The following is a 144,179-nucleotide window of genomic DNA, read 5'->3' on the forward strand; positions in this document are numbered from 1 at the left end:
AAAACTGAAGTGGCCGGGCCATGGTGCACCTGGTTAAGTGCTCCTAGTACTAAGCACAAAGAGCATTGCAAGGATCTGGGTTCCGGCCCCCAGACCCCACCCGCAGGGAGGAAGCTTCAGAAGCAGAGAAGCAGGTCTGCAAGTATCTAGCATTCTATCTCCCCCTCCTCTCTCAACTTCTCTCTGTCCTATCAAATATAATGGGAAAAAATGGCCATCAGGAGCAGTGGATTCATAGTGCCGGCATGAGGCCCCAGAGAAACACAAACAAAAGGAGTAAAAATTGAGGAAGGTACAGAGGAAAGGTGATAAGGACAAGTATTTATAACTTAGGAGTAATAGACATGGAGACAACTTTTTAAAAAAAGAAATTATCTATTCATGAGAAAGGCGGACAGAGAGAAAGAACCAGACATCACTCTGGTACACGTGGTACCAGGGATTGAACTTGGGACCTCATGGTTGAGAGTCCAGTGCTCTATCCACTGTGCCACCTCCCCAGACCACTGGAGACAACTTTATTTTTTAATTAAAAAAAAATCTTTATTTATTAGATAGAGACAGCCAGAAATCAAGAGGGAAGTGGGCGATAGACAGGGAGACAGAGAGACACCTGCAGCACTGCTCCAGCACTCGCAAAGCTTCCCCCCTGCAAGTGGGGACCGGGGGATCGAACCCGTGTCCTTGAGCGTTGTAATACGTGTGCTCAACCAGGTGCGCCACCACCCGGACCCCTGGAGACAGTTTTTAATCACTTCAAAAATGTGCTAAGTGACACTAGCTTCACTGCGCCATGTGCACGGCTTCCCAAAGGCACTAAAGAGAAACAGTCATTTGGCTCTGTAGTTGTGGCAAACTGTTTTTAAAAGCACGGCTTTGGCACAGTGCATGTGTATGTATGAAGCACTAGGTTTGAGCCCCAGGACAAGGAGGGAAAAAGAGTAGTAAAGGTAAGAGCACTACTATTAGAATTCGTATTTATATTAAATATAAAAGCAGTGCTTAAGTGCTGATTAGCCCATATGGATATCGGAACAGCTGTAGTAGGTTAGGTGGGTGGGAAGTGTACACTTTTAATTTTATCATTTAAAGATCAAATTTGCTATGAAGTACGTCTCCACTGGCCACCATTAAAATCTTTGAGGCTACGGGATACTTTGTGAGAAAAAAAGTTTTCTCTCCTTTCTTCCTTTCTTTTTTCTCCCTTTCTCTCTTTCTATACAACTGCATGACAAGTGGCATGTGTAATTTCAAAGTAAACCTGCCTGACAGAAAATATGGCTGAAAATATATCTCTCCAGAGCCCTATCCCACTAGAGAAAGACAGAAACAGGCTGGGAGGTAAGGATCCATCTGCCAACACCCATGTCCAGAAGAGAAGCAATTACAGAAGCCAGACCTCCCACATTCTGCTCCCCTAAAGTTTCTGGGCTCATACTCCCAGAGGGATAAAGAATAGGGAAACCTCTAATGGAGGGGATGGGATATGGAACTCTGGTGGTAGGAATTATATGAAATTGTCCTCCCTTTGTCCTACAATCTTATCAATCATTATTAAAACACTAATACAATTAAAAAAACAAATATTCCCTATATTCTCAGTCATCACAGTAAAAATAAGACATGAATCATAGAGAAAGTGAATTTAACCTTGTAATTAGGACATTTAATTTTAAGATCAGTTTCTGTGTCATATTAATTTATACTTGTGGATACTTTATATCACTATACAGTTCTAGAAATTTCTACTAAAAGCTGGCTTATTAAGATCTATTATGGAGAAATCAGATATAATTTCTAGATAATTTTTTATTATAAAATTTTTAAATAATATATACAGTATTTTGGTTGTGGAATGGTGTTTATGAAAAAAATTTATAAGACTTTTATTTTTTTAATCTTTATTTATTAGATAGAGACAGCCAGAAATGGAGAGGGAAGGGGATAACTGAGGGGGAGAGAGACAGAGAGACACCTGCAGCCCTGCTTCACCATTTGTGAAGCTTTCCCCCTACAGGTGGGGACCGGGAGCTCAAACCTGGGTGTGCCACCACCCGGCCCCTATAAAAATTTTTTAAAGGACAATATAACTTGTTGGCTGATGGTGGCTCAGCAGGTAAAGTGCACATTACCAGGCACAAGGACCAAAGTTCCAAGCCCTGGGCTCCACCTGCAGGCAAGGAGTTTCGTGAGCACTGGGGAACAGACCGCGTTCCAGCTGCCTCTCACCCTCTTTTCCCTCCCCGCTGCCCTTCCGATTTCTCTCTCTCATGCTTTCTTTCCAAAAGAAAGGGGAGGGGAAGGAAAATATAAACATGTGGCCATCAAAACTGGGGGAGTCCTCATGCAGGCACCAAGCCCTCATGAGAACTCCTGTGGCAAAAAAAGAAAAAAGAAGGAAGAAAAATAAGGGGGGGGGTTTACTTCTGTTTAAGCATGAAGGCTGCTAGAGTAATGTCCCAGTCTTGATGAGTAGGAGAGCTCAGAAGCCTTAATGTGTATACTGGAGCCCTGCTCCAGATCAGTTATAAATAAAATGGAAGGAGGAGGAGGAAGAGGAAGGGAAAGAGGAGGAGGAAGAGGAGAAGGAAGAAGAAGAGGAGGAGGAAGATGAGGAGGAGGAAAAGGAGAAAGGAGAAGAAAGAGGAGGAGGAGAAGAAAGAAGAAGAAAATGAAGAAAGAAGAAGGAGGAGGAGAAGGAGGAAGAAGCAGAAGCAGAAGAAGGAGGAGAAGGAGGAGAAGGAGAAGGAGAAGGAGAAGAAGGAGAAGAACTGGTGAGCTCTCCAAACCAAATGTAAGCTTCAGTCCATGCCTCCTTTAGACGATGATGTGAAACCAGCCTGAATTATGAATCCCCAGTGTTGCTCAGAGGACAGGCTAAAAGCACGTCAATTCTGGGTTGGCGGAGTATTAATATACAGTGATGATGACCAGGCCATGTTGAAGAGTATATACTAGAAACTATATAAAATTCAATGATACCAGTGTATTATTATTATTTTTACCAGAGCACTGCTCAGCTCTGGCTTATGGTGATGTGGGGAATTGAACCTGGGACTTTGGAGCCTCAGGCACGAGAGCCTCTTTAACAAAACCATTTTGCTAGTACCCCTGCCCACACAGTTGAATCTTGATTTAACTGTGTATCTCCAGTGTATAAATTTAGCTGATGTGTCTGAACTGGACATTATTCTAATCACCCTACAGACTGAATTTAGGAATATCTTTTATTCACTCATTTGTTGAATAGAGACAGAGAAGCTGAGATGGAACGGGGAGAGGAGAGGAGACACCTGCCGCACTGCTTCACTCAACAATCTTCATCCCTGCAGTTGAGGGCCAGGGGCTTGAACCAGGGTCTCTGTGCTTAGTAACGTGCATTCAGCCAGGTGTGCCACCACCTGGCCCCGGGAGTCTTATTTTATTTTTTAAAATTTTTTACATATGTTTTTATTTTTTATATTTATTTATTTTCCCTTTTGTTGCCTTCGTGATTTTTTATTGTTGTAGTTATTATTGCTATTGTTGTCATCATTTTCAGATAGGACAGAGAGAAATGGAGAGAGGAGGGGAAGACAGAGAGGGGGGAGAGAAAGACAGACACCTGCAGACCTGCTTCACTGCCTGTGAAGCGACTCCCCTGCAGGTGGGGAGCTCAAACCCGGATCCTTCCACAGGTCCTTGTGCTTTTATGGCGCTACCGTCCAACTCCCCTGGGAATCTTGTTTTAAATAAACATACTGGGTAATTCTGATTCTCGTTCAGATTTAAATCTTCCAAGGTAAAGAAAGGAGCAGGGAGGGCCAGTAAATTGGGGAAACATGGAATGCAAACAATGATCCCGATCTTACAGGTAACTGACATCGGATACTGATTTGGAGTTCATTGTTGAGAATCAGGAAGTCTGAAAGAGAAAGGTCATTTTAGGTTTAACACAGGAGTAAGAGGCAGCCATGGACACCAGTGATTATAGAGTCTATGCCAATCTGCTTGGCTCCTAAGTGGAGCAGAGGAGCTCAGTCTGTTTGTGCCTCAGGTGCCCTTCCTGTGAAGAGTAAGGCAATGGCGGCTTCTTCCTGGTTCCCGTGAGTTCCTGGATAGCACACACGCGGTTGCTTGTGACTGTAAACTCTCCCCCACCACACCCCCCACACCCCCAACTAGGGCCTTTCTGCTGTTTGACTGGACACTTGGGTTGGGCTGCACTGTGCCTGCCGTCACTGTCAGGTGTTGGGATTAACACCACTTGCCATTCATTCAGACTGAATCTTGAGAGCAAATCCTGGGGCAAAGGTGATCACTAACTGAGTGAGGTAGAGGGTCAGTTCTTAGCAGGGGCAAAGGCCGCCCTGAAATACTCCCCCCCCCCCCAGGGGTAAACCTCTGGCTTCCGGGGGTTTGAACCTAAAGCTCTCCTGCCTCGGAGCCCATGTTCACAGCCACTACACCAGGGCAGCACTCGGGCCTGAAATACTTCCCGAGGGCCAGAGACGCCCCCTAGAGCAGATCTATCAACCCCTTCAAGTCCACAAGTCCCCCAACATAGGACCTTTACTTTCCCCTGCTTATTATTATTATTTTGTTCAAACTCTTAACAATGTTGGAGGTATTTGGAGGTCCCTCATTTCTCCCTTTCTAATGGCTGGCTACAAGGTAGAATGAAAAGAGGTGGGAGATAATACAGAGAAACAGAAGAGTCCTCACTGCTTATGTGTAGAACTTACAACAGGAACCAAAGAACTTTTCAGAACTACAAGGGAGTGTACAGGGGTGCTGGCATAATGGTTATGCAAAAGACTCTCTTCCCGGAGACTCTGAGGTCCCAGGCTCAATCCCCTGTACCACCGTAAGCCAGATATGAGCAGTGCTCTGGGGGGAAAAAAAAGCAACTTACAATATTGTAACCACTATAAATCATTGATTTTTTTTAAAATGACAAAAATAATGAAGTTTAAGAAATTCCAAGAGGAAGGAGGCAGAGGGCATAGGGTCTCTGAGTTATGAAGAGCCCTGCTAACGAAGGAAGCTTTGTGACTGGTTTAATAAGTCTCCTATGAGTTAAGATTATTTTATTGTTATTATTTCGAAAGAGGCAGAAAGAAAAGTTCAGAAAAGCAGCTGGGGGTCACAAATGAAGATAGTAGGAAGAGTAGGTGGGCCTCTCTTTGCATCTCCTTATACTATTAGTTTTCTTTACTGAGAAATAGCTGCTTTACCAAATGCACTATTCTGTGGTTCACCTTGTGCCCCCAGAGGCCCTGATTTCACTGTCCTGTAAGACAGGTTCTGAACCTGCCATTCTTCTCCTCACTTACAGGCCAAAATGCTCAGATATGCTCGGCCTTTGGGTCCCCAATGTTTCCACACTTCAAGTCCTTATGAAAGCTGTGGGTTTACTTTTCATGTTTTCAGCCAAAAATCTTTTCCTGGGCATTCTCAACTTTAAGCTTTACCTCACAAGCCCTACACATCCCCAGCCTAGGCTCTGCAACCTCAAACATGGGGCGAACAGCCCCATCCATACACGTCAAGATAATATCCGCTTGTCACGGTTTAATCCTCTTAGGCATCTACTGCCTCTGTACTGACAGAATCACATTCAGAAAGAGCTGACTCGTGTCCGGCGGCAGCACAAGCCCTCGTCAGAGGAGACGTGTCCCCACCTCGAATGCCGACTTTGGCTTTTAGCTGCATTTTCTGTCAGTTTGGCTAGGAAGGTCCGGACAGCTGGAAGCGAGCTCCTCCATCATTTTCTGTTTCCTTCTTTGTATCAATTTTCCACCTGTGAAGCCCAACACCCCACCACCAAGTGCAGCTGCGATTCCTGCCACTTTGAAGCCTGCGAGGAGCCCAATCGGACCCCCTACCACTCCTCCGATGAGTGCACCTGCCACAGGCAGAGCTGCCAGCTTGTATTTTGCAGCCTGTAAAAAAAAAAAAAATCAATTTAGAAATTGAGTTGAGAATATCTCCCTGTGGCGAGATGCATTTTCCTCCCGTTCCTCCTGGCAATGCCTCTTTAACTCTGGGTATATAATTAAGCTTACAGGGGGAGAGGAGGTGAAGGGGAGGAAAGATGCCACAGGTACTACAGTTCCTCCAGATCGCAGAGCTTAAAAGGACTACGGAGAGTGGGCTCTACGGACTGATTTCACGTGCACGACAATCGGTCCGCTGACTGTTTGGGGAGGGGAGGGGGCTGATGGATACAGTCACAGGCCAGAGCCTCCACACCGCGCCGGGATCATTCCGTGTTCTGGACCTGGGTTTAGAAGCAACACGATCTAGAAAACAGAGGATCCTACTCCACGTATGTGTTCCCATTCTTGCCCTTTCCCCTCTCTCTGCTGGAGTCTGGCAGTTCTTTCTACTCTCTGAGCCTCTATAAATACTTCCCTGTGCCATGGGAAGCCTTTTAGCATGGCTTTGGTTTTGCTGTCTCTGTGAATTTTACTGCCCCGACATAAAGAGTCTTCGCGGAGAATATTACAACAGCCATTGATTTCTTGCACTGCCTATGTGTCATTTCTTCTTCCTTATTTCCTTAATTGCTGCTTGCCTTCACATTAAAGAGAGTAGATCAATTGGGTTAATACTAGAGGTTCCTGGGAGCCTGAGTACCACTGATTTGTCAGCAGGGGCAGAATCTTACCTTCCCCAGGTTTTTGGTTCCCTCTTCAACATTCACAGCAGCACTGTTGACATGGTCTTCAATGCTGTCGATCTTCTCCTGCTGAGACTAGATGCACAGGAATTATGAGTGAGGGTTCCTGCTGGGGGGGGGGCAGCAGTCAGCCAATACACACCACTTTAATCCCTGTAATCAGGCCCCGTGCAATGCAGCCTTGCAGCCTTAATAGTAGTTCATTAATAGCATCTGATAAACCATGTCGAAAGTGCAAATTCACTTGTATAAAAAAAAACACACACAGTGAGACTTAATTGTTAGGTGATAAAAGAGTAGCATCTTTAGAGCAAAAAGCATCTCATACCCAAGTTCATTCAAACATACAAGTCATAGTAGAATCTCCAAAAATGACTCTACTTTCCAGGAGGAGAAAGGTTTCGCATCTCATATGTTGGGCTTGACTGAAAACAAAACAAAACAAACACCCCCCCCCAAAAAAAAGCCCTTTCTCTTCTAAAAATTCAGTTAAAAATAAACCTTAGGAATAAAATATCTTTGACTCAATAAATAAATATCTTTGATTCAATAATTTTTTTTTTTTTGCCTCCACGGTTATCTCTGGGGCTCAGCGTCTGCACTATGAATTCACTGCTCCTGGAGGCAATTTTTCCCCTTTTGTTGCCCTTGTTGTTTATCATTGTTATTATTTTGTTGTTATCATTATTGTTGTTACTGCTGCCATTGTTGTTGGATAGGACAGAGAGGATGGGGAGACAGAGGGGGGGAGAGAAAGACAGACTCCTTGTGGTTTTGTCAGTGTTTCCTTTTTATAAATAAATAATAATAAAAAAATAAAAAAAGAAAGGCAGACTCCTGCAGACCTGCTTCACCATCTGTGAAGCGACCACCTCCCCTGCAGGTGGGGAGCCGGGGCTCAAGCCAGGATCCTTGCACCCGGCCTTGCGCTTTGCACTGTGTGTACTTAAGCCGGTGTGCCACCGCCTGGGCCCCAAATGACTATGTTTTTAGGAATAACAACATAAAAAAGTTTGATCAACCATGAAATCTTCCTACTTCTAATATGCAGAAGAAACCAGTGAATGAACTTTAGCTGCTTTTGATCTCATACCTGTATATTTAAATGTTTTTAGAATCAGTTGAGACATCTCAGAGAAAACATACTAGTAAAGAATTCTACGTAAGATGGCAGGACCTGTGCTGACGTAACAGGCATTGTGACTGATGAGCTCTCTGGCTAGAGAGAGTATTTTGGTTATTTATTTTTTTAAAGCTTTTAAAAAATATATTTATTTATTCCCTTTTGTTGCCCTTGTTGTTTTATTGTTGTAGTTATGATTAATGTCGTTGTTGGATAGGACAGAGAGAGGAGGGGAAGACAGAGAGGGGGAGAGAAAGACAGACACCTGCAGACCTGCTTCACCGCCTGTGAAGCGACTGCCCTGCAGGTGGGGAGCCGGGGGCTTGAACCAGGATCCTTATGTCAGTCCTTGCGCTTTGGGCCACGTGCGCTTAACCCGCTGTGCTACCGCTTCAGCGTTATTGCCCCCCTCAGAGGTGTGAAGCCCCACTAGGACACTTCTGAGAAATGACTCCCGATCCTCTGCTTAAACCCCACCAGTGACAGGAACTTACCACTTACCACAGGAATGCGTCCCCAATGACATTTCTATCTGGATGAAATTTACACATACTGATACGCACCCATTTTAAGGGCATAGCAAGATGAAGTAGATAAACATACAATCCCACGTAACCATCAACACACTAATAGACTATTTTTTGTCTTTTTACTGAACATGAAAAAAATAATAATTCAGCTTTGATCCCAGAGCTTGGTGCCGATGCCTACATATAATTACATTTTGATTTCTGAAGTACTTGGTTGTCCTTTTGTAACTGACCTCTGCCCTTATACTCAAGTGGAATAACCAGTCGCCTTTTTCATTCCAATCATCATTTCACTTGGGAACATGGAATCTCAACGACACAGCTAATTCCCTTTCCTAGCTGCTTCTGTCTGCATTACTGACATTCCCTCCCTTCTCAGACACCAAGGACGGGCATTTTGACCATTCCGCTTTTTGTGGCAACCCTTCTTTCCTATACTCTTGCTGCTTCTGACATCTAAAACATCCCTTATCAGTCTTCCCTCTAACATCTCTGTCAGATACTCTCGTTTTACATGGAGGACTTCTAAGAAAATGCATTTCTGAGTTTTCCCAGATTATGCAGATGCTGCAAATTCATAATAAAATTAAGGGCAATGACCCCCCCCAAACCTGTTCAGATGTTCTATGTCCAAATTCCAGCACTGATCCAGAGAGATAGCTTGCTGGGCAGGGTGCCTGCACTGCTGTGCCAGGTAGGAAGGGCTGTGACAACACCATGGCAAAGGTGGAGGTTTCAGTGCTCTGTCCCACCCTCTATCTGAATTTAAAAGATACAGCAGTGAAACTGTGCATACACAACACACACACCCCCTCATACCACCACCACCACCAACAACAACAACAACTTGCAGCATGAACTGTGTGTTCTTGTACAAATTGCTCAGAAGTTTCTAGTTGTTTGCATTATTATCTGGCAAGTGAGGACAGTATTTCTTGAGGGAAAAAAAAAAAGCCAGGAAAAGTCACATACATATTCCCAAGAATGTTTAACTGTCATCTTTCTTATCCATCAGAGAGAAAATTAACATTTTCTTATTATGCCTGAAAATTCTAGGGACTAAAGCACTGAGTCTCTACTAGCAGTCATTCATTCAAGTTTTATTGTGCTCAGAGAATGACATTTATTCAATGTTTACTTTCTTTTTCCAAGTCATAAAAATGTAAGTCCAGGGGGTTGCGCTGCAGTGCAGTGGGTTAAGTGGACAAGGTGTGAAACGAGGACTGGTGTTGTTAAAATTCGGATGTTCTAGCTGTCCGGGCTAGCTTCACGGGCAGGTAACAGAGACGACCAGAGACATACGGCTGGGCAGGGAAGCTGTATTTCTTAATTCAGGAACAACGATTCATAAACTAAACCAAACTAATCACCAAACAGAACTCTGCTGCCTCTTTCCCCCGTGACGGCGCCAAGCACTCTCTAACTCTGCAACTCTCCAACTCTCCCACTCTGGAACTCTGGAACCCTCTCGGGGTTCCTTAGGGCGGGGCCAAGCGGCCTGTGAAATTAGCAGGACTGATCCAATTTTCTTAGCGGGGGAGAGCTAGAACAACCCAATGTAAAGCATACAACAATTCCCCCTTTTCTTTCTAACTAAATGACTACGGTATCAAGGGTGTGGGGTGAACAGAAACCTATATCGTACAGGCACTTTTTAAAAAAGAAACTGGCACAAACATGGAGAAACATGCAAGCAAGTAACAAGAACCAGTGTGCTGCCTAGGGAAGGCCTGAGGGGGCCGGCCATTTTTTGCCTCTGTGGGCAAAACTTTATCAGCTTAAAAAAAAAACATTTCTTGCCTCTGGGGGGCGTACTTGCCTCGACAGGCATTTGTATGGGGGCGGGGAACGGCCTAGAGTCCCAAAGGCAGCTGGCTGCAATTACTTACTATGAAACAAAACTTCTTATTAGCATAACCACAGCACAATCTAAAATTTATAATAGAGAAGGAATTTGAGACTTTTACATATCAACAACGTCTTTTTAACCTTTTGTTACACCCATTCAAGATGGAGACAAACCCAAGGTGTGCGCAGGAAAGGAAACCTCTGGCATGAGAATAATTAGCATAGCCACTGTGCGATCTACCATTTCTAATAGAGAAAGTAATAGAGAGTTTTACATATCAACAAGTCTATTTAACCTTTTGTTTAGACCAACTTAGTTAAAATATATTGATTGTTAACTAATTTTTACCTCAGACTTTAAATGTAAGTTAATTTTATCTTTATGAGAATTACGTTGAAAACCTTTTTCATTTAACTTTGACTAGTAAGAATTTAGCCTTAAAGTTACTGTTTACCAAACTTTAAACATACACATAAACATGGTCATTAATACACAAGGAAAGAAACCTTTGTTACGAAGACATGTCATTTTAAACACGAATTTAAATCTGTACTGTCTTAGTTGTTGGGGGGGGAGGGTGGTCACCATCCGGAGGTGGCTTCCCGCACAGCTCCACTTCAAGGAATTGCAGGTTGCGATCTCTGCAAAAATCTCTGCGTACTCCAGCTTGTCTGCCTTCAGACCGGAGCTGGGGATCTCTGCCAGGATGTCCAGTTTCGGCAGGGAGCCCGGGGGTCCGGGAGGTCCGGGATCATTCCAGAATTCATAGCAGGAGGGCGGGCGGGCCAGCCTTGTAGAAGGCGTGGGCCAAGGTGCCCAGGGGTGGCGGCCATTATAGGCCACCGCGGCCCTGCCCCACGGCCCTGTCATGTCTGCTGCCCTGCTCGCAGTGGCTGAGCAGCATGGAGGGATCACACATCCAGTGCCCTGCGCCACGCGGTGGAGAGCCGGCTCCTGTGGGCTGGCCTGCGTGCTGGCACTGGGCTCCTGTGTGGTGGCATCGGGCTCCTGCGTGTTGGCATCGGGCTCCTGTGTGGTGGCATTGGGCTCCTGTGTGCTGGTGTCGGGCTCATGTGTGCTGGCGTCGGCCTCCTGCATGCTGGCGTCGGCCTCCTGCGGTGCGCGGGGTTGTCTGGGTGCAGCCGGCCGGCTGGCTGTTCCACCAGGTGGAAAAGGCAGCTCCGCGCCTCGCCTCTTGCCCACTGACTCTTCCCGACTCCTCTGGCTGTTCTGAGTTTGGCCGAGCGAGTGGAAACCACAGAGTGGTCAAGAGATAAATGTTCCAGAAACAGCAAAACAGTCTCGTGAAGAAAGAGCAGAGGCCTTTGGAGATGTCTTCACAAGCAGAAGAGAAGGCCATAGTACATAGGTAGCCAAATTGTCTTCACTTATCTGAGAGATGCGCAGGTCAGGTCCACGTGGGCGCCATTTGTTGTTAAAATTCGGAGGCTCCAGCTGGCCGGGCTAGCTTTACAGGCGGGTAACAGAGACGACCAGAGACATATGGCTGGGCAGGGAAGCTGTATTTCTTTATTCAGGAACAACGATTCATAAACTAAACCAAACTAATCACCAAACAGAACTCTGCTGCCTCTTTCCCCCATGATGGTGCCAAGCACTCTCTAACTCTGCAACTCTCCAACTCTCCCACTCTGGAACTCTGGAACCCTCTCGGGGTTCCTTAGGGCGGGGCCAAGTGGGCTCGCGAAATTAGCAGAACTGATCCAATTTTCTTGGCGGGGGAGAGCTAGAACAACCCAATGTAAAGCATACAACAGACTGGCTTAAGGATTCTGGTTTGAGTGCCCGGCTTCCCACCTCCAGGGGGGTCTCCTCACAAGCAGTGAAGTAGGTCTGCATCTGCAGGTGTCTATCTTTCTCTCCCCCTCTCTCCATTTATCTCTGTCCTATCTAGCAACAACACCAACAACAGTAATAACCACAACAATGATGAAAACAAGGCCAACAAAAAGGCAGATGAATAAATAAGTAACATATTTAAAAAAATGTAAGTGCCAGTACAATTAATCTTCAGTTGTCTAGATTTCTGACACTGTATTATTCATTACTTGTATTTGGGACATACTAAACAGTTTTTGTTCTTATCTGAAGTTCTGTGCTACCACATACATTACCAGAATATAACTCTATCATCAACCCTCCTAACTTAATGAGTTAAGGGTAAGAGAAAAAATGGCCAACATGTCTCCCTTTTCTCAGCCTGAAAATAATTTACATAGAAGGGAGGATGTCTTCCGGGATTACTACTATCTCTGCATTCCCAAGTGTAACCTCAAGGCCCAGGGAAAGGTCTGAGGCACCTTCCTAAAAAGATTGGATATTGAGGGGCTGGGCGGTGGAGTGCCTGATTGAGAGCACATGTGACAATGTGCGTGGACCTGGGTTTGAGCCCCTGGTCCCCACCTGCAAGAGGAAAGTTTTGCAAGTGACGAAGCAGGGCTGCAGGTGTCTCTCTTCCCCCTTTTTAATTTTTAAAATCATCTGTATTTTTATCTATTGGTTATAGATAGCCAGAAATTGAAAGGCGGAAGTCAGGCAGCAGCGCAGCGGGTTAAGCACACGTGGTGCAAAGCGCAAGGACCCACATTAAGGATCCCGGTTCGAGCCGCTGGCTCCCCACCTGCAAGGGAGTCACTTCACAGGCGGTGAAGCAGGTCTGCAGGTGTCTATCTTTCTCTTCCCCTCTGTCTTCCCCTCCTCTCTCCATTTCCCTCTGTCCTATCCAGCAACAATGACATCAATAACAACAACAATGAAAAAAAAGGGCAACAAAAGGAAAAAATAAATATTAAAAAAATTAAAAAATAAATCTTTTTAAAAAAAAGAAAAATAAATTGAAAGGTAAGGGGGTGACAGAGAGGGAGAGAGACAGAGAGACACCTGCAGCCCTGCTTCACCACTTGCAAGGCTTTCCCTCTGCAGGTGGGGGTGAGGGCCTGAATCCGATTCCTTGAACATGGTGAAATGTGCGTTCAACACGCTGCACTTCCACCTGGTCTCCGTCTCTCCCCCTCTGTCACCCCCGTCCCTCTCGATTTCTGGCAGTCTCTATCCAACAAATAAAGATAATTAAAAAAAAATTTTTTTAAAAATACTGGACATTGCAACTGACTTTTTAAAAAAACTGAAATGAAGTAAAAATAATCTTAATACAGTTTCACAAAAATTCTTTGAAATAATGGAATTTTAACAGTGGGCTCAGATTGTTAATACATTTCTAACAATGACTTGTTCTTTAAAATGTTGACCCTGATGGGAGTCGGGCGGTGGCGCAGTGGGTTAGGCACACGTGGTGCAAGGCGCAAGGACCGGCGTAAGGATCCCGGTTCAAGCCCCCGGCTCCCCACCTGCAGGGGAGTCGCTTCACAGGCGGTGAAGCAGGTCTGCAGGTGTCTATCTTTCTCTCCCCTTCTCTGTCTTCCCCTCCTCTCTCCATTTCTCTCAGTCCTATCCACCAACAACGACATCAATAACCACAACAATGTTAAACAACAAGGGCAACAAAAAATGAAAAAAAAATGTAGACCCTGTTAAAAGCCTAGACCAGGGAGAACAGAAGCAACCAGTGGCGTTACTTTATAAGATACAGCTATATATAAATAACATCAAAGGACATAAATTATGGTGAGGTGTTGTATGATGCAGCAGATCCTAACAATGGGGTTTTCAAAGTTAACCCAGTTGCTAAATAATGTGATTATAGCAATAACTATTGCCTTCTTAAACCCTAAGACAGCAGGAACCTCCTGCATCCTCTATAGAGCCCTTATTTCCTCCAGTCCTGGAACCTCTAGGGTGGGGCTCACTTTCCTGCATGCTTCTCTCAGTTCATACCAACTTATACTGCATCTGCTGATGCCAACCAACCTAATCAATGCAACGAATACCACCTTGGCATGCTTCACTTTGGAATGTGTCCAGAGACGTCTGCCATGGAATGTCAGCCCTTCAGCCTCATTACTCGGGTGAGACCTTCCAAGCTTCTGCACCCCATAATGGCCTTGGGTCCATATTCCCAGAGGGATAGAGAACAGGAGAGCTATGAGGGGAGGGAAGGGGAGGGGAGGGGATGGGATACAGAGTTCTGGTGGTGGAAACTGGGTGGAATTGTGTTGTTTTCGACGGGTTAGGTGTTTTCGCCGGGCTGGCTTCACGGGCGGGCAACAGACGACCAGGGACTCATGGCTGGGTTGTATGCAGTATCTCTTTATTCATGCAGGACACAGCACAATCTAAGACGAGCTAAGCTGAACTCAAGGTAAAGTACAGTACTCTAAAACTCACAATGCTGTCTTTATATATACTTCCCAAGTAGGGTGGAAACAGGGTGTGACATAGAGAGGGTGGAGAGAAGTGACTGGTGACAATCAGAGTGTGACAAGGAGAGGATCAGGGTGTGACAAGGAGGGGGGGTGGAGCAAAAACATATCATGAAACAGTGGGGATTGAACCAATGCCCTGGAGGGAGGTGCTTGTTAACAGCGGTTATGTAAATAAAATAGTGTTAAGCAGGGAGGATTTAAACCAAATGAAACAGAAGGGGTCTCATGCATACCAACAATTCCCCCTTTCTTTTTAACTAATGGCCATTGTGGGGTGAACAGAAATGTATATTGTACAGGCATTTTCAAAAGAACTGGCATAAGACATGGAAAACAAAATAGGCGAGCAGCAATAACCAATGTGATGTCAAGGGGAGCTTTTCTTGCCTCAAAGGGCAAGGCCTAGCAGGCGAAAGGGCATTTCTTGCCTCTGGGAGCGCTTCATGCCTCTGGGGGCATCTCTTGCCTCAAAGGGTGTTTCCTGCCTCTGTGGGCATCTCTTGCCTCTTGGGGTGCTTCATGCCTCTGTGGGCATAACCTAATAAGGAGGGGGAGTTTTCTGCCTCTGGGACAGAGCCTGCAGGCGAGGGGACATGGTCTATAAAGTCTCAAGGCAATTGGCTGAAGTTAGTCTTTGAGAAACACAGCAGTGTGTACCAGTAAGTCCGATGGAGGTGTCAGGCCAAAGTAGCTGACCACAGAAGAAAATGCCGGAGGATGAAACGCTGCACGTCTGTCTCAATGGGGAATGTTGGCCACCAGAATTTTGCTTTTCTGTAGAGAGTGATCTTTGGAGTCTATGAATCTGTTTCTTCAGGTCGTGCCAGGTCACCTCATTGGTTTCCGGGGGCGATGTCAGAGAACAGGATCCAAATGGATTTTCAGGAATTCCATTTGAGTAGATGCTTTTTCATGTGAAGACTTTGACAGCTGAAATTCACTTACTTGTCAAACAAAACTTGTAGCAGATTAGAAGTTTACTATAATTGATAACTCCATTATAATTGGAAGTCGTTTCTAGTATGATTTTAAGGTTGTTTAAACAGTTTAAACTCAATAATATGTGGAAAGGTAAACAGAAGAACCACGGTTAAAAGCCTCAGGCATGAGAATAATTAACATAATCATTGCACTATCTGCCCCATCCATAACTCATACAGTTTTCAGGATTAAACGTTTCAGATTCATGTCAAGACGTAAAAGAGAAATCAAAGGAGGGAAAAAACAATTTTTTGGATTGTTTCCGGATGTCTCTAGAAATCATGGCTGCGTCCAGCATTTTTTTTTAAAGTCAATGTCAAACAAAAATTCAGTCATTCAAATCATTCTCTTATGAAACGCAACTTGAACCAGATTATCAAGATCTCACCATGTAGGATTAAGAATCCCCGGAGGGCGACCTAGTCCAAAAAGGTCCTCGAAATTCCATTTAGGGTGCTTCGGACTGTTCCTGCTGGATTGCTTCAGGCACCCATTTTTCAAAGTGTCTTCCCATCGAAGAAAGAATCCAATCAGGAGAGTAGAACTAACCACGTGTCTCCACACTTGGGAACTGCCAGGGTACTGGAGAATGCTCTTCAAATTAGAGTAGTCCTTCTCCATGGGGAACATTCGAGAAGAAGTCCAGAAAGTCCCAGTGGAAATCCCCATGCATATCCCAAGGTCTATGATTACGGTCATAAAGAACGAAATTATGGCCTGGAGCGAAATGTAGTCCTTTTCCTCGGGAAACATGAGAGAGGGAATCCAGAAAGTCCAAGGAGAAATCTCCGTGCATCTCCCAAGCTCTATGATCCCGGTCATAAGAAACCAAAGTTCCCGGTCAGGGAACCGAAATGTGGCCCAGAGTAAAATGTTCCAGAGACAGACTAACTGTCTCATGATGAAACAATAGAAGCTTTGGCAAACCTCTTCATAAGTAGAAAGACAACCCATGGTGGATGGGTAGCCAAGTTTACTTATCTGGACGATGGGTGGGTAGGGTCCCACGTTGATGCCGGTCCATGTTTCAGGGCTTATTTCAGTTCCTGTTCAGGCGCCATATGTTGTTTTCGACGGGTTAGGTTGTTTTCGCCGGGCTGGCTTCACAGGCGGGCAAAAGACGACCAGGGACTCATGGCTGGGTTGTATGCAGTATCTCTTTATTCATGCAGGACACAGCACAATCTAAGACGAGCTAAGCTGAACTCAAGGTAAAGTACAGTACTCTAAAACTCACAATGCTGTCTTTATATATACTTCCCAAGTAGGGTGGAAACAGGGTGTGACATAGAGAGGGTGGAGAGAAAAGTGACTGGTGACAATCAGAGTGTGACAAGGAGAGGATCAGGGTGTGACGAGGGGGGGTGGAGCAAAAACATATCATGAAACAGTGGGGATTGAACCAATGCCCTGGAGGGAGGTGCTTGTTAACAGCGGTTATGTAAATAAAATAGTGTTAAGCAGGGAGGATTTAAACCAAATGAAACAGAAGGGGTCTCATGCATACCAACAGAATTGTAACCCTCTTATCCTACAGTCTTGTCAATATTTCCATTTTATAAATAAAAATTAAAAAAAAGTTAAGAATGGAACAAAAGATCCGGAGATAAAACAATGTCTAGGCACAACCAGTTGGGTGCTCATTTGGCCACGCACCAAGACCCAGGTTCAAGCCTCGGGTCTGCAACTGCACAGGAGCAAGTTCATGAGCGGTGAAGTGGTGCTTCAGGCATCTGTATCTTCCTCTCTCCCTTTCCACCTCTCAATTTCTCTCTGTCCTGTCAAATCAAGTAAATATATATATCCCAACGCCTAAGCTCACTAGTTATTTGAACTACAATGCTCCCCCTCCTGTTAATCTTGAGTACTCAAGACCTGTTTCACGCTGGTAAGTGGCTCACCTGTGTGAGTGACGACTTACTTAGTCCTAGAGGAGTAAAGCAGAAAACGGGCCAGCCTCCTGACTATTAGGGGATAGATAGTGACTCCTCCCTCTGAAAAATTTCCTTCCTCTTTCACTCTTTCACTTGGTTTGTATCCTCACACTTTGTTCCTATCGTCCAACAATGTTTCTTTCTTATTTATTTATTTATTTTCCTGTTTGTTGCCCTTGTTGTTTTTCATTGTTGTTGTAGTTATTATTGTTGTTGTTATTGATGTCGTCGTCGTTAGATAGGACAGAGAAAAATGGAGAAGAGGGGAAGACAGAGAGGGGGAGAGAAAGACAGACCCCTGAAGACCTGCTTCACCGCCTCCCCTGAAACGACTCCCCTGCAGGTGGAGAGCTGGGGCTCGAACTGGGATCCTTACACTGGTCCTTGTGCTTTGCGCCACATGCGCTGAACCCAGGCGCTACTGTCTGCCCCAAAACTTACACAACCTTACCCCCCATCTAGAAAAACCACGTTCCTGAGCAGCCTCCTCAACTCTATCTATGAGTGACCCTCTCCCTTCACAGTGCTTGCTTCCTTGCTTGCTTTCATTGCCCTGGGCCTTCCACATTTTAAACAATCTTCAGACTTTATGCTTTCAGACTTCATGCTTTATATTTTGATGTCTCACTTGAGCTGTCGGCATCTCCTTAACTGAGTCATGACATTCCCGAGAGACACTGCAGTGTCTCTTAAACTAGAATAACATACAGACTTTTTCCTCTTTAAAGGAAAAAAAAATTCTCAAAGGACTATAAGAATATGTCTATGGATTTTATTTTAAGGAAACAGAACTGGTCCCCTTGCCTAAATTTAAAATAAAGAACTGAAGCTTAGTAAGCAGCTATCCCAGATTCTAAAGAAAATATTATTTAGTAGTATTGGGTTGTCGGGAAAACCATGACATGTTTTTCTTTCTGTTTTTTAAAGGCAAAGCCTTCTTTTTAAAAATGTATTTATTCCCTTCTGCTGCCCTTGTTTTATTGCTGTAGTTATTGTTGTTCTTATTGATGTTCTTGTTGTTGGGTAGGACAGAGGGAAATGGAGAGAGGAGGGGAAGACAGAGAGGGGGAGAGAAAGACAGACACCTGCAGACTCCCGACATGTTTCTCTATACAAAGATGTGGTATTACCGACCACCCAATAGATCTGTTGAGTAAAATGCAATGCATTTGAAACCAAAACCCATGGAGAATTGTTCTTCCTTGAATGCATGATATGGGCCTAGAAAACTTTCTTTCTTTTCTTTTTTTTGTTGCCCTTGTTATTTGTTGTTTTCGATGGGTTATGTTGTTTTCGCCGGGCTGGCTCACGGGCGGGTAACAGACGACCAGGGATTCATGGTTGAGCTGTAGGCAGTATCTCTTTATTCATGCAGGACGCAACACAATCTAAGCCGAGCTAAACTAAAGTACAGTACTCTAAAACTCACAATGCTGTCTTTATATATAATTCCCAAGTAGGGTGGAAACAGGATGTGACATAGAGAGGGTGGAGAGAAAAGTGACTGGTGAAAATCAGGGTGTGACAAAGAAGGGATCAGGGTGTGACAAGGAGGGGGGGTGGAGTAAAAACATATCATGAAACAGTGGGGATTGAACCAATGCCCTGGAGGGAGGTGCTTGTTAACAGCGGTTATGTAAATAGAATGAAGTGGTTATGTAAATAGAATAGTGTTAAGCAGGGGGGATTTAAACCAAATGAAACAGAAGGGGTCTCATGCATACCAACAGTTATTTATTTTTTTTTATTGTTGCCATTGCTGTTGTTGTTGGATAGGACAGAGAGAAATCGAGAGTGGAGGGGAAGACAGACCGGAGGGGGGGGGACCATAGACACTTGCAGACCTGCTTCACTGCTTGTGAACTGACACTCCCCTCCCTCCCCGCAGGTGGGGAGCCGGGGACTTGCACGGGGATCCTTAAAGGAGGTCCATGTGCTTTGCGCCACCTGCACTTAACCTGCTGCACTACCGCCTGCCCCCCTCCCAACAGAAAACTTTCTATCAAGCAACAGCAATACATCCCACAAATGCTTCCCCAAATCTAAGTACCATTAATAATAATGCTTCCCCCTGGAGAGTCTTGCTGAGCAGTTTTCTTAATGTGCTTGGAAAGCAGTAAGTTTACTGAAAAGGGTAACTCCATAACCGGCACTCAAGGTGCTTGCCTTTGTTCTTACTCTCGAAACTTGAGTTGGTTTTCAAGGCGCGGCTCTAGTCTTAGATCTTGACCAGTCTGGACTGCTCTGAACTTGCCTGGTTCCGAGTTGCAAAGGCATGTAGTCTACACTCTTTGAGCACAAACATGCTTAAACTCCACTCCCTACGCATGTACAATACACGCAGAAACAGACACACGATAACACAGCCGGGATACAGATGACAGAATAGAGGATTCTAGGGACCTGGGTGATCAGAGCAGATAAACAGGATTTTGCTATCAGGTGATTCAGCCACGGGAAAAGGAACGATAGTGCTCTCATAGAATGTCTAAAAGTAATGATAGTGGCAAAAAGAGAATTCCAAGTCATGCTGTCATACACGGAAACAAATAAGGGAGGAACAAAAGCAAGACTGTGGTTGGGGGTGGGGAGGTGGGGTCCAAGGGGGTGGAAAATAAGAGACTTATCACATTTACGTATCAATTTCACAAGGCTCCTTGTTGTCAAATTACATGCTGAAGCCCACATATATAATAAACAGAGGACTCTGATCCAACTTGTTAAAGGTCTATGTTTATGCATTCAGATTAAAACTGGATGTAAAAAGTCAGAGATTGGGAGTCCGGCGGTAGCGCAGCGGGTGAAGCGCACGCGACGCAAAGCGCAAGGATCAGTGTTAAGGATCCAGGTTCGAGACCCCGGCTCCCCACCTGCAGGGGAGTCACTTCACAGGCAGTGAAGCGGGTCTGCTGGTGTCTGTCTTTCTCTCCTCCTGTCTTCCCCTCCTCTCTCCATTTCTCTCTGTCCTATCCAACAACGACAACATCAGTAACAACAATGATAACTACAACAATAATGAAGAACAACAAGGGCAACAAAAGGGAAAAAAAAAGTCAGAGATTAATGTAAAGAGTAGCAACAGAGAGTCAGGCGGTCGTTCGAGCTTCTGGTTCCCCACCTGTGGGGGTGGGGGTGGGGGTGGGGGGGTGGATCCCTTCACAGGTGGTGAAGCAGGTCTGCAGGTGTCTGTCTTTCTCTCCCCCTCTCTGTCTTCCCCTCCTCTCTCCATTTCTCTCTGTCCTAACAATCACGACATCAATAACAACAATAATAACTACCATAAAAAAACAACAAAGGCAACAAAAGGGAAAAATTAAAAAAATAAATAAATTAAAAAGGAGTAGCAGTAAGGGTTCTATACTGCCAAGCAACTGGCCCAGAGTTATTTATAATTTATTATTATTAGTTTTATTTTATTGCCACCAGGTTATTGCTGGGGCTCAGTGCCTGTACAACACACTCACCACTCCCAGCACTGGCCAAGGGTTCTTTAAATTCCCCTGGACTAGAAATAAGGTTGGCTCCAGAGTGACATGAATAGAAGAATGTGCTGGAGCAATACAAGTTGAAGAAAAATAGGGCGGGCGTTAGCACAGTGGGTTAAGCACACATGGCGCGAAGCACAGGGCAGGCCTAAGGATCCTGGTTCGAACTTCCGGCTCCCCACCTGAGGGGAGGGTGTTGCCTCACAAGTGGTGAAGCAGGTTTGCAGGTGTTTCTCTTACTGTCTCCCTCTCTGTCTTCCCCTCCTCTCTCGATTTCTCTCTGTCCTATCCAGCCACGACAGCAATAACAAGGGCAACAAGGCCAACAGAAATGGGAACAATGGCCCCCAGGAGCAGTGGATTCATAGTGCAGGCATCGAGCCCCAGTGATAACCCTGGAGACAAAAAAAAAAAAAAAATAGGGCAGGGGAGATAGCATAATGGTTATGCACAGACTCTTATTCCTGAGGCTCCTAAGTCCCACTGTTCAATCTCCTGCCCCACTATTAACCAGAACTGAGCACTGCTCTGATAAAAATAAAAGAAAACTTAACAAGAAAAGAAAAACGAAGCAGGCTACCCTAGCAGATATGGTCTAACATTTGTGTAGCCATACCTCGACCTCCCAATGGCTCTGTATCTATAGATTCTTTTTTTCTTTTTCACTGCAGTAAAAATAGAATTTACATTTTAATTATTTGTAAGTGTCAAATCCAGTGGTGCTGAGTACTTGACAGTGTAGTGCAACTGGCACAATTATCCTCTGGGTTCTTTTATAGACTATTGTCTGGTGGACTTAGCAAAGTATTATGCATAAAGAAAGAGGCCATGGAGTACATACATAGTCCACTTGTCTGGACACTGTCACGTTCATGTGATGGTAACGAGAGGATGTGGTCACTCGAGTTATGTTTCCGAGTCACTAGGTGCCTCAATGGAGGTTCTGTGAGTCCCTGACCATGTGATCACGAGAACTCAGTCGGTCTGCGCATAAGAATTGGATTCTTCTTTGTGCTTCTGCCTAGTGGCTGCAACATCTGTCTCATGTCCTTACACAGACTATTACGTTGAGAAATAGGACGTCTGTGTAGAGCCATGACTAGCGAAAGTCTCCCTTTAAGATTCTTTCTCAAAAATAGAGAGAGTAAAAAAAAGAGATTCTTTCTCAGGGTAGGGGTTAAGGGCTGCTTACACAGTCCGATTGGACACGTCTGCTATATTACCACAGACGCTTTATTTCATGTGCCTACCCCATAAGAAGGCAGATGTATTTGTTTTAAATAAGAGCTTTGTACATGTTTAGATTATTTTTAAATAAACTTTATTGAGATACCGTTTACATGTATCATAATACAGATTTAAAGTGTACAAATCAATGTCCCTTGATAATATATATATATATATATATATATATTTGTGGAGTCATACCTGTACAGATTTCATAAACTGTATTAAATCATAGATAATGAATTACAATAATGGGATAAATCTTCATTCTAAAAACAATACATATTTAGGGATTCTTGTATTATTCCCTTTTATATGCAAATAAATTAACAGATTATATACGGAACTAATCTAACTTCCAATTTATAACTTTTCCTTTCCCTTTCTTTTTTCTTTTCTTTTTACTTAGAGACATTAAGTAGAAAAAAATTGTTTTAAAGAATTTTACTGTATTTAATTTCAAGAAAAAGCCCACATGGTAGAAAACAAGCAGAGTAAGGGACTAGTACTAAAAATCTAGAAATCTAGGGCACCAAAGTACAAACCCTGTGGTGAGGGGTAGACATGCAGCTTCCTGGGCCAGTGGGGGGTAGGAGTGGGTGGGAGGGATGGGTCACAGTCTTTTGGTGGTGGGAATGGGGTTTATGTACACTCCTAGTAAAATGTAGTCATATAAATCACTAATCAATACAAGAGGGGGAAAATTAATTGTATGTCTCGAAGTTTTTCAAAACACAAACTGAATCTTTTTAATATATAGGCTATGTAATTGATATGCAGACTCTCTCAAAAGCTTAGACCAAGTAGATCAGAAGCAACCAATAGCACAGCTATATATAAAAGATACTGGGTACTGTACAGCAAAGCCTAACAAAAGGACTTTTCAAAGTTAACCCAATTACCAGATACTGTGATGGTAACATTAACTATCGATTGTCTTTTTGAACCCTAAGACAGCAGGAACCTCACATCTCCACTATAGAGCCTCTACTTCCCCCAGTCCTGGAACCCTTGGATAGGGCCCACTTTCCCGTATGCCTCTCCCAATCCATATCAAATAATATTGCATCTGCCGATCACAACCTAACCAACACAACGATGGCCACCTCAACATGCTTCACTTCAGACTGTGTCCAGAGACTTCACGTGTGGAATGACAACCCTTCAGCTTCATTACTCGGGTGAGACCTTTCCTTTCATAGTATAGTCTAATTCCATCTCAGGTGGTTCACTTTCTAACAAAGTCCCAAAACCTAGATATACACCAGTTTCTGTGAGAGAGCGCATATGTTCACACGTATCCGTAAACTACTGAAAAATATATACCTGAAAGCAGAAGTACACTAGAGTTTGCAGTGAGTACCCCCCTAACACTTCCTCTCCACTATTCCAAGCTTTGGGTCCATGATGGCCCAACAATTTCTTTGGCTTCGTATGTTAACTCTCTTTTCAGTCACCAGGTTCCAGATGTCATCAGGATGCCGGCCAGGCTTCCCCAGAGACCCACCCTACTAGGGAAAGAGAGAGGCAGACTGGGAGTATGGACCAACCAGTCAACGCCCGTGTTCAGTGGGGAAGCAATTACAGAAGCCAGACCTTCCACCTTCTGCAACCCACAACCCTGGGTCCATGCTCCCAGAGGGATGGAGAATGGGAAAGCTATCAGGGGAGGGGGTGGGATATGGAGATTGGGTGGTGGGAATTGTGTGGAATTGTACCCCTCCTACCCTATGGTTTTGTTAATTAATCCTTTCTTAAATAAAAAAAAAATCTAGAAATCCTGGTTCAGAAGGAACGCATTAGACTCAGAGGCTCTTAAGAAAACAGGGCAAGTGGGCTAGGGAAAGCAAAACAAAACAAGAAATTCCCTATGAAAAAAGACAGAGCTTGCTTAGCACACAGCTTCAGAGAATAAAGATACCGAGGAATATTATTACAGGGTTTATCTATGTATGCTCCCTTTCACCAGGAAGCATTTGTAACACAGTACGTAAAAGGAGTAGCTGAGACAGAAAGGTACTCTGCATTGCAGTTGCTCAAAAAGTAGCTAGAGATGATTCGAGAAGCTGTGGTAAAAGCGGAAGGGTTTTTTGATCAGTATGGCAACTTGTGCACTTAACCAAGTGCACCAACACCTGGCTCCTGAAACTTCGGCTTCTGAGGTGCAATTTTATCTTCCCCCACTGGAAATACACAGTAAAAAGCACACATTGGGAGCTGGGTGGTAGCGCAGCGGGTTAAGCGCGCGTGGTGCAAAGCGCAAGGACCCACGTAAGGATCGGGGTTTGAGCCCCCGGCTCCCCACCTGCAGGGGAGTCGCTTCACAGGTGGTGAAACAGGTCTGTAGGTGTCTGTCTTTCTCTCCCCCTCTCTATCTTCCCCTTCTCTCTCCATTTCTCTCTGTCCTATCTAACAACGGCGACATCAATAACAACAATAATAACTTCAATAATAAAACAAGGGCAACAAAAGGGAATAAATATGAAAAAGAAAAGAAACCCAAGTCCTAAAAAAAAAAGAAAAGCACACATCATTTATTCACATTTACAGCTTCATCAGACACAATGCCAAAGACCCAACACAGTGTCTTCTATTTAAATTTTGTATACTTTCTCCTTTTTAAAATTTTTTTTATGTATTATCTTATAGAGACTGAGAGAAACTGAGCGGGTGAGGGGAGACTGGGAGAAAGACATTTGTAGTACTACTTCATCACTAGTGAAACATCCCCCTTTCAGGGGACCTGGCGGTTTGGACTCAGGTCCTTATGCTTGGTAACGTGTGTTTAACCAGGTGTGCCACCATGCAGCCCTGTGCCTGTTATTTAATACGTGGCGGTTGGTTATGTAGCAACAGGGAAAGAACCGAGGCCTCACTTATGTAGGATACTGCTGAGTGCCCTCCCAACCCTCATTTTTCTTTAATCTTGTAAACATCAGTTCTCTCTTTTCATTATGAGTAGATGAGAACGAGTGAGGAGGAGGAGGAGGGAGAAGGGGAAAGAGACAGGCATATCCCGGCAGTACCACACTATTTATGTTTTTCACCTCTTTCTTTCTTTCTTCCTTTCTTTTCTTCTGTTCTTTTTATTATTATTATTGTTATTATCATTATTATTTTTGTCTTTCTACTTTTTATGCTGTTAGGTATCAAACACAGGGCCTCAGACATGCAAGGTACTCTTCCAGCCTGACATATCAGTTCTTATCAAATTAACTTACAAATACACATCTTGACAAAAGGTTTCAAGGAATGTGTCTAATTCCAAAATTAATCCAGGTGAGTAGAAGTGCAAGAGTGAACAAAATAAGTTTGGAAAAGAAAGGAGTGGGGAGTGGGCAGTAGCGCAGTGGGTTAAGCGCATGTGGTGCAAAGCGCAAGGACAGGCATAAGGATCCTGGTTCGAGGCCCCTGCTCCCCACCTGCAGGGGAGTCGCTTCACAGGCGGTGAAGCAGGTCTGCAGGTGTCTATCTTTCTCTCCCCCTCTCTGTCTTCCTCTCATCTCTCCATTTCTCTCTGTCGTAGTTAACAATGACGACATCAATAACAACAATAATAACTACAACAACAATAAAAAAAGAGAGAAAAAAGAGGAGGGACTTATCCTAATTTAACAGGCTAATTTAAAAATGATGTCAGGCTTTGGTAATTTAACATTGGTACAGAAATTGACAGAATGAATTGGACAATACTAGTAGAGGCCAAACATCCTATAACATAAGGGCCAGGGGCCAGGCCATCGCGTGTCTGGCTAAGTGCATGAGCTACCATGGGCAAAGATTCAGGTTCAAACTCCGGTCCCCACCTGCAAGGTTAAAGCTTCATGAGCGGTGAAGCAGTGCTTGTAAGTGTCTCTCTCTGTATCTCTTCCTCTCTCCTTACATTCATTTTCCCTTTTAATTTCTCTCTGTCCTGTCAAATAAAATAAATAAAGTCTAAAAAAAAATACAGTGTTCTAACACAAAGAATTATGCAGTCCAAAAGAACAATAGTACCGATGCTAAGAAATCCTAAAAGACAGGGGCCTAAAAGAAAAAAAATCCTAAAAATCCTAAAAAAAAATCCTAAAAATCCTAAAAAAATCCTAAAAATCCTAAAAATCCTAAAAAAAAAAATCCTAAAAAAAAAAATCCTAAAAATCCTAAAAAAAAAATCCTAAAAGACAAAGCACAAGGACCAGGGGAAGGATCCTGGTTTGAGCCCCCGGCCCCCTACCTGCAGTGGGGTTGCTTCACAGGTGGTGAAGCAGGTCAGCAGGTGTCTATCCTTCTCTCCCCCACTCTGTCTTCTCCTCCTCTCTCGACTTATCTCTGTCCTATCCGATGACGACAGCAATAACAACAATAATAACCACAAAAATGATACACAACAAGGGCAACCAAAGGGGGAGAAAATGGCCTCTAGGAGCAGTGGATTCACCGAGCCCCTGCGATAACCCTGGAGGCAAAGTAAAGAAAAGAAAAGAAAAGAAATCCTAAAAGATGTGGTCTAGGAGGTGGCGCAGTACATAAAGCATCGGACTCTCAAGCAGGAGGTCCTGAGTTCAATCCCTGGGAAGCACATGTACCAGAGTGATGTCTGGTTCTCTCTCTCTCTCTCTCTCTCTCTCTCTCTCTTCCTATCTTTCTCATTAATAGATTAATAAAAAGCTTAAAAAGAAGTCCCAGAAGAGAGTCCAGAGTAAAACTAGATAAGATATATTTGAGGAGTCTGGGAGTTCCCAACCCACATTTTTATTCTCTGCTCGTAGACATGGAGAGAGGGAGAGAGAAAGAGAAAAGAGGGAGAGACGAAGGAGAGGAAGAGAGATCAAAGCACAGGGGCAGGGAGCTAGCTTAGCACCAACTTGCATCGCAGAGGCTACAGGGTGGGTATCTGGGGCCACCAGCCGACGATGCCAGAGCTGAGCGATGCTCTGGTCTTCATCTTCCCCCCACCTCCTTCTCTCTCTCTATCACCGAGTCACCATCCATGGAATTTCTTTAGTGCTGTCCGTGGTGCTCCGCTTCCATATAGCGCTGGGGATCAAGCCCAGGGCTTCGGGCATGGCGAGGTCTGCACTCTGTCGTCTGTGTTATCTCACAGCTGTGACTCCTGGTGTTTTTTTGTTTGTTTGTTTGTTTGCCTCCAGGATTAGTTGCTGGGGCAAGGTGCCAGCACTACTAATCCACTACTCCTGGTAGCCATTTTCTTTCTTTCTTTCTTTCTTTCTTTCTTTCTTTCTTTCTTTCTTTCTTTCTTCCTTTCTTTTTTTCTTTCTTTTTCTTTCTTTTTAAATATTTATTTATTTATTCTCTTTTGTTGCCCTTATTGTTTTATTGTTGTAGTTATTATTGTTGTTGTTATTGATGTTGTTTTTGGATAGGACAGAGAGAAATGGAGAGAGGAGGGGAAGACAGAGAGGGGGAGAGAAAGATAGACACCTGCAGACCTGCTTCACTGCCTGTGAAGCGACTCCCCCGAAGGTGGGGAGCTGGGGACTCGAACTGGGATCCTTAACGCGGGTCCGTGTGCTTTGTTGCTGGGAAGTTGTGCAGATGCAATCACATCTGCCATGTTGTCCCCTCAGGCTACTGCTAGTTCCTGCGAGAGTTGGGACATTCTCGGAGAGCCTGTTTAGCCATGTTGTGCCCTCAGGGCATTGTCTATTTCCCCCAGAGATATTTGGAGTGCTTTAGTCACTCCTCCCCCCTCCCATTCTCACTAGAGTTATTATCCTATCCTGGAGTGCTTTGGCCACTCCTCCCCCTCCCATTCTCATGAGAGTTATTATCCTATCCTGGAGTGCTATGGTTACTCCTCCCCCTTCCCATTCGCAAGAAAGCTGCTCCTATAAAAGCCCTTCTTCTTCTGCACCTCGCCCTCTTGCCAGCGCTTCACTTGAGTGTTCAGACGCAGGAAAGGTTACTGCGTGAGGCGGCCATTTTCGCTACCTCCATGTGGCCCAACCTGCTTCTCTATCACCCAACTCTGAGGTGCCAGCGCAAATAAAGATTTGTGTTCCGTCTTTGCTCTGGACCTCCTCTCTCTCTTCTCCGCGGCATACAACAACATCTGGCGCCCAACGTGGGGCTGCAGACCGAAGAAGAGGGCATGCTTAGGGGGCTGCAGACCGAGGGGATCTTCTCAGGGCACACGATGGGGCTCTTCACCAGGGCACGCATGCCACAGCCATTCACAGAGCCCAACACTTTGTGCCATGTGTGCTTAACCCGCTGAGCTACCACCTGACTCCCCGACTCATGGTTTTTAAGTGACCTGGCATATGAAGACAGTTAGACTTCCATCCGTGGCTCAGAAACAGTCATCAAAAATATGATGTCTATTAAAACCTGACCCCCAAAGCTAGTGAGTGATCAAAACTCCTATTGTCTACCAGCTCTGAGCCCAGAAAAGTTATATACTTACATTCACTAGGACAGAGAAATCAGTCACCAGCTGGCCAAGTTCAATTAAATCCTTAAAAAGAGGCAGAGAGAGAGAGAGAGGAAATTATTTATTTTTCTGTCTCACAGGTAACAAAAAGACAAAAAAAAATTTTTTTTTTCCCTTTAACATACCGCTTCTAAAGTTTCCCATGATTCTGCAGCATTTTGATCTGGAGGAATCTCAGGCAGTGCGTGTAGCTGAGTCAAACTTTGAGGGTCGTCAGCTGCAGCAGCAGGAAATGCTCCTGGGGGAACACAGCCCCTGCTTAAGGTTCGTTCACTTGCTTAGGAAGGCAATGACGTGAATCAATCCCATAAGACAACTACCGGGCAAGACATTCACTAAATGGATTAGAATTAAGCAAGAGATCCATCATCCTATAATGGTAGATGTATTCACGGGAAGGTTGTGTGCAGACTAGTTAAAAAAACAAAAACCAATTGTTAGTTTTTTTGCCTCCAGGGTTATTGCTGGGGCTTGGGTGTCTGCACTACAAATCCACACTGCTCCTGGAGGCCATTTTTTCCCCCTTTTGTTGCCCTTGTTGTTTTTATCATTGTTGTTGTTGTTATTGTTGTCATTGTTCTTGGATAGGACAGAGAGAAATCAAGAAAAGAGGGGAAAACAGAGAGGGGGAGAGAAAGACAGACTGTCTGCAGGTGGTCTGGAGAGGTGAAATTAGGTATGTATCAGGTCCTGGTTCCATAATAATACTAGTAGTAACAGTAGTAGTAGTAGTAATCATAATATTAATAAACTGGAGGGCGCCATCATCAAATCGCAAAGCTAGAAAATGAATCATTGCTATAGTGTGAAGAATAGACTAAGTGTGAAGTTGAAAATGCAACTAGAGTGTAGAGGGTGGATAGCATAATGGTTATGCAAACAGTCTCTCATGCCAGAGGCTCTCAAGTCCCAGGTTCCATCCCCCATACCACCATAAGCCAGAGCTGAGTAGGGCTCTGGTAAAAAGGAAAAACGCGATTAGAAGGCTTTGTGGTGCGAGTGCAAAATGACAAAAGATGTGCTCTATGGTAGTGGCAGAAGTCATACTGTGAATTCAAAAAAGAGTATTTCTGATTCAGACCATCTTGCGAGCATCCTCTGTGTGCTGTGTCAGCGGCCAGAGAGGAGAGGGAGCAATTCGAGTGGCTGTTGTCAGGGCTGGCTCTGAGGAGGCTCAGCAGGTGAGCACAGGACTTGCAGGCGTGAAACCCTGAGCCCCATCCCTGGCACTGCACATGCTAGAATGGAGAGATGGCCTCTCTCCATCGATCAATGAACCTTCAAACAAGCAAATAAATAAACCCTGTCTTGACAAGACGGCCGACCTGCATAGGGTTCTTGCTCTGTCAGATCCATGCCCCGGGCACAAGCCTGCGACCCACTACACTGCAGAGAAGCTGTAGCGTTTCCTCTCTTCCTCTCTCTTTGTTTCCTTTTTATTTTAATTATTTTATTAATTAAGCCAAGACATAGCTCTTGCTCATGGTGGTGTTGAGGGGTTAAACCTGGGGCTTTTGGGGACTCAGGCACAGAAGTCTTTTTGCATAACCATTGTGCTATCTCACCAGCCCTCTCTCATTTCTTTTCTAAGAATCCACTGCTCCTGAAGGCCATTTCCCCCATTTTTGTGTGGCAGGTGAGAATTCTACCACTGAATCACCAATGCTTCAGACAGACACCTGCAGACCTGCATCACCGCTTGCGAAGCAACTCCCCTGCAGGTGGGAAGCCCAGGGCTCGAACAGAGATCCTTAAGCCAGCCCTTGTGCTTTGCGCCATGTGTGCTTAACCTGCTGTGCTACTGCCCGACTCCCCTTCCCCCATTTTTGTTGCCCTTGTTGTTGGATAAGACAGAGAGGCGGGGAAGACAGAGAGGGGGAGAGGAAGGCAGACACCTGCAGACCTGCTCCACTGCCTGTGAAGAGACCCCCTTGCAGGTGGGGAGCCGGGGGCTCGAACTGGGATCCTTACACCAGCCCTTCGTGACCAGCCCTCTCTTTTCATCTGAAAAAGTTGTTTTGCTAGCTTAACATTCCTATCTTGAGATAATAAAATAAAAGACACATTTTAACTCAGTGCATTTAAGTTCATCCTGAAAATCACTCTCTAAACCTACTCAAGTCTCATTTTCTGCATTTTATTTTTTTAAATATTCTTTTAATATTTATTTTCCATTTTGTTGCCCTTGTTGTTTATCATTATTGTTGTTATTGCTGTCATTGTTGTTGGCTAGGACAGAAAGAAATGGAGAGAGGAGGGGGAAATAGAGAGGGGGAGAGAAAGATAGACACCTGCAGACCTGCTTCACCACCTGTAAAGCGACTCCCCTGCAGGTGGGGAGCCGGGGACTCGAACCGGGATTCTTAAACCGGTCCTTGCGTTTTGCGCCATGTGCGCTTAACCTGCTGCACTATGCCCGACTCCCCATTTTCTACATTTTAACACCATTCTATTGACTTAAATACTGTTGTTAACACGTGTACAACTCCTTATATCCCGAAAACAGTCCGAAAACACTGTCACCTCAATCTCAGGTCCTTTTCTAGCATCAAGCATCAGAACCTTTAAGCTTCCCACTCCCCTTCTTGATCAGTCAACAATTTGTATGGCTCTATATGTTCAAGCCATCAGGTTCCAGATGCTACAATGATGCTAACCAGACCTCCCTGGGCAGATGACCCCATCAGTGTGTCCTGGAGCTCTGTTTCCCCAGAGCCCTGCCCCACCAGGGAAAGAGAGAGACAGGCTGGGATTATGGATCGACCAGTCAATGTCCATGTTCAGTGGGGAAGCAATTACAGAAGCCAGACCTTCCACCTTCTGCACCCCACAATGACCCTGGGTCCATACTCCCAGAGGGTTAAAGAATAGGAAAGCTTTCAAGGTATGGGATTGGATATGGAGTTCTGGTGGTGGGAACTGTGTGGAATTGTACCCCTCTTATTCTATGGCCTTGCCAATATTTCCATTTTATGAATAAAAATTAAACAAAGAAAGTAAAAAAAAAAAAAGAAAAAGAAAAAGTTTTTCTGTGGTGGAACCCTGGCAATGTTTAAAAGAACAAAAGCAAACCCAGTATACTGTTCTTAATCAATTTATACTCTAGAAGAGTTAGACAAAGAGACAATCCTAGGAACTATATGACTCCATAGTATGGGTGTGCGTGTGTGTGTGTTCTAAACTGGAGGTGGCATGTTTTATGTCATGTGCAGCTTATGAGATGGTGTCTTGGAAAAGGTGATCTTACCAGGGAAATCAGATACCTGTAAATCTAGGTAGAGAGACCACCAAGTAAAATGTCTTCAAAGGAGAAACGTAACATAACGCCAACAACTTGGTCTCCCCAGAGTATAAAGTAAAAAGAACAGTGAGTCATGAGTGACGGCTAGGAGGGGCCTTAAGGTCATGGAGAGACCCGGCGTTGCTTGGCAGGCGCTGAGAATTCTGGAAGGCGTGGTTATCAGCAAGGGAATCACAGGGACACTTGGCACCTGATTTACCTCTAAACTAGTCATTACATGTTGAAGTCCATCTTGTCTCTCAACTTTTTTTCATTCAAGCTTGTAACAGAACAGTATTTATTTATTTATTTGCCTCCAGGGTTATTGGTGTCTGCACAACAAATCCACTGCTCCTGGCAGCCCCCCTTTTTTTCTTTTTCGTTTTATTGGATAGGGCAGAGAGAAATCGAGAGAGGAAGAGAAAACAGACAGGGGGAGAGAAAGATAGACACCTGCAGACCTGCTTCACTGCTTGTGAAGCGGTCCCCCTGAAGGTGGGAAACTGGGGGCTTGAACTGGGATCCTTGTGTGGGTCCTTGTGCTTTGTGCCATGTGTGCCACAGCCTGGTCCCCAGAATAGCATTTTATAAGGCTGCATTATTAGATGAGCCTTCCAAGATGTAAGAATGTTTCAACAATCAAGGAAAAACTTGCTGGATGATTTCTGAAAGGCATAGTTAGTCAGACTACAAAAAGTAATTCCAAGTGCTATCAGATTCAAGATGGCTTTTTAAACTTTGAGTTTCAATCGGTCTACATACATTTGTGCACATGCATTTGTGTGTGTAGCCTGGGTCATGCCTGTGCCTATGTGAGTTTGCTGTGCCCAGGCTGCCTTTCCTTCCAATTGGTGGTTGGAGGGGGGGGAGGTACTACAGTACTGGGTCTTCCCCTAGTGCTGTGGGTATCTTTCATGTTGTGCCAGGGCTCAAAGTTAGGCTGTAGGCTGTATGCATCACAAGGCATAAGCCCTGCCCAGTGATCTATCTCTCTGACCCCTACATTTCTTTAACTTAAGAGCAAAAATCCTCAGATACTGAGTGTTGCCTTAATGCATTATGGCAAGCTCTCTGATTTTTACAAAGGCTTAAAAGAGTCACCCTACAACGTCCGTTAGCATATAAGAATACTTTCATTTTCACTTCACTGAACTTGACTGAATTACTCTAAGATCTATCTTAGACTTAAAACTTCTGTTATAATAAGAAATCCAACATGTTTAAGATGGCGATGGCTAAGTTTAACTGTTATCGTCAACAGACCCAGTGTAAAGTAGAACTTTATAAACACTAAGTCTACCCTAAAGATTTTTTTTAAAGTCAGAAATTTAATTTGTACAATTAAAAGAGAATCTGCATGAAGCAGATGAGGCTATACAACAAAAATAAGCAGAGATTAGCATACATGGGTTCTTGATCTAAAAAAAAAAAAATGAAGCAGTGTGAAATGTTTGACATTTTAAGTAAACATGAAAGATTTCCCTGAGTAAAAAGAAACGTGTAATTCATTCACGTCTCACTTGAAACCAAACTGCGTATGAGTCTTAGTTCAAATGGAGTCTTAGAACAAAGCCATCTCTTCTCTTTTCCATGGAAATCCCTGCTGTGGACTGACAGCTCTAAACATCACTAATCAGCTCAAGGCGTGACTAGCAATTCAGGAAGGAAACTCGCTAAGTTTGCAATTTAATTCACTGATTCCTGCGTGCGTTTAAAAAAAACCACTACTGAGGCGGCTCAGAGGAGTGTGAGACTAAGGGCTCTATATTCCTCAGCACATGAGAGCTCCAGGGACAGTGCCAAGGGAACTCCGTGGGTGTGGAGTGATGCTTTGGTGTCTCTGTCTCCTTCCTTCTCTCCCTTTATCACTCAAAAAAAAAAAAAAAAAGGTCAGAAAGGCAACTTAGTGATACTATCATACATGTATGTGAGACCTTGGATTTGCTCCCTGGCACTTAATTAAAAACAAAAATCACAGGGGCCAGGCAGTGGGTTAAGTGCACATGGTGGGAAGTTCAAGGACCAGCGTAAGGATCCCAGTGTGTGGGTCTGTGTGTGTGTGTCTGTGTGAGTGTGTGTGTCTGTGTGTGTATCTGTGTGTCTGTATGTGTATCTGTGTGTCTGTGTATATCTCTGTGTGTGTGTATCTCTGTGTGTGTCTGTGTATCTGTGTGTCTGTGTATGTGTGTGTGTGTCTGTCTGTGTGTGTCTGTCTGTGTGTGTCTGTCTGTGTGTGTCTGTGTATCTGTGTGTGTGTATCTGTGTATCTGTGTATGTGTGTATATGTGTGTGTCTGTGTATCTGTGTGTGTATCTGTGTGTCTGTGTATGTCTGTCTGTCTGTGTGTGTGTGTCTGTGTATCTGTGTGTCTGTCTGTGTGTGTGTCTGTGTATGTGTGTGTGTCTGTGTGTGTGTCTGTATATCTGTGTGTTTGTGTATGTGTGTGTATGTGTGTGTGTGTCTGTCTGTGTGTGTCTGTGTATGTGTGTGTGTCTGTCTGTGTGTGTCTGTGTATCTATGTGTGTGTATCTGTGTGTCTGTGTGTGTGTATATCTGTGTGTGTCTGTGTATCTGTGTGTGTGTATCTGTGTGTCTGTGTATGTGTGTGTGTGTCTGTGTGTGTATCTCTGTGTGTGTGCCCATATTCAGCCCCAGGGACTCAGAATGTTAAGGATGTGTGCTCCACCCTTAGCTCCGTCTCTGACTCTGTGAATTTCATTCAGCACCAGGTAATAAACTCAGTGTCTGTCACACCTGGCACCTGCCACTGAGCCACCCGACTCCAATTTTTGTATTATACACTTTATGGGGGGGCGCCAAAGCACTGTTATATCATCTCTGAAATTCCACCTGTCTCCTGGCTTTCAATGAAGTGACAAATATCAAGAAATTTAGTTAATCTCTCCTCTCTACATGTTCAAATACATTCTGTCTTTCCCTTTGTCTCCAATTTCAAAAAGCTAGTAACTCTACAAAGAATGAAAACACACTATCTAAGAAATTTCAACAAGCTATACTTTACTACAAAGTTCTATTATAAATTTAAATTAACTAAAAAATAGTATTTGAATTTGTTATGTGTATCTGGCAGCTTAAGCATGGTGATATTTATTTCCTGATAATCTCCATAGACCTATCAAAATAGAATGACCTCTAAGTGATGGCTTAATTTGGCTGTAAGGGAAAATTTGACCATTAAAACCAGGCGCTGGGCAGTGGCACACCTGGTTGAGTGCACATACTGAAGTGCACTAGGACCCAGGTTCAAGGCCCTGGTCCCTGTGTGCAGTGGGGAAGCTTCGCAAGTGGTGAGACAGCACTGCAGGTGTCTCTCTCTCCCCCTCCCTCTCTCCCCTACTTCTGTTTCTATCCAAAACAAACAAATATTAAAAAATATGGAACCAACAGGAACGATATAACTGAAACCCAAATAATATCCAATGATGTAATACTGTGTACATGTGACACAGAATGACATATAATACAGTGATCTAAATAGCTGAACAATACATGGTGTCACCAATTTATTTCGTAAAGCCTCTCAGTACATGTCACAGTTCACTAAACTCGACAAGCTGGCCTAAAATTGAATTGTTTTAAGATCTGATTTTTTTTCTTTTGTGACTACTTGTTTCAGATGTAATAAAATTCTGCTCCTCCGGGTTCAGTGAAGTATGTGTTACGAGCAGGGAGTAAGGAAGTCAGTGCTTAAGAGGAAAACGGGTCTGCTCTGCATGGCTCCATGCACCTTACTAAATACGAGTCAGATTTGTAGGCTAATAACTTCCTTGGTGGAAGCAATATGCTAAGAATGAAACTAGAAAGACAAGTGAGACAGAAGGGAGTTTCTCAGATCGAACAAAGATTGGCAGAGAACATTTGTTTTAAGTGACTCTCAGATTCTAGACAAAAGAAACAGCAAAACGATCAGGGCTTTCCCCTACACTGAATAAACTTCTTTCATTCTCCAGGGAACATACAAAGTCCTATCCCATGTGTTATTTCTATCTGTAAGAGAAAAACGATTTTTGCATTTGTATTTCACTGGTGGAAATGCAGCAACACTCTTCCCGAATCTCTGCTGATGTTTCCAACCGATTTATTTAGAATCAAATGGAATTTTTCATGGGAAAAGTATTTTAAGGCACTTCTATGCAAATAAATGACTTTCTTTCTTTCTTTTTTTTCCTTTTCTGATTATTATTGGTTGTCACTACTACAATGAGTATCCAAAGCCAACGTGAGTAAAAAGGAGAGCACAGGATCTGACAACTATAGAATGACAGAGGCTGTAGCTCTCACACTTGGTGAAACAGTTGTCTTAACTGCTTCTGAAATGGATTCAAAGTCGGAGTGTGATCTGACAAGCAGCCCATTCAGGATTTGAAAGTCTGCATATTGTTTTAAATATAGGTATAGCTGAGGTTTGGGGTTTTATAGGTGGAGAAATTCTTTAAACTAAATCAGTACTAGTTCAGAGGCTTGATTTTCTATTTTTTTCCCTCCCCAGTGGCAATTGCTAATTAGTCAATTCAATGCTCCCTGAGCTGAGAGGTTTGAAATATAGAACAGCTGGAAAGTAGATGTCACTCACTACTTCTTTGCTCTCATTCTCAGGCTCTGTCCCAATCTTTACTTCCTTTATACACATGCATCCTCAATTATTATTTTTTTAAATTTGCCAGAGCACGGCTCAGTTCTGGCTTATGGTGGTGCAGGGGATTGAACCTGGGACTTTGGAACTTCAGGCATGAGAGTCTCTCTAAATAACCATTATGCTGTCTACCCCTGCTCTTCATCCTCAAATTTTGCCAACATTATATGTATATATATACACATACATATGCATATACATATACCACTCAACTTCCAAGGGAGAAAACTAACTGGCAGCAAAATGGGTTAACTGCTTTCTAATAATCAAAGTCCTCTGGTGACATCTACACACAAGTCTCTTGAGTCCAAAAGGTTCTGGAAACACAAACAACACAAGGAGCCCAGCACCGTCAGACTGTGAGGAGTAAACTCTTAGAACTCATGTTTGTTTGTTTGTTTGCTACCAAACTGCTGAAGATGGACAATTCAAAATTAAAGCATGAATCATACCGGCCATTCTTTTCAGAAACTTCCCTTTATCTTGACTGTGATTCCTGCCACCACAACTGTCACAACGTGTGGGCAAGTGAGATGCCACATAATCACATGGGACCATGTACTCGGTTTCTCTGCACATGCACACAAGATAACGATGGCATACAGCTGGCGTCAGTTTGTTGGTGCTGTTACATATGATGTCAAGGGTAACTCCAAAATTATAAAAACAAACAAACAAAATGCTCGGGAGTTGGGCGGTTGGGCAGGGGGTTAAGCGCAGGTGGCGCAAAGCACAAGGACCGGCCTAAGGATCCCGGTTCGAGCTCCCGGCTCCCCAACTGAAGCAGGTCTGCAGGTAGGTGTCTGTCTTTCTCTCCCCCCCGTCTCTCTCCATTTCTCTCTGTCCTATCCGACAACGACGGAATCGATAACAACAACAATAATAACTACAACAATAAAACATCAAGGACAACAAAAGGGAATAAATAAATAAATAAATAAATAAAATAAAAGTTTCTTTAAAAAAAAAAAAAGCTCTTCTCACAAACTCTTCAAACAAGGATTGAACACTGACATCTTTTTTTTTTTTTTTTTTCCCTTCAGGGTTATTGCTGGGCTCGGTGCCTGCACCATGAATCCCCGCTCCTGGAGGCCATTTTCTCCCCCTTTTGTTGTCCTTGTTGTTGTAGCCTCGTTGTGGTTATTATTATTACCATTGTTGATGCTATTCGTTGTTGGATAGGACAGAGAGAAATGGAGAGAGGAGGGGAAGACAGAGAGGGGGAGAGAAAGATAGACACCTGGGATAGACACCTGCAGACCTGCTTCACCACCTGTGAAGCGACTCCCCTGCAGGTGGGGAGCCAGGGGCTCGAACCGGGATCCTTACGCCGGTCCTTGCGCTTTGCGCCACATGCGCTTAACCCGCTGCACTACCGCCCGACCCCCAACACTGACATCTTTTCTGCTCCAGTTTGGGTGCTGGTTTATATGAGAGTGAAGTAAGTATAGCAAATCTGAAGTTTAAAATCGTCTGAAAAGTTATATAAGCATTCATATTTAATAAAACGCTTACGCCCAGTTCACTATGTGTCAGGTTTGCACTTATACTCGGTGTAAGGTACTAAGGATACAGGAAAAAGAAAGCCTACCGAGAAACTCCTGGATGGTGACCTAGATGTAGGGCTCCTGATTTCCTTGTAAATAGCTTTGGTGAAGTGCATTACCAGACTCAAGTATAAGAATATAGTACGTTACCACCAACAGTCACGGATCTGGTCAAAGGCTGTCGTATGGTTTCTTCATCATTAAACTGTTTCTTAAGTTCTTCTACAGATTCCAAATGTAGCTGTAGAAATTCTGCCGTGGCTGCTGCTGCTGCTTCCTTAACAGGCTCGATCATTCTCTTTAGAAGGCCCAGGTCCTCCTTTCGGACTTTCAAACAAAGTTTTTCCATTTCTCGGATATTGGAACGGAGTTGCTAGAAATCGAAAAAGAAAAAAAAAAAAGTTCATTAAAGCCTCTGTCTGTCTCCTGGTAGAAAACATCTGCCTTTGGAGCTCATTTGTAATAATAGCTGTGAATGGAAATGATCTCAAGTATTCTTTACACGAGAAGGTGTCTTCTATTTTTTTCATATTTCTAGTCCACTCCAGTGTCTTTAGATATACATGCTCGGCTGTGAACTTACTAGGTTGTTGGAAAAGTCATGGTGTGTTTTTCTTTCTTTTTTTTTTTTAAAGAATTTATTTATTTATTTATTCTCTTTTGTTGTCCTTGTTGCTTTACTGGTGTAGTTATTATCGTTGTCGTCGTTGTTGGATAGGACAGAGAGAAATGGGGAAAGGAGGGAAAGACAGAGGGGGGAGAGAAAGACAGACACCTGCAGACCTGCTTCACCGCCTGTGAAGCGACTCCCCTGCAGGTGGGGAGCCGGGGGCTCGAACCGGGATCCTTACACTGATCCTTGAGCTTTGTACCACCTGCGCTTAACCCGCTGAGCTACCGCCTGACTCCTGTGTTTTTCTTTTTTAAATTATCTTTATTTATTGGACAGAGACAGTCAGAAACTGAGAGGGAAGGGGGAAACAGAGGGAGAGAGACTGACACCTGCAGCCCTGCTTTACCACTTGCAAAGCTTTCTCCCTGCAGGTGGGGACCAGGAGCTCGAACCTGGGTCCCTGTTCTTTGTAACGTGTGTGCTCAACCAGGTGCACCACCACCTGGCCCTGCTTGTAATGTTTTTCTATGCAAAAATGTGTCATAACAAGCTAGTATTTAGCATTTTACGTTGTTAGTTGTGAATTAGTACAAAGGTATCTTTTTTCATAAAATGGCAAAGTAGTGATTCAACTGTGGTTTTCAACTATCCAAAACAAACAAACAAACAACAACCAAATTCTTTTCTAGAAAAGCTTAAGTCACTACTATAGGAGACATTTCATCTTTTATCAGGTGGAAGAAATAATGAGAAAAAAATCACTTTAGATTCCGACATGTTCGTGAGCGGGAACTTTTCCTGGTGGTGAGGGAATTCTGACAGGCAGGCATATGGTAGCAAAGTGAAATGAAGCTCGTGAGAGGAAGTGACCTTGCCATCTCGGTGCTCACAATACAAAGCGGGATATGACACTCTGAGTGTAGGCCAGTATGGAAGTACTGAGGGCATTAAACATTGTAACACATGGAACACACAGACAGCATGGGAAGCTACAACGCGGCCAGGATGGAGGGCAGTCATGCTAAGTGAGATGAGTCAGAAGGAGATGGACAGACACTAGATAACCTCGCTGATGTGTGGGGTTTAGGAGACAAAAATGAAATATCAGTCAGCCTCTGGTCAATGTCTGTTGTTTAGACGTGACTAATAGGGTTGAGGGTAAGGGGATGGCTCAAGGGCAAGGGGCAGGGGTAGATAGCACACAGTTATGCAAACAGACTCTCCTGCCTGCCTGAGGCTCAGTAGTCTCAGCTTCAATCCACCCCACTCCCCCTACACCACCATAAGCCAGAGTTAATCAGTCCTCGGGTTAAAATAAATAAATAAATAAATAAATAAATAGGGAGCGGGCCAGGCGGTGGCGCATCTGGTTAAGCGCTCACATTACAGTGCGCAAGGACCCAGGTTCAAGCCCCTGGTCCCCACCTACAGGGGGAAAGCTTCACAAGTGGTGAAGCAGGGCTGCGGGTGTCTCTCTGTCTCTCTCCCTATCTCCCCCTCCCCTCTCAACATCTGTCATTGCCCAATATTAAAATAAACAAATGAAAATAAATAAACTAACAAAAAAAAAAAAAGAGGGAGAAAGAAAAAAGGCTGGGGACCCAGGGCCCTGTGGCAGAGGAAGAAGAGAACCACTTTGACAGTGGAGGCAAATATGAAATTGTATCTCTGGTACAATAATAGTCTTATAAACAAAAGCATTTCCTCAAGTAAACAATAATAATAGGGGAAGAAGACTAGATGCCCCTGGACCCCAATCCCACCAGGACCCAAAGCGTCTTGTCACTAGGGATCTTATTTTTTGCACCATCAGTGAAAGGGGTGCAAATCTGGAAAACATCAGAGTATGTTAGACGCTGTTTCCCTTATTAGAGAGAAAAGGAAAGAGAGAGAGAAAGACACTCAGAAGTAGTAATGGAAGACAGGACTGTAGAAAATAATGGGAAAAAAAAAAAAAAGATATAGCTATATAGATACACAGTTATAGATCGTCAACCCAGTGGAGGTCAGGCACACACAGCTGTAAAGGACCTTTGGAGGGATCCCTCTTTGAGCCCCCGGCTCCCCACCTGCAGGGGAGTCGCTTCACAAACCACGAAGCAGGTCTGCAGGTGTCCATCTTTCTCTCCCTCCCTCTGTCTTCCCCTTCTCTCTCCATTTCTTTCTGCCCTATCCAACAACAACAACAGCAATAACATAATAATAACAACAAGGGCACCAAAAGGAAAAAAAAGGCCTAAAGGAACAGTGGATTTGTAGTGCAGGCACCAAGCCCCAGCGATAACCCTGGAGGCAAAAAAAAAAAAAAAAAAAAAAGTCGGGAGTCAGGCGGTAGTGCAGGCAGTTAAGCGCATCTGGTGGGAAGCAGAAGGACCGGAGTAAGGATCCCGGTTCGAGCCCCTGGCTCCCCACCTGCAGGGGAGTCGCTTTGCAAGCGGTGAAGCAGGTCTGCAGGTGTCTGTCTTTCTCTCCCCGTCTCCCCTTCTCTCTAGATTTCTCTCTGTTCTATCCAACAAAGACGACATCATTAACAACAACAATAATAACTACAACAAAAACAAGGGCAACAAAAGGGAAAATAAATAAATATTTAAAAAAAAGACTAAAAAAAAAGTCAGCCCATATCTGTGACCTTGGGAGAAGCACTGCAGTTTCCAATGGAGGGGATGAGGACACAGACCTTGGTGGTGGGAACAAGGTGTAGTTGTACCTTTATTAGCTTGTCATTTTACAAATCAACACTAACTCACTAATAAAAAATAAACTAAGCAAATTAAACAATCAAAACAAGACAAATTTCTTTTCACTCAGTCTCACTCAAGTCCAAACTGATGTATAACACTTTTGTGAGATCTTTAGTCTCCACAAGCAAAGCTGCAGCTTGTCGGGGTGAAATAGACCCCAGTGTGCTTAGCCAGCACAGCCTCTGAGGTAAGCCAATGCATCTGTGCCAAGATTCCTCTGCTCTGGGACCTTCCTCTGATGACCTCAGGATTATGGCGCTGAAGGCTGAGACTTCTCCACAGTTCTGAGTCGATGTCTATGTTCTTGCCACAGAATTGTCAGATTGGGGAGTTGGGTGGTAGCGCAGCGGGTTAAGTTTAAGGACCAACGTAAGGATCCCGGTTCAAGCCCCCGGCTCCCCACCTGCAGGGGAGTCACTTTGGCGGTGAAGCAGGTCTGCAGGTGTCTGTCTTTCTCTCCCCCTCTGTCTTCCCCTCCTCGCTCCATTTCTTTCTGTCCTATCCAACAACGATGACATCAATAACAACAACAATAAAAAACAAGGACAACAAAAGGGAAAATAAATAAAATATAAAAAAATTGAAAAAAGAATTGTCAGACTGAACTTTCTACGTCTGAAAGCTTCTTATAATTTAACACATTATCCTACAAGGTTTGTCCTTTTACTAGATTTTTAAGAAATTTTGATTTTCAACATGTCATCATTCTAATTTACTCTCTCTAAATTAATTTTTTTTTACTAACTATTGTAACTATTATTCAGCACCCTTGTTCCTTATTTAGTGATAAAACAATTCTTGCAAATGTCCATTACAACACCTAGGCAGTGACTTTATTATTGTTCACCATAATGCTTTCTTAAAACTTTTTGTATGTTTGAAAATTTTCATGAATTGGATAAAAGTGGACAAAAAGGTACAAACTTCCAGGATATGATGTATAGCCCAATGACTGTAGTTAACAAGACTGTCCTAGCTACTTAAAAATTCATGAGAGAGGACAGACAGGTAGACAGAAAGATAACCTAAAAGTATAATATGCCATCTACTTAGGAAGCACATTGTGTATGTTGCTTTTTCAATGATGCAGAACTCAAACATAAACTATCATGCTGAAGTCACTATAATTAGAAACAATTTAAAGGAATACTAGAAACAGTGGTACTTCAGGTGAGTGATTCAAGTTCACAGAAAATAGATAAATGATGCCACAGTGGAAATCATCTTAGGAGAGGAAGATCTTTTGAAAAGGGGATCGTTTTTTAATGTGTGAAATTCTGACACTGTAAAAGCCAGGCACTCTGATAATGTGGCCTCTTTAAGATTTCAGTTTGGTTGTCTGAGGAGTGTTTATTCTAAGTTCAGAATTTTAAGAGACTTGTGTTTTTTTTTGTTTTTTTTTTTTTAAAGGTGAGCATGCAAAGAAAAGCATGTGAACAAGAAATAAAAGTGGTGTGAGATGAGGAGAGACATCTTATAAGGAAAGTGAGAGCCCAGAATGAGCGGAGGCTGGTGAAAAATGTTAAGAACAATAAAAAGGATTAAAAAAAAAAGTGTAAAGCAAGAGGAGCAAGAAAGAAGGTTTAGGCCTACTGCCTAGGGCAGATGGTATAATGTTAACAGATGATGCAGAGAAAGCAGAATCGCTCGGCTCTTATTTCTTTTAGATTCTCTATTAAAAAGAAATAATTCAAAATTGAGAGAGGGACGAAAGAAGCACGCTCACAGAAAATGTAAGGAGCTAGACGAGCCTCATGAAGGAAGTATGGCCTGATTTGTCCCTGAAAGACACTATTGGGAAGACAGAAAGTACTATATGTATATAGAAAAGATCGGCTGGGCAAAGGCAGGTGGAGTAGAAGGGTAGGAGCTTTCTAAATACTGAATTTCATCAGTTTTTAGACAAACTGTCCTTTGCCACATTTTAACATGAGAATGGATCTTAAAATATACAGTAAGAGAAGTGGTATGTCATACTGAACTGGCGGCAAATTTCTTGCATGTGCACAAAATAATGATGTACTTCCCAATTAAGGATGCCATATATTTTGTTTCCTTCCTGGGGTTTTTTAGTATCTATGTCAGTCAGAACAAAGGTAGCTGATCAATGGGCTCATGAATAATTCAAGAAAAAAATGGATTTTAATTACCTCTGAAACTCAAAGTAATATAAAAACTATTTTTTAGTATTCATTTTGGAATCTACTTGTTGTTGTTGTTGTTGTTGTTGTTCTGGCCTCCAGGGTTACTGCTGGGGCTCAGTGCCAGCAATTTGAATCCAGCACTCCTAGTGGATTTTTTTTTTCTTTTTCTTTTTCATTCAGTAGCCAAGGAGAAATTGAGATGGGGAAGGGAAGATAGAGAGGGAGAAAGATAGACACCTGCAGACCAGCTTCACTGTTTGTGATGTGTTCCCCCCCCCCCCCGCAAGTGGGGAGCAGGGGCTCGAACCCGGGCCCTTGGGAGTATCCTTGCACTTAGCACTTTGTGCACTTAACTGGGTGCACCACTGACTGGCTCCATTCTCTTCTGTTCTTGACCTGGATTTGCTTCTTTCTAATCTAGTATTTTCATTTTTCTCTTTTCCTCATCTGCTCTCTTTTCTATTGCTTCTCCCACGCAAGATATTTTTTTCTCAAATCCATTATCATTTCATGAAGCTGAAGCGTTGAGCTACGGAATTTTTGTTGTCACAGGCATACATTTGCCCAGGTTAGCTATCAGTCCATTTCACCCTCCGCCAAACCATCATGTTATTATACTGTAGGAGGTCCCCAAACTCCTCTTTTTTAAAAAAAATTATTTTCCCTTTTGTTGACCTTTTTTTTTTCATTGTTGCTGTAATTATTATTGTTGTTATCATCATTGTTGGATAGGGCAGAGAGAAATGGAGAGAGGAGGGGAAGACAGAGAAGTGGAGAGAAAGACAGACACCTACAGACCTGCTTCACCACCTGTGAAGTGACTCCCCTGCAGGTGGGGAGCCCCGGCCTCGAACCGCGATCCTACCGCGGGTCCTTGCGCTTCATGCCATGTGCGCTTAACCCATTGCGCTACCTACCAACTCACCCCAAACTCCTCTTAATAATCCTTCCCTCTGTCCCCCATGTCCTGGAATCTGCTAGACCAGACTGTCGTCCATTGAGGATTCCTCCTGTATTACCCTTTGCTTTATTTCTTAAATGCCATCAGGGGGTGAGGTCATCCATTCAGTAGGTGTCTTCTCCTTCAGGCTTATTCCTTCAGCCTGCTGCCGCCAAGGAGACTACGCCATCAGATGTAACAGTTCGGTGAGTAGATGTGCCATGACTTCTTATCCGCCTAAAGCTGGAGAATCTCGGTTTTGCTTCCCAATGTTGCCTATGACAAATAGCATTGCCACAATCAAGGGAGCACATAGATCTTTTTGGATGGGCGTTTTTTTGTGTTCTTTAGATAGAAACAGAGGAAGAATTGCTGGGTCGTGTGATAAGTTGATTTTAATTTTTCTTTTTTTCAGGAATATCCAAACTATCTTCTTTAGGGGCTGGTCTAATTTGCATTCCCACCGGCAGTATAGAAGGATTCCGGTCGATCCGCACATTCTGGCTGGCCCTGGATGTTTCTACGTTCTTTGATATGGGTCCATTCTCACTGGGGCGAGATCGTGCCACATTTCATTTGCATTTCTGTGATCATCAGTGGTTGTGAGCATTTTTTTCATATACCTACTGACTATCTGAAAATCTTCTTTGGAGAAGTATCTGTTCAGTTCTTCCCCCTCCTCATTTCTTATTTTTCATATGTAGTTTATTTTTATTTTTTTATTGGATACAAAAAGAGATAAATTGAGAAGGAAGGGGGAGATACAGAGGAGGGAAGAGAGACAGCTGAGGGGCTGGGTAGTGGTGCACCCAGTTAAGCACATACAGCACTACTAAGGCAAGGACCTGCTCAAGGATCCAGGTTCCAGAGCCCGGCTCCCCACCTGCAGGCGGAAACACTTCCTCTCTATCTCCTTCTCCTCTCTTCAATTTCTCTCTGTCCTGGCCAATAAAATGGGGAAAATGGCTGCCAGGAGCAGTGGATTCATAGTGCACGCACCGAGCCCCAGGATAACTCTGGAGGCAGAAAACAAACAAACAAATAAACACAAGAGAAAAAGAAAACACAAAGATAGGGCCAAGCGGACTCTGCGCCCCTCCCCTGGTTTCTGATTCCAGGAGCTGGGAAGAAACACCACGGGGGGGGGGGGGGGGGCAGAAGGCCAGGACAGTCCTCACAGCCAGCTGGAGAGAGGGGTTCAGAAAAAGGCAAAGGGGGCCAGTCTGACCCCCACCCTCACTGGCCTTTTTTTTTTTTAATTTTTTTTTTTTTTACCAGAGTCCTGCTCAGCTCTGGCTTATGGTGGTGCATTGAACCTGGGGCTTTAGAGCCTAGACATGAGAGTCTCTTTGCATAACCATTATGCTTTAAAAGAACAGCTTAAAAAAATTTTTTTTTTAATTTTCCCTTTTGTTGCCCTTGTTTATTTATTGTTATTGTAGTTATTATTGTTGTTGCTGTTGATGTCATCACTGTTGGATAGGACAGAGAGAAATGGAGAGAGGAGGGGCAGACAGAGAGGGGGAGAGAAAGACAGACACCTGCAGACCTGCTTCACCGCCTATGAAGCGACTCCCCTGCAGTGGTGAGCCAGGGCTTGAACCGGGATCCTTACACCGGTCCTTGTGCTTTGCGCCACATGAGCTTAACCCACTGTGTTACAGCCCGACTCCCCTTAAGTGCTATTTCTAAAGCTTTCTGCAAAAACAGTGGAAGAATTTATAGCAAAGTATTAAGATACAACAAAGTTGGGAGATGAGTACATCTGTGTTACGTTATTTTTATTACTTTCTACATTTTTGTGTTTTTTTCATAAAGTACATGTATTTATTATTATTATTATTATTATTATTATTATTTAAACCAGAGCACTGCTCAGCTCTGGTTAATGCTGATGCCAGACTTGTAGTCACTGTGCTATCTTCCACTGTGGACCTTTTCGCACTCATTTACTTCCTTCTCTATTTACTTTTGGCGAAGCCAAGGCCTTGCACGTGTATGGTTTCACCACTTCCAGGTCAGAGAGGAAGAGACACCACAGCACTGGTTGTCCTCAGATGCCACGGCGATTCCTGTGTGGTGCTGGAGCTTGGACACGGCACACGCTGTATCCAGGGAGCTATTTTCAGCCCGGGTATAATGTTTTATTGAAAGTTTTCTTCAGTGCTGAGGTTGGTGTTGAGGTTAGTTCCTTGCTTTCGTCAAGCTTATAATCTCAGTATCATTTTCCAGGGCTATAGAGTAAGTAGGTCAAAACCTACATGTAGAACCCGTGAAGTTCAACACCAAGTTGTGTCTATCTGTGCATATTTGCATTTTTCTAAAAAGTAGACTACAGAGTGTGTGTGTGTGTGGGGGGGGGTAGATGGCATAATGGTTATGCAAAGAGACTCTCATTCCTGAAGCTCCAATGCTCCAGGTTCAATCCCCTGCACCAGCATAAACCGGAGCTGAACAGTGAGTACTCTGGTAAAAATAAAGTAAAATAGGGAGTCCGGCGGTAGCGCACGTGGAGCAAAGCGGAAGGACTGGTGTAAGGATCCTGGTTTGAGCCCCTGGCTCCCCACCTGCAGGGGAGTCACTTCACAGGCAGTGAAGCAGGTCTCCAGGTGTCTATCTTTCTCTCCTCCCTCTCTCCATTTCTCTCTGTCCTATCTATCAATAACAACAACAATAATAGCTACAACAATAAAAAAAAAAAAGGGCAACAAAAGGGAAAATAAGTAAATATTTAAAAAAATTTAAAAAACAACACGGGCAACAAAAGGGAATAAATCAATAAATATTTTTAAAAATAATAAAATAAAATAAAAGGTTACAGTTTTCCTGATTATTATACTAGCTGTCTAACTGGTTTTCTTGCTTCATACTTGCTCCCTTTTAATCTGTATTTTTCATAAATCGTAAAGGTGATTTATTTAAAGCCATAGCAGGTCATTTGACCTGCTCACAATTTTACAAAGGTTTTCTACTCCCTCCATTCCAAGTTACCACATCCTGAAAGAACTCCTCTCATCAGACCGAACTCTATGACCTCAGGGCCTATGTTCTCCTTGCTCAGACAGTCATGTGGACCTCCTTACACCTTGAACGTGTCAGGCTTCCTCTTACTTCACTGTCTTCACAGCTTATCTCCCTTCTACTTGGAAAAACTGTTTCCCACGACTTGACTTAGACCATTACTTCTTTCAAATACCACACAAGGTGTCAGATACCTTTCACAATCACCACCATCTTCTGTGAGTCTTCATTATTAATTACATTTATTTCATGATATATGTGTGTGTATATATGTATATATATTTCAAACTAAAGCAGTTCTTAGCCCTGGCTTTGTTGATATGCTTCTAAATTCTGCTTTTTTTTTTTTTTTTTTTCCCCTCCAGGGTTATTGCTGGGCTCAGTGCCTACACCATGAATCCACCGCTCCTGGAGGCCACTTTTTCCCCCTTTTGTTGCCCTTGTTGTTGTAGCCTTGTTGTGGTTATTATTATTGCCATTGTTGATGTTGTTTGTTGTTGGACAGGACAGAGAGAAATGGAGAGAGGAGAAGACAGAGAGGGGGAGAGAAAGATAGACACTGCTTTACCGCCTGTGAAGACCTGCTTTACCACCTGTGAAGTGACTCCCCTGCAGGTGGGGAGCCGGGGGCTCGAACCGGAATCCTTACGCCGGTCCCTGGCGCTTAACCCACTGCACCACTGCCCAACCCCCTAAATTCTGCTTCTAAGACCCTTTCTGTTTCATTGGTTTAATCTCCCCTGCTTAACACTGTATTCTATTTACATAACCACTGTTGACTGAGCACCCCCTGCCTCCAGGGCACTGGTTTAATCCTCACTGTTTTGCACACTTTTTCCTTCTCCCCACCCCCTATCCTACGTACATCCTTTTAAGACCTGACACTTCCACCTCAGGATATATAAGGACAGGATTGTGATTAGAGATAGCTTAGATTGAGCTGTGTTCCACATGAATAAAGGCTGAACTGCGTACCACTCAGCCGTGAGTCCCTGGTCGTCTCTCTCTACTGCCCGTGAAGCTAGCCCAGCTCGGCATGGCTTATGGCTGTGGTGGGCACTGAACCTGACAACTCAGAGTTTAGGCGTGAAAGTTGTTTGCATAACCATTATGCTACCTTTCCAGTCCCACCATCTAAACAGTATAACCTTTACTTAAAAGTTATGTCTCTTCTTCCCTGATCCAGCTTTCTAGACCTATTTCCAACTCTGACACCATCTTCCCAGGCAATATCTTTGTCCCACCTGCATGTTAGCTGTCAGGCTCCGGCAAAAACTAGTAAAGTCCCTTGGAATATATCTAAAAATATCGGAGCTCCAGTCGTGCATGGTACTTACATGGAACAGACCCAAAATAGACCTACTAGCTTTTTCCAAAATGGGAGACCCCAAAACTTATCTGCTATAGTCTTGCCTTTAGGTTCCTGATTATTTAACAGTTTGCTCTGCTTTATATCCTAATGTTTTTTCAGCCACCAAGTTCCAGATGCTATCATGACACCAACCTGACTTCCCTGGGCAGACAACCTCATCAATGTGTCCTGGAGCCCCACCTCTCCAGAGCCCTGCCCCACTAGGGAAAGAAAGACAGGCTGGGAGTATGGATCAACCTGTCAATGCCCATGTCCAGTGGAGAAGCAATTACAGAAGGCAGACTTTCCACCTTCTGCCTTCCATAATGATGCTGGGTCCATGCTCCCAGAGGGATAAAGAATAGGAAAGCTTTCAAGGGATACAGAGGTCTGGCAGTGGGAATTTTATGGAATTCTCTTGCCAATATTTCCATTTTATAAATAAATTTTTAAAAAGTTATGTCTCGGGCAGGAGAGACAGCATAATGGTTACGCAAAAGAACTTTCAGGCTGACTCAGGCTCTGAAGTCCCAGGTACAATCTAAAGTACCACCATAAGCCAGAGCTGAGAAATGCTTTGGCTAAAACGGAAAGTAAAATAAAATAACCACTCAGGTTTATCTTTGGGGGGGGGGGGGATCTAGGGAGACAGCATAATGACTGTGAAAGGACTTTCATGTCTGAGGCACTGAGGTCCCATGTTCAATCCCCAGCACCACTGTAAGCCAGAGATGAACAGTGTTCTGGTCCTGGTCTTTCTTTCTTTGTTTTATTCCCTCTGTTTCTCTCTCAAATTAACATCAGTAAAGAAAAAAAAAATATATATATATATTTTTAAATCATCTGCTCTGCTCTCTCTACACTTACCATTTCTAGCAAAAGTCAGATGGGCAAAAGGATTTTCTTCTGTTTTGCTCACAGTTCACCCTCTAAGTCTAGAACTGTATCTAGAACACAGGAGCCAAGAGGTTTCTGCTCTTTTAGTGACCAGGTCATAAAGGCAGATACTATGTCACATTCTGCAAATTTGCAGGCATGCAGCTACAAGTAAGAGAAGCGGATCTATGGTCAATAAGGTGAATCTTGAAAGGAGAGAATTTTACAGTATTCAGGTAGTATTATGGGCAGGCTTTCATGAAACTAAAAGTGACACCTCTTTCGCTTAATTTCGTAACTAGATTTACTAAGCAGTAGTGGTCCAGGAAGTGGCACAGTGGATCAAGGGTTTTGGGCTCTCAAGTATGACATTCCTAGTTCAGTCCCTGGCAGCCCATGTACCACAATATATTCTGGTTCTCTTTCTCTCTCCCTCCTGTCCAATTCATTAAAAAGTTAAATCTTAGGAGCCGGGCGTTAGCGTAGCGGGTTAAGTACACAGCACAAGGACCAGCACAGGGACCTTGGTTCAAGCTCCCAGCTCCCCACCTGCAGGGGAGTCGCTTTACAGGCGGTGAAGCAGGTCTGCAGGTGTCTGTCTTTCTCTTCCCCTCTCTGTCTTCCCCTCCTCTCTCCATTTCTCTCTGTCCTATCCAACAACAACGACATCAAAAACAACAATAATAACTACAACAATAATGAAAAAACAACCAGGGCAACAAAAGGGAAAATAAATAAATAAATATAAAAAAATTTTAAAAAGTAAAATCTTTTTTAAAAAAGAAAAGTCGTTAGATCTTTTCCACTGCCTCAAGAAATATCCTGAAATTTCTTTCTAAAGATTAAAAATGTACTTAAATGTGTATACTTAATCTATACTGGATGATGTAAAAAGTAATTACTGGGAGTTTTAATTGGAAGTCTGAAAAATAGTTAATTATGTAATTAATGATTAATAAAGAGTGGCTATGCATATATTTGCCTTTGTTAAGTATTGATTTAAGGATTCTTAATGTGTTTTACAACATGCAATTCTGAGAGCAAATTGTGTACAGCAGAAAACCCTTTGGTGTTCCCACCTGCAGGGGGAAAGCTTCACAGGTGGTGAAGCAGGGCTGCAGGTGTCTCTCTGTCTCTCACCCTCTCTATCCCTCCCTTTCCTCTCAATTTCTGACTGTCTCTATTCAATCAATAAATAAAGGTAATAAAAAAAGTTTTTTAAAAACAAGGGCAACAAAAGGGATAAAAATGGCCTCCAGGAGCAGTAGATTTGTGGTGTAGGCACCGAGCTCCAGCAATAACCCCAGAGGCAAAAAAAAAAAAAAAAAAAAACCCCTCTGGTATCATAATAATTAATATGATTTTTTTTCTTTTACAGATAAAGCATAAGTCCACGGTAAACATTTAAACAAGTTAGAGTAAACACATTTTAAACATCATATAGCTTATTAAAGACTCCAGAGTGATAACTATTTAATTAAAATAAAACTGGACTATCCTGTGTTACCTAGTACACTAACGGACTGATACAAAATAGTTTAATGTCTTCATACTTAGAAAACTTTAAAAATATCATGTACTTATTCTGGAAGGTGACAGGGATAACTTAAGAGGGAGACAGTCACAGCACTGTTTCACTGTCCATGAAGCTTCCCCCTCCACCTAGCCCCAGGCAGGTGAGGACCAAGGACTCAAACTTGTGTCTCTGTGCACTGTTAACCAGGTGCACCACCAACCAGCCCCATAAAACTAAAGAAAAAAATTTTATTTTATTTTAATGAGAGAGAGAGAGAGAGAGGGAGAGAGGTCAGAGCAGTGCTCAGCTTGTCATAGGGTGGTGGAGGGGACTAAACCTGGGACTTTGGAGCCCAAGGCATGAATGTGTTTTGCATAACTATTATGCTTTTTCACTTGTCTTTATACTTGAAATTTTAACATTAAAAGTATGAGAAAGAAGATACATGTATATATAAGATGCACATATGTGTCTTAAAATTTTAACTGGACCACCTAGAGGAGTCGAAATAAAAGGAGAAAAATGTATCCCTGAGGGCAGGGGTAGATAGCATCATGGTTATGCAAACAGACTGCCAAGCCTGAAGCTCCAAAGTCCCAGGTTCAATCCCCTGCACCACCATAAACCAGAGCTGATCAGTGCTCTGGTAGAAAAGAAAAAAAGGGGAAAAAATGTAACCTTGCATCTATTCAAGGAATATTGATGAGCGCAATCATCTAAAATTAAACACAATCTTCCAGTTTCTAGCCACCTGAGTTAATACTCATTTTTTTTCAGACTAGAGACAACCCTTAAGATAGTGTTACACTGGTCCTCTTTAATCTTTCTTTTTAAGGAGTCACATTAGATGCCAGCTTGGAGCACAGACGTTCTGAGGCATGAAGTAGGTCACTGCACTATGATTTCCTATGACTTTGTGCTTTAGATAAAAACTAAGCTTCTCTGTTCTTTAGCCTTCTTTTATCTGAAAACTGACAACAATAAAGCCTTTAACCAGCATTCAGACAGCTGGCGCTATATTGCTTACTAGCCTCCATAATATATTTGACCACTAATCATAGACTCACCTAATCTCTTTTACTAACATCATAAACGATTATTTAAATATTTAACTTTTGTGGAATTCTGTATAGGTTAAGTTCCTTCAAATTAGAAATTGTCCTAAGATTTTAAAAATCCTCTCTTGTCAGGTTATCATCATTATTATACCTTAGTTTCTGTGGGGTGGGGACAAAGAAGACTAAAAAAAAAAAAAAAATATATATATATATATATATATATATTGCTTGTTTGTTTACCAAAGCATTGCTCAATTCTGGTTGATAGTAGTGCTGGGGATTGAACCTGGGACCTTTTGTGCCTCGGGCATGGAAGCCTTTTTTCCATAACCACTGTGCTGTCTCCCTCAGCCCCAAAATATATAGCTTATATTTTCTCTATATGATGGATAAACCAACACAGGGGAGAGTAGCTTACAATTACAGTGTGTTTTTAATTAAACTTATGAAAAATCTAACTTTTTGTTTTTTTAGCTTGATCTAGCAGTTAAAAGTGAGAAAAGCAAATCACCAGTTCCTCTTATTTATGGGCTATCTGCTGCGTGACAGGGGCTGTGTCGGCACTTCTTACACGTTATCAAAAATACGTACTACCAAGCTAGAATACAGCAGAATGAGATGAACTCGCAGAAACAAACAGGCATAAATAGTATTAACAGTTCTTTTGCAGAGGGAGCTGTTGCCTTATATAAGAATTTTAAAAAGAAAAAGATAAATTTAAACAAACTTGTTTACAGCCATTTCTTTCAATAACTAGTGAGTCAGATTGAAGAAAAAAAAAGCTCCAAGGAGTCAAAATAAGAAATATGTCAGGGAAAAAGTGAGTGATATTAAAGGAGAAGAAATATGTTAATTAAGAAAGAAAAAAATAAGAATAAATATTAACACCCAGAGAGGTAGTTCTGTGGGTAGAGAGAGCATAGCACTCACAGGCGTGAGGCTCTGGCTGGTTCTGCACATGCCAGAGTGGTGCTCTGATCTCCCTATAAATAAATAAAATCTTGGGAAAAAAAAAAACAACAAATAGAACATCCAAAGTGATTTAAGCCAATTATTATAAATACAAGAGTTTGCATAAGAATCCCGGTTCGAGCCCCTGGCTCCCCACCTGCGGGGGGGGGGGGGGTCGCTTCACAGGCAGTGAAGCAGGTCTGCAGGTGTCTGTCTTTCTCTCCCTCTCTGTCTTCCCCTCCTCTCTCCATTTCTCTCTGTCCAATCCAACAACGACAGCAATAGCAACAACAATAATAACAACAAAAACAATGATGATAAACCACCAGGGCAACAAAAGGGGATAAAAATAAAATAAAAAAAAATAATTTAAAAAAGAAATACAAGAGTTTTAAAAAAAGTGGGTATAAGGCCTACCTAAGAAAAAAATGACTATTTTTTATCCCTACTATGAAAACTTAGAAAATATAATTTATTTTTTTTTTATATTTATTTTCCCTTTTGTTGCCCTTGTTGAGAAAAGATAATTTAAAAGAAACACATAAACTGTAAAGTACTCAGAAGATTAATAAATCAGATTGAATGAGTACAATTACAAGTCACATGTTGCTACATTACAAATTCCTCTGAGATTAAGGGCCTGAAGCCAGTGTTTGATTTTTGCAGACCAGACATTTAGGAAATCCTCAGCTGAGAAGGCCTTACTTGGACTCTCATGTGGTAGAGTCAGACAGATGTCAGCTGAGGTCACAGTCATCTGAAAACTTAACTGCACTGGCTGCCCAAGATGCCTCACTCACGACTGGCACCCGAGGCTGGAAGTTGCTAAGAGCTTGGAGCTGTGACTGTCTAGAGACTGTGGCTACAACCTCCGGCGTGGGAGTCTCAGGACACTCAGATGTTTCACATGATGGCTACCCCCCCACACCCCTCCCCACACACAGTGCATCCTCAGAAAAGGAGCTGGAATTACAAGCAAGCCCAGATTCAGGGTGAGGAGGGTTAGATGCCACACGGCAGAAGCATAGCAAAGGCAGATTCTCAAACGGGATGGAAGCTACCTATCTTTTTCTTTCTTTTTTTCTAGTCATCACCACCCAGGATGACTTTTCAGTACATATATACACAGGGAGGGAGGGGGGAGGGAGGGAGAGAGAGAGAGAGGGAGATTGAGAGAAAGAGAGAGAGAGAGAAACCACAGCACCCAGGGAGGTACTGAAATTTTACTGGCCCTGGAAGTTGTGCTTTTTTTTTTTTTTTTCCTCCTCCAGGGTTAGTGCTGGGCTCAGTGCCTGCACCATGAATCCACCGCTCCTGGAGGCCATTTTTCCCCTTTTGTTGCCCTTGTTGTAGCTTCGTTGTGGTTATTATTATTGCCCTTTTGACGCAATTCGTTGTTGGACAGGACAGAGAGAAATGGAGACAGGAGGGGAAGACAGAGAGAGAGGGGAGAGAAAGACAGACACCTGCAGACCTGCTTCACCGCCCGTGAAGCGACTCCCCTGCAGGTGGGGAGCCGGGGGCTCGAACCGGGATCCTTACGCCGGTCCCTGCGCTTTGCGCCACCTGCGCTTAACCCGCTGCGCCACCGCCCGACCCCCAAGTTGTGCTTTTTAAATCAGAGTTTTCTTTATTTAAAGAAGTTTATTTTATCTTACTTTTATGAGATAGTAGGGAGTTTCCTGTGTGTGTGAGGGGAAAGTTACGTCAGAGCATCACTCTGGTATGTGTCCTGGGGATAGAATGATGAGCCTCAGGGAATGCACTCTACCACTGAGCTATGGGAGAGATTTTAAAGGTATCTTTAAAAAGACAACTTACTGCAACCTACACACATAAAACTGTAGAGATACAGACATATTAAAGAAAAAATAACCGTGGAAGAATACTCCGTATTCATAGCAAGTAAAACTCTAGGCACTAGAAACATGCCATGTTTTCTAAATAAATGGAAAAATCCAATGCAGCTTCCAAATTTACAACAAGATTGTGTACAGAATTTTAAAAGTAACTTCTAGGGGGCCGGGTGGTGGCACTGTGGGTTAAGTACACATGGTGTGAAGCGCAAGGACCGGCTCAGGGAACCTGGTTGAAGCCCGCAGCTCCCCACCTGCAAGGGAGGTGAAGCAGGTCTGCAGGTGTCTATCTTTCTCTCCTCTTCTTTGCCTTGCCCTCCTGTCCTGATTTCTCTCTGTCCTATCCAACAACAATGACAGCAATAACAATAATAATAACAACAACAATAAACAACAAGGACTACAAAAGGGAAAAAAGTGGCCTCCAGGAGCAGTGGATTTGTGGTGCAGGCACAAGCCCCAGCAATAATCCTGGAGGCAAATAAATAAATAAAAATTATCTTCTATATTTTATAATGAAAGTCTAGACTGCCAGGTAGGAGCACAACAACCCTAAAAAGAGAAAGAAAAAAAAAAAGGAAGAGAAAGGATGAAATATTTTTCTATCAACAACAATAATAACTACAACAATAAAACAAGGGCAACAAAAAGCAATAAATAAATAAAACCTTTTTTAAAAAAAGAGTGTAGAAGTTGGTGGAAGACAGACTAAATGACCAACAGAATAGAGTTAGAAAGACCAGAGATAGACAAATCCATGTGTGTATGGGGCTCTGCTGTATCAGCAACGCTTCAAAATCAGTCATCAGTGAGAGACAACTGGTTTTCCAAACAGATTCAGATGTCATTTCACTTATACCTCCTCATGTCATTAATCCCAGATGGATTCAAAGCATAGATATTAAAAGCAAAACATATTTTTTTTAAAAAAAATGCAATAGGAAATATACACAAGTGTTTTCTTTTAAAAAATATTTACTTATTTTGCAGAGAGAGAAACTGGGAGTTAGAGAGAGGGAGGGAAAGAGGAAGAGAGGCACCTGCAGCGCTGTTTCATCACTCATGAAACTTGCTCTCTGCAGGTGGGGCCCGGAGCCTGCAGCGGGGTCTTGGCTCACCATAATGTGTGGGCTCTATTGGGTGTTCCCCTGCCTGGCTCACAAAGATATTTTCTTGGAGTCAGAAGACTGCTCACCTGATCGAGTGAACACTTTACCATAAACAAGGACCTGGCTCCAGTCCTCAGCCATCACATGGCAGCACTCACACTGGGGACATTTCATGAGTGGTGGAGCAATGCTGTGATGTCTTTGCGTGTTCTCTCTCTCTCTCTCTCTCAAAGATTTTATTTATTTATTAATGAGAAAGGCAGGAGAGAGAAAGAACCAGACATCACTCTGGTACAGGTGTTGCTGGGGACTGAACTCAGGACCTCATGCTTGAGAGTCCAACGCCTTATCTACTGAGCTACTTCCTAGACCACTGCTCTTCCTCGCTTCTTTTCTGGCTCACATCCCACCTCCTCTATCTAAAAACAAAAACACAAGGCTTTATCTTAGGACAAATAACATTTCGTGAGAATTCCAACACAAGAATAAGCCATAGGAAAAAAAAAAATTGAGGGGCTGGGTGGTGGTCTACCTGGTTAAGTGCACATGTTACAGTGCACAGAGGGGTCAGGTTCAGGTCCCTGGGCTTCACCCACAGGGAGAAAGCTTTGGCAGTGGTGAAGCAGGGGTGCAGGTGTCTCTCTCTCTCTTCTTCTCTGTCTCCCCTAGCCTCTCAACTTCTGGTTGTCTCTATCCAACAAGTAAAGATTAAAAAAAAAAAAAAGCCAAGAATCTTTTAGAAGCTTTTTAAAAAGATGGATAAACTTTGCTACTTTAAATAAAATTAGTCACTGGGCCAGTGAGCTAGTTTGTTTGGCCAGAGCACTTCTTTCCTATGTGTGGAGCCAAGTTCAAGACTGGACTCCAGCACACTGAAGGAAGATTTGGTGCTGTGGTCGCTTTTTTACTCTCTGTGTGTCTATCTCTATCTAAAACACAAAAATAAATTACACTAGGAAGTTTTATGAACAATTACACTATGATTAATGTGATGACTTATAAACAATTACACTATCATTAATGTGATAAATGGCTCTTGCTATATAAATCTAGTGACAAAAGCAGAAAATCTGCAAGTAAGAAAACATCTACACTGAACAGTAGTTTCGACACTATTGTAACGGCATGTATAAATCTCTTGCGCAGAGGCTCGGAGCGGCACACCTGGCTGAGTGCACATAGTATCTATCATGCACAAGGGTTTGCGTTCAAGCCCGCAGTCCCCATCTGCAGGAGGAAGTTCCCCAAGCAGAAGTAGTGCTGTAGGTGTCTCTCTGCCTTTGTCCTTTTCCTTCCCCTCTCAATCTCTGTTTTATCAAAAGGAAAAAAAGTCATTTGGGCCAGATGGAGGTCAATAATGCAATAATGTAGATATGTACACATATATTTGAAATCAGTAAACAAATACTTTGACCATAATCACTGTCTCAAAAAAAAAAAAACCTTAAGTGATTTTTAATGATACAGTAAATAGTGAACAGAGTAAGAAATTCAAGTCATAATGATCTCATCGATATTAACATGCTTAGTCCCATTCAATAAATACGGACTCTTACAGGAATGGTAGGATACACAAATAGTGGTGATATAGTCCCAGGTCTTGAGGCCTATATTCTAGCTAGCAAATAGTGAAACACCCAGAGAAATAAAATAAAATTCTTGGGGCAGGGGTAGATAGCATAATGGTTATGAAAAGAGACTCTCATGCTTGAGGCTCCATAGTCCCAGGTTTAATCCCTCACACCATCATAACCCAGAGCTGAACAGTGCTTTGGTAAATAAATAAATAAACAATAAACAAATAAAACAAAATTCTCATCAAAATGTCAAATCAATGTTTTTCTCCATCACCTCTGAAGTCCCTCCCAGCAGGCCCACTTCTTGTACAAGAGAACAAGCAGCCATCATACTGGAAGGATAATCTAGCAGGGTACAGTATTCATGGCTGGCAATACTTTCACATCAGAAAATACACTAACAGCAAATGTTGGAGAGGATGTGGGCAAAAGGGGAGACTTCTGCACTGCTGGTGGGAGTGTGTAAGTTGGTCCAACCCTTACGGGAAACAGTCTGGGGATTTTTCAGAACGCTAGAAATGCACCTACCCTATGATCCAGCAATGTCTCTCTTGGCGATTTATCCATAGGAAACAAAAGCACCCATCAGAAGAGATCTGTGCAAACATATGTTCACAGCAGCACAACTGGTAAAAGCCAAGACCTGGAAGTAAACCAGATGTTCAAGGATAAAGAAATTGTGGTGGTGGTGGTGGGGTGGTGGTGTTGTGAAGATGGTGACTCGGCGACAATGCAGGGCCTGAGCTCTGCAAGGAGGCTGCTTCAAAACTGGGAAGTTCGGGTGAGGGTAGGAATTCTGGCCACCAGGTTCCAGATGCTACCATGATGCCAGCGGACTTCCCTGTACAGATGACCCCACCAGTGTGTCCTGGAGCTCCGCTTCCTCAGAGCCCCGCCCTGAGAGAGACAGGCTGGGAGTATGGATCAACCTACCAACGCCAACGTTCAGCAGGGAAGCACTTACAGAAGCCAGACCTTCCACCTTCTGCATCCCACAATGACCCCGAGTCCATACTCCCAGAGGTTTAAAGAATAGGAAAGCTATCAGGGGAGGGGATGGGATACGGAGTTCTGGTGGTAGGAATTGTGTGGAGTTGTACCCCTCTTATCCTATGGTCTTGTCAGTGTTTCTATCTTACAAATAAATAAATTTTTAAAAAGTTGTGGTCTATTTACAGGGTGGACTACTACTCAGTTGTTAAAAATGAAGAAGTTATCTCCTTTGCATACTCTTGGATGGGACTTGAGGACATTGTGTTAAGTGAGATGAGCCAAAAAAAAGGATGAGTGATCTCATTTATAAACGGGACTTAACAAACTGGGATAGGGAGGGAGACCACAGAAAGGAGCACAGACTGAACATGGTATGTTGTACCAAAGCAAAGGACTCTGGGGAGGAAGGGGGAGGAAGGAGAGGGAGGAAGCAAACTCCGGGGGTCTGGTGCAGAATGAAATCGTACACATGTGTCAGTGACTACACTGTAAAGTATTAACCCCTCCAATAAGGAAGGAAGGGAGGGAGGGGGGGAAAAGGAAAAACAAAGGATGAAGCTTGGATTTGGTTGGGATGTACTGCAACAAAAAGCAAAGGACTCTGGACTGGGTGAGTTGGGGAAGAGAGGGTGCCAGGTACCCAGTCCATGATGGTAGACAGAGAATTGGGTTGGTGGTGGGAACAGTGCATAGTTGTAGGGTGTTAGGAACCTTTTCATTATATTTGGTTTTTAGGGCTGGGGAGACAGCATAATGGTTATGCAAACCGACTTTCATGCCTGCGCCACCATGGGCCCCAGGTTCAGTCTGGAGAGCTATCACCATAAGCCCAAGCTGAGCAGTGCTCCGGTAAAGTAAATAAAGAAGGAAAAATCATCTGTGGTTTTTTGCCAGGCTAGCTTCACGGGCGGGAGACAGACGACCAGGGACTCACGGCTGAGGTGGAAAACAGTATCTCTTTATTCGTGTGGAATGCAGCACAATCTAAGCTATCTCTAATCACAATCCTGTCCTGACATATACTCGCCAAGTAGGGTGGAAACAGGATGTGACATAGACAGGGTGAAGCGAAAAAAGACTGGTGGAAATCAGGGTGTACTAGGAGACGGGGCAGAGCAAAAAGACCTCGTGAACCAGTGGGGATTAAACCAATGCCCTGCAGGCAGGTGGTGCTTAGTTAACAGTGGTTATGTAAATAGAATACAGTGTTAAGCAGGGGGGATTAAACCAATGAAACAGAAGGGGTTTTAGAAGCAGAATTAGAAGCATACCAACAGTTTTTAAACATGATTTTCAAAACTTCACTTAAATTAAAGTTACTTAAAAGTTGTATTAAAGATCCAGAAACTAGCAAAGAGTATTTGCAATACATAATAGAGAAACAAGGTCCTTATCTTCAGATTATAGGTGCTCTTATAAAAGCTTATCAAGAACTAATATATGCAAAGGATATGATCAGGCATTCACAAAGGAAATACTATTGTCCAAGGCACATATATAAAACAACCAAACACAACTGGGAGTCGGGTGGTAGTGCAACGGGTTCAGTGCAGGTGGCGCAAAGCACAAGGACTGGCTTAAGGACCCTGGTTCGAGCCCCTTGCTCCCCACCTGCAGGGGAGTCGCTTCACAAGCAGTGAAGCAGGTCTGCAGGTGTCTGTCTTTCTCTCCCCCTCTGTCTTCCCCTCTTCTCTCCCCATTTCTGTCCTATCCAACGACGACAACATCAATAACAACAACAATAATAACTATAACAATAAAACAACAAGGGCAACACAAAGGGAATAAACAGATAAATATTAAAAGAAAACCTTCCACCCTTCAAAGCAATAAAAGAAAAAAAATCATCTAAGTTAAAACAACAAAGCATTATGTCAAGCTATTAATTTTGGCAAAGATTTGAGAAATCAGTAATTCTAGCACTGGGAGGTGTTTAGAAAATGTATTGGGGAGTTGGGCTGTAGCGCAGCGGGTTAAGCACAGGTGACGCAAAGCACAAGGACTGGCATAAGGAACCCGGTTCGAACCCCGGCTCCCCACCTGCAGGGGAGTCGCTTCACAGGCGGTGAAGCAGGTCTGCAGGTGTCTATCTTTCTCTCCTCCTCTCTGTCTTCCCCTCCTCTCTCCATTTCTCTCTGTCCTATCCAACAACGACAACAACAATAATAACTACAACAATAAAACAACAAGGGCAACAAAAAGAAATAAATAAATAAAACAAATATTAAAAAAATAAAAAAAAAGAAAATGTATTGATTGTGAGAATGTATGCTAACAGATCATTTCTGAAGACCATGTTGGTACTATGAACCAAAGGGTTTAAATATGCCTGATATTTGGCTTAGCAATTTTGCTAATGAATGTATCTAGTGGTCTGGGAGGTGGCACAGTGGATTAAGCACTGGACTCTCAAGCATGAGGTCCTGAGTTCAATCCCTGGCAGCACATGTACCAGAGGGATGTCTGGTTCTTCCTCTCTCTCCTATTTTTCTCATGAATAAATAAATAAATTCTTTAAAAAAATGTATCCTTACAGAAAACAAAAAAGAAAAAGATAAATGTATCTTTAAGAAAATAGCTGTAAATGTGTAGTATTGGGTTCAGCTATAAGGGCATTTATTTAAGCCAAAATGTGAATTCATACAGATTTACTGAAAGTCGTCTAACAGCCTTACCTGGACTGTCCGTCCTGCGTTGATATGCTCTTCATGCAGCTTGTCCCACAGTCTACATCTCTGGTACTAAACAAAACAAAACAGAGGAAAGGGTCTGAATTAAAAAAATTTTTTTTAAATATTTATTTATTTTCCCTTTTATTGTCCTTGTTTTTTATTGTTGTTGTAGTTATTATTGTTATCATTGATGTCATCATTATTAGATAGGACAGAGAGAAATGGAGAGAGGAGGGGAAGACAGAGAGAGGGAGAGAAAGACAGACACCTGCAGACCTGCTTCACCGCCTGTGAAGCGACTCCCCTGAGGTGGGGAGCTGGGGGCTCGAACTGGGATCCTTATGCCGGTTCTTGTGCTTCGCACCATATGTACTTAACCCACTGCACTACTGTCTGACTCCCTGAATTTTTTTTTAATCGCTGATCATATTACTTCTAGTTATCATAGAAAAATACACTCACCCATCCAAACGAAAACATACTACATCATTCAGTAGTTCCCCACAGAGACCACACAAGTAAAACAATTTCAAAATCGTTATAAACAAAATGCGGGCAAATGACATAACTAACAAAACTCACTAGATATTATCTACTTAAACTTCACTGAAAAAGTGTTCATTCTTTGTTTACATTGCAAACTCCTTGAACATGTAAACAAACAAACAAAAAGAATATGGAAACCTAAAGATTAACAACAATCATCATGATCATGTTAAGAAGTTTAGATGTTTAGTAATGGTGGTGTCAAATATTGTTTTTTTAAATGTTTATTTATTTAATGATGAAAAGGAAAGGGGCTGGGGAATAGCCCCATGGGGAATAGCCCGTTCCTGACCATGCTGGAGGATCTAGGTTTGAAGTCCAGCACAGGAAGACAAAGTGTCCAAAAAAAGGAATGAACTGTGGTTATATACACAACGAATGTTACTTAGGCTTAAGAAAAGATGAGTTTTTGTGGGTGGGGGAAAATAGCTTAATGGTTACTCAAAGAGACTCTCCTGCCTGAGGCTCCAAAGTCCTAGGTACAATCTCCCACCCTGCCATAAACCAGAGCTGAGCAGGCTTTGTTAACAACCACCACCACCAAAAAAAAAAACAAACCAAACAAAAACAGACAAACAAACAAAAAACCACAAAGAAAACAAAAGAAGGAACACAACATATCCATCCAAAAAAGATCTGTGTACACATATGTTCTTGTACAATTTGTAATAGCCAAAACCTGGAAGCAACCCAGGTGTCCAACAACAGATGAGTGGCTGAGCAAGTTGTGGTCTATATACACAATGGAATACTACTCAGCTATTAAAAATGGTGACTTCACCGTTTTCAGCCGATCTTGGATGGACCTTGAAAAAATCATGTTGAGTGAAATAAGTCAGAAACAGAAGGATGAGTATGGGATGATCTCACTCTCAGGCCGAAGTTGAAAAACAAGATCAGAAAAGAAAACACAAGTAGAACCTGAAATGGAATTGGCGTATTGCACCAAAGTCCAAGAAGGATTCAGAGGACCTAGTGGAGGTTGTATATGTTATATGGGAAACTGGGGAATGTTATGCATGTACAAACCATTGTACTTACTGTTGAATGTAAAACATTAATTCCCCAATTAAAAAAAAATCAGAAAGAAAAAAAAAAAGAAAATCTAGACCTAAAGGGAAGCTAAAAATAATAAATAAATAAATAAAATTCATAAGAAATCAAAAAAAAAAAGAAAAGAAAAGAGTTCTTATCTTTTGCTGCAACACGGATGGCTCTGGAAGGGATTATGTCAAATGAAAGAGACCACAAAGAGAAAGATGTCTGATCTCACTCATATGTGGTATTTAAGAAACAAAGCAAGGAGAAAGAGGTTGAGATAAGAATAAATGTTGGGTCTGTATCAGGAAATTTTGAGGACACTAGTTTGGGATGGCAGAATGGGGATAAGGCCGGAGTTTTCTGTCCTCAGACTTGTCTCTTACTATCTAAGTCAGGGTGTAGCTTGTCTGAGGAGTGCATACCACTCATCTTCACAGCTGATCTGATGTTGTCTCTCAGTAATTCTTATTTCATTAAATGGATTATAAACTTCAGGTTACAGTGGCTAGAACACAGGCTTTGCACATTTGAGTCCCTCCCTAGGTTTAATCTTTGCAGTGCTCTGATCTCTCTATCTCTATCTCTCTTTCACACATCAGAGAAATAAATCTTTTTAGAAAGACTCAATCCACCAGTAGAACTATCTGCAATGTAACCAAGTCGGTGTGTATGGCAGAGCGAAAGGCAGAAGAACTGGCTGAAGCTTTGAGTGACAAAGCAGTCGGGTACCAGACATACCGCCCCTATTCACTACAGTAAACAACACTCTCAAGATTGACTGCTGGTTACCCTTAAAATAGCTCTTCACTTATTCATCCCTCTAGTTAACAAGAACTCTACTACCACTCTCATACCCACCTACACACACACACACACACACACACACGAAAGAAGGAAGAAAGGGCAAGAGGGAAGGAGAGGGAGATAGAGAGGATTAAAATAAAAAGGAAAGAAATAAAAGTAAAATAAAAAGAAAGGAAGAAAGAAAAAGTAACTCAGGGTAAATCATAAAAGGGAACAAAACAAAGAAAACCACTTAAAGATAATAATACCACTATAGTGCTGTGGTGTCTTTCATTTCTCTCTTTCTCTCTCTAGATCTTTGAAAAAGAATTTTTTTTTTTTTTTGTCTCCAGGGTTATTGCTGGGGCTTGGTGCCTGCACTACGAATCCACTGCTTCTGGAGGCCATTTTTCCCCATTTTGTTGCCCTTGTTGTTGTCGTTATTGTTGCCACTGATGTTGTTGTTGTTGTTGGATAGGACAGAGAGAAATGGAGAGAGGAGGGGAAGACAGAGAGGGGGAGAGAAAGACAGACACCTGCAGACCTGCTTCACCGCCCATAAAGCGCCTCCCCCTGCAGGTGGGGAGCCAGGGGCTTGAACCCAAATCCTTATGCTGATCCTTGCGCTTTGCGCCATGTGCGCTTAACCCGCTGCATTGCCACCTGACCCCCTGCTTTGTATTTCTTTATTGGCTAGGACAGAGAGAAACTGAGAGGGGCGGGGGAGACAGAGATGGGGAGAGACAGAGAGATACACCCATTGCACTGCTTCACCGCCTGTGAAGCTTTCCCCTTGCAGGTAGGGCGCCAGGGGGCTTGAACCAGGATCTTTGTGTGGGTCCTTGCTCTTTGTACTATGTACATTTACCGTTGTGCCTAGATCATTGAAACCCACTCCCTAGATCTTTGAAATTTCAAATTAAGAATGGAAAAGTCAGCCTGTGTACAGTGGGACTGTGCATGCATGAGGCCACAGCGTCACAACGTTCTTCTAGTTAAAAGCCAAAAAAAAAAAAAAAAAAAAAAGAGTAAGTGGAGATCATCAAAACTTCCATCTTATTTAATGCACTATTTCCAGGTCTCCTGCCATTGGTGATTAACCTTTATATACTAACACACAAAGTTTTCCCGCTCGCTCCTAGCCAATGACACAGAAAGTTAAATTCCACACTTACTATCATTCCTGTTATGTATACCTGTATTTACGTCGTGTTGGTTGAGAAAGCTGAAGGCTGACAACTGTCAGGATTAGGTACTATCATGTGCAGCGAGACACGGCCAGTCCCAGGTGTCCACTGCACACTACTCTCATTGTGTCCGGGTACTGCAGAATCACTCTCTTCAGTCTGCCTTTTTTTTTCCCCCCTTTAAATTCACCTTGGATGACGGATGGCTAACTTAATAAATAGTTTATCTTTCCACACCCCACCCTCAGAAAGAATATGCCTTTTTGAAAATGAGGCACTGTGAGACACCTGGAATCCAAAGTCAGTTCTTAACTCTTTTGTCCAGCGTGAACACAGCAGTTTCTAAATGTTTTTACACTGCCATAAAATAGCTATTAAAATATACTAGTCAATCCTATGTAGGTTAAAAAAAACATACATCATTTTCATAATATTCTTGGATTTCCACAGACTACAGAATGGTGAAGGATAAGAAATAAAAACATAGATTAGCAGGACTTTAACTGCTTAGCTCCAAACATCACTTACACTGTAAATTATATTGTATAAATACTTGACATTGTATATTATAAATATTGAGATTATAAATATATAATACTTGATATTGTATAAAATCAAAAATTGTAAAAATTTTGCAAAGTGTTAAAGGAAAAATTAGGTATTAATATAATGCTGAGGTAATTTTCCTATGGTGTCTGGCACAATGAATCAAGTCAGTAAAAAAAAATAAATAAAAAACCTTTCGGGTGGTAGATAGCATAATGGTTATACAAAAAGACTCATGTCATGCCTGAGGTTCTGAAGTCCCAGGTTCAATCACCTGCACCACCATAAGCCAGAACTGATCAGTGCTCTGAAAAACTAAAAATAAAATGAAAAATGAAAAAAAAATTAAAAGTCCTTTCTATCTATCTCTACACACCTTTCTCCCAGAGTCTGGCTTTGGATGACTGACTAGCTAGAAGCTAAAGGTAGTGGCTTCTGTACAGAATATATATATGTGAAAGAAACCAAGACAGGTCAGGCCTCCAAGGTAAAAATAAGACAACAGAGGACGGGCCCTTGTAGATCAGAGTTCTAGTATGCCGTTCACGATCAACTGATCTGCCAAATACTAGTTATCTTTGTAACTGAGCTCTTCACTAAGAGCTCAGGATGTTGTAACACACTTCATCAAACCTCCCACTCAGAAATGATCAGGCAAAAGCCAACAGTCGTATTTCTATACAGTCACAGGTGAGCAGGTGAGTGTTCCTCTCCCATCAAAGCACGGAACTCTTTGTTTCTGCTCACAACAAGAACAACCAGTTTGTCAGACAACTCCTCCACCTTGAAGAGTCACAACGCTTATTGCTTATGGATAAAGAAGAAAGGCATTAGGCCGGGAGCTAGCTCACCCAGTATGGAAACAGCTTCCAACGTGCAGGCTCTGGGCTTTAGTCTCGGCGCTACATGGGGGCACTGTGGGTGGCACTGGGGAGACGCATGGGGGTGAAACAGCGCAGGGATATCTCACTTCTCTGTCTCTAGATTAAAAATAGAATAGACAGCTCATCTGGGAGGGTGCCTGCTATGCCATGGCTGCAACCCAGGTTTAAGCAGGGGGAGGGCACCACACGAGGGAAAGCTTTGGTGCTATGATGTCTTTCCCTCTCTCACTCTGTTCCTTCTTTCCTTCCTTCCTTCCTTCTTTCCTCCTTCCTTCCTTCCTTTCTTTTGTTCTCTCCTCTTTTTATCTTTTCTTAATGCTTTATTTTTACTGTACTGGATAGAGACAGGAGGAAATCAAGAAGGAAAGGGGAGGCAGAGAGGGAGAGAGAGGCAGCCAGGCAGTGGCACACCTAGTTAGGTGCACATAGTACTAACCTCAAGGATCTGTGTAAGGATCCGGGTTGGAGCCCCGCAGCTCACCACCTGTGTGTGTGTGGGGGCAGCCATTTATAAGTGGTATAAGGTCTGCAGGTGTCTTTCTTTTTCACCCTCTATCTCCCTCTCCTCTCTCCATTTCTCTCTGTCATATCCAATAAAATGGAAAAAATGGCCGCTAGGAGCAGTGGATTCACAGTATATTCCTCCATGAGGATCATTTCTGGAACCATCCGTTCCACCCCGGTTCCATGGCTGCCAGTTCTCAGCAACATCGCCCTGCCAGATATTCGTCGGGATGCGGCATCATCTAAGTTCATTTCCCACGTCTACGCTCGACCGGACCTGCCAATATACGCGGATATCTTCGCCCACCCTGTCCAACGCTTGACGTCTCGTCACCCAATCTGGTCCCCTACGCCTACACTGAACTTCTCTGTTCCAGACTCTTGGAAACAGAGCTGGCAGTCAGCTGAGGTAAAGAACAAACACCTCATCACAGACCCCTGCGAGCGTCAACCCGGCTTTGACCTAGCACGTTATGACTGGGCCCTCCTCAATCGCTATCGAACAGGCCATGGCCGGTGCGCCGCTATGTTCCATCGCTGGGGAGCCAGAGAGACCCGAACTGCCCCTGCGGCTCCAGACAGACTATGACCCACATAGTCAACGACTGCCACCTCTCCAGATTCAAAGGAGGTCTCGAAACTTTACATCAGGCTCAACCTGACGCTGTTGACTGGCTACGGAAGAAGGGCAAACGCTAGAAGAAGTGCTGAACTCTAGTGATAACTCTGAAGGAGAGAGAGAAAAGAGAGACAGAGACAGAGAGAGAGAGAGTGAGTCCTGCAGCACTGCTTCACCACTCACAAAGCCTTCCCCCTGCATGTGGGGACCAGAGGCTTGAACCTGGGTCCTTGTGCATGGTAACACATTTATTTGCTCAACCAGGTGAGCCACCACCTGGCTCCTTTCTGTTTCTTTCTATTTTTGAAAAGTCAGCCTAGAGCAGTAAAGCCCAAGATAACAAAGGGAAAGAAAAAGAACAACGTTGCTAAATCGATAGGAACTGGATATTTTTTAGCCAAGTCTCTTATCTAATATCAAAATGTTTACTGAGGTAGGAATCATAGTAAGTGAGATTAACCAACAAGAGAAGGATGGATACGATACGGGATGATCTCACTCATAGGTGGAACTGAGGGCAGGAAGAAGAAAACACAGGTAAAGCTGGACTGCGTTTGGCGTATCGTACCAAAGCAAAGGACTCTGGAAAAGGAAGGGAGGGAGGAGGTTAAGGGATGGAGAGTGGACGTGGGGTCCTGGAGCATGATGATAAAAAGAAAGACCTAGGGAGTTGGGTGGTAGCGCAGCGGGTTAAGCGCACGTGGTGCAAAGTACAACGACCGGAGGAAGGATCTCTGTTCGAGCCCCCGGCAGGGGAGTTGATTCACAGGCGGTGAAGCAGGTCCTAAAGTGGGGAGTGAAAATGTTTTGCAGACACCTATCATAGGGAGATGGGAAATTGTACCCAGGAGGCAACAGGTGAACTGGAAACTATTAATGCCCCCCAAAATGATAAAAGAAAAAAAAATTAAATCACAGCCTGTAACATCTCCTCGTGGTCTACACTGAGGACACCCACCTTCTCAATATTGAGCTGGTGCTTTCTTAACCTCTCCAGGTCTGTTGGGATGACTACTTTCATAAACTTCTGTATAGCTGGTTCAAGACGGCGCAATTTCACTTTTTCTTCATCTTCAGACATCCTGAACAAGGTTGTGTCGCCTTGTCTCGAGACAACTGTCTTCTCCACTTATCCAGAAAGTCTAAAAGGGAAATATCTATTTAAGAATTTAGTTTCCATTATTTAAAAAAACCAACAACTAGGCAACCCTATGATTTATTCTACGGACTCAACTTGATGCTGACCTTGAGCAGCTTGCTTTTGCTTTATCAAATCTTTTCATTTAAATTAAAACCCTTCTTTACAAAACTGATATATAACGGGGCCAGGTGGTGGCACACCTGGTTGAGAGCACATGTTACAGTGCTCAAGGGCTGGGGTTCAAGTCCCCAGTCTCCACCTGTAGGGAAAAGCTTTGCGAATGTTGAAGCAGGTCTGCAGGTGTCTCTCTGTCTCTCTCCCTCTCTACTTTCTTCCCTTTCAATTTCTGGCCAAATTTTCTATCCAATAAAAAGTAAAGACAATACATTAAAAAATGAATATATTCTTTAGAATATTTATAAAATAAAAATAATAAAATCGGCAATCACCTCTTCACTCATAGTTAATTATTTTTTCATTCTGACATCTGTCTTCCAAGCTGTTTTTCTCTCCAAGGATATTGATTTCATGTACTTAAATGCCTTTAAAAGAAAAGAGGGGAGTCGGCCTGTAGCGCACCGGGTTAAGCGCAGGTGGTGCAAAGCACAAGGAACGGCAGAAGGATCCTGGTTCGAGCCCCCGGCTCCCCACCTGTAGTGGAATCGCTTCACAGGTGGTGAAGCAGGTCTGCATGTGTCTTTCTCCGCCTCTCTCTGTCTTCCCCCTCCTCTCTCCATTTCTCTCTGTCCTATCCAACAACAACAACAATAATAACTACAACAATAAAACAACAAGGGCAACAAAAGGGAATAAATAAATATTTTAAAAATGTTTTAAAAAAAGAGAGAAGCAGACACTGTCCAAGTATGTCTTCTGAAATGACAAAAACTGTTAGACTTCAATCTCAAACATTTTTGCACTGCACTTCCAAAGTCACTGTAACACAACTATGTATCTACATATTTCAATATATTTTAACATAACAGGCAACTCTTTTCACTGATCTTTAAGTCACCTTTTTCCATTCTGAAAAAGTGATTAACAGGGGCTGGGTGGTGGTGCGTTCAGCTGAGGACACACATTACAAGGTGCCAGGACCCAGGTTCAAGCCCTTGGTTCCCACCTGCAGGGGCAAGCTATATAAGCAGTTAAGCTGTAGGTGTTTTATTGTTCTCACTGCCTATCTCTTCCTTCTCTCTCAACTTCTCTATGTCTCTGTTCAACAAATAATAAATAGGTGATTTTTTAAAAAGTGATCAGCACTGTCTACAAGCAAAATAAGTCACCAGTGGCTTAGCTAGACTAAGAAGCCGAGATTCCTGAAGTATAAATACTCTTTTTACCTTGCTGGTTTTCTACTAGTGTCTCAGAGTCAAGAAAGTACTGAGTTTTACTGATAATCCTGGTGGCAAAAATTATAAATGAAAAATAAAAAGAAAGGGAGGGGGGCAGGCGGTAGCTCAGTGGGTTAAGCACACGTAGCGCAAAGTGCAAGGACCAGCTCAAAGATCCCGGTTTGAGCCCTCAACTCCCCACCTGTAGGGGAGTCCCTACACAAGTGGTGAAGCAGGTCTGTAGGTGTTTATCTTTCTCTCTCCCTCTCTGCCTTCCCTCCTCTCTCGATTTCTTTCTGTCCTATCCAACAACAACAATGACAGTAGTAACAACAACAATAATAACACTATCAATGATAAAACAAGGGCAACAAAAGGGAAAAAATAGCCTCTAGGAGCAATGGATTTGTAGTGCAGGCACTAAGCCCCAACAACAACCCTGGAGGCAAAAAAAAAAAAAAATTAAAAAAAAAATCAATCAATCAAAAGAAAGAACAGAGACAAATACTGGAAAAGATGTGGAGGAAAAGGAATCCTTTTACACTGCTGGTGGGAATGTATATTGGACCAACCTCTGTGAAAAGCAGTATAGCGACTCCTTAGAATACTAGAAATGGACATAGCCTATGATCCTGGTATTCCTCTCCTAAGGAACATGCTTATGCTAAGAACACACAAACGCCCGTCTGAACAGATCTAGGGACATCTAAGTCCATGGAAACATGGTTTGTAGTAGTTCAGATTTGCAAACAACCCAGATGCCTAAGGGCAGGCGAGTAGTTATGAAAGTTGTGGTAAATCCACACAACAGAATACTACTCGGGTATAAGAAATGATGAAGCCATCTCCTTTGTCACATCTTGCATGGAACTTGAAGGCACCAACTTAAGTGAGATCACCCAGGAGGAGGATGAATATTAGACGATCTCACTTACAGGTGATACTCAAGAAGCAGGGAAAGAAAGGGAACTCATGGAATCAACTAGAGCAGGTATGGTTTGTTGCCACAAGGCTAAGGACTCTGGGGGTGGGAGAGAGAGAAGAGAGAGGGTTGAGAAAGACAAGTAAAGTGGACTTATGAAAACAACAAAAGCATCTAAGCTTCTGAACTTGTGTAGAGTAATTGTATCACTTAAATTTTTTCGGCGTGGAGAGCTAGATGGTGGTACACTTGCTTGGCTGCACAGGTCACCTTGTACAAGGACCAGGGTTCGAGCCCCTGTTCCCCACCCATAGGGGGAAGCTTCACGAGTAGTGTACAAAACTACTTCACGAGTAGTGTACAAAAGGTGTCTCTCTCCTTCTCTACCTCTCCCTCCCCTCTCAATTTCTCTCGGTCCAATCAAATAAAGAAAAAAATAATGGCTGCTGGAAGTGGTGGGCTCATGGTAGAGCCACTAAACCCTAGCAATAACCCTGGTGGCAAAATAAATAAATAAACAAGTGTAGTGGAATATTTGGGGGGGGGCAGGCAGTGTCACACCTGGTTAAGTGCTCACATTACAGTCCACAAGGACTCGGGTTCAAGCCTCTGGTGCCCACCTGCAGAGGGAAAGCTTTGCAAGAGGTGAAGCAGGGCTGCAGGTGTCTCTCTGTCTCTCTCCCACTCTGCCTCTCCCTTCCTCTCAATTTCTGGCTGTCTCTCTCCAGTAAAGAAAGATAAAAATTAAAATAAAAAACAATTTTGGGTGATTGCGTTTTTTCTCTATGAATGACAGGGGTGGTGATACAAAGTTATGTCGTGTCAAAACTTATACAACAGTACACCACAACAAATGAATTTAAACAACAGATTGTGAAGGAACCCCAAATGAGAGTAATTATGAAAAACAAGGTTCATTATAATGAAATAGTATAACCACACTGAAAGAAGTCAGGAGAGAAAACAAATAATCTAGGTGACATTAGAAAAAAACAGCATTTTGGGCTGGAGAGACAGCATCCTGGTTATGCAAAAGACTTTCATGCCTTAAGCTCTGAGGTCTCAGGTTCAATCCCCAGCACTGCCATAATCCTGAGCCAAGCAGTGCTCTGGTTTCTCTTTGTATCTCTCATTCATTAAAAAACAAAAAATAGAAAGCTATTACAGAGCTACAAACAGAAAAAGCGATACACAACTGTACTCTAGTTAGTAAATATTTGTCATGTGTATGTATACTAAGATTAAACAAATGCGAAAAAACTATAAAACTCAAAAATCAAGTTTCCTATTTGCAAGAAGTTGCAAATGAGGAGGGAAGAAGTATCAGAATGAATGCTTGTTTATATGTATATATTCACATTTCATTAAAATATGCAAATCTTTGTGAATGTATGCATATTTCTATATGTCTATATATCCATCTCAATGGAATAAAATACATATATGTCTAGGAAATATGCATGTGCACATGTGTGTATTCTCCTGGCTCTCCCTGTCAGGTGCTACAAGCAATTCTGCTTCATTAGCAACGAACATACCTAGCTTCAAGATCTTGGTGATTAAATGTCACTCGCAAAAAAAAAAACCAAAAAAGCCCAAAGATCCTGGCAGAAGTTGAGTTGTCCAGGACCAGACCTACGGAAAACATGATTAACCTGGAATATCTCTATGGTAAGAGACTAAAGAAATTATGAAGTACAAGAAAGACTGGGGGATGAGGGAGAGGTTGCCTAAAGGCACACAAGCAAGGTTAGAAAAAAAAAAGTTCCTAAAAGGTGAAACAATTTAAGACATAAAGAAGCAAAATGTTGAATAATGATGAGAAAAATAATTATCTTCCACCTGCAAGGGGGGTGGATTCATAAGTGGTGAAGCAGGTGTCTCTCTTTCTCTGCCCCTCTCTGTCTTCCCCTCCTCTCTCCATTTCTTTCTGTCCTATCCAACAACAATAACAGCAACAACAATGGAAAAAAGATGGCCACCAGGAGCAGTGGATTCACAGAGCGGGCACCAAACCCCGGTGATAACCCTGGAAGCAAAAAAAAAAAGAAAGAAAAAGAATTATCTGAGTCCATGCTGATGCAAATTAATGTACAAATAAATGGGAAGGGTGAGTTCTTCCTTATAGAACTCAGAAAGAAGAAAGAACAAAAATATCCACTGAACATTACAGTAATAATTACCAAAGGCAAGATATGTCTGTGGAGGCTGAAGTCAGAAATCAAAAACAGGGTATTTACACAATTTCAAAGTTCTTCCCTGAGAAAGCATAAAGGGGGAAATTGTAGAGACGCAGATTTAATCATGTGATCAATAGAAGTGCCCAAAGCAGTGAGTCACACAATGTGTTGTCTGAAGTGATGAGCTAAGAACAGCACATGTACTTCCATGGTATTGACAGACCCTTAACTTAGTTTGAGGAAACTTCAGAAATGCCCCAGTTGAGGTGCACTGCAGAATAAGTGAGTGGCCATGTGTGGATAGGGTTAGCTGGGCTGTCTGAGCTCAGCATTTGGACTTTATGTTCAAGACCACATGAACAGGACCGGCACAATGACTCCTTTTACTCTTATGTGAAACTCTACCTCGTCTGACACAAAATCTTAAAATAAAAAAAAAAAGTGACCTGGATGCTACAAAAGTGTAAAAGTTATGGATGACAAGAGATGAATGAGGAACTGTCACAGACTGGAGAGTAGTCATGACAAGGAACTGCGATGTGACTCTTCGACTATATCAGGGCACAACAAAAAGGCATTAGTATAAAAGTGAAATCCAAAGGGAGTTTGTGCAGATGCTAACTTCCTGCTTCCAGATTTTTTTTTTTTTGTCTCCATGGTTGTTGCTGGGGCTCGGTGCCTGCACTATGAATCCACTGCTCCTGGAGGTTGTTTTTCCCATTTTGTTGCGCTTGTAGTTGTCATTATTATTGTTGTCATTGCTGTTGTTGTTGGATAGGACAGAGAGAAATGGAGAGGAGCGGAAGACAGAGAGGGGGAGAGAAAGATAGACACCTGCAGACCTGCTTCACCACCTGTGAAGCGACTCCCCTGAAGGGGGGGTTCAAACCCAGATCCCTACGCAGGTCCTGGCGCTTTGTGCCACGTGTACTTAACTCACTGCGCTACCGCCTGGCCCCCTACTTGTTGGTTTTAATAATTATGGTGCAACTATAGTTATATAAAATGCTAACACCAAAGCCATAGGGAACTCTATCACTTCTGTAACTAATATGGTTGTAAAATTTTCCCAAAAAAAAAAAGGCCCCAAATAAAGGGCCCTAGTCAGATAGATGGGGTAAACAGTTAATGGTATTTATATACTTTCTTCATGTTTGGGAGCTACTCTCTGCGGTAATCTAGCTTTCTTAGTCCTATGCTCAACCTTGACACCATCTTCCCAACAATGCTTTTAGTCTACCTGCACGTTAGTTATCAGGCTCAGGCAAAAATTACTAAAGTCAAGGACTCCTTGGAATATACCTAAAATAGACTTCCTAGCTTCTTCCAAAGTGGAGATCCCAGGTTTCATCAGCTCTGTTCCTACCTTTGGGTTCCTGTTTATTAAACAGATTGTTCTGCTTTACATCTTAATGTTTTTCAGTCATCAAGTTGCAGATGCTACCGTGACACCAACCTGACTTCCCTGGGCAAGATGACCTCACCCATGTGTCCCAGAACCTCACCTCTCCAGAGCCCTGCCCCACTAGAGAAAGATAGAAACAGGCTGGGGGTGTGGATCCACCTGCCAACACCAATGTCCAGTGGAGAAGCAATTACAGAAGCCAAAACTCCCACCTTCTGCGCCCTATAGAGATCTTTGGCCCATCCTCCCAGAGGGATAAAGAATAGGGAAGCTTCCAATGGAGGGGATGGGACACGGAACTTTTTGCTGATAGGAAAAAAAAAAAAATTCTGCTGGTAGGAACTATGTGGAATTGTACCAGTTATCTTACACTCTTGCTAATCACTTTTAAATCACTTATAAAGTATTTCTCAAAAAAATTTTCCCAAAATAAAGTTGTTTTTTTTAGGCACAACCAACCCATTACACACGAACATGTCAAAAACTTTGTCAGACCTGCGACCACAATCCACCGCACGAACATTTGCATACAGGGGGGCGTGGTGTGTGCCAGGTGCTTCACAAACTTTGCTCACTCAGTGCTTAACTGAGCCAACTGCTGTAATACTTAATGTTTTCAGAGGAGACGAGAAGGAGGATCAATCGCAGAGGTTACTTAGATGACTTGAGAGAGGTCATGCCTCTTTGTGAATAATAATGGACGGCCCTATTTAAAAAAAAAAAAAAAAAACCAAAAAGCAAACAAACCATTCCCTGGCACTCCCCCTCACCCCCACCCCAGCAGAAGTGATGGAGAAGGAGACACCTTCCACCAACCTAGAGAGAGCCTCCATTCGGCAAGTGGGCAGGGCGCAGTGCCCATCTGGAAACCCAGGATGGGGCGGGGTACCGAGTTTAAGGAGCAGAGCCGGGGCCCCGGGTTGCACCTTATGGTCCGAACTGATAAAAGGAAGGCGTGGGACCTTCAGCCAGTCCCCCAGGCCTGCCCACAGGAGGGTCCCGGCCCTGCCCTCGGCCGCCCGGGGGGCTGAAGGTCACCCTCGCAGGGCCGCCCGGGGGGCGCCTGGCCCCGACCCCTACCCCGGCGGGTCCCGGAGACGCGGCACCGGCTCCTGGCGGCCCCGCCGCGCCCCGGGCAGGAAACTGTGCCCCCCGCGACCCCCGGAGGCGGGCGGGACCCTCGCCCCCAGCCCTCCGCCCGCCTCGCAGCACTCGTGTCCCCCAAATCGAAAGCGCTACTGGCAGCAGCAGGGAGGAGGCCACCCTGGCACTCTCACTTCCGACCTGTTTGTTGCCTGTGGGTTCCCGTACCGCCGCGAGGCAGCGCCTGAACCCCACTGCCAAGCGGAGCCCCCAACCCCCATCGGCCTCCCAGGAACTCTTACCTCCCGCAGGGCCGGACTGTGCACTCACGGCGCAAGCGCCGAGGGGCGGAGCCTGCATCGGGGGGCGTGGCTCCAAGGGGGCGGGCTGGATTTAGGCCACGCCCCGTCCCAAGATCTTGGCTTTACTGGGTGTGGCCACGCTGGTCCTGGAGTCTTGTCTTTTGCTTTTCTTTTCTTTTTCTTCTCTTCTCTTCTCTTCTCTTCTCTTCTCTTCTCTTCTCTTCTCTTCTCTTCTCTTCTCTTCTCTTCTCTTCTCTTCTCTTCTCTTCTCTTCTCTTCTCTTCTCTTCTCTTTCTTTTTCTCTTCTTTTCTTTTTTCTCTTTCTCCCTTCCTTCTTTCTTTCTCTCTCTCTTTCCTTCCTTCCTCCCTCCCTCCCTTCCTTCCTTCCTTCCTTCCTTTCTTTCTCTCTTCTTTTTTAAAAAAATTTATTTATAAAATAAAAATATCAACAAGAGCATGGGATAAGAGGGGTTCAATTTTACACAATTCCCACCATCAGTGTTCCGTATCCCATCCCCTCCATTGGAAGCTTTCCTATTCTTTAACCTCTTAGGAATATACCTAAAATAGCGGCCTACAAGGGGGTTCACTATATTGTTCTTGAAGGAGATGGAAGCATGGGCCCAAGATCATTATTAGGTGCAGAAGGCAGAAGTTCTAGCTTCTGTAATTGTTTCCCCACTGAACATGGGCATTGGCAGGTAGATCCATACTCCCAGCCTGTTTCTCTCTTTCCCTAGTGGGACAGGGATCTGGAGAGGCGGGGCTCCAGGGCACATCGGTGGGGTTGTCTCCTCACGAAAGTCAGGTTGGGGTCATGGTAGCATCTGCAACTTGGTGACTGAAAAGTCATTAAGATAGGGAGCCGGTGGTGGTGCAGTGGGTTAAGTGCACATAGCGCAAAGCGAAAGGACCGGCATAAAGATCCCAGTTCGAGCCCCCCGGCTCCTCTACCTGCTGAGGAGTCGCTTCACAGGCGGTGAAGCAAGTCTGTAGGTGCCTGTCTTTCTCTCCCGAGCCTCTCTGTCAACCCATCCTCTCTCCATTTCTCTCTGTCCTATCCAACAACACCAATGACGATAAACAACAAGGGCAACAAAAAGGGAAAAAAGTTTTTTAAAAAAGTCATTAAGATATAAAGCAGAACAAATTGTTGACTAGTCATGAACCTAAAGGCAAGAACAGAACAGCTGAGATTTGGGGTCTTCATTTCAGAAAAAGCTAGAAAGTCTATTTTAGGGATATTCCAAGAGACCCGTGACTTTATCCATTTTTGCCTGAGCCTGGCAGCTAACATGCAGGTGGGCCAAAGATATTGTCTGAGAAGATGGTGTCAGAGCTGAAAAGGGACTAGAAAGCTGGATCAGGGAAGAGAGTAGCTCCCTAATATGGGAACAATATATCATTAACTATAAACCCCATTGATTTGACCCAGGTCCCATATTCAGCACAGAAGCCTATAACCTCTGCACCCCTGTAGGTCTGAGCTTCAATTCTGTAGTCATAGCTAGGAATATTCTAGGATGCACTCATTTCAGGACACATCTTCCTCGCGTGGCAGAGTATGTTGACCCAACCTCCTTCCTGAGAATAGGGCAGTCTCTACCACTATTGTTTCATATTGAGGGCAAAGTCCTGTAGGGGCCCACAAAGGGGTCCACTATGTTGTTCCAAATGGAGATGAGCAGTGACAATGGAGAGAGGGATCTGTAAGAAGTTTAGGCTAGTCATATCTATGTTGGAATCCCAGGATTCCCTGACTAGGGCCCCGGATGATGGGGTGGCCTGGTAGTAAGCAAAAAGAGTCATCATTAAAGTATGCCAGTCTCTTGCCCTTATCCAGCTTTTGTAATTCTTACTTTGTCTGACAAGGTTAGCCTTGGAATGATTGAGGGAAGTGAAGTAGGAAGTAAGTGAGGAGGATATCTAGGTCTAAGTAGAAACTAAGTTGATTAAGTACTCTTTTAATTTTTGCATCCAGGGTTATTTCTGGGGCTCAGTGCCTGCACCATGAATCCACTGCTCCTGGAGGCCATTTTTCCTCCCTTTTGTTGCCCTTGTTGTTGTAGCCTTGTGGTTATTATTGTTGCTGTTGATGCTGTTCGTTGTTGGATGGGACAGAGAGAAATGGAGAGAGGAGGGGAAGACAGAGAGAGGGAGAGAAGGATAGACACCTGCAGACATGCTTCACTGCCTGTGAAGCGACTCCTCTGCAGGTGGGGAGCCGGGGGCTCGAACCTGGATCCTAACGCCGGTCCTTGTGCTTTTCACCACGTGTGCTTAACCCTTACCACCCGACCCCCTTGATTAAGTACTTTATGGTGTCTTTTTAAGGTATTTCTACTTGCTTATTGAGTCACTGCAGACTACTGTGTACTTTCACTTTAAGGTGGATATTTTTCCCTAACTTATGGATACTTATGCACATGTGTTCTATCTCGTGGGCCCTGGTCTATATCTAACTTCAGTGGCTTTGTTAGGAAATGTGCCACTGGGAATGGAACTAAGGAGTCCTATGAGCTAGGAAAGGTCTCACCAGAGTAATTATAAGATTGCAGGGTAGAGTTCCACACTGACCCACCAAAATTCTGTGCCTCCACCCTCCCAATGATAACCACCATAGTTCTAACAAAAGCAAAAACTTTTGAATTATGTTCTGAAAATGTTACTACAGGTATAACAAGGATATGTGGTACAGAAGGGTTCTAAAATGGAATTTAGCTTTCTAGGTGTCTGTGTCCATATCAAGATAACAGGGTAGAACATTTCTTTTTTTCTTTCTCTTTCTTTCTTTCTTTCTTTCTTTCTTTCTTTCTTTCTTTCTTTCTTTCTTTCTGCCTCCAGGGACTTGGTGTTTGCACTACAGATCCACTGCTCCTAGAGGCTATTTTTTCCCTTTTGTTGCCCTTTTTGTTTATCACTGTTGTTGTTATTATTGTCATTATAGTTGGATAGGACAGAAAGAAATGGAGAGAGGAGGGGAAGACAGAGAAGAGGAGAGAAAGACAGACACCTGCAGACCTGCTTCACAATTTGTGAAGCAACCCCCCTGCAGGTGGGGAGCCAATGGCTCTAACTGGGATCCTTGCACTTTGTGCCAGGTGCTCTTAACATGCTGCGCTACTACCTGGCCCCGAACATTTCTTTTAACCTAACAGTTGGTAAGCTTGACTATTAATCTTTAAATATTAGACATTCGGTGTGTGGACTTCTTTTCATACTTTTGCCTTAGGCCCTGAATTTGTTAGAGATAGGCCTGCTGCTACTAGCTAACTTTTATCTGAGCTTCTAACTGTACCAGAAAGGCAAAGCAAAACTAAATAAAGCATTAAATATATGTATAGTGTGAAGAAAAGAAATTTTTTCAGTAATCATGATTGTTTGGAAAAACCAAAGGAATGGATTAGAAAAATCTCAATAAGGGAATTAGACAAACAGCTTCCCTACACAACCATCACTAATTACAAAATGTAATTGGAAAAAGGGTCATGCTTTTTTAAAAATATTTATTTTATTTATTCCCTTTTGTTGCCCTTGTTGTTTTATTGTTGTAGTTATTATTGTTGTTGTCGTTGTTGGATAGGACAGAGAGAAATGGAGAGAGGAGGGGAAGACAGAGAGGAGGAGAGAAAGATAGACACCTGCAGACCTGCTTCACCGCCTGTGAAGCGACTCCCCTGCAGGTGGGGAGCTGGGGTTCGAACCAGGATCCTTATGCCGGTCCTTGTGCTTTGCGCCACCTGCGCTTAACCCGCTGCGCTACAGACCGACTCCCTGGGGTCATGCTTTTAAAAAAAATGCTTTTTAATTATTGATTTTAAACTGTTTTACAAAGTGATAAGATCTCAGAAATATATTAACACCCACTAATGGTTTACATAAATCACCAAGCCCTCCACCAAAATTCTCTGTATCATCTCTTCACAGCCACCCTACTTATCACAAAATCCAAAAGGGACTTGGTTACCATTTAAAAAAAATATTTATTTATTCCCTTTTGTTGCCCTTGCTGCTTTATTGTTGTAGTTATTATTGTTGTTGTTATTGATGTTGTTGTTGTTGGATAGGACAGAGAGAAATGGAGAGAGGAGGGGAAGACACAGAGGGGGAGAGAAAGACAGACACCTGCAGACCTTCTTCACCGCCTGTGAAGCGACTCCCCTGCAGGTGGGGAGCCCGGGACTTGTACCGGGATCCTTATGCTGGTCCTTGTGCTTTGTGCCACCTGCGCTTAACCCGCTGCACTACCGCCCGACTCCCTGAACTAAGATTCTATCTTTGGTCTAGCTGGTTCTTTGTTTTTCAGCTTACTTCTTGGGGCGTTAATGATTTACAGTACAACCATGGGTACCATTCCTCACCTCCCCAGGATAGGTGCAAAGCACTCTCACCCCCAACTTAGGTTTTTTAAAAAATATTTATTTATTACCTTTTGTTGCCCTTGTTGTCTTATTGTTGTAGTTATTATTGTTGTTGTTATTACTGTTGTTGTTGTTGTTGGATAGGACAGAGAGAAATGGAGAGAGGAGGGGAAGACAGAGAGGGGGATAGAAAGATAGACACCTGCAGACCTGCTTCACTATTTGCAAAGCGACCCCTCCCCCGTGTGGGGGGGGAGGCTGGAAGCGGGATCCTTAGGGTGATCCTTGCGCTTTGCTACAGCCTGACTCCCCCCAACTTAGGTCTTTTCCACCATCATGTACCAGGGTCCCAAAGCCATTTCCACTGGTCCCTTCTCCTGCTTGCCTGGAGTCACTTGCTTTGATGGGCTGCACCACAGCCAGTTTAAGTCTCACCTGTGCTTTCCCTTTCTGCCCTTGTTTCTTAAAATTCACTCCCTAAGTGAGAGTCCTCATTTTATTCCCTTTGACTTATCTCACATAACACGACTCCTTCAAGTTCCATCCAAATGAGATGAATATTTTATGTATTTATTTACTTTTTATTTAGTAGAGACAGAGATTGAGAGGGAAAGGAGAGACAGATAGAGAAAGAGAGAGAGAGAGATAGGGCTGCAACACTGCTTCACTGCTCATAAAATTTGCTTCCTGCGGGTGTGATCTGGGGTTTTAACCCCTGTCCTTGCTCATTGTAACACATACTGTCTTACTAGATGCACCTCCAGCCAGCCCCATAGACACGATATATTTTAAACCAACCACAGGAGTAAGTACTACAAATATAAATGTGCTTAATACATGACATTTTGACAGCATGATAATCCGAAGTCACAAAAATAAGACCCAACTATATATCTTCTATAAAAAACCCACATTAGATATGAAAAAGAAAGGTTATAAGTAAAGGGGTGGAGAAGGATACCCCAATCTAATACATAAAAATAAATGAAGTGGAATAGCTAATAATTAAATTTCAGAAAAAGACTTTAGATCAAGGAAGATTATTAGAGATAAAAAAAAGACACATTACATAATGCTAAAGGGGTTACTTTTCCAATAAGTTAGAAAAATCCTTAATATATATGCACTTAGAACGAGAATGTCAAAATATGTAAGGCAAACTCACTAGAACTACAAAGAGAAAAAAAAATGCCCTAAACACAGAGTATGATACCAAGAGTACAGAAATGTAAGTTCATGAAAGTTTTATTTCTTCAAGGGAGCAGGATTGTTCTAAAGTACTAAATGTAACAATAAAGCAAAATTATTTCTAAGATACCAGATATTTCTAGATTCTTGTTGGAGAAGGTGCCTGGAGTTCACTTTTACAGGATTATAGAAACGATCCTCAATTCTTTGACAGCAGACACTCTCACCAGTAAGCCCTTTAATCCCCCCGCTAGTGAAATACATTTAAGGAATTAGAAATCAACAAAATTCACAGAATCCTACCCTCCCTCTTCTCAACCCAGCAAGCCTCAAATCCATTGTCATACCACTTAGGGGCTATTTTCTCCCTCAGTAGACTTCATGGTAAGGACTTCTTGAGTGATATTTATATTTCCTTTCACCAAAGACATTAACATTATTACTTCTTTGGTATAGTATTACTGAAGAAGAAAATATTGCTTTCTCCATGGAAATAAATTGATAGATTCAGCAAGTATACTTGGCTTATGTGAGTCCACACTTCAGATGAGAAATGTTTTAAACCCATGGCACTGTTTTAAATATGGAGAAACACACCAGACCCCTGTATTTAAATGTTGAAGGCTATAGTTGGTAGATGTGCATAAGTCTAATGTACTGTGTTTCTCGTCATTCGTCTACACTGCCATCATCCCAGCTGAGTCTTGGTGACTCAGAGGGCAAGGAAATCTCATTCTTGTCCTGCAGGAGCTCACAGTCTGGAAGGAAAGACATACATGTCAAGAAACACACTGCAGGGAGTCTGGCGGTAGCGCAGCGGGTTAAGCGCATGTGGTGCAAAGCGCAAGGACCGGCGTAAGGATCCCGGTTCGAGGCCCTGGCTCCCCACCTGAAGGGGAGTCGCTAAACAGGCAGTGAAGCAGGTCTGCAGGTGTCTTTCTCTCCTCCTCTCTGTCTTCCCCCCCCCTCTCCATTTCTCCCTGTCCTATCCAACAACAATAACATCAATAACGACAACAGTAATAACAACAAGGGCCAACAAAAGGGAATAAATAAATAAATGTTAAAAAAAAGAAAAAAGAAACACAATGCAATTAAGAAACACTTTATTAGCCATTTCTACAAAATGGATCATGGAGATGACTTAGGATTTTTTTTTTTTTTTTTTTTGCCACCAGGGGCTCGATGCCTGCACTATGAATCCACTGCTGCTGGTGGCCACTTTTCCCCCTTTATTATTATTTTTCTTTCTATTTTTATTTGACAGGACATAGAGAAATTGAGAGGCAAAGGGGGATAGAGAAGAGGAGAGAAAGAGAGACACCTCATACCTGCTTCACCGCTCATGAAGTGTTCCTCTCAATGCAGGTAGGGAGTGGGAGCTGCAACCCTGGTCCTTGGGAATGGTGATATATACATATACATCAACAACTTAACTGGGTGCACCACCACCTGGCCCCTAGACTTAGGACTTTAGTCAATACACAGGAGTCATTCAAAGAAAGAAGAAGAGAGCTTTCTAAGCAGAGAGAATAAATGTAAAAGACGCAATAATTGTAACAGTGGCAAGTTTATGTCTTTAGAGCAAAGAGGAAGTGGAGAGAAGGTTGCCATAGGGCAGAATGAATTATTTGGGGTGGCATGGGGGGGTGTATGAGTCATTTAAAAAAACAAAATTCATCCAAAGACATGTAGAGAGCTAAGTAGTTATATTAAATAATCCACAAACTGATCAACATCGTACTGAGCAAGTGAGGAGGTGTTGCAAGGAGATTTCCACAGTCAGAAAGAGCAGGGAACAAGGACAAGAAAGATGATTACTTTTTATATATTCTAAAGATTTATTTATAAAATAAAAAATATCGACAAGACCATAGAATAAGAGGAATACAATTTCACACAGTTCCCACCAGCAGAGTTCCATATCCCAGTCCCTCCATTGGAAACTTCCCTATTCTTTATCCCTCTGGGAGTATGGACCAAAATTCTTTTTGGGGTCCAGAAGGTGGGAGGTCTGGCTTCTGTAATTGTTTTTCTGCTGGATATGGGTGTTGGCGGGTGGATCCACACTCCCAACCTGTAAGAAAGATGATTATTATTCTTTAAAATTTTATTATTTATTTATTTATTTTTCTTGTGTTAGTTATTATTGTTGTCTGTCTTAGTTGTTGCATAGGACAGAGAGAAACAGAGAGAGGAGGGGAAGACAGAGAGGGGGAGAGAAAGAGAGACACCTGCAGACCTGCTTCACTGCTTGTGAAGCAACTCTCCTGCAGGTGGGGAGCCAGGGGCTCAAACCAGGATCATTACACCAGTCTTTGCACTTTGCACCAAGTGCCCTTAACTGCTGTGATACCGCCCAACTCCCAATTTTTCTTCTTTAATTTTTTTCCCTTTTGTTGCCTTTGTTATTGTTGTCATAGTTGTTAGATAGGACAGATACAAGTTTTTGACTTTTTTTTTAAAGATTTTTTAAATTTTATTAATGAGAAAGATAGGAGGAGAGAGAGAAAGAGCCAGAAATCAGTCTGGTACATGTGCTGCCGGGGATTGAACTCAGGACCTCATGCTTTAGAGTCTAGTTCCTTAACCACTGCACCACCTCCTGGACCATGAGTCTTTGACTTCTTTGGTCAGGTTTATTCCTAGGTATTTTATTGACTTTGCTGCAACAGTGAATGGGAGTGATTTCTGGATATCCTCTTCTTTGGATTTAGTGTTTGCATAAAGAAATGCCACTGATTTTTGTACATTGATTTTGTAGCCTGATACCTTGCTATATTGCCTAATAACTTCCAGTAGTTTTCTGCTGGATTCTTTAGGTTTTTCTATGTATACTATCATATCATCTGCAAATAGTGAGAGCTTAACTTCTTCCCTTCCAATCTGTATTCCTTTGATTTCTTTCTCTTGCATGATTGCTATGGGAAGAACTTCTAGTACTATGTTGAAGAGTAATGGTGATAATGGACAGCTCTGTCTAGTCCCCAGTCTGAGGAGGAATGCTTCTGACATTGATTATGATGTTGGCTGTAGGTTTGCTATATATGGACTCCACTATCTTGAGGAATTTCCCATCTATTCCCATATTTTGTAGTGTTTTGAGCATGAATTGGGTGTTGGATTTTGTCAAAGACTTTCTCTACATCTATTGAGATAATCATGTGGTGTTTGGTTTTGCTTTTATTGATGTGGTGACTGACATTGATTGACTTATGTATGTTGAACCAGCCTTGCATTCCTGGGATAAATTCCACTTGGTCATGATGAACAATCTTTTTGATACACTGCTGTATCTGTTTGGCCAGGATCTTGTTTAATATTTTGTCATCTATGTTCATCAGAGATATTGGTCTTTAGTTTTCATTTTTTGTTGTGTCCCTATCTGCTTTTGGTATCAGGGTGATGTTGGCTTCATAGAAGTTGGAAGGAAGTGTTCCTGTTTCTTTGATCTTGTGGAAGAGCTTTAGAAGTATAGGTATTAACTGTTTCCTGAAGGTTTTGTAGAATTCGTTTGTAAAGCCATCTGGTCCAGGACTTTTGTTGTTGGGAAGATTCTTAATAACTGTTTCGATTTCTTTGTCTTTGATCGGTGCATTTAGGTTTTGTAGTTCTTGGTTCAGTTTTGGAAGGGCATATGTTTCTAGGAATTTTTCCATTTCTTCCAGATTCTCTAGCTTGGTGGTGTATAGTTCTTCATAGCAGTTTCGCATGATTTTCTGGATTTCTGTGGTGTCAGTTGTGATATCTCCTCTATCATTTTCAATTCTATTTATTTGAGTCTTCTCCCTTTTTTTTTTTTTTAGTGAGTCTGACTAGAGGTTTGTTTAATTTTTCAAAGAACCAACATTTGGTTTCATTGATCTTTTGTGTGGTTCTCTTTTTTCTATGTTGTTTATTTCTGCTCTAATTTTAGTGATTTCTGCCCTTCTGGTTACTTGAGGGTTCCTTTGTTCCTCTTCCTCGAAGTCCTTAAGGTGTGCAGTAAGGTCATTTATTTGAGCTTTCCTTGTTCTCTAATGTATGATTGTATGGCTATGAGTCTCCTCTCAGTACTGCTTTAGCTGTGTCCCAAATATCTTGATAGCTTGTATCTTCATCTTCATTTGTTTCCAGAAACATTTGAATTTCTTCAGAGTGACTCTCTGACCCAGTGGTTCTTAAGCAGCATGTTGTTGAGTTTCCAAATTTTGTGACTTTTAAATTTCCTGTTTGTTGTTGAATGTTAGTTTTACTCCAGTGTGGTTTGAGAAGATACTTGGGATGATTTCAATGCTCTTGAATTTGTTGATACTGGCTTTGTGGCCTAACATGTGGTCTATACTTGAGGATGTGCTGTGTGGATTTGAAAAGAATATGTATTCCTGTTTTTTTTTTTGGGGGGGGTGAAGAACTCTGAAAATGTCCAGGAGGTCTAGTCTGTCCATCTCTTCATTTAATTGTCTTGTTTCTTTGTTGCTTTTCTGCTTCATTAATCTAAGTGTAAGAGTGGGGTGTTGAAGTCTCCCACTATTATTGTACTACTATTGATGGTTTTTTTGTAGTTCTTTCAGTAGGTGTTTGATGTATTTACATAGTCCTTCATTGAGTGCATTGATGTTAATAATTGTTAAATCTTCTTGGTTGATTGATCCTCTAATCATTATGTAATGTCCTTGCCTGTCTTTTATTACTTTATTTAATGTCTGTTGTGTCAGAGATGAGAATGGCTGTTCCTACCTTTTTTGTGGTCCATTAGCCTGTAGGATATTTTTCCATCCTTTCACTCTAAGTCTGTGTTTGTCTTGTTGGATCAGGTGGGATTCTTGCACACAGCATATGGTTGTGTTGTGTCTTCTGATCCATCCTCCCACTCTGTGCCTTTTAATTGGTGAGTTTAAGCCATTGGCATTTACTGATATTATGGATTTAATGTATTGTAGTGCCATTATGCAACAATTTTTTTCTTTGCTCTGATATATGGAAAGTATTATGGTGTTTATAATGATGTTCTTGTTTATAAGAGGTCTTTTAGAACCTCTTTCAGGGAAGGCTTGTTGATGGTTGCCTCCTTTAACTGTTGTCTGTCTGAGAAGGTTTTGATGCCTCCATCTAGTTTGAATGAAAGTCTAGCAGGATATATTAGCCTTGGTTGAAACCCTTTTTCATTGAGGGCTTGATAGATATCTTGCCATTCTTTTCTGGCTTTTAGAGTGTGAGTGGAGAAGTCTGCTGGTAGTCTAATGGGTTTTCCCCTGTATGTGACTTTTTGTTTTTCTCTTGCAGTCTTTAGGATCCTTTCTTTATCCTTACTTCTTTTCATTGTAACTATGATGTGTCTTCAGGTCTGGGTTGATTCTGTTTGGGACTCTCTGAGCCTCTTGAATCTTAATGTCCTTTCTGTTGTTCAGGTCTGGGAAGTTTTCTTCTATTATTTCCTCTAGAATGTTTACTTCCCCTTCCTCTCTTCCTCTGGTAGGCTAATTATATGAATGTTACTTCTTTTGAGATCATCCCATATGTCTCTGTTGTTGTTTTCAGTGTCTCTCAATCTCTTTTTGAGCTCTCTTACCTTTTTCTGAGTTTTCTCTAGCTCATCCTCTGTCTGGCTAATTCTGTTTCCTGCTTCTGTTAATTTGCTTTCCCTTCCCTCAGCTTCCTTCTTCATTTCAGTTATAGTATTAGCTTGTTCTGCTGATTGGCCTTTTAGCTCAGCTATTTCAGCTTTCAGGTCTCTAATTACCTCAAGGTAGCTAGTATTTTCCTTGAGGGTCTCATCTGTTGTTTCCCTAATTCTGATAGCCCTTTCCATAGTTGTCTTCATTTCTGTAATTATTAGTTATTTATTATTGCTTGCATACTTTTCTTATCTATGGTTACTTCTGACTGATTTGGAGTTTCTTCTAGGCTCCTGTCTTCATTCATTGTGGCAGCAGTTTTATTTGCTCTTGATTTAACCTTTTTTTTTTGTTGATGTCATTTTTATTTTTCTGTTTTATTGTTCTTCAGTTATTGTGTTTTGAGTGCAAGCCTTGATATACTAAAGACTTTTCACAAATGCAGTCACCAATCTCAGAAATTACAATAGCCACTGAAGCAAGGATTGATGCAGTTCAACCAATACCAGTTAGCCAAACAGCACCTCCAGTCCAAGAAATAATATCAACCAAAAGAAAAGAAAGAGAAAGGAAAAAAAGGAAAGAAAGAATAGACAATTATGCAAATCTGATGTTCTCTACAAATTCTAGGGATAGCAAGAGAAGAAAGGAGAGTAGAAAAGAGACACATACACACACACACACACAGAGTCCACTCTGAGTCAGATTTCTTCCCCAAAATAATTCACAAATGAGTATTAGTGAATTCAGAAAGCAAAAGAAGGAAGAAAAGGAAAAAAGAGCAGTGAAAGGATTTTTTTCTTCTTTTCTCTCTCTCTCTCTCTTTCTTTTTTGAATTAGTTAGGAGGAGAGAAAAAGGAGAGTGGAGGGAAGAGGGAGAGAGATACAAGTTCCTCTCACAATGGATAGGACCCCCAGTCACTTATCAATGGAAAAAACAAGTTAATTTTGGTCAACCTGAAGGAGGAGGAGTGAAAAGGGACACATGTATATAATAATAGTAATGATAAAATAAAATAGAGTTAAAAAACCCTAACAGACAGTCTGCTGGACCACTCCAGATTGACTGCAGGCAGCCTGAGCAAAGATAGCCAGTTATAAGAAGTATCCAAAAAAAAAAAAAAAAAAAAAAACCCCACAAAAACCTCCAGGTAGTCTTTCCCAGGCAGGCCTGAGGTTCTGATTGGTTAGGTATTTTGTCACTCAAATAGAGCTCCAGCCACCTAAAAAAGAAAAAAAAAAAAAGGGAGTTGGGTGGTGGCACAGTGGGTGAAACGCATGTGGTGCATGTGGCAAGAATCGAAAGGACTTAGTGATTTCGGTTTGGGCCCCTGGCTCCACACCTGCAGGGGGGGTCGCTTTATGGGCGGTGAAGCAGGTCTGCAGGTGTCTTTCTTTCTCTCCCCCTCCTCTAGCTATGTCTCTCTGTCCTATCCAATGACAGCAACAACAGCAATACTAATAAAAAACACAACAATGATAAAACAACAAGGGCAACAAAAGGGGGAAAAAATGGTCTCCAGGAGCAATAGATTCATGGTGTAGGCACTGAGCCTGGGAAATAACCCTGGAGGAAAAATAAATAAATAAATAAATAAACAAATAATAAAAAAAAAAAGAAGGAAAAGAAAAAGGCTTGGAATGACACCCCCAGTGAGCCAGGAATCTTGGTAGAGAAAATAGCTTAGCAGGAGGCCTGCTAGGAGCTATCCAGCCCCTGGTGGCTGGCTCTGGGGTGGGAGGAGTGGCGAGTTCAGAAATAAGCCATGGATTTTCCTTTCTTTGTCCTTTTGGCCTCTGTTTGACAGCCTAAGAGTGGGTTATAGGACTCCTTTTTGGTGTCCCCTTGACCACCTCTTATTGATGGACCAGTATCCTACCCTATCCAGAGAATCCCAGATTACAAGCTGCTTCTTTTTGGAGCTCAAGCTGGCTGTTGTTTCCAAGTCGCCATCTTGGCTTCCCCCCCCCCCATGATTATTTTAAGTGAGGGTAACTTCCTTTGGGGGAAGGCAGAGAGAATTTTTGTAGATGATGTCACTATTGCTGACCAGAAAGGTACAGTTTTGACCAGAAAGGTACAGTTTTCACTATTAAGGTTTGGTGGGGATTAGAATAAATATTTGGGTTTTTTCTCCCCCCCCTTTTTTTTTTGAAAATTGATCAACTGACTTTTATGAAAGAGAGAGAATCCAGAAGACTGTTCAGCTCTGACTTACTGTGGAAGGTTTGAAACTAGGCCCTTAGGCACGAAAGTTCTGTGCTCTAATGCACTGAACTATCTCCCAATACTTCCTCCCTTCCCCGTTCCTCCCTCTTCCTTTCTAACTGCAACCATCTCAGATGTATGTTTTCCAAGCTAAGGTCGTACATGTTCCTATTTCAGATGTGGTCAAGGGACTATTTAGTTTTAGGCTAAATAGTTTTTTCCTTTGACCCCCTCCCTATCTGAGGCACATCATTACTGACTCACACAGCACCTCCTCATGGAGGCTTCAGAGACCCTCCATCAAGGTGCAAAACACATTGCTAGACGTCCTGTTTTTGGATTCCTGTATTTCCTCATTTTCTGTTTGCTTTCTTGCTTCTGTGCCTTTGTCCAAGTTATTAATCATGCCCAAGATAAAAAAAGGAGGGGCCAACAAAAAGAGCTCACTTTGGGAGACGGGCGGTAGCTCAGTGGGTAAAGTGCAGGTGGCGCAAAGTGCAAGGACCAGAGTAAGGATCCCAGTTCGATCCTCCGGCTCCCCACCTGCAGGGGAGTCGCATCACAGGCAGTGAAGCAGGTCTGCAGGTGTCTGTCTTTCTCTCCCCCTCTCTGTCTGCCCCTCCTCTCTCCATTTCTCTCTGTGCAGCAACAACAACAATAATAACTACAACAATAAAAACAACAAGGGCAACAAGAGGAAATAAATAAACATGAAACAAAAAAAAAAACAGGTCACTTGGATAGTGTGCGGCTTTGCCATGTGCACGACACAAGCTGGAGCTTGGCCTCCACTGTGTTATAGAGAACTTTGGTGCTATGCATGCACTCTCTCCATCGCTCTCTCCTTTTCCCCCTCCCCTTCCCCCTTCCCATTTCCTTCTTTCTCTCTGCCTCCCTTTAAAAATAAATATAAAAGGGAGTCGGGCTGTAGCGCAGCGGGTTAAGCGCAGGTGGCGCAAAGCACAAGGACCGGCATAAGGATCCCGGTTCGAACCCCAGCTCCCCACCTGCAGGGGAATCGCTTCACAGGCGGTGAGGCAGGTCTGCAGGTGTCTATCTCTCCTCCTCTTTGTCTTCCCCTCCTCTCTCCATTTCTCTCTGTCCTATCCAACAACGACAACAATAATAATAACTACAACAATAAAACAAGGGCAACAAAAGGGAATAAATAAATAAATAAATAAAAATAAAATAAATATTAAAAAAATTAAAAAATAGGGGGCTAGGCGGTAGCACAGAGGGTTAAGCGCACTTGGTGCGAAGCTCAAGGGCCCGCGCAAGGATCCGGGTTCAAGCCCCCAGCTCCCCACCTGTAGGGAAGTCGCTTCACAGGTGGTGAAGCAGGTCTGCAGGTGTCTGTCTTTCTCTTCCCCTCTCTGTCTCCCCCTCCTCTATTTCTCTCTGTCCTGGCCAACAAGAACAACAGCGGCAGCAAAATAGAAAGAATAGCCTCCAGGAGCAGTGGATTCTTTGTGCAGGCAGGAACCCAAGTGATAACCCTGGAGGCAAAATAAATAAATAAATATAAAAGTAAATAAATAATACAAAATTAAAAGTTGGTTGATAATGGAGTTTTTCAAGTCAGGCCCACACCCCAAGCTTCATAATCTAGTCATTGAATTATGATTTTCAACTTCTCCCAAAAGTGTGATTTTTTTTTTTTTTTTGGTTCCAGGGCTGCTGGAGCTCAGAGCCCGCACCACATATGAATCCACTGCTCCTGTGGCCAATCTTTCCATTGTTGTTGCTGTTGGGTAGGACAGAGAGAAATTGAGAGAGGTGGAGAAGACAGACACCTGCAGACCTGTTTCATCACTTCTGAGGCAGCCCCCTTGCTGGTGGGGAGCTGGGGGCTCAAACCCAGATCCTTGCACTTTGCACGTTGTGTACTCAACCTCGTGCACTACTGTTGTATGCTTTACATTGGGTTGTTCTAGCTCTCCCCCTGCCAAGAAAATTTGGATCAGTCCTGCTAGTTTTGCGGCCTGCTTGGCCCTGCCCCAAGGAACCCCAAGAGGGTTCCAGAGTTCCAGAGTTCGAGAGTTAGAGAGTGCTTGGTGCCACTGCGGGGGAAAGAGGCAGCAGAGTTCTGTTTGGTGATTAGTTTGTCTTAGTTTATAAATCGTTGTTCCTGAATAAAGAAATATAGCTTCCCTGCCCAGCCATACGTCTTTGGTCATCTCTGTTACCCGCCCGTGAAGCTAGCCCGGCCAGCTAAAGCCTCCGAATTTTAACAACACACTACCACGCCCCACCCCCTTCCAAACTGTTACCTTAAACCAATCAAGCTGGAGTTCTCAAGTCAGCAAAGTGAGGTCAACTATTTGACAGACCTCCTTCTCCTGAGGGAAGGTGGCTTTACCTGGAACATACATTTTCTTTTGTTAGTGAGCTTTGTTTCCTTCAGGCTCTTGCAGGTCTTTCTGCTTGCAGACCAAATGTCGTCTGATGCAGGACTCACTTAGTATTGTCAGTGAACTCTCTCCATTTGTGGAATCTGCACATGCTTGTTTGTTTTTGACGGAGACAGAGATGGAGAGAGACAGAGACCATAGTGCCAAATCTCCTCTCAATGTGGTGAGGCCGGGCTTGAACCCGGGAGGCACAATATCAGAGTAGCATAGTGTCCAAGTGAGTTATTTCACCAGCCCAGGTATTGTTTTTCTTTTCTTTACTGGGGGATCAATGCATTAAAGTACAGTTGTTGACCCCTGAGGTTAATCTGTCATCTCCCTGTGACAGGTGTCTGCAAACCACTCATACCCACCCCCACTTCAGGTCTTTTCCCAAAATCATGCACCAGGACCTCAGATCTCCCCAGCCTGCTTCTCCTCCCCCCGCCCCCACTTCCCTAAGGTCCTTTGCTTTGGTACACAGAATTTTTATTTATTTTCCCTTTTGTTGCCCTTGTTGTCTTTTATTGTTGTTGTTGTTATTGATGTCGTTGTTGTTGGATAGGACAGAGAGAAATGGAGAGAGGAGGGGAAGACAGAACGGGAGAGAGAGATAGACACCTGCAGACCTGCTTCACCGCCTGTGAAGTGACTCCCCTCAGGTGGGGAGCCGGGGGCTCAAACCCAGGTCCTTAAGTTGGTCCTTGTGCTTTGCGCCACGTGCGCTTAACCTGCTGCACTGCCGCCCAACTCCCTCAGAATTTTTATTTTTAACACTCTTGGAAATGGTTTCTATCTTCTTTCCACTGATGGTAATTTTACTTCACGTGAAGGTTACCTTTTCTTGCTAAAAACACCCACAATTTCCTCAACTTGTGCTCCCCCCGGGATCTCATCTAATTTTCTTCTGTGGTATAGCCAACCATTCACACAGCTCTCTTTCCAACTAGAGCAGGAATTTAGCATGGGCAGGAGTCTTGCGCTGTTTATTGTGCATTCCCAACACCCGACAGATGGCTTGATAGATGGGGCACTTGATAAACATTTGTTTTAAATAGATGTTTGTGACCTGACCGGTCTTTCCTCCAGTTTCAAAATGGAGTGCCTCTGGCTGAGCAAAGCTCACTTTGTCAGTGAAGTTGAGGTCAGAGAAAGAATTAGAAAGTCACCTGGCGGTGGCGTAAGGATCCGGGTTCCAGACCCCGGCTCCCCACCTGCACGGGAGTCGCTTCACAGGCAGTGAAGCAGGTCTGCAGGTGTCTGTCTTTTTCTTCCCCTCTCTGTCTTCCTCTCCACTCTCCATTTCTCTCTGTCCTATCTAACAACAACGACATCAATAATAACAACAATAACTACAACAACAATAAAAACAATAAAACAACAATAATAAAATAACAATAAATACAGTAATACAATAATACAACAATAATAAAAAACAATAAAACAACAACAACAATAAAAAACAAGGGCAACAAAAGGTAAAATAAATAAATACATAAATAAAAATAAAAAAATAAAAGAAAAAGAAATCACCTGGTGTAACAAAGTTACTTGTGGACCTTTTTATTTTTAAACAGAAAGAAGTAAATCCCCTGCCTTTTTTTTATTTTAGATTTTTAAATTTTATCATCTTTATTTATTTATTACTGGATAGAGACAGCCAGAAATCGAGATGAAAGGGGGTGATAGAGAGAGAGAGAGACAGAGAGACACCTACAACTCTGCTTCACCTCTCACAAAGCTTTCCCCCTGTATGTGGGGGCCGGGAGCTTGAACCTGGGTCCTTGTGCACTGTGACATGTGTGCTCAACCAGGTGCGCCGCCGCCCGGCCCCAATCCTCTGCCTGCCTTACATTGTTTATGCTTTTCCTTTTGCGCTGCCTTCTTCCTGTCAGGTAGCTTTCAGTCTGTTATCAGTGTCCACTGGGTTATATTCTTCTGCTCATTCATCGATTTCACTTCTTTCTACTCTACACATCTAAGTAGTCGTTCACTACTTGTCCTCCTGAGTGTTCCTTTCCTTTCTTTTTGAGTCATTCTTTTGAGCTCTTTCCTTTTTTTTTTTTTTTTTTTTACCAGAGAGCTGTTCACTTCTGGTTTATGGTGGTGCAGGCGATGGAACCTGGGACTTCTCCTGCCTCAGGCATGAGAGTCACTTTGCATAACTATTATGCCATCTACCCCCACCTGAGCTCTTTCCATTTTGGCAAAATCTTATCTTTTCATAGTTGAATAAAATTTCAGTGTGTGTCTTTATATATAACCATACATGTTCTGAATGATTTTACCACTTCTGACTGATTCTTTTTTTTTTTTTTTTTTTCTTTTTGCCTCTAGAGTTATTTGCTGGGGCTCAGTGCCTGCATTACAAATCCACTGCTCCTGGAGGCTATTTTTTTTTCCCTTTTGTTGCTCTTGTTGTTTATCATTGTTGTTGTCTTTGCTGGATAAGACAGAGATAAATCCAGAGAGGAGGGGGAGATAGGGAGAGAGAAAGATAGACACTTATAGACCTGCTTCACTGCTTGTGAAGTGACTCCCCTTGCAGGTGGGGAGCTGGGGGTTCAAACCTGGATTTAAAAAAATTATTTATTTATTGTTTTTTCCCTTTTGTTGAACTTGTTGTTTTATTGTTGTAGTTACTATTGATGTTGGATAGGTCAGAGAGAAATGGAGAGAGGAGGGGAAGACAGAGGGGGGAGAGAAAGACAGACACCTGCAGACCTGCTTCACCGCCTGTGAAGTGACTCCCCTGCAGGTGGGGAGCCAGGGGCTCCAACGGGGATCCTTACGCTGGTCCTTGTGCTTTGCGCCACCTGCGCTTAACCCTCTGCGCTAACGCCGGACTCCCTAGAACCACCATCCTCATGCCGGTCCTTGGACTTTGCACCATGTGAGCTTAACCCGTTGAGTTACCGCCCAACTCCCAAATTAAAATTTTTATATATATATTTTTATTTTCCCTTTTTGTTGCCCTTGCTGTTTAACATTGTTGTGGTTATTATTGTTGTTGCCGTTGTTGGACAGGACAGAGAGAAATGGAGAGAGGAGGGGAAGACAGAGAGGAGGAGAGAAAGACAGACACCTGCAGACCTGCTTCACCGCCTGTGAAGCGACTCCCCTGCAGGTGGGGAGCCGGGGGCTCTAATCACGATCCTTGTGCTGGTCCTTGAGCTTTGGGCCACCTGCGCTTAACCCGCTGCACCACCGCTTGACTCCCCCCAATTTTTTCCCCCCACAAGTATTTATTTAATCAAAGGGAGAGAGAAGAGAAAGCAGAACATCACTCCTTTCCCACCACTCCAGTCTCTGTGGGCTCCGCTGAATTCCCCGTTTTTTTTTTAACCTCTCTGCTGGCCCTTGTTTCCTCTCCCTATGAAGGGAAAACACTTCTCTTTCACTTGTCTGGGCTTTTTTTGTTTTCATGGACTATTAAATCTGAGGAGTAGATGATTCAGATGCCTTTCACTTCACAATTCTACTTGGGGACCTTCTAGGTTTATGTAGTTGTTTGAGAGGAAAAGAGTGAGAGGAGAGAGAGAGAGAGAGAGAGAGAGAGAGATTGAGAGAGGAGTAAATACCAGAGAACTGTGGTGTATTGCCCCAAAGTAAAAGACTCTGGGGTTGTGGGGGGAGAGGAGTAAATACCAGAGAACTGTGGTGTATTGCACCAAAGTAAAAGACTCTGGGGTTGTGGAGAGAGAGGAGTAAATACCAGAGAACTGCGGTGTATTGCACCAAAGTAAAAGACGCTGGGGTTGTGGGGGGAGGGTTCAGGTCCTGGAACAGGATGGCAGAGGCGGACCTTGGTGGGGGGGGCAGTTAGAGTGTTACGTGGAAAACTGAGAAATGTTGCACGTGTCACGACCATACCACTCTGAACACACCCGATCTCGTTTGATCTTGAAATGTTACACATGTACCAACTACTGTATTTTCTGTCAACTGTGAACCATTAATTACCCCCCCCAAAGAGAAAAAAATAGAGAGGAAAGTATTAGAGGAGTGCTTCAGCACACGCAGTGCTGGAAATCAGACTAAGGCTGTGTCATGCATGCCAGTCCTTGCTCTACTCACAGAGGCACTTCACCCACTGGAGCCCTTTTGATAAACAAAGTTGCCTAAGTCTTGCGTTCTGAGATCCTCAGATAATTGGTCTGGAATGGGAGATAGGCATCTATGTAATTTTGGAGTTATTAAGATTATTGGGGCTCGAACCCCAGTCCTTGCATGGGTCCTTGCAGTTAGTACTCCGTATGCTTAACCAGGTGTGCCACTGCCTGGGCTCCTCCTTTTTCTTAAAAAATTATTTTTTTAATTATCTTTATTAATTTACTGGGTAGAGACAGTCAGAAAGTGAGAGGGAAGAAGAGAGACCTGCAGCCCTGCTTCCCCACTCACAAAGCTTCTCCCCTGTAGGTGGTGACCAGGGGCTTGAACCCGGGTCCTTGTGCACTGTAACATGTGCGCTCAACCAGGTGTGCCACCACCCGTCCCATGCCTCATTTTCCTTCCTTCCTTCCTTCCTTCCTTCCTTCCTTCCTTCCTTCCTTCCTTCCTTCCTTTCATTCTTTCTTCCTCTCTCTCTTTGACAAAGAATAAGAAACAGAGAAGGAGAGAGACTCAGAGATAGAGAGGAGAAAAACCTGCAACACTGCCCCCTCCCATTCGTGAAGCTTCCCGCCCTCCTCCCCCCACAGGTGGGGACTTGAACCCATCACCTTTGAATATGATTATGCATGTGCTCTGCAGGTGTGCCACCACTTTGCCCCTTGCCTTTGAAGGTATTGGTCAGTATAATAACTTTAGAAGGTCTAGTTGGCAGGGGGAGACTATACAGATAGAGATGAGAACTAGGGAGGTCTCTACTTTTTTGGCTGATTGAGATTATATATAACACCTTTGAACATCTGTGATAACTACTGTCACAAAGGCAAGAGTCTTAGTAGCACAATATGAATACGAAGTAACCTCAAATATTAGATTAAGAAGTTTATAGTAAATTTCCAGACAATGGAGAGCTTCTATTTTCTTTCTTTTTTTCTTTCTGTCTTTGTTTCTTTCTGAATACTTTCTAAATATTTATTTATTCCCTTTTGTTTCCCTTGTTTTATTGTTGTAGTTATTGTTGTTGTTATTGATGTCATTGTTGTTGGATAGGACAGAGAGAAATGGAGAGAGAACAGAAAGGGGGGAGAGAAATATAGACATCTGCAGACCTGCTTCACCACTTGTGAAGCGACTCCCTTGCGGGTGGGGAGCCCAGAGCTCGAACCTGGATCCTTATGCAGGTCCTTGCACTTTGTGCCATGTGCACTTAACCCGCTGCCCTACTGCCCTTCCCTGAAATAACTTGCTAGGATACCTGAGTCAAATGAACAAATATATGTGACTTCAAAACTTGAATATGAACCCTCACTTCAACCCCAGCTTACTTTTTGCACATTCATTTTTTTTTTTTTAATAATTGACTTAAAAAGAAGATGGTAATGAGAGCAAGACCAGAGCACTGTTCAGCTCTAGCCAATGGAGATTGAACCTAGGCTTTATAGGGCCTCAGGCTTGTAAATCTGTCGCCTGATTGCTGAGCAAATACCCCTTATAGATAGACAGAGAGAGAAAGAGAGAGAGAGAGACGTGGGGGTGGGGAGGGGGAGAATTGTAGCACTGAGGCTTCTCTCACCTGGTGAAGGCCAGGTTCCAACTTGGGTCCTATACATGACAAAACAGCGTATTGTCCAAGGAAGATATTTTGCTGGCTGACTTTCAGTTTCATCTACTGCTCCTGCTTTAAATAAAAAGACATTGTTAGGGGCTGGGCAATGATTCACCCAGTAGACTGCAGACATTACCATGGCCAAAGACCAAGGCCTTAAGCTACAGGGGCCTCTTCTCTTCTCTTTTTCTCTCCTCTTTCCCCCCTCCTTTCCATTCAATTTTTCTCTCAAAAACAAACAAACAAACAACCACCTTGTTGAATTATACGAAGCTCTATAAATCATTTTTAACCCTTTCTGAAAAAAGGCTGAATTATAAATAAAGAATTGATCATTTCCTATTCTTTTTAAAATTTCCTATTCAACTAACTTTTGATGAAAATCATTTGAAATGTCCCTTGTCAAGGTGGATGAGGCACTTCAGAAAATCAACATTCCAGGGGTCACTTTTTGGCACACTGCTGATCTCCACGTTTGAAGACATAGTTGACATTATGCTTAGCATTTGAATATACTGTATGTTGGTAACTGATTATTTTTTGTACTGAAAGTTTGAATTCTGTTCTCAAAAGTACTTAAAAGAGGCTAACTTAAAATTACCTAGATTGTTGTTTCTGTGAGTTTTAAATTTCTTAAAAAAATTTTTTTTTTATTTATAAAAAGGAAACATTGACAAAACCATAGGATAAGAGAGGTACAACTCCACACAATTCCCACCACCACAACTCTGTATCCCATCCCCTCCCCTGATAGCTTTCCTATTCTTTAACCCTCTGGGAGCATGAACCCAAGGTCATTGTGGGATGCAGAAGGTGGAAGGTCTGGCTTCTGTCATTACTTCCCCACTGAACAGGGACCTTGACAGGTGGATCCATACTCCCAGCCTGTCTCACTCTTTCCCTAGTAGGCTCAGGCAAGAAAAAACAAAAAACAAACAAACAAAACACTAGTATAGCTACAGGCCCTTTGAAATACAACTAAAATATGCCTACTAGCTATCTACAAAATGGAGGACCCCCCAACGCTTCGCCTGCACTATTCCAGAGTTTTAAATTTCTATTGAAGTTTAAATAAAATAGCTAAGATTTACTGCCTCCCAGAACATTAGAAGATACAATCTTGTGATCCACAGCGGGGTAAAAAAAGATCACATAACTATAAAAACAAATTTAAAAGGGAATGAAATCCATTCTGTCAGTAAATACTTTGTAATACTTGGATTATATGGCTAGATCAGAAGAAAGATATAGGAAATCTGTATGTCTCCCTATATTCAATTACCTTATCATTTAAAATTTACATTTTTAAACATCTGAAAGCAAGATGGTCTTTAAGAATTTGCAAGTATTAAGAACATTTCCTCCATTAAGTTATCCCTGAGGACAGAGGTAGTAGCACAATGCTTATGCAAAAGACTGATTCCTGAGGTTCTGGGTTCTCAGGTTCGATCCCCAGCTGAGTAGTGCTTGTTAAGAAAATAATAAATAAGGACCAATGGGATGGATATTGTGTTGCTTTGCCATGTGCATGACCTGGGTTTGACCTGGCCCCCACTGTAATGGAGGAAGCTCTAGTGCTATGGTCTCTCTCTGCATGTTTGTTTGTTTTTTCTCCCTCTCTTTCTTTCCTTCTCTCTCTCTCTCTCTTCACTGCTCAGCTCTGTGGTGCAAGGGGTTGAACCTGAGACTTTAGAGCCGCAGTCACAAAAGTCTCTCTTTGCATAATCATGCCATCTTCCCCGTCCTATCCTATATCTGTTAGTAAAAACAAAAGCATATGTATATATAATAAACCTCTGTTTCATGGTAGTAAAGGTGGTTCAGCACGTAGATCACAGAACTTGTGGGGTCCTGGGTCTAATCCTCTGTAGCCCATATGACTGAGCTTACCTTACATGTATACTCTCTCATAAAATAGGTAAATATTTTATTAAAAGATCTGTTTAGAGATTGCCTCCGGGGCCATTTTACAAAGCTCCTACTAAGTCATTTCCCTTGGCTTCTGTCTATATTCTCCCCTTCCCCACCTGGGTTACTGTGGGGCTTCGTGTTTGAATAACTTTACCACACCCAGCAACAATGTTTTTCCCTTTTTTTCTTCCCTTTTGATAGCGAGCAAGAGACAGACAGAGAGGGAGGGAGAGGGAAAGAAGCAGAGAGAAGGAAAGACATGTGCAACAGTGCCCAGCCTTTCATGAAGCTTCCCCACATAGCTTGAACCTTAGTCTTCATGTGTGCTCTCTGCTGAGGAAGCCACCACCTGACCCCTCCGTGTATATTATTTTTTAAAATTTATTTATAAATGGAAATATTGACAAGACCATAGGATAAGAGGGGCACAACTCCACACAATTCCCACCACCACAACTTCATATCTCATCCTCTCTCTGGTAAGCTTTCCTATTCTTTATCCCTCTGGGAGCATGGACCCAGGATCATTATGGGGTGCAATGTTGGTATGCTTCTAGTTCTGCTTCTGGGAACCCTTCTGTTACATTGCTTGACGTTGTGGTCTATTTACATGGTCATTCTGTTACATTGGTTTGGTCTCACTCCCTCTGCCTCCAGGAGATTTTGGTTTCATCCTTGGCTTTTCCTGCTTCTTGCTTCTCCCCGCCCCTCTATCATACATACTTCCTGGGTTCCTGACTCTGCCACTGGAGGAGAAAAAGGCAGGACAGGATCGTGTTATGATTAGGTTGTTGGACTGCTTGCCTGCTGGTAAGTAAAGATTATAAACTGCATTCTCAGCTCAGCCATGAGTTTCTGGTCGGCTCTGTCTCCTGCCGGGGAAGCTAGCCCCGCATACTGGCGCCCTGAACTTTGATCGACAGTGCAGAAGGTGGAAGGTCTGGCTTCTGTGATTGCTTCCCCGCTGAACATGGGTATTGACAGGTGGATCCATCCTCCCAGCCTGTCTCTCTCTTTCCCTAGTGGGGCAGGGCTCTGGGGAGGCGGGGTTCCAGGACTGTGTATATTCTTAATATTTCTTCTGTTCTCCCCTAGCCCTTCATTCAGTGAACTAGGTGATCTAAGTTTCATCCATTTTTTTTTTTTGGCTCATTTATTTCTATAAACTTGATGATTTCTGAAAAAGTAAGGATTCTAGTCTCCAAAAACTAGTGACTTTCTACCAATAAAGACAGACAGGAAACTTGAGAAGGGAATTCAGGGAAAGGAGCTTAGATTCTCTTACCAGGATGAAAGCATTGCCTTCGGTGTGACTGCAGGAGGCAGGTGGGCACAGAGCTCAGATGCCTCTTCTGATGAACAAGTAACTGATGCACCAACTGGTTTGAAACATCAAGAAAAGTAAAAACCATTCAGCTTGATCTCACTATTTAAATGCTTTATTTGCTCTTACATCTGGTAAACTAGTAAGTGCAATTCCTAATAACCTAGATGGTATGGGGTGTTGCTAAACTTTTTTTTTAAATTTTTTATTTAAGAAAGGATTAATGAACAAAAACATAAGGTAGGAGGGGTACAACTCCACACAATTCCCACCACCCAATCTCCATAACCCACCCCCTCCCATGATAGCTTTCCCATTCTCTAGCCCTCTGGGAGCATGGACCCAGGGTCGTTGAGGGTTGCAGAAGGTAGAAGGTCTGGCTTCTGTAATTGCTTCCCCGCTGAACATGGGCGTTGACTGGTCGGTCCATACTCCCAGTCTGCCTCTCTCTTTCCCTAGTAGGGTGTGACTCTGGGGAAGCTGAGCTCCAGGACATATTGGTGGGGTCTTCAATCCAGGGAAGCCTGGCCAGCATCCTGGTGGCATCTGGAACCTGGTGATTGAAAAGAGAGTTAACATATGAAGCCAAACATTTTGTTGAGCAATCATGGATCCCAAGCTTCGAATAGTGGAGAGGAAGTGTTAGGGAGGTACTCACTGCAAACTCTAGTGTACTTCTGCTTTCAGGTATATATTTTGCACTAGTTTATGGATACGTGTGAACATAAGCTCTCTCTCACAGAAACTGGTGTATATCTAGGTTATGGGACTTTGTTAGAAAGTGAACTACCTGAGATGAAATTAGAGTGTACTATAAAAGGAAAGGTCTCACCCGAGTAATAAAGCTGAAGGGTTGTCATTCCACACGTGAAGTCTCTGGACACAGTCTGAGGTGAAGCATGTTGAGGTGGCCATCGTTGCGTTGGTTAGGTTGTGATCGGCGGATGCAATGTTATTTGGTTTGGATTGGGAGCTGCATACGGGAAAGTGGGCCCTATCCAAGGGTTCCAGGACTGGGGGAAGTAGGGGCTCTATAGTGGAGATATGAGGTTCCTGCTGTCTTAGGGTTCAAAAAGACAATTGATTGCTAAACTTTAAAAAATTAATTAATTAATTAATAAAAACGAAACATTGAGTAAACCACAGGATAAGAGGGGTACAGCTCCACATAGTTCCCACCACCAGAACTCCGTGTCCCATCCCCTCCCCTGATAGCTTTCCTATTCTTTATCCCTCTGGGAGTATGGACCCAAGGTCATTGTGGGATGCAGAAGGTGGAAGTTCTGGCTTCTGTAATTGTTTCCCTGCTGAACATGGACGTTGACAGGTCGATCAATACTCCCAGCCTGTCTCTCTCTTTCCCTAGTAGGGTGGGGCTCTGGGGAAGTGGAGCTCCAGGACACATTGGTGGGGTTGTCTGTCCAGGGAAGTCTCGTCAGCATCCTGCTAGCATCTGGAACCTGGTGGCTGAAAAGATAGTTAACATACAAGGCCAAACAAATTGTTGATCAATCATGAACTTAAAGGCTGGAATAGTGCAGATGAAGAGTTAGGGAGTACTCCATTTTGTAGATAGCTAGTAGGCATATTTTAGTTATATTCCAAAGGGCTTGTGGCTATACTAGTTTTTTGGTTTTTTTTTTTTTTCTGAGCCTGAAATCTGATATGCAGGTGGATCCAAGTTATTGTCTGGGGGAGATGATGTGCTAAATAATGTGATTATAGCAATAACTATCTATTGCCTTCTTAACCATAAGACAGCAGGAACCTCCCACTTCCTCTATAGAGCCTGTATTTCCCCCAGACCTGGAACCTCTAGGGTGGGGCTCACTTTCCTGCATGCTTCTCTCAATTCATACCAAATGATATTGCATCTGCTGATCCCAACCTAATCGACAGAATGAGCTGATAAACTTTTTATATTATTTTATGCAAAAAAATGTGTCATGACTTTTTTAGTAACTCAATAAATGATAAACTGATGGAATGGTTGTTGCATGTAGTGAACTCTCAGTGCTTCTTGGGGAATCTCTGCCTTCTTCCCTATGCTCAATATTCTGCCTAAACTTTACTAGAGGTTCGTGTTAGACTTACCTCTGCCTCTATTTTCAGGGATAAGTATCTCTCTGCTTGAAAAATCAGGGCACTTGCTTCCAATGTTCAGATAACTTCTCTCCTTTCTTTTCTTTTTTTTTTTCTTAAAGGCACAAATCCTGCCATTCTTTTTTTAACACTTTTAAAAATATTTATTTATTTATCCCCTTTTATTGCCCTTGTTGTTTTAATTGTTGTAGTTATTATTGTCATTGTTGGATAGGACAGAGAGAAATGGAGAGAGAAGGGGAAGACAGAGAAGGGAGAGAAAGACAGACACCTGCAGACCTGTTTCACCGCCTGTGAAGCGACTCCCCCACAGATGGGGAGCTGGGGGCTTGAACCAGGATCCTTATCCCGGTCCTTGCACTTTGAGCCACATGCGCTTAACCTGCTGTGCTAACCACCGGACTCCCAGCTCTTCTCATTTCTATGACGTCTCAGAGAGTGACGGTGTCTGTAGCTCTCCTGCATTATGGGCATTATGGGATAGATTTTTGTCCAAGTCTATGTATTTGAAATTATGCTGATTAGTTAAGGACCTTTTTTTTTTTCTTATAACTATGTCCAAGGGGAACAAAAGGGCTCGAACCTGGGCTATGTGTGACAAGGCATGAGCCCTATCTGGTGAGTTATCTCTCAGCCTCTGTCTGACCTTTTTGAGTTTGTATTATGTTTCCATTTGTACCAGTAGAAAATTGAAATCAAATTGAATATAAAATGTCAAATCAGGAAAGCTATTAAGTGAAGTCTAGCTATAAAAACAAGTGGATAATTTAATTCGCTTTGTACTTATGGAAACAAGTGCATTGGCCTATATCAGAGTTAATGCTGTTAAACTCTGGAAACATGTGCCAACCCCCTTTGTTCTAGATATATGTTTATGCTTCGTAGACTTTTGATAATTTGTATTTTTGTGAATTTCTGTCTATTGACTAAGAATATAATTGCCAGTAGCCTGATATGTGGCATAAAACTAGAGAGTAGGCATCAGAGAAGCAATTACAGAAGCCAGAGCTTCTACCTTCTGCACCCCATAAAGAATTTTGGTCCAAAGAATAGGGAAGCTTCGGAGACAGGTGGGAGCACACCTGGTTGAGCACATATGTTACAATGCAAAAAGACTTGGGTTCGATCCCCGAACCTCCACCTGTAGGGGGAAAGCTTTTCGAGCAGTGAAGCAGATTTTCAGATGCCTCTCTGTCTCTCTCCCTTTTTGTTACCTCCCTCCCCTTTCAATTTCTGGCTGTCTCTATCCAGTAAATAAATAAAGATAATAAACAAATTAAGAAGAAAAAATAGGGAAGCTTCCAATGAAGGGAATGGGATACGGAACTCTGGTGGTGGGAACTGTGTGGAATCATACCCCCTCTTATCCTACAATCTAATTAATCATTATTAAATCACTAATCAAAAATAAAAGAGAACAGAACTTACAAGCATGAGATCCTAAGCTCTATCCTGGGTATGCCTTGGTCTTTTTCTCTTGTGAGTCTTTTTTTTCTTAAGAATCTATTTACTGGGGAATAATCAAAATCCAGTGTTTCTTTCTGGTTTATATGTCAGAACTAGTGGGTATCCATGTGAGAGGTGGAAAGAGGGGTGTGGGAGAGAGATCCAAATTGCTATGTCGGTTTCCTGAGGTATAACAGTTCCTAGAACGTGGCCATCACGTTAGTACACTGTCCTTGGAGGCCTCTCTGCACACTTTAGCAGCTACTCACCACGGGCTACCTGGAGTCCCTCCTGCCACTAGCTGTTCACATTCTCTGTGAAGACTGTCTGTCTGCCTCTTGGTCTGCAAGGTCAGGAATTGACAGTTATTGTTCAAGCGGCAGTTATGAACATGATATGGCTTTTTTTCTTCATAAGATAAAGCCAAAATCCTTTTGCCTGTTGCTAACTCCTGTGAATCTTTTGAAGTCCTCCATGGAACAATGACCACCATATATACATATACATACATATATATATATTCACTAGGCATGTGTCTTTATAGCCATACAGTGAAATGAGCAATTGTGTGGAAACTTCAGGGGATAAGGAGAGACTACAGTGAATTCCTTTCTGAATCTTTCAGAGATTCTTAAAGTTAGAGCGTTTGTTTCAAAAGCTGACTTCTGGGTCTTTACAATGGTGAGGGGAAAAGATTGTAAACACCTAAAAGCTCTAACACCCACTTTAAGATACTTGCAGAATCTCACTGTTGGAAAATAATGGATCTTTATCATGATGAAGAAAGCATCTGAAAATAAAGTTGCTTGGCAATTTTGAGGTACTCTCCAGCCTCCCCCCCCAAAAAAAAAACCTACTTAATTGAATTTTAAATGATTTTCTATTTGTGTTTAAAAAGTATGCATTCCTACCCAATCTGACAACTTAAGTATTGGGCCCTAGCTAGAGCAAAGAAGCACTGAGCCAGTGCTTCTGAAATAAGAGCAATTGAAACTGCCATCCCTAACCACTGCCATCTCATCTGGCCAGACTGGATTAACAGTGACGCTTGTCTCCAGCGAGATGAGGGAGTCACCTCACATGGGGAAGCCATCATTTAAAATAACCCAGCAAGCAGAGAGTAAAACCAGGGTACGATCTCATTGTCCAGCCCATAAATAGAATGGAGAATCCTGTGGCGGTGTTAGGGACAACACTTGGATACATTGAAGAAAAGATCTTACAGGTATTAAATGTGACTCTAGTTTCTTTTCTTAAATTTTATTTATTTATTTCTGGATAGAGACAGAGAGAAATTGAGAAGGGAGGGGAAGATAGAGAGAAAGAGAGATAAAGAGACCCCTGCAGTTAGCTCATGACACTTTCCCCCTGAAGGTGGGGGCCAGGGGCTTGAACCTGGGTCCTTACACACTATATTGTGTGTGCTTAACCAGGTACACCACCACTGGGCCCCCTCTAGTTTCTTTTCTCTCACTTTAGACTAACTCAAGGCACCACACACCTGCCCCTCTATCACCTGCGGTCACTGAGCCGCTGTTCTGGTTATTACCTGCTCTTCCTGTACATGTGGCTCCATTATCTTGTGCTGTTGCCTGACTTTGGTTCTGCTTCAGACCCTCTGGAATTGGTGTTTGAACATAGTTTCTGCTTCTTTAGACTCTGGGTTTTCCCAACAGATTCTAATTTGGTTTGGTTGGTTCTTCTGGCAGTCTATGTTCCGGGTTATTTTAGTTTTTGCCCTTCTGAAGTTGATTTCCGGTGTAGTCGAGTTGGCTGACTGACTCGGAGGAAAATATGAGAACATGGAGGAGGGGGCAAAGCAGGAGGGTGTATGAACAATTTGTATAATCATTAAAATGAGAAAGAAAGAACTCGGAATAGTTACAAAGGTAGTTGTGGGAGAGGTATCGTAATGTTTATGCAAAAAAAAAAAAAAAATTCTCATGCCTGAAGCTTCCAGGTTCAAGCCCCAGCCCCACCATAAGCCAGTGCTGTAGGGTGGGGTGGGGTGGTGGTGGTGGGGCACTGAGGATAGTAAAGAAACTGAAGCGTTTCTCAGTAACCATCCTGAGGTGAGATCTAAATAGTTAATTAGGTATTTACTTTCCTGACAGGAATTTTAACTCAGCTCTCAGATTTTGCTGCCACCTGGTGCTAGAATGTTCCTGAGAGTGATGACACAACAGTTTGACAAACTCCAGGACATAGAATTAGATTCAGAGATAACACAAATGATGATGCTTGATATTCAACATAGTAAATAAAAGATATGCCATCTTAAAGGCAACTGTATCACATATTAATCACCTATTGTAGCAGACTTATAGTAAGTCGTAGGAGTAGCTCACTGTATGAACTACTGAACACTGAAATACCATCATCTCTTAAAAGTGTAGTCCTTACTTGAACGTTCACTTCTGAATATGACAGAATTCACATAATCAACAAATATCTTCTTTTACTTATTTATTATTGGACAGAGACAGAGAAATTGAGAGAGGAAAGGCAGAGAGGGAGAGACAGAGAGACGATCTGCTTCACCACTCATGAAGCTGTCCCTCTGAAGATTGGGATCAGGGGCTTGAACCTGGGCCCTTTTTTTTTTTAGTATTTTATTTAATGTTAAAACTTAAGTTAAGTTTTTGAGGGTTTGTTACACAATAATATTAACAGAAATCATACTGCTTTTTTTTTTTTTTGTCGGAGTATATTTCAGTCCTGAGTATTAGTGGTACTTGGGACTGAACCCGGGACCTCTTGGATATAAGTTCTCTGAGGAACTGCTGAACTATCTCCTCAGCCTAGAAACACTATTTTATTCAATGTATTCCTCACAAAACATGAGAAATCACCCCAAGATGGTTATAGATCCCAACTCCTCTCTAGAACACATGTCTTGTCAGCGTGTGGTATCTCCCTTAACTTGATATTGGGAAACTTTCATTGCTTCTGTTTTGAGGGTCTGACCATTTTTTTTTTGAGGCCCTACTGTTATTTTTCCAGACTGCTTCTACATTTCCCCCAGGAGATCTGAGATGCCTTTGCTCCTGGTCCACATCTTCCAGCCTCTATACTTGACTTTTTACCTCATAGTATGCCTCTGGGATTTACACCTGCTTGAGATGATTGCCAGTGGGATTTTAATTTATTCTGAATGACTTCAACCTACTCACAGCAGTGTGACCTCACTTGCCAAGTCCAAAAAGATCATTAGATCTGTGATGACCCAATATCAATACCATCTAGATAATTCAGGCTTCATCCTGAGATGAAGTTAAAATTTTTATTGAGACAGCACTGTGTGCCAAGCATCATGTAAAACTCTCTACAGAACTCTTGCAATACTCTCAATGACCGTATAGTGTAACAGGAATCATTTTCCAACCCCCCACCCCATTCTTAAATGAAGAAAATAAAGAGCAGTGAAGTTATATAATTTGTTCAAGGTAACAAAACCTGTAATAAAGGACTCAAAGGAAGCCTTAAACCAGAGCTCATACTTTATTCCCTTGTTTTATTAGTGATCTAATAATGATTTACAGAATGACAGGATAACTAACGGGTACAATTCCACACCGTCCCCACCACCAGAGTTCTGTGTCTCAACTTTCTCCACTGGCAACTGCAGTGGTTCTCCCAAGGTTATAGGTATGGGTTGACTATTATTTCTATAATTATCTACCTCTCTCTATATTTTCCCATTTTTTAGATGATCCCACCATCTCTGCCTAAGTCTCATCTACACCTACTACTACTTTTGAATGTCTTTCCTTTTCTCCTCTTCTCTCTCTGGGTCGGATTAGCTTCGCGGGCGGGAGACAGAGACGACCAGGAACTCATGGCTGAGCTGAGAACGCAGTTCAATCTTGATTCACGAGTTTGGATGCAGTCCAACAACCTAATCACAACACAATTCTGTCCTGTCTCTCTCCTACCTCCCTCCTCCTGCGGAAGCGTCAGAAACAAAGGAAGTACCTACCACAGGGGGCAGCGTGAAGGAAAAAAGCGGGAACTAGCTAGGACTAAACCAAATGTGTGTGTGTGGGGGGACCAAACCAATGTCCTGGAGGCAGGGGGGTGCCCAGCCAACAGTGGACATGTGAACCCAATGTGATGATAAAAACAGAAGGTCTCACAAGCAGAATCTAGAAGCATACCAACAGGTTGACTATTCTTTCTTTCTTTTTTTTTTTTAAATTTATTTCTTTATTGGGGAATTAATGTTTTACATTCAACAGTAAATACAATAGTTTGTACATGCATAACATTCCCCAGTTTCCCATTTAACAATAAAAAACCCCACTATGTCATTTATCATCCTTCATGGACCTGTATTCTCCCCACCCACCCATCGCAGAGTCTTTTACTTTGGTGCAATACACCAATTCCGTTTCAGGTTCTACTTGTGTTTTCTTTTCTGATCTTGTTTTTCAACTTCTGCCTGAGAGTGAGATCATCCCATATTCATCCTTCTGTTTCTGACTTATTTCACTCAACATGATTTTTTCAAGGTCCATCCAAGATCGGCTGAAAACGGTGAAGTCACCGTTTTTTACAGCTGAGTAGTATTCCATTGTGTATATATACCACAACTTGCTCAGCCACTCATCTGTTGTTGGACACCTGGGTTGCTTCCAGGTTTTGGCTATTACAAATTGTGCTGCCAAGAACATATGTGTACACAGATCTTTTTGAATGGGTGTGTTGGATTCCTTAGGATATATCCCCAGGAGAGGAATTGCAGGGTCATAGGGTAGGTCCATTTCTAGCCTTCTGAGAGTTCTCCAGACTGTTCTCCACAGAGGTTGGACCAATTGACATTCCCACCAGCAGTGCAGGAGGGTTCCTTTGACACACTCTCTCCAGCATTTGCTGCTGTTACCTTTTCTGATGTATGACATTCTCACAGGAGTGAAGTGATATCTCATTGTTGTCTTGATTTGCATTTCTCTGACAATCAGAGACTTGAAGCATTTTTTCATGTGTTTCTCAGCCTTTTGGATCTATTCTGTGGTGAATATTCTGTCCAAGTCCTCCCCCCCATTTTTGGATGGTGTTATTTGTTGTCGTTGTTGAGTCTGGCAAGCTCTTTATATATGTTGGTTATTAAACTCTTGTCTGATGTATGGCATGTAAAGATCTTCTCCCATTCTGTGAGGGGTCTCTTGGTTTGGGTAGTGGTTTCTTTTGCTGTGAAGAAGCTTTTTAATTTGATGTAGTCCCATAGGTTTATATTTGCTTTAGTCTTCTTTGTTATTGGATTCGTTTCATTGAAAATGTCTTTAAAATTTATGCGGAAAAGAGTTCTGCCAATATTTTCCTCTAAGTATTTGTTAGTTTGTGGTCTAACATCCAAGTCCTTGATCCACTTGGAATTTACTTTTGTATTTGGTGAAATACAGTGATTCAGTTTCATTCTTCTGCATGTTTCAACCCATTGTTTCCAACACCATTTGTTGAAGAGACTCTGCTTTCCCCATTGAATAGTCTGGGCCCCTTTGTCAAAGATTAGATGTCCATAGGTGTGGGGCCTCATTTCTGGGCTCTCAATTCTATTCCACTGGTCAGTGTGTCTATTCATGTTCCAGTATCAAGCAGTTTTGATGACAATGGCCCTATAATACAGTTTGAGATCTGGGAGTGTGATGCTTCTGGTTCTGTTCTTTTTTCTCAAGATTGTTTTTTGGCAATTCTAGGTCTTTTCTGGTTCCAGATAAACATTTGTAGCATTTGTTCTATTTTCCTAAAAAATGTGCTTGGGATTTTGATGGGGATAGCATTAAATTTGTAGATGGCTCTGGGTAATATATTCATTTTGATGATGTTAATTCTTCCAACCCATGAACATGGAATATCTTTCCACTTCTTTATGTCTTTTTCAATTTCTTTGAGTAGTGACTCATAATTTTCAGTATACAAGTCTTTCACTTCCTTGGTTAGATTTACTCCTAGATATTTTATTGTTTTTGTTGCTATAGTAAAGGGAATTGATTTCTGGATTTCAATTTCTTCTAGCTTAGTGTTTGCATAGAGGAATGCCACTGACTTTTGAATGTTAATTTTGTAGCCTGACACCTTAGTGTATTGTCTGATGATTTCCAAAAGCTTCTTGTTGGAGTCCTTAGGTTTTTCCATGTATACTATCATGTCATCTGCAAATAAGGAGAGTTTGACTTCTTCTCTTCCAATCTGTGTCCCTTTAATTCCTTGCTCCTGCCTGATTGCTATGGCAAGAACTTCCAACACTATGTTGAATAGTAATGGTGATAGTGGGCAGCCCTGTCTAGTACCTGATCTGAGTGGAAATGCTTCCAGTTTTTCACCATTGAGTATGATGTTGGCTGTAGGTTTGCTATATATAGACTCCACTATCTTCAGGAATTTTCCATCTATTCCCATTTTTTGTAGTGTTTTGATCATAAAGGGATGTTGTATTTTGTCAAAGGCTTTCTCTGCATCTATTGATATGACCATGTGGTTTTTGGTCTTGCTTTTGTTGATGTGGTGGATCACATTGATTGATTTACATATATTAAACCAACCTTGCATGCCTGGGATAAACCCCACTTGGTCATGATGAACAATCTTTTTGATATACTGCTGTATCCAGTTGGCTAGAATTTTGTTCATTATTTTCGCATCTATGTTCATCAGAGATATTGGTCTGAAGTTTTCTTTTTTGGTTGTGTCCCTGTCTGCTTTTGGTATCAGGGTGATGTTGGCTTCATAGATGCTGGCAGGGAGTATTCCAGTGTCTTCAATCTTCTGGAAGACTTTTAAAAGTAAAGGTATTAGTTCTTCTTTGAAGGTTTTGTAGAATTCATTTGTAAAACCATCTGGTCCAGGACTTTTATTTTTGGGGATATTTTTGATAACTGTTTCAATTTCATTAGCTGTGATGGGCCTGTTCATGTTATCCACTTCTTCTTTACTTAGTTTTGGAAGTTGGTAGTTATCTAGGAAATCGTCCATTTCTTCCAGGTTCTCTAGCTTGGTGGCATATAGTTGTTCATAGAAGCCTCGCATGATATGTTGAATTTCTGCGGTGTCTGTTGTAATATCTCCTCTTTCATTTACTATCCAATTTATTTGGGTCTTCTCCCTTTTTTGTTTTGTGAGTCTGGCTAAAGGTTTGTCGATTTTGTTTACTCTTTCGAAGAACCAACATGTACTTTCGTTGATCTATTGTATGGTTTTCCTATTCTCAATGTTATTGATTTCTGCCCTAACTTTAGTGATTTCTGACCTTCTCGTTGCTTTAGGGTTCCTTTGTTGTTGTTCTTCTAGGTCTTTAAGATGTGCAATCAGGCTGTTTATTTGTGCCTTTTCTTGTTTCCTAATGTGTGCTTGTATAGCTATGAACTTCCCTCTTAGGACTGCTTTAGCTGTGTCCCAAATATTTTGATAGCTTGTGTCTTCATTTTCATTGAACTCTTGAAACATTTTGATTCCTTCCTTGATTTCCTCTTTGACCCAGAAGTTGTTAAGAAGTGTACTGTTGAGCTTCCACATTTTGGGACTGTTACTAATCTTTTGTTGATTGTTAAGTATTAGTTTAATTCCACTGTGGTCTGAGAAGATGCCTGGGATGATTTCAATTCTCTTGAATTTGCTGATGCTATCTTTGTGGCCTAACATATGGTCTATCCTTGAGAATGACCCATGTGGATTTGAGTAAAATGTGTATTCCAGTTTCTTGGGATGAATGACTCTGAAAATGTCCAATAGTTCTAGTTTATCTATCTCTTCATTTAGCTCCCTTATGTCTTTATTGATTTTCTGCCTGGGTGATCTGTCAAGTTGAGAGAGTGGGGTGTTGAAGTCCCCTACTATGATTGTGTTACTGTTAATATATTGCTGTAGCTCTTTCAGTAGAAGTTTGATGTATTTAGATGGCTCCTCATTGGGTGCATAGATGTTAATAATTGTTAAGTCCTCTTGATTGACTCATCCTCTGAGCATTAAGTAGTGTCCATTCCTATCTTTTTTAATCTTATCTATTTTAAAGTCTATCATGTCAGATATGAGAATAGCTGTTCCTGCCCTTTTTTGTGGGCCATTGGCTTGTATGATAGTTTTCTATCCTTTCACTTTAAGTCTGTGTTTGTCTTGTTGAGTTAGGTGGGTTTCCTGTAGACAGCATATTGTTGTATTGTGTTTTCTGATCCATCTTCCTACTCTGTGTCTTTTAATAGGTGAATTCAGGCCATTGACATTTATTGATATCAAAGATTGAAGATATTTTAATGCCATTCTTGTAGAGTTTTAGAGTGTTTTGATATATGGCCTATTTGTGGTGGTCTTGATTGTTTATAGGAGACCTTTCAGAACTTCTTTCAGGGTAGGCTTGGTGATGGTTGATTCCTTCAACTGTTGCTTGTCTGAGAAGGTTTTGATGCCTCCATCTAGTCTGAATGACAGTCTAGCAGGATATAGTATTCTTGGCTGAAAGCCTTTCTCATTGAGCACTCGATAGATATCTTGCCATTCTCTTCTGGTCTGTAGTGTTTGTATGGAGAAGTCTGCTGCTAATCTTATGGGTTTTCCTTTGTAGGTGGCTCTTTGTTTTTCTCTTGCAGCCTTCAGGATCCTTTCTTTTTTTTTTTTTTTTTCCTCCTCCAGGGTTATTGCTGGGCTCGGTGCCTGCACCATGAATCCACCACTCCTGGAGGCCATTTTTTTTCCCTCCTTTTGTTGCCCTTGTTGTAGCTTCGTTGTGGTTATTATTATTGCCCTTGTTGACGCAGTTCTTTGTTGGATAGGACAGAGAGAAATGGAGAGAGGAGGGGAAGACAGAGAAGGGGAGAGAAAGATAGACACCTGCAGACCAGCTTCACAGCCTGTGAAGCGACTCTCCTGCAGGTGGGGAGCCGGGGGCTCGAACCGGGATCCTTACTCTGGTCCCTGCGCTTTGCGCCACATGTGCTTAACCCACTGCGCCACCGCCCAACCCCCAGGGTCCTTTCTTTATCCTTATTCCTTTCCATTCTAAGTGTGATATATCTTGGTGTCTTTAGGTCTGGGTTAATTCTGTTTGGGATCCTCTGGGCTTCTTGAATCTTTATGTCTTTGATGTTGTCTAGACTAGGGAAGTTTTCAGCTATTATGGCCTGGAAAATGCTTTCTTCCTCTCCTTCTCTTTCTTCCTCTGGTATGCCAATAATGCGTATATTGTTTCTTTTGAAGTCATCCCATAGGACTCTGTTGTTGTTTTCAGCATTTCTTAATCTCTTTTTGAGATATCTTACTTCTTTTTTAGTTGTCTCTAATTCATCCTCAATCTTGCCAGTTCTGTCTTCAGCCTTTTTATTCTAGTCTCTGCCCTCTACTGTTTTCTGGAGTTCATCTATTTTGTTGCCCTGCTCTGATACTGTTTTAGCTTGTTCAGCTAGTTGCATTGTTAGCTCAGCGATTTCAGCTTTCAGCTCTCTAATGACCATGAGATAATTAGTATTTTCTTCCATATTCTCATTTGTTGTTCCTGTATTTCTGATTACAATTTTTTCAAATTCTTTACTAACTCCTGTTATTATTTCCTTAGCTAATGTTTGGATGTTGAACTCATTATTTTGTGCTTCACCCTCTGGAGGACTTTTAGCTGGACTCTTGTCCTGGTTCGAGTCTCCAATATTTTTTCTTGTTGTTTTAACCGTTTTATATATTATGTTTTGAGTTCCCTTTATCATTACTTTTCAAATTATTGATCACTATTGCTTGGGTTGACTTGTGTCTAAGTAATTTAATTAAAGATTTTACCGTGGTGGAAGTCAATAGTTTTTTCAATCCCTGAGTTGGAGCTCAGTGGTTTAAAAGCCTCTTTTTTTTTTTTTTTTCTTCTCTGTAGGCTATGGGAGCCTGAGGGCTTTTAAGCTATCAATAGGCTTCTTAGCTTAATCACTGACTCCTGACCAAGAGATAAAGCAGGGTGTGGCAGAGATAATCCAGTGGTTTTGCAAAGAGACTTTCACAGCCCCTCAGCTATGCCACCAAGGTATAGTTCTTCTCCTGAGTTTCCCGGTTAGATCTCTGTCCCCTGGTGACCCTCCCTGTCGCTGCTCTAGATTCTGAGGGTAGCAGCAATGTAGACTCAGAGTTGCACTTGGTGAGTCTCTGGGGAGTCCTCTCCTCCCTTCAGCTGTCCCCTTGATGGTGGAGCAGACTGGCGGTGGTGTCTCCACTGATAAACTGCTGAACTGTTAGCAGTCACTTAATCTCTCCTTAGGCCCCTCTCTCCTCTCTGTCACCAGCCACATGTGTTTGTACTCACCCGTGATTTACTGGGTTCCTGTGATCATTCTAGTCCTGTCTTGCTTCGGTCTGGGTGGTCTCCTTTGGTATTCCTAGTTGATCCGGGAGAGGAGAGGAGAGATGAGGAGAGGAGAGGAGAGAAAGCGATCTGCTGCTCGTAGATCCACCTCCAGAAGTCGAATCCCAACTATTATTTCTATAATTATCTACCTCTCTCTATATTTTCCCATTTTTTAGATGATCCCACCATCTCTGCCTAAGTCTCATCTACACCTACTACTACTTCTGAATGTCTTTCCTTTTCTCCTCTTCTCTCTCTGGGTCTTGATGGAGTTGGAATTCAGAGCCCTCTGGTCAGCTTCCCCTAACACTTCTCCCTTTCTGGGAGTATTCCCCCAAATTCTTTTTGGGGTGCAGAAGGTGTGAGTTCTGGCTTCTGTAATTGCTTCTCTGCTGGATTTGGGCATTGGCCAGTCGATCCATACTCCCAGTCTGTTTTTGTCTTACCTAGTGGGATAGCAGAGTCCATACTTTTAACCAGGAGTCTTGGGTACAGGGCATTACTAGGCTGGCATGCATCAAACTGAACCCAGATTTTAAAATGTCTGTTCTAGGGCAGGTGATAACAGCTCACTTGGACAGTGTGCTGTTCTGTCATATACTTGACCCAGGCTTGAGCCAGGCCACCACTGCATTGAAGAAAGCTTCAACATTGTGATCTCTCTCTCTCCCTCTCTCTGTCTGTCGTAAAAGAAAAGTCTATTCCATGGTGAGGTGAACATCTTGCTTACCTGTGCCTCCCACACTTTTCTTCTTCACAGTTTCCTGTTACTTCAAAGAAGGCCACATGAATCTCAGTAGGTACCATCAGCTTCTTCTAGATAGAGAATATCTTGTTTACTGGTGTACAGAGAAAATGAACTTTTCAGGCCAGGCAGCTGAATATACATATGTACATGCATGCACACCAAAGGACTTGGGTTCAAGCTTCTGGTCCCCACCTGCAAGGGGGGGGGCACTTCACAAGTGGTGAAACAGAGCTGCAGGTCTCTCTCTCTCTCTCTCTCTCTTTCTCTCCCCCTCCACTCTCAAATTCTTTCTTTTCTCTCAAATAAAAGGGAAAATAAATAAATAGAATATTTCTTTAAAAAAGAATCCAGTACTTTAAAAAAAATCAAGTGGACTTTGAATACCTATTCTACCATTTTCTTATTGAAAACAGTAGCTTTTGTCTTTTAATTTTTTTTCTTATCTTCTAAAGTCTTCCCCATCCCTCTAAAATTATTCCCCAAACTCTTCTGAACCCAAATTGTCACCATCTCACAATTCCTCTTCAGTCTTTATTCTGAGATCTATAATGATTCAGAAAAGGAATCACCCCTTTAAAGCAGAGAATAGTGTGGTACACATAAAATGTTTTCCCAGTCACAATTTTAAAAGTATACCTGGTGCTTCTATGCATAAAATTTATTTATTTATTTATTTATTTACTTATTTATTTTACTAGCAAAGGGCAGAGGAAGAGAACCAGAGCATCACTTTGGTACATGGGATGCCAGGATCAACATCAGAACCTCATCTTTTATGCATAAAAATTTTAATTGAGTTCAAAATCTTTTTAAACTCTGAATTAAGTCATTCATACAAATATGAAAGGTGGAAGTGAAGCATGGTCATTTATATCTGAAGGTTATTGTAGTCAGACTTGGTAATAAACAGATCTAGAGTGTTTCAGCTTTTTCTTACTCTCTTCTCCTCTGCCAATGATGCTTCTTCTCAACTGCTTATCCTACTGTGTAGTTCCAGATGTGGCTTAATTAATTGCTGGGGGGGAAATAAGCAACATACCTCTGTCAGTACTATTATGGGAGACACTTTTTTTTTTCTCAGTGCCCACCAAAAGCAGAATCATCAGATTCAATGGTTCATGGGATGTCTTGGCGGATAGATACAGTATTTGGCAGGCATTTGTTAGTGGATTCTAATACAGATCTTTCAAGTATTTGAAACAGAATTATGTCATCCTCTCTCTCTCTCTCTTTCTATTTTATTTAATAGGACAGAGAGAAATTAAAGGGGTGGGAGGGAATATAGAGAAAGAGGAAAAAAAAAAAAAGAGACACCTGCAGATCTGCTTCACCGTTAATGAAGCATTTCAACTGAAGGTGGGAGCAGGGGCTAGAATCTGGGTCCTTACAGTTAAGACCATGTGCGCTTAACTGAGCGTGCCACCGCCCAGCCCCATGTCATCCTTTCTCAATTGTATTCTTCTTTTGGAAGCTGCTTGTCACTTATTACTGGACTCTAGGGAGACCAAACACCTCATGAGACCTCAAGCTACCTTCCAGCCTGAGCTGCTCACCACGATGAATACTGTATGTCCAGGAAGCTATATTGCCAGATGTGCATTGAAATACTTTACCATCGTGTAGGTGTGGAATCTAAGAGATCAGGTTTAAGAAAATGCTGAAGACACAAAGAAAATGCATCATAAGACTCTTAAATGACCAGGAAACTATCTCGGCTACATTGTCTCTGCTTTCAGTCTGCACCTATGGCCTCATGGGATAGTTCTTTTATAATTAGCCAATTCTAGGGCTGGGTGGTGGCACACCTGGTTGAGTGCACATGTTAGAGTGCACAAGGACCCAGGTTCAAGCCCCCAGTCCCCACCTGCAGGGGGAAAGCTTCACAAGTGGTGAAGCAGTGCTGCAGGTGTCTCTCTGCCTCTCTCCCTCTCTAGCTCACTCTCCCCTCTCAATTTCTGGATGTCTCTATCCAAAAAAAAAAAAAAAAAGAAAGAAAAAGAAAAAGAAAAGACAGAAAAAATAGTTAATTAGCCAATTCATTTAAGAAGAAAAAAAAATACAGGCCAGGTATATTGATATTTCTACCAAAAATCCTGGTAGAATCTGAAACTAAATGCCTCTAGTGCTACAACCCATTCACATACAACCAGGAAGGAAAGCACTGCAGAGGAATCATCACAGTGGCAACATACCATCTGAAAGCAGAGCAACAATGTAGCAGAGACAGCTTCCACCTCAGTGTGCAAGTCTTCTGCTTCAGTGACTGAACACTTTTCCAGGCCGCTTAGTTTAGAAATCAAATCGATGGGGTTGACAGTCAATAATATTTATACCCCTTTCCCATATTTGGGAGCTACTCTCTTCCCTGATCCAATTTTCTGTCCTTTTTCCAGCCATGGCATCATCTCCCCAGACAATAACTTGGATCCACCTGCATATCAGATTTCAGGTTCAGGGGGAAAAAAAAAAACAAACTAGTATAGCCACAGGCCCTTTGTAATACAACTAAAATATGCCTACTAGCTATCTACAAAGCAGAACCCCCCCCCCCAACTCTTCGCCTGAACTATTCCAGCCTTTAGGTCCATGATTGTTCAACAATTTGTTTGGCTTTGTATGTTAACTCTCTTTTCAACCTCCAGGTTCCAGATGCTAGCATAATGCTGACCAGACTTCCCTGGACAGACTTCCCCACCAATATGTCCTGGAACTCTACTTCCCCAGGGCCCCACCCTACTAATGAAAGAGAGAGGCAGGCTGGGAGTATTGATCGACCAGTCAACACCCATGTTCAGCAGGGAAGCAATTACAGAAGCCAGACCTTCTACCTTCTGTATCCCACAATGACCTTGGTTCCATACTACCAGAGAGATAAAGAATAGGAAAGCTATCAGGGGAGGGGATGGGATACGGAGGTCTGGTGATGGGAATTGTGTGGAGTAGTACCCCTCTTATTCTATGGTTTTGTTAATGTCTCCTTTTTTTAATAAATAAATTTAAAAAAAGAAAAGAAATGGATTTGTCTTTGCTTTCTGCAGTATTTCTTCCATAACCACACACTTCTGAACTGACAGAACACTTTGACAGAGTCCACACCATTGTGGCATCGTGTAGAGCCTTGCATCTGACCAAGGAATTCATTTTCTGGAAAGTGAGAGCAACCCTAAGCTTCTCATTATCCAGAAGCAACTAACCTGACTGAATTATACGATAACCGGTACTAGATGGGAGGCTCTTCAAGGTGGAAATAATGGTCATTTGTATTATTAGGAGAAGTCTAGAATAATTCAAGTTGCATGAAGGGTAACTTAATCATGCTATTTTAAAAGTATAGTCTAATTGATTTGTTTTTATTTGGAAAGTAATTATGGTGAAAAAAAATAAATGAGTGTTTGGATACCAGGCTCACCAGAAATGAACTATAATGGAATGTGCATTTGCCAACTTTGATAAAAGAAGGACTAAATTCTCTAGTATCCTCTTTTTTTTGTATGATTGTGAGTTAGAATTGATCAAGAGAGGAACCTCTGTTGTATTTGAAAGGCAGACATGAAGCTGCTGGTGATTGTTCCTTCCAGAGGGTGATTGAGGTCAGATGTATGGAGAGACAAGTACACCTAGCAGGTGTAGCTCACCCCCTCCCACTAACATTAAAATATACCTTTTCCATCTTTACAGATCTCACCTCGGAGCTCATGTCTCCTTCATACAGCCTTTCTTATACTGCTAGTTTTTCTATTTTTTTTTAAACCATCCTCCTCTGTCTTCTACTATAAGCTTTTGTCGCATCTGCTCCCTAACACTGCTCTAATTTACTCCCTACACTAACTCTGAAATTTCCATTACTTCCATATGTTCATGGTCCTCAAGAATATATACTGGCTTATCCAGCAGAGCACACATGCCGCCATGCAAGATTCTTGGTTTAAGACCCTGGTCCCCACTTGCAGGGCTGGCAGTGGGGGTGGGGAGAGGAGACGGATCACAAATGGTGGAGCCTCTTTTTCTCTCTGCCTCTCTAACTCCTTCTTCCCTCTCAATTTCTCTGTCTTATCAAATAAAAGGAAAAAAAAGGGGGGGTTGGGTTAGGATGGGGAATGGTTATTGGAAGTGATGGATTTGTTGTGCAGGCACTGAGCCCCAGTGATTACCATAGTGGCAAGTATGTGTGTGTGTGTGTGTGTGTGTGTGTGTGTGTGTGTGTGTGTGTGTGTAACGTCTCCTCTGAGTTTTATATCAGCATAGCCAATTATCTTCTCAGCACTGTCTCCTGCATGATAGACAAGCACCTCTATTCAGTGCATCTACAACTCAAATCATCTTTCCCATCAAGACTGTGTCTCCTTTATATCTCAACTACCCAAGGTCCACACAAGAAACTTGGCTGGAAAGCTTTCGACTTTTCTCCCTTCCACTGGCATCTACCTTGCTTGAGTTATCGCTTGCCTGGATTGCTACAGGAGTCATTCTTCCAAAAGATGGAAAAAGCCAATTAACTAATACAACCAGCATGCACCACACACACACACACACACACACACACACACACACACACACACACACACACACACACACACACACACACACGGTGCTGTTTCACTCCATGTTAACCCTGAGAATGTGGACAATAAATTCATTTCATGGGAGAAGCTGTAACCAGTAGTGGTTACGGTGAATAAGTGGAAAATGCACTTGCACAGTGTTGAGTATTTTCAGCACATCAGACATGGGTGATGATACTATTAATTCCACAAATATTCACTAGTGTCTAATGACGACCTATGAAGTTTACCTTTAGGAGTAGAATCAAAGGCATTCATTCACTGTGTGCTTTGTTGAGTCAAGTACCATATGATGTGCAGAGAATACAAAGATGAAGAATTTCACAGTTCCTATTATTAGAGGAGTCTCAACTTTCTCCAGCCACTACCCATGTAGAATGATATCACAGATGTCCCCATCTCATGTTGAACTCCTCCCACAGTGTTGCAATAAAGTCCCTTCCAGAGTCTCTTATTTTCAAAGAATAAATTAAGTCCAGAGGAAAAGAAAAAGTCAATCTAGGGACATACATAGAGTGTTGTCCAGAGGCAAAGATTCTTTTCCTGTGACACATAGGGCCTAACTCCTTGGGATCTGAATTGAATTGCAAGCAATCTCAGTAATGAATTCAGCCTTGTGCTCAGCCCATTCCCAGAACCTTTGGCTTAATTATGAAAAGAAAATCTATTTATTCTGGGACATCACCACTTTGGGATAAATTCCTGGAAGCCATTGGAAAAGCAAAGGAAAGATCTTTCTCAGAGTCTCTTTGCTGAGTTTCTGAGAAAGAAGTGTTTCATGTTTGGCCTGTCAAGTTGATTTTAGTCTTAGTTCGTGGACTTGTCTCTTTTCTAATTCTCTTTTAATTCGGATTCCCCTGGCCATTCTGAGGCCTGTGTTTCCTTTGGGGAAGTAAGTCAACCTCTTTATTTGGTTTATTCTTATATCTCTCCCTGAGAACATGCTTCATATTATTAGTTACAAAATAACTGATAATTAAATACAGTCTAGAAAATCTAGACTAACTATGGAGATCAATCACAGTTATTCCACAGAGAAATACAAATAATTAACAACTTGATGACTTTCTACATTTATTTCTAAATAGTGGTAAACATACTCTTTACTTAGCCAAAATAATCTACACACTGATTACTAGCTTTCCATTTTTAAATATCAATACCATTTCATTATTTGTCTTTGTTTACTTAAGAGAAGTTTTCTTCTTTTTTTTTTTTAAATCTCTGTATCCACTTCCTGTCAGACAACGTGACACTTAAAATCATGGGCTCTAGGAAGAATGATTGGGTTTTATTATTACTCTTGGCTTCTGCATCAATTCCAATTTGTTGTGAAGAATAATAATTAATCAAATAGTATGCCAACGTGACAAACATTTTTGAAGGAGTCTGGAAACCATTATTATTATTATTTACTGGGGTCAATGGATTACAGCACAGTGGTCAACACATAGGAACAGTCTTTCACTTTCCTGTGATAGGTGCAAAACAGTCTCACCCCCAATGTAGGTCCTTTTCCACCATCCTGCACCCCAAACTCCCCTTTCCCCCTCACTCCCAAAGAATGATTTGCTTTGGTGAAATACAACAAACACTGTCCATGTTTCTCTTTGTGTTTTCTTTCTGTCCTTGTTTTTTTTTATATTTTCTTTATTTTATTAGTGATTTAATAATGATCATAATGATTGTGGGATAAGAGGGGTACAATTCCATAAAATTCCCACCACCAGAGTTCCGTATCCCATCCCTTCCATTGGAAACTTTCTTATTCTTTATCCCTTTGGGAGTATGGACCAAAGATCTTCATGAGGTACAGAATGTGGGAGTTCTGGTTTCTGTAATTGCTTCTCCACTAGACATGGACATTGACAGGTTGAACTATATCTCCAGCCTGTTTCTATCTTTCCCTAGAGGGGCAGGGCTCTGGGGAGGTGGGGTTCCAGGACACATTGGTGAGGTCATTTGTCCAGGGAAGTCAGGCCAGCGTCATGGTAGCATTTGTAATTTGGTGGCTGAAAAGCATTAAGATATAAAGCAGTACAAATTATTTAATAATCAGGAACCTAACAGTAAGAATATAACAGATGAGATTTGGGATTTTCATGTTGTATGAGGCTAGGAAGTCTATGTTAGGTATATTTCAAGGGGCCTGTGACTTAATTTTTGCCTGAGCCCAACAGCTAACATGCAGGTGGGCTAAAAGTATTGTCTGGGGAGATGGTGTCAGAGATGAGAATAGGACTAGAAAGCAGAAGGCAGACAGTAGTTCTGAAATATGAGAAAATTGTATAAATACCATGAATTATAAACCCCACAGTTCTAACCTGGGGTCCATGTCTATTCATACATATTTAACACAGGAGCCTGTGTAACCTCTGTACCCCTGTAGATGTGAGCTTGAATTCTGTGGTCATATCCAGGAACATTCTGGGCTGCACTCATTTCAGGACCAGTCTTCCTCGAGTGGCAGAGTATGCTGACCCAGCCTCCCTTCAGAGAGTGGGGCAGTCCCCACCATTGTTGTTCTACATTGAGGGCAAGGTCCTGTAGAGGCCCACTAGAGGGTTTATGATATCGTTCCTGATGGAGATGATCAGTGATGGGGGAGAGAGGGATCTGTTAGAGGTCTAGGCCCATCAAGTCTATGTGGGAATCTCAGGATTCCTTGACTAAGGCCCTGGATGATGGGGTGGCCTGGTAGTGACCAAAAGGACCGTCATTAGAGTGTGCCAGTCTCTTGCCCTAATCTAGCTTTTGTAGTCCTTACTTCATCCGATAAGGTTCGACTTAGAGTGACTGAGGGAATGAGATAGGAAATAGATGAGGAAGGTGTCTAGGATTCATGTGCACATGTGCCCTATCCCATGGGCCCTGGCTTGTAGGCTCTGTAACTTAGTTAGGAAGTACGCTGTTTCTTTCTCTGAGAGGAAAGGACAAAAGGAAGGATACTCAGAAGTAGTCGTAGGGGTAGGTGTGCCTTAGAAAGGGAGTGAAGGGAGTTGGGCAGTAGCATAGTGGGTTAAGCGGGTTTGATGACATCAAAAACAACAACAGTAATAACTACAATGACAGTAAAAAAACAACAAGGGAAGCAAAAGGGAAAATAAATCAATTGAATAAAAAAAAAAAGACAGTAACAACAAATGTTGGAGAGATTGTGGGCTGAAAGGAACCCTTCAGCATTGCTGGTGGGAATGCAAATTAGTCCAACCCAGTGGAAAATAGTCTGGAGACTTCTCAGAATGATAGAAATGAGCCTACCCTATGATCCAGCAGTTCTTTTTCTGGTAATATATTCAGTGGAACCAAATACACTCACGCAAAGACATCTGTGTATACCTATGTTCAAATCGTGAGACTTGGAATAGTCCAAACCGGGAAACAACCCCAGCTGCTCAGTGACAGGTGAATGCTAAGAAAGTTGTGGTACTCACATATGATGAAGTCATCTCCTTCACCCCATCTTTTTTATTCTTCTTTTATTAGTGACGTGATGATTTAGAAGATTATAAGATAATAGGGGAATAATTCCACACCATTCCCACCATCCTCTTCACTGGAAACTGCAGTTGTTCTTCAAAGGTCACAGATATGGGTTGAGTTTATATCTACAACTTGCTATATCTGTTTTTTCACTCCCTTTCTTTAAAAAAATTTTTTTTTATTATTATTTATATTTATTTTCCCTTTTGTTGCCCTTGTTGTTTTGTTTTTATATTGTTGTTGTTGATGTCATCGTTGTTGGATAGGACAGAGAGAAATGGAGAGAGGAGGGGAAGACAGAGAGGGGGAGAGAAAGACAGTCACCTGCAGACCTGCTTCACCACCTGTGAAAGGACTCCTCTATAGGTGGGGAGCCGGGGGCTCGAACCGGGAACCTTATGCCGGTCATTGCGCTTTGAGCCATGTGACTTAACCTGCTGCGCTACTGCCCGACTCCTGTTACTGTCTTTTTAATGTATGGCATATTCACAGATGGAAAGCAGTGCCTTTTGTTGTCTTTGTTTACATTTCTCTGATGTACATTTCTCTAAATGTCAATCAATGACATTCAGTAACTTTTAGATGTCTCTTGGCCCTTTCCATCTTTTCCTTGGTTAAGACTCTGCTCACACTCTCACCAAAACCATTTTGAACACAAAAACGTCAGTGACCTTGGTGAATAAAAAAAGAAAATATCTTGTCTGGGGGCCATATGTTGGTTCACCTGGTTAAGCACACAGATTACCATGTGCACGCACCCAGGTTTGAGCCCCGGTTGCCCACCTGCAGTATTGGGGGGCGGGAGGGAAGCTTCATGAGCTGTGAAGCAAGGTGTCTATCTTTCTCCCTCTATATCTCCCTCTTCCCACTCAATTATTCTCTGTCTTATCATCCATGAGTGGTGAAGCAGGGCTGCAGGTGTCTCTCTTGTTTCTCTCCCTCTCTGTCACCTCCTTCCCTCTCAATTTCTGGCTGTCTCTATCCAATAAATAAACAAAGATAATACAAAAACAATTTTTAAATCTAGTCTCAACAACCCTCAGAGTTTCCCCATTACTTTAGTTGCTTGGGGGGTTTTCTATTATTAAAACCAAAAGAACTTAAGCTTGTTGAGAAAGTTTGTGAAATAATGCTAGAGATGATTACAACTAGCATTTGCCCCACATTTTAGGGTAGCTAATCCTAAAACAAACTTAAGAACTAATTACCATTGGGAGTCGGGCGGTAGCACAGTGGGTTAAGTGCACGTGGCGCAAAACACAAGGACCGGCATAAGGATCCCGGTTCAAGCCCTTGGCTCCCCACCTGCAGGGGAGTCGCTTCACAGGTGGTGAAGCAGGTCTTCAGGTGTCTGCCTTTCTCTCTCCCTCTCTGTCTTCCCCTCCTCTCTCCATTTCTCTCTGTTCTATCCAACAATGGCTGCAACAATAAAACAAATAGGGCAACAAAAGGGAATAAATAAATAAATTTAAAAAAACATTTTTTTTTTTAAAAAAAGAACTAATTACTGTCTATTCAATACCCTTATTGAGAATCAATGTGTGCCAGGCACTCACTAGTCCTTTACTTGACATCTCACATAAAGACTGCAGTGTCATTATTCAGTTTTACACATGGCATCTAAGTCTCAGTGGATTGCCTGAACTCACCTATTAAAACATAGACTGTGTCATGGTTTTCTCAACACTGCATCTCAGAACTCAAGTCAGTGTCTTGTACTGTGTCTATCAAAGAGTAGGTCTTTAATGCAGACTCAATGGATAGAGGAAATATTTCATGACGTACACTTTTATTAACCTGCACTGCCTTTGGCTTATGCAGAAAGCTCTCTTCAGAGATTTCTCTCAAGGCCCTTTCTTCTCAGGCAGTGATTTCTCACAGTGCAGTGATTTGGTGGGTTGTGGAAGTATGTTTGCATTCTGCTCATTTTCTAGGGCAGTGGTTTTCAAACTGTTATCCCTAGCCCATCAAAATTGGTGTCGCTTAGGAACTTGTTAGAAATGTGAACTTACGGACAGCACTCTGGATCAATGAATCAGGTCTTCAGGCCACAAGTTTCAGGGAACTGTTTTAACAAATTTTCCAAATGATCTCAATAAGCACTGTAAATAGTTAAATTTCAAGGACCAAGGGAAAAAAAATTAATGTCTTTCTGTCCCCAAAACTGATTTCGTGTATTGGGGAGCTATTTACAGAGAGTGAGAAGGCATGAAGGACGAATTTGAAAGATGATCACAGAGTTGGATTTGGTATTTTACTAAGATCTATTTATCTATGAGAGAGGAAGAGAACCAGAGTATCACTTTGGTACGCACAATGCCAGGGCTTGAACTTGGAGATTCACGCTTGAGAGTAATCTCTGTTACCTTTCTCTCTAGTCACTGGATTTGTCGATTTCAGTTTGAAATACCTGTGGGCTATCCATTTGAAGTTATTTCGATGCATGTGAAATCTCTACATATGAGGGAGAGAGTTAAAGCAGTAGCGGAAGTTACACATAAGACTTCTCAGGATAATGGGCAACATTCTGGAAGTAGAGAGCCGTTGAACTACCCCAAGCAGTAACATTAAGTAAAGAGAGGTGATGGCAGGGGAGACAGCATAATGGTTATGCAAACAGACTCTCATGCCTGAGGCTCCTAAGTCCCAGGTTCAATCCCCTGCACCACCATAAGCCAGAGCTGAGCAGTGTTCTGGTGTTTCTCTGTGTGTGTCTTTCTCTACATCTCTCTCAAAAATAAAATTAATAAAAAAATTTTTTTAAAAAGTAAAGAGAGGTGGGAAGAGGTACTCAGAGAAAGAAGATGAGAACAGTCATTTTTCCTTTCTACCAGCTTGTGTTGGAATGCTTGTTTCATCTTCCTTCTGAGATTATAGACTCTTTAAAGACAGGGGTTGTGTAAACTTTACTAGGTCTCTCAAACAAAATGCATAAAGGTGTGGTCTGAATAATCAGTGAATTCCTACCAGAATTCTGCTTTACGGAAATCCAATACCATCAGAACCACAAGCAAGACATTTTTTCTCCCCAAACACTTGCATTATTTCCCCGTGGACAGTGTGGCAGATTAAAAACTAAGTGAATAAATAAAGGATATCATGTGTAATCCACTGATATCCATGCTAATCACATTAATCAGAGTGAATTAATTACACCTGAAAACAGATGCAAAGTTAAACTCCTTTGGAAATCAATCCATTAAACTCCTATTGGAATGCACAGTCAAAACCCCCCATGTTTAGAAACTCACGGCATGATTTGTGGCAACTTCTGACTTGCTAACAAAACTGTTTAAACATTTTTAAAGGCAATTACAATTACTGTCTGGAATTTGACGGAAAGAAATCTCGTCAGCATTGTCTCTTGTGTGTCAACTGTCACAATTTTCTAAAAATTTTGAGTGAAAAACAGGCTGACTCTACTATTTGCTAGCCTCGATTAGGGTTAATTCAATGTGTGTCTGCAAATAATAGTGTTTAATGTAATCTCTCTAATTACAGATAAAACACATTTTCAGTCATGCTCACCACTGACAGTATTTTGGGATAAGTTAAACTGACAGCTGCTTTCTAAAAGAAAAAATCAAACCTTCCTTGGGGTTGTGTTGGTTTTTTCTTTTCTTTTCTTTTCTTTTCTTTTCTTTTTTTTTTTTTTGTAGTGAAGTTCAGAAAAATTTGGAACTAGGTGCTTTGGCTCTATCAGCTTTGAGAATCATGACATAGTTTATCTCTTGAAAATTTGATGTTTCCCATCTTTTGCCCTCATCAATGAATACCTTAATTTAGAAATCAGTACACGTTTAGTTAGGGTTTCTAGTCAAGTAGGCATTGTGCTACTCACTAAGGAAGTTAAAAAAAAAAAAGGCTCTGGGGGCTGGGCGGTAGTGCAGCAGGTTAAGTGCATGTGGCACAAAGCGCATGTGGTACAAAGCACAAGGATGGGCATAAGGATCCCGGTTCAAGATCCCTGCAGGGAGGTCACTTCACAGGGGGTGAGGCAGGTCTGCAGGGGTCTATCTTTCTCTCCTCCTCCCTCGAATTCTCTCTGTCCTAGCCAACAACGACAGTTATAACAACAACAACCACAACAAGGGCAACAAAATGGGAAAAAATGGCCTTTCAGAAGCAGTGGATTTGTAGTGCTGACACCAAGTCCCAGTGATAACCCTGGAGGAAAAAAAAAAGTTGGCTCTACTGAGACTACTTTCCTATGACCCTATGGTTGAAGTCAGGTCTCCTAATTATACCAGACATAATAGTAACGTATTTACTATTATTTACATATGTACTATATTTACAAATCCTTCTGAGTTAAACGGTTGAACACCACTGACTGGACCAGAGGTGTCCCAAGAACACTGAATCCACAGACAATTCAAGAGCTTACAAGTGACCTGACATGCATAGTTGATTAGACCTTTACATTATCTCTGTCAGATATTGGAATTAGAAAATTCTTACTGAGGTAGGTCCTGGCAAAGGTAAAATTAGAAGGTAACAAGAAAGAAACCACATGGTAGAAACAAGAGCAGGGGTGGGGGGTTGGGGCATCATCAGATCTATGAGGTTATAAAAACAAAACAAAACACAGAGTACAGTTCAAGGTTGAATGGATTGGTGGGTGGGTTAGTAACCAAAAAGATAATGTAACCTACGATGTCTTTGGCTTTTTGGATAGCTTCAAAACATGAGTGACTCACTGAGTCACTATTCCTAACACTCTTTAATCTTTGTTCACTTTGTTTTTAGACAGGCTATGTTTCTTGCATTTTTAAAAGATTTTGTTTATTTATTCATGAAGAAGATAAAAGGAGGAAGAGAGAGCAAGAGAACGAGAGAGAGAAAGAGAGAGAGAGAAAAAGAGAACCAGACATCATGGGTGCTGGATCAGCTGGTTGAGCACATGTTACAATGCACAAGGACCCAGGTTTGAGTCCCCAGTCCCCACCTGCAAGATGGAAGCTTTGCAAATGGTGAAACAGGACTGCAATTGTCTCCCTGTCTCTCCCCCATTCTCTGTTGATTTCTGAGTGTCTCTATTCAATAAATAAATAAAGATAATTTTTTAAAAAGTGTTTTTTAATATTGATTTATTCCCTTTTGTCACCCTTGTTGTGTTATTGTAGTTATTGGTGTCATCATTGTGGGATAGGAGAGAAATGGAGAGAGGAGGGGAAGACAGAGAGGGGGAGAGAAAGACAGACACCTGCAGACCTGTTTCAACACCTGTGAAGCGACTCCCCTGCAGGTGGGGAGCCAGGGCTCGAACCGGGATCCTTACACCGGTCTTTGCACTTAGTGCCACGTGTGCTTAACCTGCTGCGTTACTGCCTGACTCCCAATAGATATATATTTTTAATTATTTTTTTAAAAGAACCAGATATCACTCCAGTACATGTGCTGCTGGGGATTGAACTCAGGACCTCACACTTGAGGGTCCAGTGCTTTATCCACTGCACCACCTCCTTGACCCCCAGCTCTTGCATTTTATTGTGTGTGTGGCTTAGTTGAGATATAGTTCACCTTAAATAATGAAAATCTAAAATCAATAGCGATTTAAATAATTTCTTTCTCTATCAAGGAAGACCTACAGATAAGCAACCCGGGGCTGATAAGGTGGTTATACTCCACAAACCCCTCAGAGACCTGGATAATCTCCCATCTTCCTTTACTACAATCTCTAGGAGAAACCCTTCTGTTGTGACGCCAGCAGGAGTTTGGGACTATTAGAATGACATCACCCTGAGGCGGGACGCACAGAGCAGGGAAGGTATAAAGCACAGACTTGGAGCAGGTCACTCTCATTGGCTGCTGCTTCTCCTGGTCAGAAGCATCTCCGTGGAGGTGCACCAGGTATCTGCCATGGCTACTTCTCCTGGGAACTGAACACGTGTGACTCTGCTAACCGGTAAACTTTTAGACTCCTCTACAGCCATGAGCAACCTTTACCTCAGCTGATAATAGTTTACTCTTAACCCTTGATGATAATTGCTTATTTTGCCTTTTACCTGTTTTACCCTAATAAACCTTGTATTGTTTAAACCTGTTCCCAGTTCCCTGCTGTGAATCCTTTTACATGCCACAGCAGCCCCCACTAAACCCTTTTTAAGTTAAATTACAATACTTTTCTATCCTCTAAAGCAGCATCCATGTCTCATATGGAAGGGTGGGAAAGGGATGAACAAGGAGCAAAAGACACCATCTATCGTTTAAGGGAGATTAAAAAAAAAGTATTATCTTTATTTATGTATTGGATAAAGACAGCCAGAAATCAAGAGGGAAGGGGGTGATAGAGAGGGAGAGAAGGAGAAAGAGATATACCTGCAGCCCTGCTTAACCACTGGTGAAGCTTTCCCCTTACAGGTGGAGACTGGTGGCTCAAACCTGGGTTCTTACGCACTGTCACGTGTGTGCTCAACCAGGTGTGCCACCACCCAGTCCCTAAGGGAGCTTTCTAGAACCCGTTTTTGCTTTTTTTTTTTTTTTTTTTTTTTTTGCAGGGGACTTGTACATGCATGACTCTTCCTGGAATGACTTTTCCCCCATTAATGTTATTTTCAGATGGGGACAGGGGGAGGAAGAGGGCAAGAGAAGAAGAAGGAGGAGGAAAGGGAGAGGGTGAGAGCAAGGACACTGATCTACCCCATGAAATTTCTCCAGGTGCTATGTTACTCTCATGTAGGGCTTGGGGTTCAAGCCCAGTCCTCAGCACATGGTAAGGCACACATCTACTAAGTTATCTCAGGTTTTGAGAATTTGGAAATGTTTTACCCATGGTTTTAGGGCAGAAGTTAAGAAAAGGACCTGACATCTCCATCAGGAACAACATAATGGACCCCTTTGTGGGCCCCTAGAGGACCTTGCTTTCAATGTGGATCGACAATGGTAGGAGGGAATGTTCCATTCTCTGAAGGGAGGTTGGACAACATACTCTACCTACTACCTGAGGAAGATGAGTCCTGGAATTAGTGCAACCTGGAATGTTCCTAGCCGTGACCACAGAATGTGAGCTCAGACCTACAGGGATGCAGAGGCTACACAGGTTCCTGTGATGAATATGAGCCCCAGATCAAATTGATGGGGTTTATAGTTAATAATATTTATATATATTCCCCATATTTGGGAGCTACTCTCTTCCCTGATCCAGCTTTGTAGTCCTTTTTTCCAACTATGACACCATCTCCCCAGACAGTAACCTGGGTCCACCTGCATATCCGATGTCAGGCTCAGGCAAAAACTAGTAAAGTCATGGGCCCTTTGGAACATACCTAAAATAGACCTACTAGCTATTTCCAAAATGGAGGCCCCCAAATCTTCATCTGCAATATTCCATCCTGAAGGTTCATGATTAGTCAACAATTTTTCTGCTTTCTATCTTAACTCTTTTTCAGCCACCAGGTTCCAAATGATACCATGAGGCCAACCTGACTTCCCTGGACAGATGACCCCACCATGTGTCTTGGAGCTCCGCCTCCCCAGAGCCCTGCCCCACTAGGGAAAGAGAGAGTCAGGCTGGGAGGATGGATCGACCAGTCAATGCCCATGTTCAGCGGGGAAGCAATTACAGAAGCCAGACCTTCCACCTTCTGCATCCCATAATGACCCTGGGTCCATACTCCCAGAGGGACAAAGAATAGGAGAGCTATCAGGGGTGGAGGGGAGTGGTTATGGAGTTCTGGTGGTGGGAATTGTATCCTTCTTATCCAGTAGTCTTGTCAATATTTCCATTTTATAAATAATTTTTTTTTAAAAAAAAAGACATGAATTTTACTGCTAGAGCAACACTAGGTACAGGAATAAAACCATCAGGCAAGAGGGAGCTAATCAAGTTTGAAATCAAGTCTGAAGCAGATATATATATATATATATATATATATATATATATATATATATATATATATATTTGACAGAATTTGTAGATATTTTGAGGTTTTTGAATCTCAGTTATGGAATAAGGAGTTCAATACAATTTCTTTGAGAACCCCAGTTGATATGTGAGTTACAGTGTATAGTAGACTTGTTCTAAGGTTAGCCTTATGCATAAAGCATTCAAAAATTCACCTATCGTGGCAATATACTTTATTCTTCTAAATCATGAGATTGTCTAAGCTGAAGTTTCTACCAATAGAGCCACTTGGGTAGGGATATTTTTCAGAAGTTCACAATCAAATGCCATCTTGAATGGGAGAGTGGCATATCAGTGCCTAAATTTTTAACCTGTAAAATATTAGACCACCTTACAAGTATAATGGGCTGGAAAGGACAGAAGGTTGGTTCTTCAAGGTTAAAAGGATGACTTATTTTGAGCACACTGAGCTGTATTTAAAAAATTACTATAAAGATGTCCTTTTTTTTTTTTCAATCACTGAATCAGGAAAAAACAACAACAACAAAAAAAAACCCCCAAAACCCAAAATGGTTAAGTAAAGGTTAGTTGAGAAGCAGGAAGGAGTCTAGTACTTGTGCTGCAGAAAACTCCAAAATATCACAGAAGACACTTTATGGCTGCACAAATGAAGTAAAGCATGAGAACTAGCTCCGGTGAGTCTGATTTTTAAAGCACACACACACACACACACACACACGCTCACAGACTCACACACACACAGTCACACACACACACACACACTCACACTCACACACACACACTCTCACACACACATTCACACACTCACACTCACACACACACACTCACCCACACACACACTCACACTCACACACACACACTCACCCACACACACACTCACACTCACACACACACACTCACACACACACACTCACACACACACATACACACACACACACACACATTCACACACACTCACTCACACATGCACACACTCAGAACATAGGGTATTTAAGAAAGAACAGAATAAAAATTAATACCCTATTATCCTGATATAAAAATAAATCCTTTGGTGGATTGCACCAAAGTAAAAGACTCTGGGGTTGGGGGGAAGTTTCAGGTCTTGGAACACGATGGCAGAGGAGGACCTAGTGGGGGTTGTATTGTCATGTGGAAATGTTATGCATGTACAAAGTATTGTGTTTACTGTCGACTGTAAAACATTAATCCCCCAATAAAGTAATTAAAAAAAATCCTTTGGACTGGGAAGACATTATCATGATTATGGAAGAGAACTTCATATCCTGAGGCTCTAAGGTCCCAGATTTAATCCCCAGCACCACCATAAACCAGAGCTCAGCAGCGTCCTGGTCTCTGTATCTCTCTCTCATTACCACCACCCCCCTTAAAATGAAATAAATAGAATATTTTAAAAGTAATAAATCTTTCATATCACTAAAAAAATAATACTATTAGGAAACACATTGTTGGCTCCATTTAAGCTATATCCTGCTGAAAGAAAAATGGTCTCATACATTGTGCATGTTGGTATCTCTTCAGAGCCTCCAACAGTGCCTGCCCACAGGAAGTTGTCAATAAATGGTTATTGAATTTAGAATGTTCTTCTTCCCAATCAGTGAGGCTTAATATATTTTCAATTCAGAATGCCTATTAATGTGACAGCATTGGTAAGCCTTTTAAAAAAATCCATTTTGGGATGTGCTTAGGAGTTCACAGCAAATACTATTATAAAAATGCTTAAGAGAATACTCAAATGAAGCATGCTTATTCAACACACCAGTAGCCATTGATAAAATGTAATTTAATCATTTAAATTTACACGGTTAATGTACAAGAGCATTTCTTTCAAAGTACAGGTTAACACACACTAAAGAGCAATGCTGTCAGAGGAGCAGAGAAACTTTAGCAAACTCTGCTGTCTGAAATAAAAGCAAGGCACTCTCCATTAACAGCTGGTGGATTCCTGATTTCTGCCTCCAGAAGGCATGTTCACACTGAGAGAGCTCTCCCACCAGGGAAGAATCACCTGCTTTCATAATGCTTGCTGTCCTCTTCTGAGTTAGTTTGGTCATCCATTCTACATAAACTGGTGTGTCAACATTAAGACAGAATAACAGAAGTGAATCGGTAGATACTTGGGAGGCTCTGAGAGTTGCAGATAACTATGGAAGACAGAAGAACACTGGCTATACCCCCCGCCTGAACTAGTGTCTGGATCTATAAACAAAAGCCTTTCTTTTTTTTTTTTTTTTAATTTCTTTCAATTCCTTTCAACCAATTGCTGTCACGGCTAAAAAGTCCTTAGATTTCCTTAGATTTAGATGGGTGTAGAAAAGAACAGCATTTCTCTAGAGTTTTATTTTCTTTCTTCCTTCCTGCCTTCCTTCCTTGATGAGAAACACAAGGCTTAACTTTCCAATACTAACAGTGCCCAAAAGGGTTATGTATGCACAGTATCTCTGATTTATTCAAATTCAAATTGAATTTGGTCTATGGCTATTTTGTATGAAATGTTAGCTTTCCTGGTCTCTAATGTTTATTATGTTTGCATATAAGCGCAAGCATTAATGCAAAAGTACTACTTTACTCGTGGTTATGGCCAGGTATAATGTAGGTATTTGTGGCTAAGTCTAAAAGCCCGTTTTGAATAGATGCAGTGAGTAAAGACTATGGAAAGAGGAAGTTGACCTTAATTTTGATTCCTTTACTAGCTATTTGACATTACATAATCACTGGGGTGCCAGTTTTCTCTTTGAATTTCGACTGTTGGACTAGCTGACAGTAATTCAGGTTTATTCCAAGGCTAGTATTTCATGATCCTAATATCCCAGGTCCTATCATCTTGATATAAAAATAATTATCTTTCGTAAAAGCTCATATAAACATAAAACATGATCAAATATCAGAATGACTCTTGGGGGGGGGGAAGAAACATAATTTGCTATCTGGGTTATCCTTTGCAGCAATCAGGCAATTCATTTGGCATTTGTTTGATTGTATAATTTAATGACAATATAAACAGCATAGTTTTCTTATTTTTCCTTTAAAAAGTCTAAAGCAAAAATGACTTAAAGCTAACAAAAACTACTGTGACATCAGTTCGACATTCAAAATTGTTTCTTAGCAAAATGGCCAAAGATATTTTGACTTGACACAGAGTATATAATATAGAGACTTTTAGACCTAAAAATTTTCAAACATTATTCGAATTTAGCAAAACATAAGCAAAATTTTAATATCAAAGTGCTAAACAGTACTGCCTTAAAAGTCACTGCAAATGAACCGTAAAATAACTGCATGAGAAATAACATTTATTGTACAAATGGCTAATAAAAAGACACATTATAAATATATATGTAACCTTCTATATTTATATATATATATATATATATATTTGCTTATTTAGTTTCTAGTTGGTGTATCCCAGTCACTGTGAACACCCCATTTAAGTTCTCTGTAACTCAGCTTCCAGAAGCTCGTGGTCTTGTAATAAATACAGGCAAAGCTATTACAATATAACGTGCATACAAATGTTTGTACAAATAAGGACACTATGCAACAAATTATCTCATAATAATATGGCATTAACAGTATAAACATACAAAAGGGAGTACGAACTCAGAATGTCTAAAGCAGCCCACTAAGCCTTCCTGGCACTCCAATTTATATTCTTTTTTTTTTAAACTAAGACTTGCTTGCTCTCCAGAATAGTTGTTTCTTTAATGAATAACAAAATTAAATTATGCATACTTCAAGAACCTTGTTTTCCTTGGTGCTTACCCTGTGTGATCCAGTTCCTCCTCATTTATATGTTCCCATCTAAGGTTCAAACACTCGAGACGCACTAAACATTCCTGGAGCTGCTGCGTGAATGTGTCAGTCGACTGTTGTAACTGAAGCAGGTTTAGGGAATTGTGGCTGGGCTGACAGAAAGCAACCCAAATGTCGGTACGCAGTTCATTTTACAATCTGAGCCTTTTGTTTGTTTGTTTGTTTTGTTTTGTTTTGTTTTGTTTTTTGTTAAGGTCAATTGGACAGTCAGGACAGTCAGGGCAGGTAGACAAAGCCTCTGCTACAGAAATGACTATGTGTCAGTTACTGATGTCACTGCCTCCTTTTTATTTCCATATAAAATAAGGAGAGTTAATAAAACAAGACTTAGTAAGACAGCACTTTAAAAATTGCACTTGTATATGGAAGCAAACAGCCATTATCATTTTGTTATGTTTAATGTATAGACAATCCTTCATCTTTCACCATGTGACAAAGTAAAATAAAGGAAGAGAGAAATTTAGAAGAGGGAATTTCTGCCTTGTTTGCACCACAGACAGACCCTTGATACAGGAAGTGTATTCCAAAGGGATCAGTCTCAAGACACATCTGACCCTGGTGAACAACTCTTGGCTGTTCTTGTGTTCTTTCCTTTTCTTTTCTTTTCTTTTCTTTTCTTTTCTTTTCTTTTCTTTTCTTTTCTTTTCTTTTCTTTTCTTTTCTTTTCTTTTCTCTTCTCCTCTCTTCTCTTCTCTTTTCTTTTCTTTTCTTTTCTTTTCTTTCTCTCTCTCTCTCTTTTTCTTTTCTTTTCTTTTCTTTTCTTTTTTTTTAAATACAAACCAACTATAATTGTAGTCCCCGGGAAGAGTTTTAGAACAGTTACATTGTCCTCTTTTATATCCCCCTCTCCCGGGCTAGCATCGTCCAAAAGTGCTTTGTTAGCAATTTCTTAGAAAACCCTCAAGAAGTCAACCCCACCCCCTCCCCGCCCCAGCCCCAAAGCCTAAATATAAAACACAACCCCAGCACAATACTTTGCAAGTTTTCTGGCTTCAGGTTGTAAGGAAAAGTACCAGGAAAAAAAAATCTTTCTTTTCTAGGGGAGCTGCTGCTTCTTTTTTCAAGAAGAGAAAATGATCAGATACCCAGGCCCATTTCTGGGCTGTCTAGCAAGCAGGTCCTGACAAGCGAGGCGGCTCCCGGCTCCGAGCTCAGAAAGGGAGGGTGTCTAGGAAGAGCCTGTCAATGATGGTTGGTGGAGACACCAGATCTTCCAGCTTCAGATAGAAGATACGCTGGAGGCCCAGGGTGCAGATCTTACGCAGTTCCACCAAGGCACCCAGGACCTTGGGCTCAGTGGGTTCCAGAGCCTGTCCCTTACCCTGGTGGTCTTTCAAGCTGCTTGTGATCTTACTGCATAGCTCTTCCACTCTCTTTGGTTCTTTCAACCCATGTCTTTCTGCAGAGAGACAGAAAAGGGTACAGTGAGGTGACAGTTACCTCTTGAGAACCCCTAGCCAAAGTCTGTGTCTTATTTGACCAGTTGGGATGGCATTTTGCACTCTAACTGTCCTTCCTCTGACAGGTAGTTGATGTCCATTAGAATTATCAGCGAAAAGGCTAGGATCTCAGTTCTGTCACTGACTGTTACACTCCCCTGAGTAATTCTCAACTTCTTGGCCCCAGTTTCTTTATACAATGGAGGTAATAACTGCACCTAATTCAGGGTTTCTTAGAGGAAAGGTAAATAAGACAGAGAAATCTATGTTCCCAGAACATGGACACAGTCAATGAATGATGGAGTCAGTGTTTTTTTTTTTTTTTTTTCCTTTTTCTTTCTTACCAGAGAGTACTGGTCAGCTCTGGCTTATGGTAGTGCTAGAGATTGAACCTGGGACCTCAAAAGCCTCAGACATGAAAGTCTTTTTGCATGACCCATCTCCCTGGCCTGGAGCAATTTCTATTTTGTGCACATTACTTTGCTAGGGGTCTCACAAAGCCCTGTCAGGAAGCCACTCTTTTTTAGAACGTCATAAAAACACATTTAAGCCAATGAATTGGTGCTCTTATCTTCACAGACTCACTGTGTAATTGTGTGGGGGGTGGGGAAGGAGGGACGAAGTTTCACTTATTTATACCAACTCAAAAGATCCAGCAGTTTGTCATACTAACTGGCATTGAGAAGAATCTAGCTTTTCTGTTTCGTTTTTTTTTTTTCTGTCCTTTAAACATATATTGACTTACACCTGGCATTCTACAAAAGACATAAGTAGGAAGTGAACCACCTGGAATGGAATTAGAGAATACTATGAAAGGAAAGGTCTCAACCGATTGATGAAGCTGAAGGGTTACAGGTCATTTCTATCAGGAACAACAAAAAAGGCCCCCTTGTGGGCCCCCCATAGGACCTTACCCTCAACTTGGATTGACAACGGTAGAGAATGTTCCATCCTCCAAAGGGAGGATGGACAACATATTCTATGCTACACCTGAGGAAGATGGGTCGATATTGGGGCAGCTTGGAATATTCCTGCTCAAGACCACAGAATGTAAGCTCAGATCTACAGGGATGCAGAGGTCACATGGGCTCCTAAGCTGAATATGGGTCCCAGCCCAAATCAAATCGATGGGGTTTACAGTCAACAATATTTATACCCCTTCCCATATTAGGGAGCTACTCTCTTCCCTGATCCAGCTTTCTGTTTCTTTTTCCAGCCATGACATCATCTCCCCAGACAATAACTTGGATCCACCTGCATATCAGATTTCAGGCTCAGAAGAAAAAAAAAAAACTAGTATAGCTACAGGCTCTTTGAAATATAACTACGATATACCTACTAGCTATCTATAAAATGGAGGGCCCCCCCCCCCAACTCTTCATCTGCACTACTCCAGCCTTTAGGTCCATGATTGTTGAACAATTTGTTGGGCTTTGTATGTTAACTCTCTTTTCAGCCACCAGGTTCCAGATGCCAGCATGATGCTGACCAGACTTCCCTGGACAGACAACCCCACCAATGTGTCCTGGAACTCCACTTCCCCAGAGCCCCACCCACTAGGGAGAGAGAGAGGCATGCTGGGAGTGTGGGTTGAAGGGGCCAGAGTACTGGAGCTTCCTGAGGTGCTGAAGCACTTCAGGTACTGTTGAGGCTGGGCCCTGATTCATGCCCAGGGCAAGGCACTCTGCCCAGTGAGCAACCTCTTGGTCTCATCCAGACATTTCCCCCCTCTTCTCTTGCCCTACATGAAAAGAGACCTATAGATCAGGTAATCAGTATTTTTCTTTGGGTTGGCTAGTAGTTAGAAGTGAGTGACTTCCTCCCTCCCTGAGGTCCATGTTGAAAGAAGTTTGGTTTAAATGAACCTATTAGGTTCATTCCAATTCAGACCTGTTAGAATTGGAATCAAGTACAAGCACGACTATTGCCAGTAGCATCTTGTGGATTGTAACGCACAGGTGTCACATCTCAATACTGTATTAACTGACATCAGAGGACACTGGAATCAGGTGGAGGTCCAATTTTAACTGTCACTTTCTAGCTGTGTGACCTAATCTGACATTCAGTGTTTCTCTAGGAAAATGGATATTTTAGGGTGGCATATATATACATCTTTGTTGTATATGTCCTCATTCCTTCCTGTGTGTTCTAAACATTACACAAAAAAAAAGTAAAAGAAAAGGGGCCAAGTGATGTCACACCCTGTAAAGTGTACACATTACCATGTGCAAAACCATAATTTAAATCCCGGTGGCGGTGTGTGTGTGTGTGTGTGTGTGTGTGTGTGTGTGTGTGTGTTGTGTGTGTGTGTGTGTGTGTGTTGTGTGTGTGTGTGTGTGTGTGTTGTGTGTGTGTGTTGTGTGTTGTGTGTGTGTGTGTGTGTGTGTGTTGTGTGTGTGTGTGTGTGTGTTGTGTGTGTGTGTGTTGTGTGTGTGTGTGTGTGTGTGTTGTGTGTGTGTGTGTGTGTTGTGTTTCACAAGTGAAGTAGTGCTGCAGGTGTTTCTATCTATCTCTCGCTCTGTCAATTTCTCTGACTCTCTCAACAAAAGAAAGGGGGGTAGCAAATAGCTGTGTTGGATTTGGTGTGCAGACACAGAGCCCCAGTAATAAACAATCTTGGTGGACATAAAAAATTAAAAAGAAAGAAGAAGAAAAAAAAAAAAAAGAAAGAAAGAAAGGAAAAAGGAAGGATGTGAGGGCATTCTGCTGTGACATCTGTCACTCCATTGATCACCAGGGTTGTTCCAGCTGATCTGGCTGGCTAGGCGGGTGTCCCCTTCCTCCCTCACCGCACCGCTCCATGTGCATCCCTCCCAAAGCTGCGCGCTTGGTGGAAGAGGACGGCCTTCCCCGAATAGAGATGGATAGGTCTTTGGTTGAGGTTATAGGAGTAGCTGCGCTCCCCTGCTAGAACCTCCAAACAAGCTCTCAAGAAAGGAAAAGAAAAATAAATAAATAAAAGGAAATGTATAATTGTAATAAAATTTACACCACTAGGTTATTGAGGACCTTGAAGGTCCTACAGGAAAATGTCCATCAACTATAGAGAGCTACAGGCATGGTCATTACCCAAGACAATGGCCAACACATGGTGACTGGTTGGCAATGCTGGAGTCAAACAAGTACCAATGAAGTCTCCTAAATCCCATGTTTTGTAGGGCATGACTTTGCTTTCCTCAGGAAACTACTAGGTGGTTAAGCCCAAGTGCAAACCTGTCCTAAATCCAGTTACTGTACTTCTGTCTAAGAAGAAGCATCAAGAGGAAGGAAATGTCAAAAGTAGTCTTGCTTGCGGCAGCATTCTGTTACAGGTTTCATCCCCTGACCCCCCAAAGCAGAAAAAGCAGGCTCCAAATCTGGCAGTAAATTTCAAGCAGTATAAAACATTCATAGCCTCTGACCAAGTAATCCTGCACCTGGAAATTTATCTGAAGGAAAAAATTTAATAGAAAAATAAAACTCAACACATTATGAGACGGCGTTATCTATTAAAGAACTGGAAAAAGATAAAAATGTGGAAGGGTAGGGATCTGTTCAGTAAAAAGTGATATGTCTGCATCATAAAAGAACCTGTGGACACAAGAAAGGACAAATATGAAGGGTTTGAAGAAATACAAAGAACTATATAATGCCACATTAAATAGACAATAAAACAACACCCAAACTGTGGTTATAGCTATACAAAATTAATCCTGAATATAAAGGATGAAAGGAAAAAGAAGTTAAAATATTTAAGAGGTTATTAGATAACCCTTTTTCTTTCTCTTAAGCTTTCCAAGTAATTGCCATTTATATAATAAACAATGTTAAAATAGAATAGCCTGGGATCTGAATCTTGTAAAATGCTCTAAGTGGCTATGACAAAAAACAGTTATTTTGCTGATAGGAAGGTCTGTTAATCCTAAGAGATATCAAATTGGGCTCAGAATCTAGAGAGAGGTGCTTTCCCCAAAATGGAATACCGAGTCGCTGATTTAACCTTCCCGTTCCTCTCAGCCTTACATTTTACTCAACAGTCCATATTCGTTGTCAGGATAAAGAAACTGAGTGTTGTGTTGGCTGGCTTTCAGAAGGGGGCTGATTAGGGAGCCTTGTAACAGACTTTCTCGTGGCCAAACTCAGTTTTCCCTGCCCTGCAACCAGTTGTGACTGCTCAATAACTATGGCAACCATTATTTATTCAGTGAATTCAAGTGGCGATCGATACCTCCTGCTAGCTGGATCAACCCCAGGTCTGGAATTCCTTGAGGAATCCAGAGACACTCCTGTTAGAAGCCAAAAGGCACCTTCTTTGTTGTTTTCAACAGCTACTGGATTTGTGGCTTCTTTACTTTTTTACAAAAGAATGAAGATAAAATTCAGTCTCCATGCAAACTACTGCCAGCAGTCAGCAAGATTTTCAAAGGAGTGTGTGTGTGTGTGTGTGTGTGTGTGTGTGTGTATCGGAGGGTGGGGGGGGGGTGTCCATAAGCGTCTGGGGCTTCCTAGTAGCCTGAAATTCCTTAAAGCTGGGATTCTAGCTGAAGGGACCCTCCTGTCTCCTGCAGCTTGGTAAAAAGGGCTGCAAAGCTGCTATACATACAGAGAGTGCGTCAGTTCCGGGGGAAATCCAGTACTTGGCTTTTCTCCTCCTGAAAATTAAACTATAACTGAAGATTTTAGTTTGCGACCTTTGTCCACTGTTCAAGTAAAGCAGACTTCTCAGTCTCTCTTGCATTGGCAGCCACTGCATTTTTACATCTAATACTTTTGTATTTTAGCTCAGGCATTACATGGTCAAAACTTTCAGATATAACTCAGAGAAGTAGTTAAACAATATCTTTATTGCCGTGATCCATTTTATATTTACATTTATATTTAAGTCAATTAGGTCAAGTTCCAACCCAGGGCCAGAACCTCCACTAAAAGATACCAAAAATAGCCCAGCAAGTGGCCAGGCGGTGTAACACCTGGTTGAGTGCATACATTACAATGTGTGAGGAGTGGGGTTCAAGCCCCTGGTCCCCATCTGCAGGGAGAAAGCTTCAGTGGTGAAGTAGAGCTGCAGGTGTCTCTCTGTCTCTTTTTCTTTCTACCTCCTTCTGCCTCCTCAATTTCTTTCTAATTCTATTCAGTAATAATAACAACAACAATAACAATAATAATAATCTAAGAGAGAGAAAGAACATCCAGCAACTCCTGATTGAGTTCACTCTGAAAATAATAATAAAGAAATGTTTAATAGCATTTTGCACCATTTATTTATTTTTGTCTTCATTTGGGGCTTCACCACTTAGACTGACTTTTCCAGAAAGACACAGACAGAGAGACAGAATAGCACAGAAGATTCCTTCAGTGTAATGGGGGCCAGATTCGAACCTGGGTCATGAGTATGACAAAACAAGCTTATTGACACTTTACACAACATTCTTTTCCTTAGATTATTTTCCTACATCCTCACAAAAGCCATGTGAACTAGGTAGCACATTGATACTCTTTATTTAGTAGAGCTCTTTCTTTAAGAGAGCTAAGTGTATGTGGTCCAAATTAGCATTGCTTTCACTCCAAATCCCAATATATTTCTATTATGGTAGGCCGCCTTGAACATTATGTTAGCATGTTCCTCCTTATCCTGAGATGAACTCAGCTTGCCTAGAACTCTCCTGTTTTTTTTGTGTAGCTAATTAAGTAATTGATTATTCACTTCTTTCAACAAATATTTATTGAGGATCTATGCTGTGCCAAGCAATGTTACAGCCACTGAAGTTAGTGGAGTGAACAGAACAGACAATAGACCACAGTTCTACCCTGGTGGTGTTCGTATCTAAAGACATGGTTAGCTCCTCATGCATTTTAGCTATCCAATAGACATCTCCGCTAAGAGAGGGGAGAGGAAGGAGAAGGAAAGAGATAAGGAACAAGATAAAACGAGCAGGAAGAGGGGAATGAGGGAAGAGAGATTGAACAAAATAACGAAGTTATTTGGGCTTGTGCTCTTGTTTTTCCCCCCTATTCCCTCCAGCCTGGTGATGGCCTATTGCAGGAGACTTAAGGACTGTGTAGCAGGGAGGAGAGGAGTTGACAGGGCACTGGGGAGCCAATGCACAAGGGTGAAGGAAGATGTCAGTTGATGGTATACACGGTGTGCAGACAACTGTCACGAAAGACGAGAAGTTGTACACATGTGACAATGGCTCTTTTGTAATTCACTGCTTCTCCCAACAGAGACATTAAAAAAAAGATCTATTCTGACTGGAGTTGGTAGATTGCACCAAAGTAAAAGACTCCTTCAAATCAACTACTATTTTAAAAAAATTTTTATTTATAAAATGAAAACACTGACAGGACCATAGGATAAGAGGAGTACAATTCCACACTATTCTCACCACCAGAACTCCGTATCCCATCCCCTCCCCTGACAGCTTCCCTATTTTTTAACCCTCTGGGAGTATGGACCCAGGGTCATGATGGGGTGCAGAAGGTGGAAGGCGAATCAACTACTTCTATACGTTCACGTATTAATTAAAGCACAATCAACTCTCTCTCCCCCCATCATCTCAACCAACCACCCCCTTCATATTTAACCCACTGAAAGAGCTTTGGTTGTTTTCTGTCTATTTTACTCAGAAAAAGTAGCACTCGCAGAATCTCAGGGCTACTCCAGACCTACCTAGCCGGAACCAGCAGTTTAAGAAAGTATTCAGCGATTTGCTTGCACACAAAAGCGAGAGAATCTATGTTCTCATCAATTCTCTTTCCTTAAGATTTCCTTCCCTCCCTTGCACCTTCCCCTCCTTCCTTCTTTCTCACCAGTGTACTGCTCTAGGGTGATTTTCTGAGACAGACAGAGACAGACAGACAGACAGACAGACACACACACACACACAGACACACACACAGAGCCAGAGAGAGAAAGAGAGAGAGATAGAGATAGACAGACAGACAGACACACACACACACAGACACACACACAGAGCCAGAGAGAGAAAGAGAGAGAGATAGAGATAGACAGACAGACAGAGAGAGAGAGAGAGGAGAAGGGGAGAGGAGAGGAGGGGAGGGGAGGGGAGGGGAGGGGAAAGGAGGGGAGAGGAGAGGAGAGGAGAGAAAGGACTGTAGTACCAAAGCTTTGGACCTGGGTTGTACACATGGCAAACCAGAACACTATCCAAGTGAGCTATTTTACCACTCCACCATTAGATTCTGAACCCACCCTCTACATGGTGTTCATCTAGTCTGTTTGTAAACTTCACTCTCCAAGACAGGCTTTCACATTTTATAAATACTTACCTCTATTTAAAACAATTTTATTATAAAGGTTTTCTTATATTGAGTAAATCCCAGCTTGGTCCCTCAGGCTCATATAAACTATGGTAAATTATCTTCCTTGGGACAAACAGCAGGGGATAAGGAAAGAAGTAAGTGGGGGGCAGGGGAAGAATACAGGTCCAAAAAGGATGACATATAACCTAGTGGCAGTTGTATTGTTATATGGAAAACTAGGAAATGTTATGCATGTACAAAACTGTCAAATGTAAAGCATTAGTTCCCCAATAAAGACATTTAAAAACAAAAAAGTAATGGTGGTTCCCCCCGCCCCCATCACCTGGGGCCCTAGTCAGGGAGTCCTGGGTCTCCCACACAGACATGATGGGCCTAGACCTCTAACAGATCCCTCTTGCCACTGTCACTGGTCATCTCCATCAGGAACAACATAATGGACCCCTTTGTGGGCCCCTACAGGACTTTGCCCTCAGTGTGG

General features: G+C 42.3%; 2 protein-coding genes across 9 annotated transcripts in view; both read right to left on the minus strand.

Moving 5' to 3' along the window:
* Window positions 1-755: 755 nt before the first annotated feature.
* On the minus strand, window positions 756-76,005 carry STX17 (syntaxin 17). 3 transcript variants are annotated; one of them, XM_060199103.1, is made up of 8 exons: window positions 68,543-68,740; window positions 61,478-61,543; window positions 38,204-38,426; window positions 28,698-28,810; window positions 28,546-28,596; window positions 6,653-6,739; window positions 5,664-5,924; window positions 756-3,904 (listed from the first exon to the last, which is right to left on the minus strand). In XM_060199103.1, exons 1-7 carry the CDS (start codon window positions 68,663-68,665, stop codon window positions 5,685-5,687), a joined length of 903 nt encoding a protein of 300 aa, XP_060055086.1. In that variant the 5' UTR covers window positions 68,666-68,740; the 3' UTR covers window positions 756-3,904; window positions 5,664-5,684. The 3 variants fall into 3 exon arrangements, with proteins under 3 accessions (XP_060055086.1, XP_060055085.1, XP_007525592.1); XM_060199102.1 differs by lacking the exon at window positions 756-3,904 and adding an exon at window positions 75,952-76,005 and having other exon boundaries at window positions 5,036-5,924; window positions 68,543-68,726; XM_007525530.3 differs by lacking the exon at window positions 756-3,904 and having other exon boundaries at window positions 5,036-5,924.
* Window positions 76,006-132,948: 56,943 nt separating this feature from the next.
* NR4A3 (nuclear receptor subfamily 4 group A member 3) overlaps window positions 132,949-144,179 on the minus strand; it is a 49,105-nt gene continuing 37,874 nt past the window's right edge. For 5 of the 6 annotated variants that reach the window (XM_060199096.1, XM_060199092.1, XM_060199091.1 and 2 more), the window contains 2 exons: window positions 135,776-136,398; window positions 132,949-135,620 (listed from right to left, as the gene is read on the minus strand). In XM_060199096.1, coding sequence (XP_060055079.1) covers window positions 136,151-136,398 — 248 coding nt within the window. In that variant the 3' untranslated portion in view covers window positions 132,949-135,620; window positions 135,776-136,150. Of the gene's footprint in view, window positions 136,399-144,179 lie in introns of all 6 variants that reach the window. The other variant, XM_060199093.1, reaches the window with a different exon arrangement.

This window comes from Erinaceus europaeus, chromosome 10, assembly GCF_950295315.1.
Source record: "Erinaceus europaeus chromosome 10, mEriEur2.1, whole genome shotgun sequence".
Taxonomy (NCBI): domain Eukaryota; kingdom Metazoa; phylum Chordata; class Mammalia; order Eulipotyphla; family Erinaceidae; genus Erinaceus; species Erinaceus europaeus.

Excerpts from the sequence above, each read along its gene's own strand:
- STX17 (XM_060199103.1), bottom strand. The coding sequence starts at position 68,665 with ATGTCTGAAGATGAAGAAAAAGTGAAATTGCGCCGTCTTGAACCAGCT. Across the intron at positions 28,597-28,697 it reads CATGGGAAACTTTAGAAGCG|GATTTAATTGAACTTGGCCA; the intron begins GTATGTTAAAGG and ends CCTCTTTTTAAG. Across the intron at positions 5,925-6,652 it reads GAACCAAAAACCTGGGGAAG|GCTGCAAAATACAAGCTGGC; the intron begins GTAAGATTCTGC and ends TTTTTTTTACAG.